At 41.4% G+C, this 144,179-nt stretch overlaps 2 protein-coding genes across 3 annotated transcripts; one reads left to right on the top strand and one right to left on the bottom strand.

The window, feature by feature from the left end:
• The first annotated feature begins 63,440 nt into the window (after positions 1 to 63,440).
• RFXAP (regulatory factor X associated protein) lies at positions 63,441 to 72,483 on the top strand. The gene is made up of 3 exons (XM_070471329.1): positions 63,441 to 64,242; positions 68,152 to 68,259; positions 70,994 to 72,483. Exons 1-3 carry the CDS (start codon positions 63,748 to 63,750, stop codon positions 71,102 to 71,104), a joined length of 714 nt encoding a protein of 237 aa, XP_070327430.1. The 5' UTR covers positions 63,441 to 63,747; the 3' UTR covers positions 71,105 to 72,483.
• A 7,065-nt stretch (positions 72,484 to 79,548) lies between these two features.
• Positions 79,549 to 141,697, bottom strand: SMAD9 (SMAD family member 9). Of its 2 annotated transcripts, none has more exons than XM_070471326.1 (5): positions 141,608 to 141,697; positions 105,251 to 105,886; positions 96,119 to 96,340; positions 85,448 to 85,704; positions 79,549 to 83,069 (listed from the first exon to the last, which is right to left on the bottom strand). In XM_070471326.1, the coding sequence occupies exons 2-5, from the start codon at positions 105,660 to 105,662 to the stop codon at positions 82,926 to 82,928; spliced, it is 1,035 nt and encodes a 344-aa protein (XP_070327427.1). In that variant the 5' UTR covers positions 105,663 to 105,886; positions 141,608 to 141,697; the 3' UTR covers positions 79,549 to 82,925. The 2 variants fall into 2 exon arrangements, with proteins under 2 accessions (XP_070327427.1, XP_020747430.1); XM_020891771.2 differs by lacking the exon at positions 141,608 to 141,697 and adding an exon at positions 99,438 to 99,671 and having other exon boundaries at positions 105,251 to 105,662.
• Between the last annotated feature and the right edge of the window lie 2,482 nt (positions 141,698 to 144,179).

Raw genomic sequence — 144,179 nt, 5'->3', positions numbered from 1 at the left:
TCTGATGCACTCTTGATTTCATGCTGCATGCTTAGTTGCATCTGACTGCAACCCCATGGACTATAGCCTGCCAGGCTCCTCTGCCCATGGAATTTTCCAGGCAAGAAATCCAGAGTGGGTTGTCATCTTCTACTCCAGGGGATCTTTCCAACCCAGGGATTGAACCCACATCTCCTGTGTCTCCTGCATTGGCAAGTGGATTCTTTACCATTGTGCCAACTGGGAAACCCGCACTCTCGATGTTAGAGTTAATATCTCATTTAACATTTGCCTGTTCTGTGCATTGCAATTAGTTACCCTCCCCCCATTTAGCAAGTGGAGAAACTATGTAATAAAGAAATTAAGAAACTCACCCAAATTACATAACCTTTAAGAGGTAAAACAATCAGGCTTTCAATTCCTGAGTTGATACTAGGGTTGATACTCTTAATCACATGTCAAAATCCGTAAGAAAAATGAAATCCAAAAGAAAAATGAAAATGAAAAGAAGAGAAACAGGAGATCTAGATTGTTAAGCTTTTTGGAGTCAGCAACTTGAAAATCTAAGAAACTCTGGTCTTCTGAAAAAATGCATTTTTATGCAACATTGATAAACTTTCATGAGGCCATTCAAACTCTTGAGGGTCCTGCCTGCATCAAGTTTATAACCCCTCATCTAGAGCCCCAAACTGGATGATGAGTCATTCCTGGTAATGAACTAGTCCCCCTTTATAGGAATAGGGTTCTGCCTTATAATGCTTCCTACTAATGTACATGGAAGGAAAAAGTTGGTCTTAAATGTTTGATAGATAAAAACTGTTTCTTCTATTGGCTTAACTTGGAACAAAATGCTCATTGGTGGCTTATAACCCCAACTGCCTTTTAACAGAGGGAGTAGCAGATACTGATCTGATCTTGAAATCTTAAAGGGGCTGGGTCTTAGGGACAGAGGGCTACAGGCCTTAGTCACATTGGCTGTAATGTCAAAGTTTTGCTACAAAACAAATAAAGGACCTTACTTGTAGTGCCTGTCTTGCTCATTTGAAGATAATGTTAATGGCAGGAATTTCTACCTGTGATAGATTTGGGAGCAAATCAGGCTGAAAAAATTAACATATAATGAACGTGCCTTTGTGTTAGCAGCACAGAGGCTATTTGCAGAGCCTGAAGCTGTTTGATAAGTGTAGCACAGCTCATTTTTTACCTGACCTGAAACATTTATAATTTTTTCCCAGATGATTGTGACCAAATGCTTGGGAATGGTGGTGAAGGAGGGGAGGTTGGTCTCTTTTTATCAACCTACAAAAATAGAGCTGAACATTTATTCTTTCATAAAAAGGAAAATAGGTTGTCTTGAACTGTATTGGCAAATCCTTATTGTTTCTTTAATAAGTGTGGTTCTACATTTCAGAAGATAGGAAAGTATTAAGGGTAAATACATACCTCTGTTCATCTGGCATTTATTTAATGTCTTGAAGTAACAGGGAGTCACTGATATAAATGGGTTGAGCTCTGAAAGTTTGTACTTGGGAAATTTGTTCATAAAAATGATAAATAATACACACACACACACACTCTTGTGTGCTCAGTCGTATTTGGACTCTTTGAAGCCCCATGGACTGTAGCCTGCCAGGCTCCTTTGTCCATGGAATTTTCCAGGCAAGAATACTGGAGTGGGTTGCCATTTCCTACTCCAGGGGATCTTCCCTGCCCAGGGATCGAAACAGCAACTCTCACATTGTCAGGCGGATTTTTTACCACTAGCACTACTTCCAGCAATATGTATATATAGGCTTTGTTTTTTCCTAACTACGTGAAAGATTAGCTAAAATATATGCCTTTGGAATCATCCTGCAAAACCTAACCACTATTCATGGCACTATTTCCATGGTACTATAATAATGAATGTTAGAAACCTATCTAAATCTGGCAAAAAGAGAGACTCTAGCTATATTCTGTGACTCTGTAAAACATATTAGAGACTCTTCTTTTGATGGGCTCTGGTAGAAGCACTTTTTCCTTCCCTCTGTCAGCTGGTTTTATAAGTGGGAAGGAATTCGCCCCCTGGTGGTGACCACATAGAAGCATGAAATATTCGTAAGTCAGGTGTTAATGTAGTACAGATTGCTTATGCATTCCTTCCCTGCCCCACCATGAGATTTTAAAAAACATCTTTATATCTCCCCAAACATCTATGGCATTAGCTTGCATCTAGGAGAAAATTTCCCAAGTTTGTTGGATAATTATTAAAGATACTGATTCTTTAGTGACAACTGGACAAGAGTGAATGACAGTCTTGCAAGTTCCTGTCAGAATCATAAGCAACAGGGTTTATCTTCCAATATGAGTGCACCAACATAGGATTTGCTTTAAAGTGGCTTCCAATAGTACCAATAAATTTCTAACAAAATAGTCTCTGAGTTGAAATTTCTGTGCCTATTTTCTGCAAACTAGGCAGAAACCACTAGGTGTGGTTTTTGCAAACCACACCCTACAGACACACACCACACACACACAAACACACATCACACATAAACACCCCACCACACTTAATGTTTCAGTTAAACCAGTCTTCTTGTCATTCCCCAGACACAATTTTCACTGCCCCTCCCGCTTTGCCTTTATTTATGGTTTTCTTTTGGCCCTACTGCCTAGAAGGTATTCCCTTTTTCTTTCTATATTGCCTTAAATCCAACACTCCCACCTTATAGCAATATGAGAAATAACTATTCTACCTTTCTTTCCTGAGATATACTGAGAATCTGAGGACTATAATCTCTCTTGTCTTAAAAAACAAAAACAGAAAATAAATTAAAAACATTTTTGTCTGGACTCCCCTGCCTAAATAATTAGCATCTCCTTTTGCTTTATCTCTAATTTTCCATTCCACAGTTCAAAACCTTATTATATAACATCTTGTTCAAATACTTCTAAATTATAAGTTCCTGGGCTGAAATCTCTTCCTAAACTTCTTATACTTCTCCATGTATTAATTCACTCCTGGTATTGTTTACCACATTTATGCATTCATTTACCTAATTCACTCATTCAATGAGCACCTATGAAACATGAAAGAGACATTTTGATGGTATTTTGGGGTTTTGTGCCTAGAATAGGACTATTTCACATTATCTATTAGATGGAAAGCTTGTCACTATAAAATCAAACAAAAATAACTGCTAAACAGTGTTTGCCAATATCCTGACATAATTATCCTGGTTCTGCCTCAGTTTAACATTAATCCCCTTATGTCTAGTTGAGATCTCAGTGTGTGTCAGCTAACAGGCCTAGTGGGGAAAAACATGGACCCTGAGGAACAAGACTGTAGATTTCATGCCTGAAAGCTTCAACTATTCACTGTGAAATATGGTTCAGTGTTAACCTGCTGAGAAAGAAGATGGCAGCAGGGAGCTAGGAACTTAAGGAAAATTGAATAATCCCTAGGAAGGAAGTAAGAGACTGTTTCCTAGAGGAGCATGAAAAGATTGCTTTGAGGGTCTCATTGAGATATGGGGACCAAAAAACGTGCAGTAACAACAACCTGTGGTTTCCTCCGCTAGCATTCAGTACCTAGGGGCAGGGACAGAAAAGACCAAGTTTACATTTAGCCAAGGTCAGGACTCGGAAGGCGGATGTCGCTGGAGGAGATACCTGGAAAGAGACTTGTAGTCAGAGGAGGGAAGGAAGCAATGAGGGGAAGAGGAGCTGGAGGGACTGGAGAACTCGGTGGGACAAGCAGGTGAAAGCTGGACCACTAAAAAGGTGTGGGTAGAGATTATTTTTATATTGAAGAGTGCAGTTCCAGAAATAAAGCTGTTCTTGGTGAGAATATGGGTGAGAATGGGTTGCTCATGGAGAATGGAAATTCAAATTTTGTAAATTAAGGAGATGAAGTTGAAGCTAGATGGATTTCTCACCAGATGTGAATGCTGTCTATAACTATGGCAGGAGCCCGGGAAGTCATGACTCCTATGAGTCAGATAACAAAATGTTCAGTAAATGAAGGCTTACGGGATGGAGAGAGTGGTAGAGCCATGAAACCCAAAGAAGAGCTATCATAAAAATGCAAAAGGGAATTTTGCCTTTTAGTGAAGTTTAGATTGGTTTATATTATCGTTTGTTTTATTCTATGAAACTGCTTATCTTTCCCACTTAATATGTTAGAAAACATACATGTGGCAGATAATCATGCCAACTAAAGAAAGTCATCCAACTCTACAAGGACTGAGTCATTAGCCACTGAAGTTGCTGACCTTTAATATACCCCGAAGGGAGCTCAGGGTGGAGATTAGGAGTGAGACACTGAGACACTCTGTGCACTGGGAAAACTGGCAGAACGGGCCTTCAGATAGTTTGATATTTTTCAGGAGAGTGTTTTATGAACACAAACTCCTGTATCTTCCCATACTTAGAAAAACTAAGAGGTCTGTTTCCTCATGACTCCATGACTAGCAACAAACTTCTACCAGGATGTGTGCTTGGTTTCCATATTCTCTTAACCAAACTCTCATATGTATTGACCTCCCCCGTTTACCTCCTGGAACAGTTCTTCAGAATTCTCTGAGGGGCTGTCTCCCAGCTATAGTCCTCAGAAAGACACTAAATAAACTCAACTCACAGCTTTTACGTTTTTTAATTTTTTGGCTGTGCTGGGTCTTCGTTGCTGGGCAAACTTTTCTCCTGTTGTGGCGAGTGGGGGCTACGCTCTAGTTGCAGTGCATGGGCTTCTCATTGCAGTGGTGGGGAGAAGTGCATGGTTCTCTTGCTATGGAGCATGGGCTCTAAGGCGTGTGGAATTCAGTAGTTGTGGCATGCAGACTTAGTTGCCACGTGACGTGTGGGATCCTCCCAGACCAGGAATGGAACCCATAGCTCCTACTGGCAGGTGGCCTCCCCACTATTTCCCCCAACAAAGAAGTCCCTGTGTGTTAAATTTTTTTTTAAGTTGACGAGTACTATTGTTGTCCAATCATTCAGTAATGTCTGACTCTTTGTGACCCCAGGGACTGTAGCCTGCCAAGCTCCTCTGTCCATGGGATTTCCCAGGCTAGAATACTAGAGTGGGTTGCCATTTCCTTCTCCAGGAGTGGCACCAGTGGTAAAGAATCTGCCTGCCAATGAAGGAGACACAGGAGACTCGGGTTTGATCCCCAGGTCAGGAAAATCCCCTGGAGAAGGAAACGGAAACCCACTCCAGTATTCTTGCCTGGAAATTCCATGGACAGAGGAGCTCAGAGGGCTATAGTCCATGGGGTCGCAAAGAGTTAGACACAACTGACTGACTGAACACATTGTCTGACAAGTATGTCAAAAGTATACAAATTCAGAAATAAATACTGAGAAAAAACTTAGTTTTATTGTTTTTTTTTAATGAGAGGCAATTTATCAGCCATCATGAATTTCCTGTCTCATTTAAAAATATCACAAACTGACATTCTGCTAATGTATTATGTCTGATCAAATTCATATTTTGCTTTATCTAAGCTTCAGGTAGCATTTAAGTGTTGTACTAGGCAACTTGTTTACAAGGATTAATCCCAAGTTTAAATATTTTAATGACAAGATGTGCAGATGTTCTCTTTCTGCATCACTTCTCACCCAATTTAGGATAAAAAGTATAAATCTTTTTGCAGCAAACAAATCTCCTCAAGAATCAGAGCCTGATTTAAAAACTGAGAAAAAGTCATAGTAATTCTTTTACACTTAAAACAGAAGGATAATATGGGAACTCAAAGTGATAATGTTAAATGCTAGACATAAATTTTTGTTTATTTATCAACTATATGAGGAATTGGGCTTCCCCTGTAGCTCAGTTGGTAAAGAATCTGCCTGCAATGCAGGAGACCTGGGTTCGATTCCTGGGTAGGGAAGATTGCCTGGAGAAGGAAATAGCAACCCACTCCAGTGTTCTTGCCTGGGGAATCCCATGGACACAGGAGCCTGGCAGGCTACAATCCATGGGGCTGCAACAGTCGGACACAACTTAGTGACTGAACCACCACATGAGGAATTATAATCTACTGGTTAGAATTTCATTGTAAGTGATCTCTATATTGTGAGAGAGTCCAGAGGGCTGTCACCTCCACCATCTATGCTCCTTTTAATTCTCAAGAATATCACTGAGTGAAAGTGAAAGTTGCTCAGTTGTGTCTGACTCTTTGTGACCCCACAGACTATACAGTCCATGGAATTCCCCAGGCCAGAATACCGGAGTGGGTAGCCTTTCCCTTCTCCAGGGGATCTTCCCAACCCAGGGATTGAACCCATGTCTTCTGCATTGCAGGCGGATTCTTTACCAGCTGAGCCACAAGGGAAGCCCACTGGACTTAACCCAAATAATAATCAGTTTACTACTGAGAATTGTTCCTCTCAGCTCAGAATATAAAATAAGAAATAATCTGGAAAGATCAAGGCATATAGTTAGACAATTCCAAGTGCATAAGGCACAAACAATTTTTTCTTCCAACTGTTCCCTTAAATTCTTGTGGATTTTTATTGCATGGAACTGAACTAAATGGCAGGAATTTGCAGGGATAACCTGTCCAAGTCTCTTAAAAAAAAAAAAAAAAAGAAAGGAAGGAAGGAAAAAAGAGGAAGGTAGTGAACTCCCTTAATATCAAGTCAGGTATTTTGGTTAGGGCTGAGCAAGTCTGGATGGGAATGGAACCAGCACAAGAATGGGTTACAAGTCTATAGGGTTGAAATGATGACCTGTTCCTGGCTGGTGCTCTCAGTTTCAACAGGACTATCTTGATAGTCCTATGAGCTTCTCGTTAGTCCCTCGAACTATGCAAGAATGCTTAGAAGAAGATTGACTTCCCAAGTGATACCTTGGACTCCTATGTCTCAGCCCAACTCTATACCCACTCCCCTAGGCAAACTTGCCACCTCATCCATCACATACCAATAGAATCATCACTGTAACATCATGACACACATTAGTTATGTGCTATGCATACTGAATTTAAAATCTATTTTAGGCCTCATCCCCATTATCATCAAACGGGGTGATGTTGGTGTGGATTCCCCTTGTATCTTCACCATCTTTGGGAAGGTTGGGGTTTACTTGAAGGTGAAGCCACAGAAGTCTTCATCTTTGCCTCTTGTGCTGATCCCCCATGTGTGTGCAATAGAGCGAACCATGAGAAACATAAGGACTCTCTCAAGGTCATTAGGAATGCCATCTGACCCACCAACCATTTGACCCTCCTAACTAAGATCATCCATAAAACTTTCACATCACAGAGGAACTCACGATCACAGTCCATGTCATCAAAGCTACTCAGAGACAATGGTGGCCCCAGTGGCAAACCATGGTGTGAGGGTCACAGTGCTGTCCAGAGCATACTCCTTGCAACCAATGGTACCACCAAGAGTCTGTTCTGGATCTGATCTTCCCTTTAGAGAAAAACCTGCTAAATTCAACAACATTAAGGATGTGGTGGAGCAGGACTCCTAAAGAGCATCTTGGGTGCCACTGAGGACTAGACTATCTCCTGTGACCTTAACAGAGTTGCCCATTTCTCCACCTTGATGCAGGGCTTGGCACTGCCCTCAATGATGCTTTTGTTAAGCTTATTTGTGGGTATGAATTTGGCTACAGCAACCATGTGATAGGCCTCAAGGTCCATGTGGTTCCAAGGAGAAAGAAATCCTTGGAAAACAAGCATAACAGCCTTGAGGTAAGGAGAAATTCTCAGTTGCTAAGAAGGCAAGGACTCTCTACCCTCACCACACTGAGAAACTAACATCCGCAACACATTGCCCATCCCAAGCCCCTGAAGAACCCTACCTTTTCATGTTCCATCAGCACAATCAATAGCAAACACTGAACCCAGAGGAAAGAAATCTACATGAGTTACCCGCTTAGAACCTATCCAAGCTCTTTAGTATGCTAATTCTCTTCCTAAATTGAGCTCTCAGATTACTTCTGTGTGCTCACCTCTATCATTCATCCAACCCAATAGCCTATACTTCAGTCATACTGGCCTATTTGCTGCATTTTATCAACTGTTTTAGTGAATACTATTTCCTGTCTTGAATGTTCTTTCTATGATCTCTCTCTATCTGATAAATGATAGATAATCTTGAGCTAATTGATGTAACAGTGTGTCAAAAAACGAAGTCAAAAAGAGCTGTGTGGAAATGTCTTGACAATGAAGAGTTAGCAGTTTATTACTGCTCACAGGTAAGCAAATCATTCATGATTGTTGGTTGTGAAATTGCTAGATATATGATGTTACTGAAGAGGCATAACCCAAATGTCAACTCTTCTTCATTTTCCCTATCCCCATTCCCCACCTCCTAATAAAACATCTCCCTGCTAGAATTATTTCTTCCTCTACTTTAATGATAAATCTAAGCCATCACTTGTGAGTTCCTTCATTCCTAAAGTTCTAAAAAAGAAATGAAGTTTCTTCACTTCTAAGGTTTGCATTTCTAAGGTTTATTGAGAAGGATTCCATTCCACCCAGTGGCTTCTCTGAGTCCTTATAAGATCATATTAATCTTTCCCTCTTTATTAGGATCTTCCAGTCTAGCTACTGGATTGACCAAAAGGTTCCTTTGGATTATATCTTATGGAAAAACCCAAAGGAACCTTTTGGCCAATCCAATACAAAGATGCACAGATGCCCCCCACTCTGAATCACTTGACCTCAGTGCCCTTTTAGCTGACATCATTATTTCTAAACTTTCTCACTCAACAATTCTGGCAGGCAATACACCGGCTGGTATGTCCTCTGTTTTGTTATTAAGGCATTTCTCCACAGCCCCTTTCAGCATCATCTATCACCCTTTCCACTGTTATCCCAGTTCCTTCAAGTTTATCTAACCAAAAATAAATTGAAATACCAACTGCAATTACTTTAATTTCTATTTGGCATAGATGATCATCCAGCTCTTGAAATGTTCTCCTCCCCATCTTCATCTTTCAGGACACCAGAACACCCTTGTATTCTCCTAGTTTTCCAAGCACACACTTCAGACTCTCACTTGGATTTTTCCCTCTTCCTCATCCTTCACCCTACATACATTCTTGACTCTCATCTCTTTAATAGATATTTTATTTTCACAGGTTTAACCATCATTCTTGTATTCAACAGTCTCATATGTAAGTCTTGATCTCTCTACCAAGTTCTGCTTCTGACTTCTATCTGCCTGTGGGATGCTTCCACTTATGAAGTGAAGTGAAGTGAAAGTCACTCAGTCATGTCCAACTCTTTGTGACCGCATGGACTATACAGTCTATGGAATTCTCCAGGCCAGAATACTGGAGTAGGTAGCCTTTTCCTTCTCCAGGGGATCTTCCCAACCCAGGGATCAAACCAAGGTCTCCCGCCTTGCTGGTGGATTCTTTACCAGCTGAGCCACAAGGGAAGCCCAAGAATACTGGAGTGGGTAGCCTATCCCTTCTCCAGCGGATCTTCGCAACCCAGGAATCAAACTGGGGTCTCCTGCATTGCAGGTGGATTCTTTATCAACTGATTTATCTACTTATGGATACCACCAACACCTGGGATGACATCTCTACAGCTACTTTTCATTATTTCTTTTCTAAAGACACCTTTGTGTCTATGTCTTACATTTCCCTTCCAGAAGAACCACAATAGAATCATGACCAAGAGACAAAGATCTCTGCCACTTTTAAAGGCTTCCATGAGACTCCCCTGGTGGTCCAGTAGTTAAGACTCTGTTTCCACTGCAGGGGGCATGGATTGTTCCCTGGTTAGGGAACTAAGATCCCATGTGCCACATGGCATGGCCCCCCAAAAAAAGAAATTAAAGACTTTCAAAAATGATAATTTTCTAAGTTTCTCTGGTAAAGAAACTATAAACCAGGCTACAGAGATCTGAAGAAAGATGATGATCCTTTTACATCTCAAGGTAGATAGAGTTCTATATTTTAAGGCTATAGATCAAAAAAGGCTCATTTTACAAAGAAAATCCCTTCTAAGGAAGCACATAAAGAGGTTTAGATAGACTCTTTAAAAGACAAGACAGGCTTAAGAGTACTTATCTCAGAGGGATCATTTATGTAAGATATAAGGCAAAAAGAGATCTCGGAAAAATAAGATGCTATATGAATGCAAAGACTGTTTCATTCTAATTATATTAATTTAATCCATTTACTCCATGGGGATCATGCCCTAAAGATTTCAAAAGATTTAGTCATCTTTCTCTGTTACAGATTTGCTTTAAATCTTCATCTCTTCAGCTATCTACCTTTTCGTCTAGAGGTTTTTGGTACAAAATGTTTTCATTAGAAGAAATATTTGACCAACCCTTTAAACTCTGAACAAAATAACATCTATTCTGGATTGCTAGTTGGTCTTTGAATAATAAATCTTCCTGCAGTTAAAAATGGATAATTAAGATCTGTTTCAGACACTTGATTTTAGAGAAAGGAAGCTCAGTAATTAAAATGAGAATGAAAAAAATGAAAACTGATCAGGAGTGAATAACAATTTTCCATTTCCGTTTAAAGGAATCTCTCAGGCGCTAAGTTTTATTCATGTTGCCCCAGAGGCTACGCAAACTATTTATCTGCTTTCCAAATAGCCTCAGATTTTGAGTAAAGGAAATGTAAGCTATGTTATTTTGGTTCTGTAAGATAAATAGGAATGAAAGGCAATTCTAAAGTTTATGGCGCAGTGGAGGTTGAGAGAGGGAAATGAGAGCAAAGACATGTTGACTAGGAGTTACCGGCCAATCCCCTCTGCCCTCTCCCTCCCCATAATGGCCTCTTTCTGGGAGAATCCCAGCCAGACAAGGTCACAAACCAGTTTTAAGGGTGCTGTGTCTTCAAAGACCATCTGCCTTTCAACAGCCTCCAGCTGGCAAAGAACTGCAGGTCATAAGGAGCTGCTGTAGGTCTCCATGACAGACTGTTCTACCTGAGGACCAATGACCTCACTAACCTCAAACAAGGATGCTTTTCATCCACTCTAGGGCACAGCAGTCAAGTATGTTCAACATCATCATGGCTTTCAGGTCAGCCCTAACAACAGGAAAGAAGAACCAAACCCCTGGGAAAGAACCCCAAAACATCTGAACCACCCTCTCCAAGAAAGTCAAAATCTCACAGAAACTATCAGGAGAGAACCACAAGAGGAAAATAAAGCTCATTTCTCTTTTTAAGACTAATAACACTGACATTTCCAATGATAAGCCACAGCATTCACACCAAACTAAAGTGATTAATTATCTCACTTGTCACCTTTATAAAAGTTTAAGTTCTCCTTGAGATGACTGGAGAACAGCTTAGCACAAATCAAACAAACTAAAACAAAACCAGTGATTGCTCATTATCAGTTGAAGGAGTTTAATTTTTAACATAACCTCTATTCCTCAAATTCTGTTTAATGAAGAAACTAAAGTATTAAAGACCTCAATCCACACAGGTAAGGCTTCAGACCTTACAAAAGATCTAAAGATAATCAAAAAAACCTATTATTACAGGTTCCATGTGGGACAGTAGGGGAGTCTCATGCTGCTGCTATGGGCCCTAGGTGGGCTGGCTCTAAATAGCATTCAGTTACATGTCTGTGCATGTGTTCAATCTGTGTGCTTACCTTGAATACTCTTTGTTAACTGCTATATTTATATCAGGGCTTTCCATGTGGCACCAGTGGTAAAGAACACACCAGCCAATGCAGAAGACATAGAGATGTGGTTTCAATCCCTGGTTTGGGAAGATCCCCTGGAGGAGGGCATGACAACCCACTCCAGTACTCTTGACTGGAGAATCTCATGGACAGAGGAGCTTGGCAGGCTACAGTCCATAGGGTCACAAAGATCAGACATGACTGAGTGACTTAGCTCACTCATACATATTTATATTTAATTTTTTTCAGATAGTGTTGAGTGGTGTACAGAGCTATAGCTGTCTTTCCAAATGACTTTTGTATAATAGAAAGATTGTGTCCAAAGCATTGGATAGTTTGTTCCACTCTTTTTCACCATACATGAACAAACTTAATTGGATTAATATACTTGAAGTTTCTCATACATATTTTTAACATCTGAGCATTATAAATTACTGACCAGAATACTGTGATAAAGTATAAGGCACAATTCTTGATGTCACAGAAGGCAGGAAGGTGAGCCCAAGTTTCTGTGGGTCAGCACCAGCTGGGACCCTGGCAAGGTGACACATGGTTCTGAATGGTAGCTGCACCACTCCAGGCAACTAGAGGCTGCAGGTCCTGAGAGTTACACTGATCTTCACAGAAGCATGAGCCTTGCTGGAAGTATGTACAGACCTGGGGCACCTCCTTGTTGTGAGCAAAGTGGCAGCTTGGACACCCAGGGAGAAGCACCTTGGGGAAGTTCCTGCATAGCCACTGGGAGTGGGGACAGCTCCCCCACCATGGCCGCTGACACCCAGCCCCATGAGGTCCATCACAGCTGCTGCCCCAGTTGGGAATCCCAATTTATTTTCTAATCTGACACTCCCTTTTTAACTGGTAAGTTTGGTCCAAATGGAAATGCAAATTTTTATTGCAGTAAACTTCAAAATATTTCTATTGCCCTATTTTGCTTCTATTTGTCCTGCTATTTTGATGCTTTTTCTCTAACTTTTTGCCTTTTGATTGATTCCATTTTTAAAATGTATCTAATTTCCTTCCGAAATTTTGAAAGCTATTCACTATATTTTTATTGTGAAAAGAAAGTGAAAGTGGCTCAGTTGTGTCTGATTCTTTGTGACCCTGTGGACTGTAGCCCACCAGGCTCCTCTGTCCATGGGATTCTCCAGGCAAGAATACTGGAGTGGGTTGCCATTTCTTTCTCCAGGGGATCTTCCCAACCCAGGGATCGAACCCAGGTCTCCCACCTTGCAGGCAGATGCTTTAACCTCTGAGCCACCAGGGAAGATAAAATTTTTTAAGCTCATCTTTATACGTAACTTTAAAGTTAATATTTTCACCTTCGTTTAACAAGCAAAATATCTTAGGAAGTTTTATGTAAACCCACTTGCTTGCCAGATATTCTTACCCCATTTACATTTTGATCTTAATTTTTTTTAACCTGCAAAATTAAATATTTTTGTCATGGACTTAACATTTTACATTTATCCATATGTTAATCTTTGCTCATCATTCCTTCCTGCATCTCAGACACACCTTTAGTTTACTTTTTTGTCTTTCTAAAGTAAATGCTTTTTGAAGTGTTAATGAGGACCTGTTGGTAATAAACCCTGCAAATTTGTTTGTTGAAAATGTCTTTATTTTGATCTCATTCTTGAATGCAATTTTAATTAGACATACATTACCAGATGGATAATTCTTTTTTCTTTTCTTTCATAGTTTTGAAAATATTGTTCTCCATACTAGGGCCTCGGTTGTTGATGTTGTTGATGTTGAAAAAAATCAGCTCTCTCACTAATCAGCAGAGCCACCTAAAGGGTGGTCTAGGGAGCTTGTTGGAAATGTAGCTCTCAGCCCCTACCCTTGACCAAGTTAATCAGAATGATCAAGACCCTCCAGAATATATTAAGTAAAATCTCTTAGAAAATGTTCAAGACAATTTATATTATTAATACTTAGATTTTTTATTGTAATATGTTTCTTTGACAAAAAAGATCCCCATGTTATCATATTTTTTGTTAATATGCAATAATTCATTTTTAATTCTCAGTGAAGAAATAGCCAAGCTGACAAAAAATCCAAGATCTTTGACTTTAAAATTAATAGTTGTATTCATAGACTCCACAGAACATCTCTTTCATGAAATTTCATCAAGTTTGGTGATTTAGTTATCTTCATAGGAAAGAACGTCAGCAGTTTGGGAATACTGGAGCAACAGCCTCGTCTGAACCCCTTTGTGCTTCCCCCACTGGCAGACAGGAGGACAGAAATTCTGAGCAGAAATAAAACCAGACACAGAACCTAATGGGAGAGGAGACATATTTTTGTTTAAAATGCTGATGGATGAATGGGAAACTTAAGACTTGGGTGTTTTAAAAGCTGGTGCTTTTAAGACTAATTATCTGTAATGACAATATGTCTGTGTGCTATGTAAATAGGAACCTGGAATGAGACACATCTGTCATGATGAAATGTGACACAGGAGAGAAGATAAACTCTGCCTCTAATTAATAAAATGTCCGATCGAGATGCTTACACTGGGACTGGGATGGCAATAGGATCAGATTGTTGCAGGAATTTTTTATGGATGAGTTATGCAGATTCAACCTGACTAATTCAAGAAAGCTCAGCGGAGGCCATAAAAACCCATCCATCAGCCATCGCTATTATCTGCAGAGGGGCTCAGCAACTTCAGGGAGCTGACGCCTAAACATTGATATTATTGCATTGGTTTATTTACATCAAGTAGCTCCTCCAAAAGAAAGTCCTTTTTTCTCACTCTCTTCATCTAGAAACCCTTACAAAGCAGGCTGAAACATTGTGACCTGAGCCTTCCCCTGCCTCACTCACCTCTTTCTCCTGTAACTTCTATCTCTCCCTTTTGGCTGGCTCCCTCCCAGGAGCCTAAATCTGCACACATGTATCTCCCATCTCAAAACAAACAAACAAACAAAAAAGGATTAGCCAAAAAAGGATTAGCCAAAGGAAGTCCACTTTGAATTCTGCCTATCCACTTGGAGATAAGTTTCTCACTCTGTCCCTCCACTCTCAGCTCACTGAAAGCATTGTACATTTCCACATCCTCCCTTCCACATTCCCCTTTCACTCTCAAACCCACTGCAGTCTGGCTTCTGTCTGGAATCAGCTGGGATACTCCTCTTGCCAAGATCACCAACAGCAACAGGGTGGCGATGTCTCAGCCCTTACCTGGCTGACTATCTCCAGGGCACCCAGCTCCATTGATGACTCACTTCCTCTCTTCTGGAGGTTCTTTAGTTCCTTGCCCTCAAGGACCCGACTTCTCTTGCTGTATCTCACTTTCACTCTCTGTCCCACCCACTGTTCCTCTTCATCAGTCCTCCCTTTAAACACTGGTGAGCCCCAGATTCCATTACAAGGCCCTTTTTCTTCACATCCACAGCCTCCCTGTTAAGGCTGAGAATTCCAAAATCTGTTAGGCACTATTCAAACTCCTCATCCATACTCACATAGATGTTCTATAGACACCTCAAACTCAATGTGACCAGAAAGGCTTTATTTATTTACTGACCATGCATGTGGGATCTTAAAGAGATTCCCTGGTGACTCAGATGATAAAGAATCCACCTGCAATGCAGGAAATGTGGGTTCAATCCCTGGGTGGGAAAGATCCCCAGGAGAAGGGAATGGCAACCTACTCCAGTATTCTTGTCTGGAGAACCCCATGAACAGAAGAGCCTGGGGGGCTACAGTCCATGGGGTCGCAAACAGTTGGACACAGCTGAGAGGCTAAGCACTTAGCACTAGTGGGATCTTTGTACCCTGATCCGGGATTGAACGTGGTTCCTCGGCAGTGAGAGGGCAGAGTCCTAACCACTGAATTGTCAGGGAATTCCCAGAAAGGCTTTATTAAAAAAATAAAAAACAAATGTCTTCCCAGTTACTCTAAACAGTAACCACAAGATCAGGTACTCTACCATCTAAAAGCAACCAGACTAACAAAATGATAGACAGTCTAATGAAGGCTCAGTGATGGGTCCAATATCTTGTGGGGTTTGGTTGCTGTTTTCTAGGAAGTAATGTATTGGCTAAGTCAACAGCTGGTATATAGTATTATGCTTCCACCACTAAGAATACATGGATCCAAGAATCAAGTAAGTAGAAGCGGCCCCCTTATCATCTACATAGGAGTTCATTTAAAGTTTATGTACTCTTATTTCCTGCCATCTAAGGTCCTGCCCAATCAGAAGTCCTAGTTCTCTCAGAAGGAACACCTCTGCCTGTGTTTATAATACGTTTCACTGAACGTAAAACTTATGACATTCTGACCACTTGGGGCTTTCATGCCAACAGTTCAACAGTCAAAGGAATGAGTTACCATCTGACTGAAGTAATTAAGGAGATGGAGTTGACCCTCCATAAAAGGGGATAATAGGGAACAATATCTGAAACAGGCGATTCACTAAGTCTCTCTCAGAACTGCCACGCCCATTGATAAAGGTTAATGGAAAATATAACATCTGTGATCCAAAAACTACAGGGCCAATAAATGGTCAGCCCACTAGAAGTTCTGGGTCACTTCAGTAAGAGAGCAATTTAGACAAGCCAACAGTTGGCGGAGGGTAGGGAAATACAGAATGTGTGATAACGGAGACAGACAATGTTGGTTAGAGCCTTAGGACCAGCCCCAGTACAAAAAGTGTAGCTTATTCCACCAACCCACTTGCCTTAAGTGTTTCTGGAAATCACAACTAGTCACACCTTGAAGCCAGCTCTGTGACTGAGTGGCCGACTTGGGGAAGCAGGGAGGACAGCAGTGGAAGCCCTGTAGTGGATTAAGGAGCCACATGCAATGGACGATCACAAGCCGCTCTGAGGAGCACATGAGGTCACCTATAGTGGGCAGAGCCTCAGCCTGCCTCATTCTCTCGGCCTCACCTGTCAACCGGCCCTGGGCTGTTTGTTCTGCCACAATGACCAGTTCCATGTGGGCCCATGCAGTCCTGCTATTGAGGCTGACCCCTGAAGTCTCTGGCCCCTCTTTCTATTCCTAGACCCAGATGAAGCACTACACTACGAAGCATGGAGTCTGGCTCTCTGGAAGGTGCCTTGTGACGCAAGCCAGAAGGGCAGGAAGTTAACACTCTGTGGGTGAACTCTGTTCAGTGAGACACAAGAGAAGGGAGGGTGCCAGCAGGTGAATTCCCTCCCCATACACCCTCTGATGTAAGACTTTGAACATGGCTTTTTGGGTCAGCCTATTTGAGGGTAGTTCAAGTGGCTAAGAAACTGGCCGTTTCTTCATGAAGCAACAGTCAGCACCATAATGTCAGACCTTGTGCGACCTCCCATCCACCTGTGACTCATTTCACTTTCTCTCTCACTCCCTGAGATTACCCTTCCCAGGATCGCATCAGCATTCAATCCTTGCCTCAGGTTCTGTATGGAAAAGAACCTGGACTAAGTCTCATTGTACAGCTTTACTCTACCTAAAGAAAACCTCAGGTCCGGCTCCTGCTGACACTTTCATTCTCATTACCTGATGTTTCCCTACTCTCATCCCTTGGTGAACCAGGCAGAATAACTGACAGGTTTCACAGCATCATCTGACTGCATCTGCTCTTTCCTCTGCCTCAACAGTGCTCCCCTAGCCACTTCCTCCGTGAACTTCCAATCATGCCATGAGTCAAGTCAGATAACAGTCCGGTACTTCACATAACATCATTAAAATGAATGAGAATATTTAGAAGCCTCTTTTGCTTAATATTGAAAGACAAACAACCACATCTGATTGGATAAACACTTCTCCTATCATGGTAAAAATACTTGAAAAACAAGGAAACAAATGTGGAGAGAACCCAAAACACATTCATTTATCAGCAAATATCACTGAAAGATTCTCAACAAACATTGTTGAAAATGTAAAGAAATAAAAAACTTAAATTGTACACTACAGGAGGTTTTCTATATAGAGAAAAAACAGTAAAGATATTCCTGACATGTCAATGTATAAGACTTCTAGTCTGGTTCAAAAAAAATACACAAATAACTCATTTTCTTATGAACAACTAAAGAAAAACATGTACTAAAGAAGATATATTCTCACAGTAATTTCTTTAATAAAAACAATGATTTATGGGAAAATATGCTTAATGGAATAGCTACTTTAATGGAATAAAAAATTCTGGAATAAAAAATATTCTGGGATAAAGTCACAGAGACATTTCCACATATGAAATCCTGCACTGCTTCATTCATAGTCAAGATGTTACAGCAAAGAAGCTGAAGCCAGAAGTGTGTCAAGTGCTAGAGATGTCAAAAATGTGGCTAGTTTCTATGAAGACAAGACCTCTAAAGTAGAGTAGCCTCACAGGACTTTGCAGTGATGTGGGGAATATCCACAGGCATCTTTCAAATGACACAGTTTTAGGGAGCTATTTGTGGCAAAAGACATAAAAGACCTGTTGACTATAAAGATGTTATATTATACATCTCTATTATACAAAACACCATGCTACAGATCTGCCGTCTTCCTCTGGGATGACAAATGGCTATCAGGATATAGGCTGTTTGGAAGATATTTTCAAAGACATGAACACGCTTAATCACTCCCTTCAAGGCAGAGCTGCCATTTTGATAATTTCTATTTCAGTGATGAGTGAGAAAATAACTGGTTCTTGAAAGACACATATTCTGCAGAGAATATTTTGAAAAATGGATGTTTGAAATGATTTCACATCATTCATTACATGATGAGACAACTGAAAACAATATGTGCTGCCTGTAACAATTCTCTTATGTGCTCACTTTTAAAAACTTGAAATAAATATTTCAAGCCTAATTTTAAAATTATCCACATGTGAAATATCAGTGAACCTACATCTGTTTATAAAAATACAAAACTCAGAAATTTTGATGACTCTGACCAAATAGATTTAAGGGACTAGGTCTGATAGACAGAGTGCCTGATGAATTATGGACAGAGGTTCCTGACATTGTACAGGAGACAGGAATCAAGACCATCCCCAAGAAAAAGAAAAGCAAACTAGCAAAATGGCTGTCTGAGGAGGACTTACAAATAGCTGTGAAAAGAAGGGAAGTGAAAAGCAAAGGATAAAAGGAAAGATAAACCCATTTGAATGCAGAGTTCCAAAGAATAGCAAGGAGAGATAAGAAAGCCTTCCTCATCGAACGATGCAAAGAAATAGAGGAAAACAATAGAATAGGAAAGACTAGAGATCTCTTTAAGAAAATTAGAGATACCAAGGGAACATTTCATGCAAAGATCGGCTCAATAAAGGACAGAAATGGTATGAACCTAACAGAAGTAGAAGATACTAAGAAGAGGTGGCAAGAATACACAGAACTATACAAAAAAGATCTTCACGACTCAGATAATCATGATGGTGTGATCACTCACACTCACCTAGAGCCAGACATCCTGGAATGTGAAGTCAAATGGGACTTAGGAAGCATCACTACAAACAAAGCTAGTGGGGTGCTTGCTTCAGTAGCACATATACGAACAAAGCTAGTGGAGGTGATGGAGTTCCAGCTGAGCTATTTCAAATCCTGAAAGATGATGCTGTGAGAGTGCTGCACTCAAAATGCCAGCAAGTTTGGAAAACTTAGCAGTGGCCACAGGACTGGAAAATGTCCATTTTCATTCCAATCCCAAAGAAAGGCAATGCCAAAGAATGCTCAAACTACCATACACTTGCACTCATCTCACACGCTAGTAAAGTGATGCTTAAAATTCTCCAAGCCAGGCTTCAGTAATACATGAACCGTGAACTTCCAGATGTTCAAGCTGGTTTTAGAAAAGGCAGAGCAACCAGAGATCAAATTGCCAACATCCACTGGATCATCGAAAAAGCAAGAGAGTTCCAGAAAAACATCTATTTCTGCTTTATTGATTATGCCAAAGCTTTTGACTGTGTGGATCACAATAAACTGTGGAAAATTCTTAAAGAGATGGGGATACCAGACCACCTGACCTGCCTCTTGAGAAATCTATATGCAGGTCAAGAAGCAACAGGTAGAACTGGACATGCACCAACAGACTGGTTCCAAATAGGAAAAGGATTACGTCAAGGCTGTATGTTGTCACCCTGCTTATTTAACTTTTATGCAGAGTACATCATGAGAAATGCTGGGCTGGAGGAAGCACAAGCTGGAATCAAGATTGCTGGGAGAAATATCCATAACCTCAGATATGCAGATGACACCATCCTTATGGCAGAAAGTAAAGAAGAACTAAAGAGCCTCTTGATGAAAGTGAAAGAAGAGAGTGAAAAAGTTGGCTTAAAGCTCAACATTCAGAAAACTAAGATCATGGCATCCAGTCCCATCACTTCATGGGAAATAGATGGGGAAACAGTGGAAACAGTGGCTGACTTTATTTTTCTGAGCTCCAAAATCACTGCAGATGGTGACTGCAGCCATGAAATTAAAAGACGCTTACTCCTTGGAAGGAAAGTTATGACCAACCTAGAGAGCATATTAAAAAGCAAAGACATTACTTTGTCAACAAAGGCCCGTCTAGTCAAGGCTATGTTTTTTCCAGTGGTCATGTATGGATGTGAGAGTTGGACTATAAAGAAAGCTGAGTGCCGAAGAATTGATGCTTTTGAACTGTGGTGTTGGAGAAGACTCTTGAGAGTCCCTTGGACTGCAAGAAGATCCAACCAGTCCATCCTAAAGATCAGTCCTGGGTGTTCATTGGAAGGACTAATGTGGAAGCTGAAACTCCAATACTTTGGTCACCTGATGTGAAGAGCTGACTCACTGGAAAAAACCCTAATGCTGGGAGAAGATTGAAGGCAGGAGAAGAAGGGGACAACAGAGGATAAGATGGTTGGATTGCATCACCGACTCAATGGACATGGATTTGGATGGACTCCGGGAATTGGTGATGGACAGGGAGGCCTGGTGTGCTGCATTTCATGAGGTCCCAAAGAGTCGGACATGACTGAGCGACCGAACTGAACTGAACAAAAACCTGACTAATATCAGGGAAGATGGACACCTGGTGGGGGAAAACCTGCATAACAACCTAGAAGGCACAACCAACAGTGAACGTCTCTAATTTGGATATATATATCTTTGTAAGGTAACTTTTTCACTAGGACCACCATTAGAAGCAGCTATGGAAAAAAAATGAATTTAGAACCAGAAGTTAAAACCATGTTTTTCAAAAACAATGTAGCATATTCAATCACAGGAATATGCAGTGAAAATCGTCTAACGTAATTGCTTATTTCATCTTTGTCTCATCCTTTCAAAATTTCAATTTTTTTCCTGTTTGGTACATAAATCATGTATATAATGAATAAATATACATGACCATTAGGCAACAATTTCTCAGATGTGACACCAAAAGCATAGGCAACAAAAGGACAAAAAGAAATAAACTGGATTTCACCAAATAACAAACCTTTGTGAATCAAAAGACAACATCAAGGGGGTGACCTAGTGGTTCAGTGGTTAGGACTCAGTGCTTTAACTGCCATGGGTCCGGGTTCAATTCCTGGTTAGGGAACTAAAATTTCCCAGGGTAGGCAGCACAGAAAAAAAAAAAAAAAAAAAAAAAAAACTATATCAAAAGAGTGAAAAGGCAACCTGTGGAATGAGAAAGAATATTTGCAAATCATATATAAGGAATGAGGAGCCAGAATATGTTTTTTTTTTTAACTCCTGCAACTCAACAACAACAAAAAACCAAAGAATGCAATTTAAAAATGGGTAAAGTATGTGGATAAATATTTCTCCAAAGAAAACACACAAGTAGCCAATAAGCACATGAAAAGATGCTAAGCATCCCTAGTCATTAGGGAAATGTAAATCACAACCACAGTGAGATACCACTTCATATCCATTAAGATGATTATTATTAGAAAAAACAAATAAACAGAAAATAACAGGTGTTTTTGAGAATATAGAGAATTTGGAACCCTCATACATTGCTGATGGGAATGTAAAATGGTACAACCACTGTGAAAAACAGAATGGAAGTTCCTCAGAAAGTTAAATATAGAATTATCATGCTGCTGCTGCTGCTGCTAAGTCGCTTCAGTCGTGTCCGACTCTGTGCGACCCCATAGACGGCAGCCCACCAGGCTCCGCCATCCCTGGGATTCTCCAGGCAAGAACACTGGAGTGGGTTATCATTTCCTTCTCCGGTGCGTGAAAGTGAAAAGTGAAAGTGAAGTCGCTCATATCATATGACCCAGCAATTCCATTCCTAGATATATACCCAAAGAAAATTGAAAACAGAGACTTGAGCAATACCTGTACACCAACCTTCATAGCAGCATTATTCACAACAGCGAAAAGGTAGAAATAACCCAAATGTCCATTGATGGATGAATAGATAAATATGACATATACAAGCAATGCAACATTATTCAGGCTTCAAATAGATATTCTGAGACATGCTACAATATGAATGAACCTTGAGGACATTATGCAAAGTGAAATAAGTCAGACACAGAAGGACAAATACTGTATGATTCCACTTATCTCAGGTACCTAGAGCAGTCAGATTTACACAGACAGAAAGAATGGTGGTTGTCCGGAGCTGAGGTAGGAGAGAAGGGGAAGTTATTGTTTAAGTTCACTTTGGGAAGAGTTGGCTGAACAACAGAAATGCTCTTAAAGTCACTGAACTATACACTTAAAATGATACCTTTTATGGTATACAAAAATAAAGAAAGAGTCCAGGACCAAAATGTATGTACATCTGAAAGACAGACAGACGTAAGGGTAAACAATGGAGACTACTTCATCCTCAGCACAACACCTGTTCAATTAGTTCTTCTGGAAGGAAGACAGGAGAGAGAAAAGAAGTCTGGCTTGGAAATAAGACATGGAGGCTTATTTCCTGTGTATGTCTCTGAAAGAAACAACTACTGGTAACCCTGGGTGATACCAGTCATATATTCTCCCAGTACATGGAGAATTTTCTCCAGTTATCCTGCCTTTCTCCTCCTTGCCAAACGCTGTCCCCACAGTGTTTGCAACCTCACAGCAGCTGTCAAATTTGCAGATGCTAAGTGGAACTTCTGATAACTGATAAGCACGCAGCAGTGAATGTGGTAGGAAAAATCTGTGTCATCTTTCCCAAGCATGCAAAAGGAGCTACATTCAGATAAAAGTCTCCCATGGAACTCATATGTAAAAGAATAGTCTATCCATGTGCCTAACACTGCGTCACAATGACCATCAGACTCAATGAAGTAAGTCTGCTGAACCAAGACCCAGAGCCTGGTTATCATGAAATACCATGAGCAAATTTTGCTTGCTCAGTTTTCATCCCCCAAAGCCTATGTTTGGGACTTTCAGTTCAGTTTAGCCACTCATTCATGTCTGACTCTGTGATCCCATGGACTGCAACACGCCAGGCTTCCTTGTCCATCACCAACTCCTGGAGCTTGCTCAAACTCATGTCCATTGAGTTGGTGATGCCATCCAACCATCTCATCCTGTCATCCCCTTCTCCCACCTTCAATCCTTCTCAGCATCAGGGTCTTTTCAAATCAGTCAGTTCTTCCCCTCAGGTGGCCAAAGTACTGGAGTTTCAGCTTCAACATCAGTCCTTCCAATGAATATTAAGGACTGACCTCCTTTAGGATGGACTGGTTGGATCTCCTTGTAGTCCAAGGGACTCTCAAGAGTCTTCTCCAACACCACAGTTCAAAAGCATCCATTCTTCAGCGCTCAGCTTTCTTTATAGCCTAACTCTCACATCCATACATGACTACTGGAAAAACCATAGCTTTGACTAGACAGACCTTTGTTTGCAAGGTGAACAAAGGTTAAAGTCTCTGCTTTTTAACATGTTGTCTAGGTTGGTCATAACTTTTCTTCCAAGAAGAAAGCGTCTTTTAATTTCATGGCTGCAGTCACCATCTGCAGTGAATTTGGAGCCCCCCAAAAACAAAGTCTGTCACTGTTTCCCCATCCATTTGCCATGAAGTGATGAGACCAGATGCCATGATCTTAGTTTTCTGAATGTTGAGTTTTAAGCCAATTTTTTCTCTCTCCTCTTTCACCTTGATCAAGAGGCTCTTTAGTTCTTCTTCGCTTTCTGCCATAAGTGTGGTATCATCTGCATATCTGAGGTTATTGGTATCTCTCCCGGCAATCTTGATTCCAGCTTGTGCTTCATCCAGTCCAACGTTTCTTATGGTGTACTCTGCATATAAGTTAAACAAGCAGGGTCACAATATACAGCCTTGATGTACTCCTTCCCCAATTTGGAACCAGTCTGTTGGTGCATGTCCAGTTCTAACTATTGCTTTTTGATCTGCATACAGATTTCTCAAGAGGCAGGTCAGGTGGTCTGGTATTCCCATCTCTTTAAGAACTTTCCACAGTTTGTTGTGATCCAAACAGCCATGGCACAGGAGCAAATGTGAGGAGATACCCCATATCCAAGGGCAGAGAAACCCCAGCAAGACAGTAGGAGGAGCAAAATCACATTTAGAAACAAACCCCATACCTGCCAGAGACACTCAGAGGGTTCAAACATACCTTGTGCACACTAGGACCCAGAGAACCCACAGAGATTGAGACAGAACTCTGTTTGGGTGTCTCCTAAGGACGTACAAGTCAGCAGTGGACTGCCGCAGGGGCAGGGGCTCTGGGTGCAGCAGACCTGGGTACAGCGTAAGCCCTGTTGGAGGAGGTTGCCATTAACCCCACCATACAGCTGCCCGAACTTACACAGGACTGGGAAACAGACTCTGGGAGGGCACAATCAGAACCTAGTGTGCACCAGGACCCAGGAGAAAGGAGCAATGACCCCACAGGAGATGGACCCAGACTTGCCCGTGAGTGTCTAGGAGTCTCTCCGCCGGAGGCATGGGTCGGTGGTGGACTGCTGCAGGGCTGGGGGCACTGAGTATAGCAGTGTGTGCATGGGACCTTTTGAAGGAAGTCACCATTATCTTCATTACCTCCATGATAGTTTGGCCTCAGGTCAAATAACAGGGAGGGAACACATCCCTAACCATCAATAGAAAATTGGATTAAAGATTTACCAGCATGGCCCCGCCCATCAGAAGAAGACCCAGTTTCCCCCTCAGTCAGTCTCTCCCATCAGGAAGCTTCCATAAGCCTCTTATCCTTCTCCATTAGAAGGCAGACAGACTGAAAACCACAATCATAGAAAGCTAACCAATCTGATCACATGGACCACAGTCTTGTCTAACTCGATGAAACTATGAGCCATGCTGTGTAGGGCCACCCAAGACAGAAGGGTCATGGTGGAGAGGTCTGACAAAATGTGGTCCACTGGAGAAGGGAATGGCAAACCACTTCAGTACTCTTGCCCTGAGAACCCCATGAACAGTTTGGGAACTTTTTAATTTAATGGATTTAATGGAAATTTAATGGAAATTTAAAGATTTAATGGAAATCTTTGGAATTAAATGTTACTAACAGTGTCATACACAATATGGGGTAATTCTAAAAGAGAATGATATTTACAACCCTATAATGTTTTCAGCTTAAAGTATCATTCTATGCCTAGGGTAAGAGTCAAAGACAACAGTCTACTTTTGTTAAAGATCATTCAGAAGACAGATAATATTTAGTATGTGTGATGATAAATAATCTACAAAGAATAAAGCATCAAAAGGCTGCTATTAGAATCAGTGGTATCCCAGTATTTAAACACTGAAAAACCAATAAAACATCATTTATCAAAACAGCAAGCTAATCTCCAGATATAGAAGTTAGTAGACTCTTCCTTTTTAAAAAAAGATATTATGACAGTACATTCTTATATAAATATTAATGCCTTTTATTTTACAAAAAAAAAAAACTGATGTCAGCAGCTCTGCTAGCTAGGATACAAAATTTAATTAAACAGGGAGAAAATAAAATGTCATGGGAATATGTAGTTGAAGAATCCTTGTTTACCATTATTTTAAAGTTCTCTCACTAGAAAGTAATTCCATAGGGCAGGGATTCTATCATTTTTGCTCATTTCCTTATCCTCAGAACCTTTCAACAATGCCTGGCACATGGTAGGTATTTCATCATTATTGTTAAGTGGATAAATAAAAGAACAAAGTCAGGCATCCATTAACTGCATTTCAAAGGAAAATTGCCAAAATAGGCTGCAAAGTCGTTTAGCTGCAGAACTGAAACTCCATCTCACTAGAAGGACACACTCCGACCATGTTAGCAGCAGACTCTAAACTTAGACTAGTCTCTGCATTACTAGTCTCTGCATTCCTCTCCCCTGAAATTGTGCTAAAGTCACTTAAACTTAATCAGGGCCAAGTGCAGCCTGGCCCTTTATACTGTGTCATCAAGCTCTTTGGTATCAACTGCCCAACAGCTGAGACAGGAAATTGGAAAGTGGAGGATGGGGCCCCCATATCTCCTCTCCCACTAGGAAGAATGGAAAAGGGAAAACTTCAACAGAAGAGGCAGCAGATCCTGAAATAGCAAGGAAGAAGAAGAGGGGGGATACAGGGAGACATTCTTATCTGATCTGGGGATTCACCACTGATTTCACAATTTGTTTCATCCGCTCTGAATTAACATTCTACAGGGTCCCTTTTAGTACTAACTTTCCATGCCAAAGAACTGAATACAATCCTAAGTATTTTTTCTGTATCAAATGCATACCATATTATTGAGCCTTAAGCACATGCACTGCTATACACCAGGCCAAAAATAATGCTTCATAAAATTAGGATTTGTCTTCCAACTACAGTTTTTTGGGGTAACATGCTAAGGCTTTCTAAAAAGACTAATCAACTTTTACTTTGTTGCAAAAGAATCAGACACAACTGACCACACACACACACACACACACACACACACACACACATACAGTTTTACTTTACTGAACAGAAAAAATAAGTTTCCAAAGTTGCTCAAAAACAGGGAAGAGGGGGAAAAAACAATTCTAAAACACAAATAATACTTAGATCCAGAAAAGAGGAAGAATGTGTTTTTAAACGAGTTATGAAAAGTGGTGATCCAGTTAGAAAGCTCTGGTAGGTGTACATAGTAGAAAAACCATCTCCTTTCTTCTGCCATCTCTTCAGTTTTTGTAGAGCTAATGTTGAGATTTATCAGCAACAGATGGCATGCTCAGTCACTTAGTCACGTCCAACTCTTTGCGACACCATAGACTGTAACCTGCCAGGCTCCTCTATCCATGGAATTTTCCAGGCAAGAATCCTGGAGTGGGTTGCTATTTCCTTCTGCAGGGGGTCTTTCAGACCCAGGGACTGAACCCGAGTCTCCTGCAGCTCCTGGATTGCAGGAGGATTCTTTATCACTGAGTCATCTGGGATGCAAGATTTGCTAATTCAGTCATGAAAATAAGCAGAGTTCAGGCATGAGGGAAGAATACAATGGTACTTCTCTTTTCTTTTATATTGCAAGTATTTAGTCTTCACAGTAATCTTTATGGGGGTAGGGAGGGCTGTTAGTGAAAATGAGAACTGTTCCGAAGGAAACAAGGGCCTTGCAGCCTATTCGATACAAGATGGGGTGCCCTCCTCCCAACATACACTCAACAAGTACATTTTGTTATTTTCCTCACCAGGGGTATTTGGTTCGGATTCTCTTTCTATACTGCAGAGGCTGTGGTGCTGGCTGATCCTTCTCAAAGTCTATCTAACAAAGAATGTTAATAGGTGCTACAAGCAAAACAAAATCTGTAATGAAGTGTGAAAGACCCTGGCTGAAAGAAAATTAGAATGGTTTCTTTGATACCAGTTTTTCAGACTCCCTTAATGTGCTAATGTGAATAGAGAATCTCCAAGAAGGGGATCTAAAAAGAAGTGTTTTCCAAAATTTGGGGCATCTTTTCACTTCAAAGCTCCATGGGAAGGGGACGTGGGGATGTACTTCCCTCTCCACCTGTGTCAGAAAAGGCAACTCAAGCCGTTCTTAGCTCTAACTCCTTAGTGGAAGGGCTTCCCTGATGGCTCAGTGGTCAAGAATACACCTGCCAAAGTGGAAGATGCAGGTTCAATCCCTGGGTGGGGAAGATCCCCTGGAGAAGGAAATGGCAACCCACTCCATTATTCTTGCCTAGAGAATCCCACGGACAGAGAAGCCTGGAGGGCTACATTCCATGGGGTTGCACAAGAGTTGGATGGGACTTAGCAACTAAATAAGAATCACCTTAGTGGAAATCAACTCTCATATTACTTCCCTATTCAAAATCTGTCAGCATTTTAAATATATTTTAGAGTATTTTAAGGACACAACACCAAATTCTGACTTGGGCTTGTAAAGATGGTTCCTGCCTAAATCTGCAGTTTCTTCCCTTACTTCCCTGGAATTAAGCCCCTAGAAAGTGCCTAGCTCTCTCTCTCTCTCTGCGCCTTCACAGTCTCTGCTTATTTTCATGACTGAATTAGCACCACTGGACAGCCTGGGAAAGGCCCCTCTGGGCGCCCTGGCCTGGGTGACGTCACTGTCTGCCCTGGGGTCTGGGTTCTTGGTGCCTGTGCTTTGGTGCTTCAGCTCTCCCCACTCTTCACTTCTGTCTTTCACAAGGCTTTCTGCATAGTAGGTACCCTATAAATATTTGTTGAAGAAACTGAAGGATGAATGAAGAGTTTTCACCTAACAGAAGTGATACAGAGTGGGAAGGGAGGAGCTTAATGTCAATATGATGTTAAAGAATACTGCTAATCAGCACCTGGTTTTCCATATGATATTTGAATCACCCAGGAACTGGCCAAAACCCCACCCATTTAAGGTACAGAGAAAATTTCACTTTTATTTTTAACTCTATTAGACATATAAACATCCCACAGTATGAAATCTACACACATATTCTTCCACCCACTGGTGAGTCACTCTTTTACAATTCTACTTCTCTATCACTACTAGATTCTCTTTCTTGACCCTTGAAGACTAATTAGTGAGAAGCTGATTTTTTTTTCCAGTATTATTTTTTTAGGGAAAGAAAAAAATATTGATTTTTAAATAAGTATCAGACCATGGTAGGGTGGTACATTTATGCCTTATGAAGACGGACATACAGATCCAAACGAGTATTCAGGGTTAAGGACTTAGAAGCTGTGATACTGCTCTACGTAAATGAGCCAATATCCCCATGATCAGTGACTCCTCACTCACTCCACGGCTCTCTCACTGCCCTCAGGCAGCCTCAGAGTGGCGGTCTCACCAGGCTGCTAATGCCACTGCAGAACTGCTAATGGCTTTCCCGGTTTTCTGCTCAAGTACGAAGGAGAGACCGGGCCCTAAAACTTCCAATTAGTTAGAGGGAAGGTAAAAAATAAAATGCACATTAATTTTCTGAAATCATAAACTAAGAGGTTTGCTTCTCACTTTCTCATCCTGTTTTGGTTTCCTTCTTCAGTTTAACATAGTCTCAGAGTCAAATTTAAGACATGTCTTTCTATTTATATGAACTGTGGTCATCAGAAACAGGGCTGCATTCATGCCTAAAGTAATCATCTATTTATTCAGACCACCTATGGGGTATGCTTCCCTTCTCAAAGGTAATACCACTACCACATGTTTTGAAGGCCTGAAAAATTGAGAGCTAGAGTCAAACATAAATTTTGCCTTTCTGCAGAAGTCTGTCAGTGTGGCTTTATGTAATATAATGCTTTATATTAAAATAACATTTGACTCATATATTTTTTCCCACTCTGAAGGCACTAAATACCTAAAGGGTCAAACTGTTTTGGAAAAATAAAACTACACTCACAAATACTTTACTTCATAGTTTTGTTTAACATACATAATTCATTTTTGTTTGCCTATTTAACCTTTCACAAATCTAAGAACTCCATAAGTGTTAGGCAAATTGAATAAATCAATATCCTTGACAGTGATAAGAATTAAATTTTTAAAAAAACAAAATTGGTTTTCTGCAAAAGATAGAATTAATTGGTAATAAACGTGTCAGAAATTTTGACTCACTGTGACTCAGAAAGATGGTCCCAGAGTAATGAGATGAATGTGTCCTGATCCTGCAATGATGCAGACAAACTGGACTGAAAGAACAGGCTGGGTTTGAGTCTGCTCTGAACATATGGACAGAACCTGAGCTCGTCTGTCTGACATCGTGTGAAAAGTGAAAGTGCTAATTGTTTAGTTGTGTCCGATTCTTTGGGAACCCACAGATTGTAGCCTGCCAGGCTCCTCTGTCCATAGAATTCTCCAGGCAAGAATGCCGAAGTTTGTGGGCATTTCCTTCTCTAGGGGGTCTTCCCAACCCAGGGATCAAACCCAGGTCTCCTGTATTACAGGCAGATTCTTTACCATCTGAGCCACCAGGGAAGCCCTGTCTGACATCATATCTCTAAATTGTTATAGTTACTGAACTGATGATTGGATTAGGTATGGCTTTTGCTTTGTATATATTGACTTAACACTAGGTCTCTCTATATTACAAATCCTGAGGCAAACCAAAATATTTCTAATTGAAAACACCACTCATGGCTCTTAAGATTTCCTCAAAGATGTTACGGTAGGTTGAAAAATGACTTCCTAAGAGATGTTCAAGTCCTCATCCCTAGAATTTATGAATGTTATCTTGTTTAGGAACAAAAGGTCTTTGCAGATGTGATTAAGGACTTGGAGAGGGGGAGGTTATCCTGGATTATCTAGTTGGGCATTAACTAATATCACATCCCAGTAAGACTTAAATGTATCCTTAAGAGAGAGAGATTAGAGACAGACACTTGGAGAGAAAAGTAATGTAAAGATGGAGCAGAGACTGGAGTGATGCAGCCATGAGCCAAGGAATGCTGGCTGCTGCTAGAAAAAGCGAGAGAGGGTTCTTCTCTAGAGTCTTCAGAGGGAGCATGGCCTTGCCAACACTATAATTTCAGACCTCTAGCCTCCAGAACTTTGAGAGAATAGTAAATTTCTATTGTTTTAAGTCACCAAGTTTGTGGTCATTTGTTACAGTAGCCACAGAAACCCAGGATGTAGTTTTCTCTCAAAGAAATTACAGACTTCTAAGAAAGGCAATAAAACAGGTTCTTAAAAGATAGTCCTTGGGGACTATCACAGAATTACCTAGAAGGATTTTTCAAAGATATGGCTTTGTGATTCATCATGTCATTGATGCAACCCTTGGGTGTGTGGAAGAGAAATAAGGCTGAGAGGAAATGGTATAGACCCAGCTTTCCAACCAGCATCCCCACAGTACTGTGCCTTCAATGGGCTGCAGGTCTGTTGTGAGAAACTGATCCTGCAAGCTTCAGTAAAACTGGAAGGCTCTTGAGTGGTCAGAGTTCCTCAGTCACATCCAGCCATGGGCAGTTTCAGTCTGAAGCTTTAAAGTGAAGTGAGATCTGATGAAGTTCCCTGTAGAACCTGCACTGTTCCACGGTGGCCACCAAAAATTTGAAGAGACTGCCACTTTAAAATCTTGACTAGGAACTGAATGCAAGCCACTCAAGCATTAAACCTGTTATAAAGAAGCTATATTCACAGAAGCAAACTCCAGTTTCTCAAAAAAAGTTTCTTAAAAATATTTTTGGAGGTTTTCATTCTATTTTTCTCTGGTTAAGCTTTTTTCCAGCAAATCTCCCATGTGCTTGTCAATGAAAAGCTGTTACCTGCCATAGTATGAAATATAAAGATGCAATAAGAGGCAGCAATTGGGTCCTTAAAGGTGTCATTGCCTATGAAAGTAAATTATTACTAGTAAGAAGTCATCCTTCCAGGGTCAAGGTCAGCTGTCAGGGGAAAAGCTTTCAAATTTATATTTGAAGGGAAAATACGTGACCAATTTCTAGTATGATTATTCAAATTCTTTAGTGTCACATTTGGACTGAAAAGATCAAGACCTTTGACCAACTACCAGCGATTTCCCATTAAGAAAAATCTGAGAAAAGAATGAACCATAAATTTAGGGGTCTTACTAAGCAGAAAGAACTGTTATTGCTTTGAATACTGTGGGTACATTTTGAGTCTGTCCTGTGGGATGTTTAGCACAACATATGAGATGGAAAGTTGTGACTGCACATGTCATATTTTTTATTTTTTGAGACAAAATAGAACTGCCAAGTCCTGAGATAAAGGAACGGAAAATATAAGCACACATAATGAAGACTGTAGAAATTTGACATAAAAAAGTATTATGTTGTCTGATACATTGTCCCATCAACTTGTTCATTATAATGCATTCTTATGTTCTATCCTATTCAGAATTTCTAGCTGTCTGTTTGTGCATTGATTTTACACCTCCCACCACAAAGCTTGGAAACACTGATGAGCATCTTCCCATACTTTAAAACCTTGCAGTATGAGGAGGAGGACATTTCTATTGCTGTAATCTCTATAGATATGCTCACATGGTTCATTTGTTCAGTTCCAAGTCTTTGGTATCTTGTCACTCCTTTTGAATATACTGAATACAGTTGTCACTCCTTTTGAATATATGTCTAGCCCGAGTTCCCTTTCCCAAAAGGGATCCTTAGTATAACTTGAATTAGACTGCAATGCTACCAGATAAGTTTTGAAGAAGAAGAATGTGTGAAGGAGTATGGACCATGAATCTAGAGGTGTGTCTGTATCATTCCAACAAACCATTATCAAGACCAAATCACCCACCATCAGTAACTAATTCTCCATTGTGGTAAATTAGTTTGTGGTCACTTACCTCCTCCCCTCATCCCAAAGTCTCTGCTTCTATGTTTAGCATCTCCAAGTTTCTAAATAAAAGCCCAGATTAAAAGCTAGACCCCTTGCTTCATATGATTCCTGAGCTTCACAGGAATAGACAAGATGAAGTGAAACAAATGGAAGGAGTCAGGACTGGTTCTGGTCTCTGAAGAGGTAGGTGCTGAAGTAATGGCGTAGATGATGAATGAGTGCTCAGCTGCTGAACAGAGCAGATGAAGCAGATAGAAGGCAGCTATGAACCAAAAACTGTGCAGTGGGTTAAGGGAAAGATGGCAAGTGCAGGGAACATGCAAGCTGGGGTTAGGGCAATAGAGGTATAGTGGAGATAGTGCAGAGAATCAATGAAAAGGAAGAGAACTAAAGAAAAGAATAGAGAAATACATGAAGAAGTAATACAGTATGGCTTTCTGATTTATTGTTTATGGGAGTGAAAAGGAAAGAAAACAGAACAGAGTAATGATTCCCAGGTTTTTAGTTCCATGGATGAGGTATCTGCCAATAACTGAGATAGAGAATAAAGAGCAGAAGTGAGTTTGCAGGAGAAGATGAAGAATTTAGTTTGGGATGTGATTGAGTGGCTGTAGGATATTCATGGAAGGATGTAGATCTGACAGTAGGGTGTATGAGTTTGGTATGTGAAGGAAAGGTCTTCCGCTGTGTTCACTGAAGCATTATTTACAATAGCCAGGACATGGAAGCAACCTAAATGTCCATCAACAGATGAATGGATAAAGAAGATGTGGTACATACATACAATGGAATACTACTCAGCCATAAAAAAGAATGAAGTAATGCCATTAGCAGCAACATGGATGAACCTAGAGATTGTCATACTGAGTGAAATAACCCAAGACAGAGAAAGACAAACATATGATATCACTTATATGTGGAATCTAAAAAACTGGTACAAATGAACTTATTTACAAAGCAGAAATGGAGTCACAGGTGTAGAAAACAACCTTATAGTACGAAGGGCGGGGGGAGAGGGATAAGCTGGAATATCGAGACTGACATATATACACACTACTAAACATAAAATAGATAACTAATAAGGACCTGCTGTATGGAACAGGGAACTCGACTCAATACACTGCAATGGCCTACACGAGAGAAGAGTCTAAAAAAGAGTAGACATACATATATGTTATAACTGATCCACTTTGCTGTATAGGAGAAACAAATGCAACACTGTAAATGAAATATACTCCAATAATAATTAATTTTTAAAAAGGTCTAGCTGAGCTGAAGGTATTTGGAGTCACCAGCATCCAAGTGTATCTTAGATCTATGAGAGCAGAAGACTGCAACCAGAGAGTATGGACATGAGACAAGAGGAAGGTCATGGGTGGAATTCTGGAGAATACCATGGGAAGGCCCACAACAGAAATGATAAAGGAGGCCAGAGACATTAGAAAACCAACTAAGTGGTATGAGGGAAAACAGAATTTCAAGAAGAAGAAATTCACGTTCCACAGAGAGGACCGATAAGCAGAAGACTTAAAAGAATCCTTTGAACTTAGCAATTAAGAAGTCCTTGGGAAACCAACTGAGGGCAGATTGATAGACTGTGTGGAAAGTTAGAATTTAAGATATTTGAAATAGAAAACTCCAATGATGATAAAATCCAGTGGAGAGAGGGTCATGCCTAAGGAGTAGGGTGTTAAAACACAAAGTCAAGATCAATAGAGTTAAGGTTACAGAACATAAAACTAAATGTGTGGTTGAAACATTCCAGGATGGGTACTTCCCTGGTGGTCGAGTGGCTAAGACTCTGAGCTCCCAATGCTGGGGTCCTGGGTTCCAGCCCTGGTCTGGGAGCTAGATTGCACATGCCACAAGTAAATACTCCATGTGCTGCAACTAAAAAACAAAACAAAACAAAAACCCATATGCTGTAACTAAGACCTAGCACAGCCAAATAAATAAATCTATAAATAAATATAAAAAAAGGAATATCCCAGGATGGCTGCTTATGTCAGTGGGAATCACTGAACGACGTATCAAAATCTCCAGGGGATATTGCAGATGCCTGGCCCACCTATTAACAGTTAGGAGGGAGGGGGACTCCCCTGCTGGTCCAGTGGTTAGTACTCTGAGATTCCACTGCAGGGGCAGAGGTCCATCCCTAGTCAGCAAACTAAGATCCCACATGCCCTGCAGCATGGCCAAAAAAAAAAAAAAAAAAAGGAATTGGGAGGGAGGCATAGAAGGTGGTATGGTAACACTTTCTAAGCCTTAAAAGAGGACAGCCACTGACTTGAGGGGATGGGTAAGATAATGGAAATCAGCAAGTGGGGAGCATGGTTGATGCTGAATAATCCCACTCCCCACCACCAGCAACAGACCTGAAATACTGGGTGTGGGAGAACAAGTCCCCCCATTTGGAAAGGGTTGAAAGAGATATGGCGTCTTGTAGGAAAGAAGGGTGAAGTGAATGCTCTATGAAGGTGAAAGCAAAAGGAGTTCCTTAAAATATGATTCCCTAGTACTGAGTCACAAGGACTGTGGGTCAAAAAAGTGTAAGAGTCAGAGGGAAGACACTGAACTGAAGAGTAGAGGGTACCCATGGAGAAGATGGCAGGTGATGGGGATGAGAGGTGGAGGGCGCAGAGATGGAACTGACTGATCTCAATACCCAGACTCAGGCACAGGCTCTTTAGGTGTCTGAATGGGCCTGGCATTCTGGGACCTGGATGCAGTGGGAGGGATGGGTCATACTCATAGTTTCCTGGCAGAATGTCTTTGCTTGCTCAGAGAAAATGGTTAGAAGTGAGATTTGGTAATTGAGAGAATTTTGTCCTTAGGACATGATAACTAAAAAGTGCTGCTTGCCATCTTGCTCTACAGGGATTGAGTCATAAGCCACTGTAGCCACTGACCTTCAATACATCCTGAAAGGAGTTCATGGTGAATATCAGAATGAGATACTCTGTGCTCTGGGGAAACTGGCAGAACAGAGCTTCAGACAGTTGGATATTATCAGGAGAATTTGTTTTTATGAACCTATATGCTTGCATCTCTCCATTTTTAGAAAAGCATTAAAATCATTAACAAAGGTCATTGTTCCTCAGCGACTAACAGCAACCTTCTATTGAGATCTGTACTTGGTTGCATGTACCTCCTTCACCAAAATCATATATATGTGTGTGTGTGTGTGTGTGTGTGTGCATACACATATACATATGTATATGTATACATATATACACTGACCTCCTCCCTTACCTGCTGAAACAGTTCCTCAGAGTTCTCTCAGAGGCTGTCTCTCAGGCTACAGTCCTTAATCTGACTAAGTAAACTGGACACACGGCTTTCACATCGTGCATTTTTTAAAGTCAACAGATGGTTAGGTGAAGAATGCTACAGACGCCAGGAGTCCATCTCAGCATTTGCACATCCTTTCTGTCCCCTCAGGGTCACTTTTTCCCTTTGAATCACTATCACGGCTCCTTTTTTATAAAACCAACTTGCCTTTGCCAACTTGGCTTCTTTGAAGATAGATCAAGAATCCCATCTTGATGCCCTGGAAGCCAAGGAATGGTAATTGATAGGGGTGGAGAGAAGGGGAGGTCAGTGGATGCCTAAGAGGGCGGCTTACATGGGGAGGTGTCATCATTAGAGGAGGTGCTTGCTTTTTCCCTTTGTTTCAATTTTTCAAAAATTTGCAACAGTGCAACAAGGGTCAATAAAGAGATCTTACTACTTTTGGGGTTCCATTTGCTCTTTCTTACCAGCTACCTTCTTCTAGAACCATCAAAAGCCTCCTCCGCTATCTCCCTTCCTTCATGCACCACTTTCATACTCACCGAGTGTACGTGCTTGAGCAAAGCCCTGAGTCTGATGCCAAGGGAGCATATCAAAATGTCCTTCGTGGAAAGGAACAATGAGAGCTGAGGGCAAAGGGGAAAGAGAGCCCTGGAGATGCAGTAAGAAGGCCTGGGTGTGAGCCCTAGCCATGTTATTCAGCAATTTTGTGATTTTGGACATACCCAACCTGATCACCTATCTAATGGAGATAATAATACCTGCTTCAGAAACATTTTATGAAAATTAAACGAGATATGTCACAGTGCCTTTGAAATGATAAGACCCCATGTGATGGAATGTGGTAAGAGGAGCGAGAAAGGTCCCAATAGAGTGGTTTGGATATTCATAGGAGAGAGTACATCCCCACCTCATGTTACCGCTGATACGTTCCTTATGCTTTTACTATTTATAACAGATATAAATCACAGTTCCACGTAAACAGTCCCAGAATTTCTTCTCAGGTAAAATAGGCCAACAGTCTGCTTGGTGGTATTTTGTAAGTTAAAATTGTAAGTCACAAATGCTGTTGTTGTAGAGGTGCCAAGTTGTGTCCAACTCTTTGTGACCCATGTACTGCAGCATGCCAGGACTCTCTGTCCCTCACCATCTTCTGGAGTTTGCCCAAGTTCATGTCCATTGAATCGGTGATGCCATCCAGCCATCTTATCCTCTGTTGCCCTCTTCTCTTACTGTCTTCAATCCTTCCCAGCACCAGGGTATTTTCCAATGAGTTGGCTATTTGCCTCAGATGGTCAAAGTATTGGAGCTTCAGTCACAAATATTTATTCTTTATTCTTAGTAAACAGCTTAAACATGCAAGATTAAAATAAGTAATTTTATGTATAGAATCATGGGATAGATAAACAGAAAATTTCCCATAGAGATAGGAGAATCTTGTCTATCTTTATCCTCCAAGAACTTCTGATGGTGACCATATAAATGTCATTGTGAGAGCTGAACTTTTTTTCATGTATTGCTATCTTAAAACCCTCTATACCATTCCTTCCAACCCCCAAATCTGAATACATGAATAATTTTTATTTTTGAATTGCAACAAGTTTTCACACTTGCCAGTAAAAGCCAACTCCATTACTGTTTTATAAGCTGAACTTTTGTTTCAATTTTTTTTTTTATAAAGGAATGCTGATTCCAGTCCAAGAAAGGCATTTTCTCCGAATTGCTTAAGCACTCCTTATTCATACTTGTGAATCACGGGTGCAAAAATTCAGACACAAATCTGTCAGAAAATGTGGATGTCTTTAAAAACACCTTTATGTGAGAAATCATTAACATAAGATGGTGAGGTATGAAGTAAAATGAATTGCATCGATAACAGCATAAGCAGACACTACTCTTAAAGTTACTTATGAAGGATCTGCATTTATTTAAATAAGAGAAATGACTGCTAACATGTATTGAATATTAGCTTTATAGTATGAACAGTGGTTGTCATTGTACCCTTATTAATTAATTTAATCCTCACAACAACCCTGTGGGTTTGAGGAACCACCATACTGTTTTCCACAGCAACTGCACCATTAAAAAAAACAAACAAACAAACTTACTTTTAATGTATTCAATTTGAATTGTTTACATAATGCAATGGTATTTTGATATTACAGCATTAACATAGTAGTGCTTGATTAAAGATCAGCACATCTTAGTCATAATACATTAGGTTAAAAAATTACCTCAGAAGGTAAATATGAAATTGCCTAACTTCTAGAAGCAGACAGTAGAATGGTGGTAGCCAGAGGCTGGAGAAGGGGGAAGGTACTGGAAGATATTAGTTGCAGGCCACAAAGTTCAAGTTATGAAAAATCAGTAAGTCCTAGACATCCACTGTATAGCCCAGTGCCTATAGTTAACCTTAGTGTACTGTATACTGAAAAATGGGCTGACAGGGTAGATTTTATGTTGCTTTCTTATCATGCATACATTAAAACAGCAATAATAAACAAAAGGAGACAGGAGGACGTTTCTGGAGGAGATTGATGTGTTTGTGGCGTAAGTTATAGTGCTGGTTTCACGGGTGTATACTTATCTCCACGCTCCTCGAGCTGTATATATCAAATATGTGCAGCTTTTTGTGTGTCAGTCATACCTCAGTAGTTTTTTTTAAGCAGTTTGTGGGATGATGTTTTGAGACTATGAATATCTTGTTTTCCAACAACTTTTCTCCTAACAGTTTTAGGCTCCAATGATGATTCTTGTCTGTATCAATTACAACAATAGTGATTGGATTAAGGTGACTTTTCAGTTCTGTAATTATCAATATGTCTCATTTTTTAATGTTCAGCAAAATATCTGGTTTCAAAAGTAAAAACTCCTTAAGGGCAAGTGGAGGCTTCTCAGTGTGCTGAAAGTATAAATCTTCTAAATCTGATGTCACTCACAGACATATCTGAATGCTCCACAAGGGAAGGAAGAACTGCCTTGTTGTATTCTAGAATAAACATATATGGATAGAAGTTGTTGAGAGACTGTGGCCTTAGTCTGATATTATAAAAGTGCAAAAGTCTGATGATCTGGCCATTAATATGGATGCTTCTGCCTCTGGAGAAGGTGATCAGAAAACATAATTTTAAAAAAGGGATATTCATGCTGCTGCAGTTATAAATCATACACTCACAATCAAGCAGTTCTCTTCTAGACATTTTAATTTTGCTTAAGCCTTTTCTTCTCTGCCACATGTGGATCATATTCTAGATGAATTAAAATCTGCTGCAAATGGGTGTGGCATACACAAAGCCCTGCAACTCTTAGGGGATGAACCCCTGGTACGATGTGGGAGCCCACGTCATCCTCCACTTATACCGTTTTTATTTTGATTTGTATCATCAAACAGAGCTGACTGTTCAATGTTCTTGGGCTTTCTGGTGTTGTACCTCTTGAAGAAAGATTATCACCACAGTGAATAGCCTGAATTTTCAAGCCAGCTCTTTCCCCAATAATAGGTCGCTGCTCTGGAACTTCAGCACCTGAGATGATAGGAACTGTGCTCAGCACATTTCAGCTCTCCCACCTGCACTTGCCTTGCTCAGTTCTGGAATTTCTATCACAGCCCCCACAGCAGCTGTGCACACCTGACTCAGGTTATAAGGAGGCCCTCAGACTCTTGAAAGTCTAACTTATTTCTCCTCTAACAGATGTTCTTCTGGAAGGAACAATCAAGCTGTGAAATAAAATGAATTGTCAGGAAACTAGAAGCATCTCTACCCTTCAAAAAAATAAAGCTTGCATAATGCAACTTTCGGATTTTTTCTAGTTATTTTCTATTTTGAATATTTAAATGCCTGAAATGATTGTGGTTATTTGCTTCCTGTAGTGCAAACTCAAGTTTTAAATATTTTATATTTATATATAAATAAAAATCAAGACATATTATATACATAATATTTTGTTACTTATATTTTGATATCTTCAACATTTGACCCATTAACTTTTTTAAAAAGGGTAATTTTTTAAAAAAAGATCTAGTTAAAATGATATAAGTATTAACATGGAGAGTTAACCTAAAGAGTGAAGATGGCCTTCCCCTTATAGACAGGTATTGCTGTCACATAGTGTGGGCTTAGGAAATTGAGAAACCTTAGGAAATTGTCAAAGAAATGGAAGAGCCCCCACCAGCTACATTCCCAATTCCCAGCCCCCTGTGTGCACACCATGGGCCTTCACTGAAAAAGACATGATTGACATCAGGCAAGAAGTTACGCCGCTATGCATTTGTCAGGATTCCATTGGTGTTAACCTAACATACTAGATTTTAAAAAAACAACCTTATTGGCTCACACAAGTGAAAAGTCAAGAGGCACATGTGGCAGGCTGAAGTCAGAAGTTCAAACAATATTATCTGGACTCTCTCTCCTTCCTCAGCCCTGCTTTCCTGTGTGTAGCTTCACCCTCAGACAGGCTTTTCTTCAGCACCAAGAATGGTCACCACCTACTCTCCACCTACCTACTCCTTAGAGGCAGAGATTTCAAAGTAAAAAAAAACACAAGCTGCTCTCACCTGGCATCTATACTGTTATTGAAAACAAGTTTTTATACATGATACACTATAATTTAAAAGGAAACAAAAACAGTCTGCTCATCAACTATTTGTATTTGTATTTGCTAACGGGAGAAGACTTTTGAGGAGGTGGTAGTTGATGGCAGAGGGGTGCAAGAAAGGCACACTTTGTTTCATTTTACTTTTTGTCATACCACGCAGACTGCCGGATCTGGTTCTCCAGCCAGAGGCTGAACATGCATGCTGGTGGAGTCTTAACCACTGGACTGCCAGGGAAGTCCCTAAGAAAGGTACACTTTGGATGGTGCATTATTCTCTCCACAACATTTGCTTCACCTTTGGGAGAGTTTGTGATTATCTTGTACTGAATATAGCACAGAAAAATATCTTTAGTTCAAAATTATGGGTAAACTTAGTAGTGCTTCAAAATGCAAAAATAATGCACATGTAAAGCAAGATCCTTCCACCTCAGTTCTCTTACAGAGAACAGTTTTGAATTCACCAAAAGTGTGAAGTTCACATTTGTTCCTTTGATATCCTCTGACTATGAACTGTTGTGTCAATTGATGAGTATGTTTTTGCCTGAAATGGATTTAAAATATAACTGTATTTAGTGTGCAGTTGGGTAAAAACACATAAGTCAGAAAAAAAGGATTAACTGTCCAAAAAGTGGTAAAATTTTTCAAGATTTATTAACTGAACAGACAAGTTATGTGGAGTAAGTATATATTTGAAACATTTATGACTGAGATTTTTCCAGACTTGATGGAAGATATAAATCCTTAGGTTCTAGAAGCACAAAGATCCTTAAGCAAGACAAATCAAGGAAATGCATACTCAGACATTTCACAGGGAAACTGCAGAACATTCAAGACAAGCAGAAAGTTTTCAAAGCATCTGGAGAGAGAAGACAAATTGTTTACAAAAGGGCAACAGTTAGGCTGACAACTGACTTCTCAACAGCAATGACAGAATCCAGAAACAGTGGAGTAATACCCTCAGAGTTCTGAGAGAAAATAACTGCCAATCTAAAACATACACCCAACTAAATCATACTTTAAGCATGAGAATGAAACAAGAATATTTGAAACTAACAACAACTGAGAATGTTTTCAACCTACTCTCACTAAAAAAATACTTTTATAAAGGGTAAAGTTCAAAAAGAGAATGTAAGATTCAAGAAGAAGTTATTTGAGGAATACCTGAATTTTTTAATTTACTTGTGCATTTCTTGTAAATAAATTAGTACAGTATTTGCCCTCCTTGTTATGCTATTAGTAACCTATACATACCCATCTTTTCTTTACCTTGTTTACTTAACATTAAAGCCTGGCAGTATTTTCTCAGCAAAAAAACTAGTTCACCAGCACTTTTCAAGTTTATGATTGTGTCATGTTTGCTACTGTCTCACTGGAGATAGCAAGTTGCACAGAGGTCAGAGCCCGTGTGAGAGAAGACTGCCCGAGGGTGTGGACAGAGGGAATCACGAACAATTCGAGGGTCATTGCTGCAACATTCTACTACCTTGTGCAACACGGACCCCATGATCTTGGCTCAGGTATCTGAGGTTCTACAGGATTTGGACCAAAGACCCTTGCACACAGCTGTATCTAGTGTTTTTTCTTTCTTCATTCTAGAAGGGTGGAGCCAGCCCACAATACTGAAAACATTTCAGTCTCTACACAGGAGACCCTCACACAGTAATGCCAGAGTGACTGAGTAGAGGGACCGTGTGTTAAGTCTTCTGAAGCCCTTAAAGAACTGCAAACTGCGTCAGACCTTTGGCGCACAGCTTCTCAAACCACTTGTAATTGAGAGTGGAGAGGGCAGAAAGATACATCACCTAATGTATGTTATGCTAAGTTGCTCTTTGTGGCCCCAAGACCTGCAGCCCATCAGGCTCCTCTGCCCACGAAATTTTCCAGGCAAGAATACTGGAGTGGATTGCCATTTCCTTGTCCATGGGATCTTCCTGACCCAGGGATGGAACCCGGGTCTCTTATGTCTCCTGCATTGGCAGGAAGATTCTTTATCACTAGCACCACCTGGGAAAGTCCATATCACCTAGTAACGATGCTAATTAAATAAAAGTGTTAACGTTTAGAAGATAAGACAGTACAGTGGATGGGTATGCTGGAGCTTTTATTCCCTACATTCTCTTCTCTGCCTTGTTCTATGTCAGCCCAGGCAACAAGGGACACTTTGCTCGAGATTCACAAGGCAGAAGTGAAGTAGGGGCCATCTTTTTATGCTCTAAAGGTTGGAGCAGAGCATAGGGCACTCAAACACATCATCTCACCTGACTGATGGGAGCCAGAGTGGGGCCCACAACATTCAGCACCTACAGGATCCTTCCTTAGTTTCTCCAACTTTTAAGCCAGGAGCACGTTTTTCCTCCTTGACAAGGGACACCATCACCTCTTACAGGATGGCCTCGTCATCACGGGTGGAGGCTTGGAGTCAGGAAGTGACCAATATGCATCCTAGCCCTTCCCTGGGGGCTTCAGTTGAGCCTTGCAGGTTTCAGTTCACATCCATCTTCCCTTTCCAGCCCCCTGCCCCCTGCATGCCATGCCCCAGCACCAGGTACAGAAACATCAACTTAGACTTTCTAGTCAGCGGCCACAATGACATAAGGGCAATGTATTTGTTATCTATGGCTGCACAACAAACTACCTCAAAACAATAGAAACACTTACTGTTTCACACAGTTTTGGTGGACCAGCAATCTGGCAGTGGTTTAGTGTGTGTTTCTGTCCCATGAGGTTGCAGTTAAAATGGCAGCAGTGGTCTGCAGTCTTTTCCTCTGAAGGCCAGGTAACAAATATTGTCAGTTTTGTGGGCCGCACAGTTTGTGTTGCAACTACTCAACTCTGCTGTGAAGGGGCAAAAGCAGCCACGGATAATACCTGTACAAATGGTTGTGGCTGCACCCCAAGATAGCTTTATTTACAAAAATAGGTAGCAGGCTGGTTGGCGTGGGGAGTCGGTTGGCCAATCCCTGATCCAAAGGTTTAACTGTGGCGGGCGTATCTGCTCCTAGAATGGTTCACTTGGCAATCTGTTGCTGGCTACTGGCGGGAGACAGCCCCTCATCTCTCCTGCTCAAATGTCCCCACAACACAACAGCCTGCATCCCCCAGTGAGAGACCCAAGAGAATAGGCAGAAGCAGCCATGTCCTTCTGGCCTTGAAAGTCACATGTTATCACTTCCACTACATTCTGTTGCTCATATGGACGAAGATTAGTACGTTATGGGAGTGGTCTACACAAGAGCACAAATACCAGGGATCATTGAGTGGGCTACCTTGAAGTCTGGCTACTATATAACCAATTCCCTAAGATAAATAATAACCACACTGGTTTTCCTTGTCTGGTCTTACCTCAACTGATATGAGAGATATAACAGTATAAACTTTAGATGCTAACAACAACAAAAGAACAGTCAATATGAAAACTGACTCATAACAGTCCAAGTAAATTTGAATTAATTCTAAATGCATGTACTAGACATGCTTTGTAAAAAAATTAATTAATTTTTTAATTAAATAAAATCTTGTAAATATCCAAGTAGAAAGCAGGAAAAGCGGCTTTCCCTGAAAGGAATCAAAATTGAGATGCTTGCCCCAGACTTCCCTGCAACACTGAGCTCCTAAAGATAATGGTAAATTTGTGAAGATTTGGAGGGAGGCTTCCCTAACGGCTCAATGGATAAAGAATCCACCTGTAGTACAGGAGACACAGGAGGCTTGGGTTCCATCCGTGGGTTGGGAGGATCCCCTGGAGATGGAAATACTGACAATCCACTCCAGTATTCTTGCCTTAAAAATCCCATGGAACGAGAAGCCAGGCAGGCTACAGTCCAAAAGGTTTCCAAGAGTCAGATACTATGAAGCACGATCACGATTGTAACTAAGAATTTCTGTTCCTAGCCCAAGAGGGAACTAAAGAATAGGAAAACCAAAAACAGTTCTGTACTGGGACTCAGACATGAATAACTGCTGTAAATATAATTGCAAAACTCATTACAAAAACAAAATTGTTGAAAATAAGGAAACACTAGGTTAGTGGATGAGTAAGATGAATCTACTCCTCTGATTAATGATATGAAGCCTGGGGAGTAGGAGAAGAAAAGGATGGAAATAAAGGCGGATGAAGTTCTGCCTCTTGCACGAGGAAGGAAAAAACACTGACATCAACACAGAGGCCTTGAAAGAAAAGCTGGAGGTGGCCAGAAGAACGGTGGCTGTTCTGGTGGCCACAGCAGAAGGGCACCTGCTCGGGCAGAGGTAAACAACAGTTTATGGGAAGAATGTCAGGATTTCACCGAAGCAGTGAAAGGGCAGGAGGACCAGATTCAGAAAGAGAAACAGGCAACGCTGGAGGCTGGTCACCAAGGTCATCCCTGCTGGTGACAGAGCACTGCCTCCAGATGCGGGCGTCCTAACCGGTGTCCGCCCTTGTGTCCTTTTGCCCTGGACTCGAGGTCTCCAAGGAGAGAGCCCACTGCTGGCTGGAGGAAGGCAGGATGTTCCCTGATGGCCCGAAGAGACAGCTCACCAGTCAGGAGCCCGAAGACTCAACAGGAAGAGGGAGGATGCCAGCGCTTCCTAAACCATAACTGTTTCCTCCCAAGGGAATGATGTGACCTGAGCTGGTGAGGGGAGCAGAAGCCAGATCACAAAGGGCCTCGTAAGACATACTGAGCAGTGTGTACATTTTCCAGACTAAAATGGATAATCAGTGAGAGGTTTGGAGCAGGAGAGTAACAAATTCCCAATTCCACTGTAGAAACATGGCTCTGGATGCTGAGAACATGCAAACTCGTGCACAGAACTCTAGCACAGTTTCCAGGAACCTAAAGTCCATTTTTGGAACAGCCTTGAGTTTTTGCCTAGAAAAGGCCCAGGTTACCAAAAGAACGTAACCTTTGTTCCAGCCAACAGCTGAGAAAGGTCTTTGACCTCTCTTTAATGACAGCATTTATTTAAAAAGCTTACAATTGTAAATCCTTCTTCTGTCCTACAGAAGATTATCTGTATTTCCTACAGCCCAAAAGTGATTTTTTGGAAGGATCTCTAAGCTGTTCCTCTAAAATGTAACCCTAAGGACATGGCCTGGCTCCCACCCTCTGTGGGAGGGAAGACTAACTTCAGTAGATGTGTTAGCAGGCTCCGATGGCCTAATCATCAGAACAGGAACCATTTACCTGCTTTTTGTAATTTTTCATGACCCTGACTCTGCTCCAGCCCCCACTCACTCCCTCTTCCTACTCCCTTGTTCTCCCTTTAAAACACCCAGTGACCTCAGCAGAGATCAGAGCTGAACTCAGGATATCCTGGGGTCTCTCCTTTATTGCAATAAAATCCATCTTTATCATCTCTATTTAGTGCTGGTTTTGATCTTTGACACGGAGATGTGGAGACAGAACTGGATGGAGGCAGTGATCCCTGCATAACAGGAGTGGCCCAATCAAGGTACCAGCTATGAGTTGTGGAGAAGCTCAGGAGGGCTCCAGAGAAGAAATCGATTTAGGATGAATGGATTTTGTAACAGACCTTGGGGGACTATCCAAGAGAGCCAAAAAAGAAAAAGAAAAAATTTATGCTAGAAAAACTGTGTTCCCCACCCCTCCAAATAACTCTCATGCTCTGTGCTGTCCCTTAACGAAAACTGTGTTATTAGCCTCCACTTAAATCTCATTCATCGCAATAACGTGGACTCCTGTCATTTGTGGCTTCCTTTCCCATGATCTGACCTTTACCATCTTTATACACACACACACACACACACACACACTCACTCACACTTGGTAAGGTTTCTAAAATACCTTAAAATGACAAAATAACCAAACAAGAACTCATGAGCCCAATATCCTCAATCAAAACTACTCTCCCCTCTTCCTCCCTTATTGGTAGTTCCATCCTTTCTCCCACAACCAGCTTTCAGATCTCATTAACTAGCAGTGATTCTCCTCCGCCACTTCTCCTGAGTTGCTCATAATCAAGTTATCTACACATGAAGAATTTTTTAAGTCAATCCCCTACTTTCCATTCATACTTGCTATAAGTTTAATCTTTTCCTCTTGCTTAAAAATTCCATTAGCCTTCTACCCAGTTTCTTCACACCTTCTGACTCTGTTACTTCCATACTAAATTCTGATTATTCTTACCTTCCTGCTGTAAAACTCTAATGATGCACCAGAGCTAATAAATTAAGCTCAAACCATTCTAGCATTAAAGATTTCCTCTCAGTATATTATACTATAAAAAAGCTATGAACATAGTATCTCCTAAACTGGGTGCACATATGAGTGGGGGGCGAGGGTCTACTTTGCTTCATATTTCTTCCCAGGTCCCAGATACCCCTGGCTTCTCACTCATGGAGTGAGAGGAAGAGTGAATAATCCAAGTGGCAGATTTGGGAGCTGGAGCTCAGCCTCTTTTCCCCTCAACCCTCTCCTGGGTCTGCCTGCCTGCTGAGAACACGTGCGCTCTGGGCCTCTCTTAGCCTTGGCATAAGCTTGTTTTAGAGGCCTTGCACTCGGGGAAGGGAAGAGAAAAGTAGAGTGCTGGGGCTATTCAGGATGGGCAAGCCCAGATCTAGCCCCGGGGTTTGGTATCAGGAATGCCATTGTTGCCACACACCTGAATCAATTTGAAGACCAAAACTAAAACATGTGGAAAGTGAAGCTTCTGAAGGCTGGAGGAATTGATTGGGACAATTTCAGTTTTGAGAGGACTATACCAAGCTCAGGACCTGCGGGGATTTAAAATCACTAAACAGTTTTTTCACAGGTACTATTTGGTGCTTGGTTTTTCATGAAGTTGGTTCTTAGTTGCTTCAGCCTGTGTGAGTGAGATTAAGCCTCAGCTGCATAAAGATCTTTTTTTTTTTCCATTTATTTTTATTAGTTGGAGGCTAATTACTTTACAACATTGCAGTGGTTTTTGTCATACATTGAAATGAATTAGCCATGGATTTACATGTATTCCCCATCCTGGTCCCCCTCCCACCAAGCCTCAGCTGCATAAAGATCTTGATCTGGTGACTTTGTATACACGCAAGGGGCTCTCTCTATACTGCCTGAACTGCAGGCACGGATCACTTCAGGTGATCTCGGTGGCCTATAACATTACCCATATAGGTCTTAACAAGCAAACCTGGGTTGAGGTAGAATTTACTCTGTGGGCAGCTACAGATGACCTTGAACAACACATGTCCAGGAAGGTCTGTGCCCAAAGATAGGGCTTATACAGGGATTAAACCATCAAGAAAGAGCCTTGAGTCTTCAGGGCAAGGTGAAGTTTTGCCTTGAAAGAGCCAGTTTCAGCAGCATATTTTACTGCTTCTATTGTGGTTTCCATCCAGGTCAGCAAAGATGTTAAGTTTCTCATGAGTCACTGAGCAATAGCATATAAGATTCTAACTTTAAATTGTTAACATTAAGGTCAGGTAGGTAGTATCAGATTTTATTGCCCAAATTCTATTCTTTAATCAGAGCCAGAGGGATTAATCTTAAATTCATGCGACATGTCAACAGTCTTGAGTGACCTTCAATTGTGCAAACTCAAGTTGGCTTGAATTTGTTAATTCCATGAATTCAAATCAAGGCTTTAGATTTCAGACTAAAATCATAGATTCAACCATAAACGGCTGGTAGATTTACAACAAGAATAAATGAGTATCTGCAGTGAAAAAAAAATCCATCTTCTTAGGTTACACTAGTGAAATAACTGAAATAAACTGTGGCTGACCCAAGGCAAATAAAAAGGCTGATCATTTAAAAATACTGTGTCTAGGGAATACAACTGCATTGGTCTGCATTTGTAGCTACAGAATCATAGTGATTCTAAGTAAATGTACAGATTTCCTCATTTAGCTCCTTTCAAAATGTCAAATATAAATTTTAAATGTCGGCAAATATTCAGTTAAATATTTGAAGCTGGGTTTTACAGCTTTTTGTACAAATGAACAGTCATCAGTGTGCTGACTCTGCCAATGCACTTTTTCTAATTAAGCCAATGAACACATCAAGATTAGGCGAACATTTTACAAAGGAACATGTTGATCAAATTGAAAATGATACATATACATAATATATATTTCTGATATTTAAAGAATACTAAAAACTGCAATACTGTCACTGGACTGTTTGACAGTGTTCTATGCAGAAGGAGATGAGTATCATTGTTTTCTACAGAACAACATTAATGATCATGAAATATGGCATGCCACATAGTACTCAAGAAAAATTAGTCTTAGCTATAAAAACCATAATGACAAAAAGGATGAAAAAATCAAATCATTTCCTTTATTCCATTGCAATGTTGCTTTAAAAAGGTTACAAAAGACATTGAAATCAACTGCATAACATAAGTAGATGAAAGCATCTTTATGATAAAGAAGCTTTACTATTTGCATATAGAAAGTTTCCAAGGCCAGAAAAAAATGTAGGAAAAAACTTATTTTTGAAATGACTGACAATGAATACAAATGAATTTTCAATATTTGAAATCCTCAAAATTACTTTAAAAAAATCCCTTTTCCAATATCATTGCTTATTTAACAGATGAAGCATCAGTAAAGTTAGTTCAGAGGGAATTTTACAAAGAAGAACCAAATGTTTTTAAAGTCATTTCATTATTCATCAACAATACTCACAATACCAAGAATCTTAGAGAAAGACACCATAGAACAATGAATGTTTAAAAGTAATATCTTCAATGATAGATTACCCATAATTTACCAAATGTCAATGAAGAGTTTGACTTCTTGTCCAAATAAAATGGTTCAAGATTTTGTTTTGTAAAGATTTGGCTCACATTATGGACTTTTGTGGAATTTTTGATATAATCAATAAAAAAATAAATATCAAATTTGAAATACTGCAAAACAGGTTTATCTTTTAAGCTAAAGAAGATCTTTCTCTTTATTCAATTTATAAATATTTTATATTTTGTATATTACTATGTCAGAGAAGGCAATGGCACCCCACTCCAGTACTCTTGCCTGGAAAATCCCATGGATGGAGGAGCCTGGTGGGCTGCAGTCCATGGGGTCGCTGGGAGTCAGACAGGACTGAGCGACTTCACTTTCACTTTTCACTTTCATGCATTGGAGAAGGAAATAGCAACCCCCTCCAGTATTCTTGCCTGGAGAATCCCAGGGACGGGGGAGCCTGGTGGGCTGCCATCTGTGGGGTCGCACAGAGTCGGACACGACCGAAGCGACTTAGCAGCAGCATGAATATTTTGGGCTTCCCATGTGGCTCTATGGTAAAGAATCCGTCTGCCAAGCAGGAGATGTGAGTTCAATCCCTGGGTCAGAAAGATCCCCAGTATTAGGAAATGGCACTCCAGTATTCTTTCCTAAGAAATCCCATGGACAGAAGAGCCTGGCGGGCTACAGTCCATGCAGTTGCAGAGTCAGACATGAATGAGTGACTAGACAGCAGTAGCAACATGCTTATTTTTAAATATACAGAAAAACTGAAAGACTAGGACAATAAGCATCTTTATTTTCACTACCTAGATTCAATAATTTATTTTGCCATAATTGCTTCTTATATGTATGCACATTTTGGTTAAAACATTTCAAAATAAAATATACATATCATGCTTCTTCATCCCTGTATTCTCAAGCATACATCTTCTAAATATAAGGATATTCCCATATGTAACCACAATGTCATTATCACATCCAAAAAATACTGAAATAATTAATATCACCTAATAGTCCACATTCAAATGTTTCCAGTTGTCCCCAGACGCCTTTTATTATTGATTTTTGTTATTGTTTTTAATGGTCATCTAATTGTTTCACACATTGCACTTGCTTTCTATATGACTCTTTTAATCCAAAAAAATGTTCAACCCTATCTTTAAAAAAAAATTTTTTTACATTGATTTTTTTCCACCAGACCAGTCATCTTTTAGAATTTCCATGTTCTAGGTGTTTCTGAGTATCTCCTCATTGTGTGCTTTAACTTATTCCTCACTTCCTCTCCTATAAACAGAAAATTACAAGCTTCATTTGATTCATGTTAAATCCTTCTGGTAAGAATACATCCTGTGTGATGTTGGCACTTCCTATTCACTCACATAGGAGGCCTGAGAGGTCCACTCTGTCCTCATTACTAACACAATAATGTTGGTGAGGAGCGGCAGTCAGGTCTCCCCAGTGTATATGCACATTTACAGTGTAAACTGTGTGTGCTGTGTGCTCAGTCATGTCTGACTCTGCAACCCCACGGTCTGTAGCCCACCAGGCTCCTCTGTCCATGGGATTTCCCAGGCAAGAATACTGGAGTGGGTTGTCATTTCCTCTTCCAGGGGATCTTCCCGACCCAGGGATCAAACCCGCATCTCCTGTGTCTCCTGTATTGGCAGGCAGGTTCTTTACCACTCAGCCTTTTCCAGTAGTCATGGGTGGATGTGAGAGCTGGACCATAAAGAAAGCTGAGTGCCAAAGAATTGATGCTTTTAAACTGTGGTGTTGGAGAAGACTCTTGAGAGTCCCCTGGATTGAAAGGACATCAAACCAGTCAATCCTTAAGGAAATCAGTCTTAAATATTCATTGGCAGGACTGATGCTGAAGCTGAAGCTCCAGTACTTTGGCCACCTGATGCGAAGGACTGACTAACTGGAAAAGACCCTGATGCTGGGAAAGATTGAAGGCAGGAGGAGAAGGGGATGACAGAGGATGAGATGGTTGGATGGCATCACCGACTGGATGCACAAGAGTTTGAGCAAGCTCTGGGAGTTGGTGATGGACAGGGACGCCTGGTGTGCTGCAGTCCGTAGGGTTGCAAAGAGTCAGACACAACTGATGACTGAACTGACTGACAGCACTAAGTCACTTCAGTCGTGTCTGACTCTTTGTGACCCTGTGGACTGTAGCCGACCAGGCTTCTCTGTTCGTGGGATTCTCCAGGCAAGAATACTGAGCCACTGGGGAAGTCCCAAATTATTAGGTCCCTCTTAAAAGAAAGGGGATCAATCTTATTACAGTGCAGGGAATTATCTTGACGTTTTCAACAAACTAAATATTTTAAAATAACCGTGTTCACTGAGGATTTTAATAGTTTCCAGCTTTGCACCATAGTCAATCTAACATGAAGAGAGATGAAAGGATACTGACTCAGAAATACATTGCTCTCATGAGGAAGCTATGATGATTAGATTTAAAGATCAGTTAACATTTTACAATACCAGATGGGGTGGTTTTAAGCAGATGTGGAACATGTTAGCCAGAATTTTCAAGAAAAATTAATAGAGCTTCCAAAGAACTTTGAGGACAAAGCAGGATTTAATCAGTATAATTAAAAACATTTGGGATCCAGCTAAGACTTTCACACCCACTTGTTTGAAAAGAAGCAAAGTTACGGCAGCATTTCCTACCATCTATATAGTTAAGAATGGTTTCAGTCTGTGCGCTTATTGTAAAAATTTACACGACGTTTGAAACAGTACAAATGTTAAAACATAGATATAGGAAATAGACATGTCACTGAATTTTAATGAAAGGTATTTTTTTCAAATATTTCATTTTTTATATAACAAAAAATTTCTAAGTACTTTGATATTTATGTTATGAAATTCACATTTTGAAGCTATGCATTTATTTTTTGGTTACTTGGGGTTTTTTCTATATATTTTGATACTCAAGAGTCCAAAGAGATCTAGCACAATCTCTCCACAGCATTTTGTATGGCTGTTTCTTTTTTCTGTCTATTCTTTATTCTTTGTTACTTATTAGAGGATGGTCTTTCACATGTTTTTAAGTTCCAGAGGCTAGATGCAGCACCCAATAAATTGTAGGATTTTTAGATAGAAGAAATGTTATCTGAGATAATCTTATCAGTATCCCATGTCATAATATAAAAAAAAATTTGCCTTTCATTTATAAATAATGTCCATCTTATTCTTCATTGCTTCCTTCCTTTGGCAGTCCATAATTTCTTTGAGTATTTTCCCTACTTCAATTAAATGTTTCCCCCTCTTTCTTATCATATGAAATGATCTGTTTTAACTTATCCTAAATTATTTCTATTCTGGTGTCCTCCAATGCCCCTGCTCTTTGTCCTGTACCCTTTGTAAGAAAAACTTCTAACCTTCTTGTTCATTTTTAACAGATGAAGACATCTGACTAGGTCATTTTATTTTCAAGCCTAACTGCCTGAAAACTAACCTGACACACACATTATTTGATTACAAATAACTTTTTATGTTTCCTTTATATTACCTTTAGGGCAATGTTGATTTTTTTCAAAAAACGTGTTAAAATACACATAAGAAATTTCCAGCTTAGCCATTTTAAAATGTGGCATGCCCTAACTAAATGTACAGTTTCAGTTCAGTTCAGTTCAGTCGCTCAGTCGTGTCCAACTCTTTACAACCCCATTGACTGCAGCACACCAGGCCTCCCTGTCCATCACTGACTTCCAGAGTTTACTCAAACTCATGTCCATCGAATCGGTGATGCCATCCAACCATCTCATCCTCTGTTGTCCCCTTCTCCTCCTGCCCTCAGTCTTTCCCAGCATCAGGGTCTTTTCCAATGAGTCAGTTCTTCACATCAGGTGGCCAAACCATTGGAATTCCAGCTTCAACATCACTCCTTCCAATGAATATTCCAGACTGATTTCCTTTAGGATGGATTGGTTGGATCTCCTTGCAGACCAAGGGACTCTCAAGTCTTCTCCAACACCACAGTTCAAAAGCATCAATTCTTTGGCGCTCAGCTTTCTCTATAGTCCAACTCTCACATTCATACGTGACTACTGGAAAAACCATAGCCTTGATTAGATGGAACTTTGTTGGCAAAATAATATCTCTCTGCTTTTTAATATGCTGTCTAGGTTGGTCATAACTTTTCTTCCAAGGAGCAAGCATCTTTTAATTTCATGACTGCAGTCACCACCTGCAGTGATTTTGGAGCCCCCAAAAATAAAGTCTGTCACCATTTCCACTGTTTCCCCATCTACTTGTCATGAAGTGATGGGACCAGATGCCATGATCTTAGTTTTCTGAATGTTGATTTTTAAGCCAACTTTTTGACTCTCCTCTTGCACTTTCATCAAGAGGCTCTTTAGTTCTTCTTCACTTTCTGCCCATAAGGGTATTGTCATCTGCATATCTGAGGTTATGGATATTTCTCCCAGCAATCTTGATTCCAGCTTGTGTTTCATCCAGCCCAGCATTTCTCATGATGTACTCTGCATAGAAGTTAAATAAGCAGGGTGACAATATACAGCCTTGACATACTCTTTTCCCGACTTGGAACCAGTCTGTTGTTCCATGTCCAGTTCTAACCGTTGCTTCCTGACCTGCATACAGATTTCTCAAGAGGCAGGTCAGGTGGTCTTGTATTCCCATCTCTAAGAATTTTCCACAGTTTGTGGTGATCCATACAGTCAAAGGCTTTGCCATAGTCAATAAAGCAGAAATAGAGCCTTCTTCGAACTCTTTTGCTTTTTTGATACTCCAACAGATGTTGGCAATTTGACCTCTGGTTCCTCTGCCTTTTCTAAAACCAGCTTGAACATCTGGAAGTTCACGGTTCACGTACTGTTGAAGGTTGGCTTGGAGAATTTTGAGCATTAATTTACTGGCGTGTGAGATGAGTGCAATTGTGCGATAGTTTGAGCATTCTTTGGCATTACCTTTCTTTAGCATTGGAATGAAAACTGACCTTTCCCAGTCCTGTGGCCATTGCTGAGTGTTCCAGATTTGCTGGCATATTGAGTGCAGCACTTTCACAACATCATCTTTTAGGATTTGAAATAGCTCAACTGGAATTCCATCACCTCCACTAGCTTTGTTCGTAGTGATGCTTCCTAAGGCCCACTTGACTTCACATTCCAGGATGTTTGGATCTAGGTGAGTGTGAGTGATCACACCATCATGATTATCTGGGTCGTGAAGATCTTTTTTGTACAGTTCTTCTTCTGTGTAGTCTTGCCACCTCTTCTTAATATCTTCTGCCTCTGTTAGGTCCATACCATTTCTGTTCTTTATTGAGCCCATCTTTACATGAAATGTTCCCTTGGTATCTCTAGTTTCCTTGAAGAGATCTCTAGTCTTTTACATTGCATTGTTTTCCTCTATTTCTTTGCACTGATCATTGAGGAAGGCTTTCTTATCTCTCCTTGCTATTCTTTGGAACTCTGCATTCAAATGGGTATATTTTTCCTTTTCTCCTTTGCTTTTCACTTCTCTTCTTTTCACAGCTATTTGTAAGCCCTCCTCAGACAGCCATTTTGCTTTTTTACATTTCTTTTTCTTAGGGATGGTCTTGCTCCCTGTCTCCTGTACAATGTCACAAACCTCCGTCCATAGTTCATCAGGCACTCTACCAGAGCTAATCCCTTGCATTTATTTGTCACTTCCACTGTATAATCGTAAGGGATTTGGTTTAGGTCATACCTGAATGGTCTAGTGGTTTTCCCTACTTTCTTCAATTTAAGTCTGAATTTGGCAATAAGGAGTTCATCCAAGCCACAGCCAGCTCCCAGTCTTATTTTTACTGACTGTATAGAGCTTCCCCATCTTTGGCTGCAAAGAATATAATCAATCTGATTTTGGTATTGACCATCTGTTTTAGTAGTGTTAAATACATTCACATTGCTGTCCAACCAATTTCCCGAACATTTCTATTTTTAAAAATTAAAATTCCATACTCATTAAACAACAATTTACCATTCCTTCCTGTCCCCAGCTTCTCAGGACAATGCTGATTCTTAAATTATGTGCATAAGTATATTATATTAAATGTGAACTTCATTTTTGGATAGATAAAGGATTTTATAAATATTTGCTAAAATAAGAGGGACCTTAGGATCTTAGGATGTGATGATTATTTTTATGTGCTAACTTAACTGGGCTAAGAGATGCCCAGATAACTGGAAAAACATTGTTTCTATTTGTGTCTGTGAGAACGTTTCTAGAAGAAATCAGCATTTAAATCAACTGACTGAGTAAAGAAGACTGCTCTCACTGATGTGGGTGGGCATCACACCATCTATTGAGGGACTGAATAGTATAGAAAGGCTGAGAGAGAGCGAATTTGCCCTCTGCTCAAACTGGGACATACATCTTCTTCTGCTCTAGAAGGTCAGCGCTCTTGGTTCTCAGGCCTCTGGGTTTGGACTGAATACATCACCTGATCTCTCGACTTTGAAGATGATCATGGGACTTCTCAGCCTCCATAACTAGGTGAGCCAATTTCTATAATAAAGCTCTCTCTTTCTATATATATATATATATATATATATATACATACATACATATATATATACATACACACACACACACACACACACACATATATAAGTTGACTTAAAAAACAATGCACACACTAGGAGAATTGTGACTTCAAGTTTTATTCAGGGGCTTAGTGAAGACTCTAACCTGGGAGATAGTTCTGAGGAACTGCTCTCCAGAGGTAGGGGAGGAGCCAGCATATATCTGAATTGTTTAGCTGGGAAATACATACAGTCAAACACACAACTTGGTAAAAATTATTGCTGATCATGAAGAACACATATCTCAAGTTAATGATTTCAGTGCTTTTCTGTGTATGGGGAGGGACAAGAATCTGAGGTCACTGAAATTCTTCCTGAGATATATATATATAATTATCCCAAGCATAGAATGTATCATCCTGTTTATCATCCTGAATTCCTCTCAGGGTGCAGTGCTGAGCAGCAACAGTGGGTTGTGACTTACTCTTATAGAAATGGATAATGAGTGATATTCTTTATTCTTTTTATTCTCACTATATATATATATATATCCTATTAGTTCTGTTTCTCTGGAGAATCCTGACTTAATAACAGCATCAAGGACCACTACTCTAAGCTATTTGAAAGAAGAGTGTTTTATTTATTTTGATATTTCTAGGGCCTATAGCACTATGTAATAATAGAAGCTTAATAAATGTTTATTGTGGAGAAGGAAATGGCAACCCACTCCAGTATTCATGCCTAGAGAATCCCATGGACAGAGGAGCCTGGTGGGCTGCTGTCCATGGGGTCGTACAGAATTGGACACGATGGAAGCGACTTAGCAGCAGCAAATGTTTATTGACAAAATGAATGACTGATAGGCTACATGAAAAAAAAATAAAATGGATTGGAGAGGAAAAACTCAGAAAAAAACACATATTTTATGATACTATTTAATGAAATGTCAAAAATATGCAAATGAGTGGACACAGAAACTAGTGGCTGCCAAGGGCTGAGGAAGGGAAAACAGAATGGGGGATGATTGTTAATAAGTGTAAGGCTTCTTTTGAGTTGAATATCCTCTACAATTAGATAATGGTGATGGGTGCACAACTCCATAGATACATTTAAAAACTCTGAATTGTATACTTTAGGTGAACTTTATGACATGGAACTATCTCAATACAGTTTAAAAAACAAAACAAAAGAATGATGGATCGATTGAATAAATCTTAAAACTCATAGTCCCCATCCTTGACAAATCATAGGCCTTTATCATATGTTCAGCCAACTATGATTTTACAGTTTCCTTTGAAATGCTAGGTATTTTCAGAATACCAGATATACAAATGCATTTTATATCCAAAACAAAATATGTTACTATTTTATTTTATTTAACCATCAGAACAAATTTTATTCAAGACACCAACTCAGCTTTGTTACTGTTTGGTTGCTAAATCGTGTCCTACTCTTTGTGACCCCATGGACTGTTGCCCACCAGGCTCCAAATCAGCAGTATAGTATAAATTCAAGAGAAGGGAAATACTGACTTATTTCTTCCTATATTAGCAACTCACATGAAGCTCAATTAAACAAACAAATGATATCTTAGAGGTAAGGGATAACTTGTCCAGGTTGGATCCTTTGCAGGCAGAGCTTCATAGAATATATGCCAGCCAACTATATAAGGAATAAACCCTGGTCAGTATCACGGATTGGAACCTGGCACCTGATCTCACCTGGGAAATAGCTAGTGCTTCCCTAGCTGAGCTGGCAGATTAGGGCTGCAGTCAAGGTTCTGCTTTTGGATCTTAGTTCCTTACCATGCCAGGGGAGGGGCCGATGCTACCCTATGCTTGCAATTTAAAGCTCCATAGCCCAAGGGCTCAGTTGGATTCCTCTCTCAGTATTTAACGTCTGACTCTCAGAAGGCAGTGGGCAACAGGGGGACGACAGAAATACTGTTGCAACCCATGCCCACCTCATCACTGCTCTAGAAGGCTTGCTGCCTTTCCAGCTTGGTCCTTTGCCATATTGACATACCATTAGTGTACTCTTTATTTGTCCTATATATATTTCTAAGGGTGGAAGGGGAAAAGATTTTAAACATTGTTCAATTTTTTAAATCACAGTATTGTGTTAGTTTCAGGTATACAGCAAAATGATCCAGTTATATTTATATATATATTTTTCAGATTATTTTCCTTTTAAGATTATTACAAGATATTATAGTTCCATGTGCTACACAGTAAATCCTTGTTGCTTATCTATTTTATGTATAGTAGTTTGTATATTCAGTTAGCTTTTAATATTTAGTTACTTTGTTAAAGACAAGAAAAATCCAAGATAGTCTCTTACCATATTGAGAAAATACAGATGTATTGAGTGTTACGAATGCATTTAGTATGAATGTATATAGTGTTAAACATCACCTTGGAGTTACTGCCCAGCTAGAAGTTACTTGACATTTACTTTCCCTTTTTTTGTTTCCTCTTGGAAATAATTAAATACTTCTGTTAATACTTGGTTAATAAGCTTGGCACTTTGACTTAATTTTTCTGCTGAATTTCACTAGCACTTAAAGTTGTATTCTCAACTCAAAAGTACTTTTATTGCTCTCCCAGAGGATACAGCCTTGAATTTAGTATAATTTTTGTCTTCTAATCTTAAAATGTGACACAGCGGTTCATTAAAAGCAATGGTGAATATTCATAATACAGATGGTGTGAAATCTAGCTTTTTACCTTATTTGAAAAAGCACTTCTATCAACAATTCTCCTTCACTGGTATTAACACTGACTTAATAACAGCCATATTAGCACTGGATGTTTTATTTGTAGATTTAAATGATGTATATAATAATTTTCATGGCTGAATTTCTGTGAATCTCTTCACCAAGAAAGCTGGCTGACCATTATACAGAGCGAAGTAAGCCAGAAAGATAAAGACCATTACAGTATACTAACACATATATATGGAATTTAGAAAGATGGTAACGATAACCCTATATGCAAAACAGAAAAAGAGACTCAGATGTATAGAACAGACTTGTGGACTCTGGGAGAAGGCGAGGGTGGGATGTTTCAAGAGAACAGCATCGAAACATGTATATTATCTAGGGTGAAACAGATCACCAGCCCAGGTTGGGTGCATGAGACAAGTGCTCGGGTCTGGTGCACTGGGAAGACCCAGAGGGATCGGGTGGAGAGGGAGGTGGGAGGGGGGACCGGGATGGGGAATACATGTAAATCCATGGCTAATTCATTTCAAAGTATGACAAAAACCACTGCAATGATGTAAAGTAATTAGCCTCCAACTAATAAAAATAAATGGGAAAAAAAAAAGGAAAAGAAAACTGGCTGAAATTTGTGTGGTAGCAAAATAAATGCAGAATGATTAGAAAAAAAAAAAACAATTCTCCTTGTATTTTTTAACTTTATTTGCATGACTCCTGAATTGATTCAACTGTTTTGTTTTGTTTTTTTGTTTTTTAAAGAAGTCCTGTTCCCTGGGGCTACATTACAACAGGTCTAGATGGCCCTCCTGAGACAGAAGCTGAAGTTAGCCACACAGAAGGGAATACCTATAGAATAAGTAGATTTTCACTGACTGTAAATGTCAATCAGGCTCAGACTAGCAAACCTAAAATAACCTCATGTAGAGAAGCAGGTCAAACCTTTTTGGCTAGGAATAGAACTAGTGTCCCACAATTTAAGAAAAACTATATTCAGAAGTTGTAGACTACAGCTTTAGAAATGTATTTAAGCACTGATTTAAGCACACTGCAAAGTGTCCATGAAGCACTGGTGATTCTGTTCTAGAAGAAATGGACTACTGTTCTCTGTGTATTGCATTCTGAGCACTTTAAAGGACAAAGTCAGCCAGTAAGATGGGCTGAGGGCACAGGTAAGGAGTTGCTGGACATCAAAGAGCCTCTCGCAGTCTGTCAAGGCTCCTGGGATGACCCAGACTCACCACATGACGAGTCATTCCCATGCGAAATAGGTGGCTCATGGGCTCACCTGTCACAGCAGTGAGACTGAGGGGTGCCAAAACACACTTCAAGAGGACAAACACCAAAGACTGCAGGGCATGCTTCTGGTCATTGCCATGGTCCTCAAATCACTTATATAAAGTGGGAGACTTCATTTAAATATTTGCTAACTATGATGACATGTTGCACTCTCTCCAGCCTTCATTGGAGCTGTTTGTTCCCAGCTCTCTGGCATATTTCTGTAATTGTTCTTCAATCACTTTAGTCTATACAATATCATCCTCTCACACTCAGGTCTCCTGGGAGCCTTCTGAATACTTCAAACTTTCCTTTGGTTCATGTCTACCTCTATATGCAATCAATTATTTTTAGGCAGAAGGTCCCTGTTCCCAGTTTAACTTGTTCAAGCTATGTCTCCAATCCAGCTTCATAGGCTCAACTTCCCTCTGGGAATCCTCATGTTCACTACCTTCTTCTGTGTCTCAGCAGATCTTCCTAACAGGCAGCATATTCCCTCTCAGAATGTGAGTCCCCTTTAACAGGCAGCTAAAAAGCCCATATAAACCAAACACTGTGAAAGAAAACCTTCACTTCTTCATCTCAGTTTCCCATTTAAAGGAACTCTCCTGATTACAGATAAGCATTGTTTTCAAAAACACAGATGAAAAAAGGTACATGGTTATGGAGAAACAGTAAAGCAATCAATAGAGGAAATGAAAAAGCCCCTCAGAATTTATACAATGCCTTGTCTTTAGTAGTAAATTTTTCAAAGATGATAAATGAATAGAAATATTGTTAAAATTTTACTTTGACTATAATCTGAGTTTCTACCATTTTATAAGTACTATATATGCAAAATCCTATTGGTTGGTGACAAATATACTGTGTTAATGAATCTCTTATCTGTTTGCATACATAAATCTACTAGATTACATTTTAACTTTAGCAGATAAACCAGTGGTTCTCACTCTTGACTACTTACTAGAATTACTTAGAGAGCTTTCTAAAAGTATACATGCCCAGTCCCACACCAGACCAATAGAATCAGGATCCCAAGGAATGGGCCTAAACACTGACCATTACAGTATATTATAATCTAAACTCAGGACAGAGCTTACAGATCATTTAGACCAACTTGATCATTTTATAGCTGAGAAACGAAAGCCCAGAGACCCAGAGCCCAGAGCGCCCACGTCACCACCTGGTCAGTCGCCCTAACACTTGGGGACAGAGCCAGGCCTAGAGCCCAAAAGTCTTGTGTCCATCCAGGTTCCTTCTTTCACCTTGACTCATTCACTTGTTAATATATTCATTCAGGAAATAGTTTGAGAGCCCATTATAAGCTAAATCTTAGATAAAAAACTTGTTGCTATTATGGAACATTGCTGGAAAGAATCCAAATGTCCTCCAATGGTAAACAGACAAACAAAGCAATGAAATAATATTCTGCAATAAAAGGAAACAAACTACTGATACAATTAACAAAGTAGATGAATTTTAAAAACATTTATGCTAAGTGAAAGAAGCCAGGTACAAAAGACCATGTATTATATGATTACATTTATATAAAATGCCCACAAAAGGCAAATCTGTAGCAATGTGAAGTAGATTAATGACTTCCTGGGGCTGGGAGAAGGAGCAGGGTTGACTGAGCATGGACAGGAGGATCTTATATACATAGGTGATGAAAATGTTCTAAAACTAGGGTGTGGTGATGGTTTAACAACTCTATAAGTTCACTAAAAACCATTAAGTTGTTCACTTACAAAGTTCTTTAATGGTGTGTAAATTATGTCTCAATAAAACTTAAAAAAAAACCAAGCTGCTATCATTTATTGAATACTATATAAAAGGAATTTGTACCAGGATTTAAATAGTACTTCCCTCAGTGATGTGCTAGTATTTTTTTAAACCGGTTAACTGATATAAAGAATGCTTAGCACACAATTTACAATCAATAATACAATACATGACTTTTAATTGTAAACTCCAAACACTTATACTTTGGTGTGACTTGCTATTTCTTGCAAAATACACTATCAGTTTTTAAAATTATTTCACCAACAACAGTGTCACAAATTCAAACAATAAATAAATGCTTGATATCTGGCTAATACAGGAAAGAAGCTGTGCATGTTATTGACCAAGAGTGTAGTTCTGACAAGAATGTTGGCTGATATTTTTATTTACTTTCAGGACAAAAGTGAAACAATGAAGATGTATGCCAGAACTTCACTTGTTCTTCACTGAAGTAAGCAGCTTCTTTGCTGAAATCAATCATGACAGTTGTCAAAGAATGAAAGAATATTTCCTCAATTATGGGTGGGTGGTAATGACTATATGACAGCCACAGACATGAAACATTTTAACTTTAATCTTCATTAACATTTTTGCTATCACTTTCTTAAGTCTAGAGACAACCAACAATAAATTCAAGCCCTTTTTTGTAGCATTTGATGATTTCCATGGTGTTAATACTTCCATAATGGCTGGTTTCAAGCTACCAACACATCTCTGAATGCAGAGTTGAGAAGAGATAGGCAGTATCACACCAATAAACAGTACTTCCACATACAGATACAACCAACATAATTCATCTTATCAGCGTAGCTACCAGTAAAACAATTACTAAGAGATGAGTTTTGAGTTTTGTGATCTTTGTTTTTAACATAAATTACTTGTAAATTTATGTAATTTAATATATTAAATGTATTTATATAATTTAATGTAACAATATATAAAGTATAAAGTATAACAGCGAGCTTCCATCCACTGGCTGTAACACACAACCAACTGCCCATTTTACCAGCAAGAAAACTGAAGCTCACAGAGATAACTAACTAGCCCTGGTCACACAGGATAGTGCCACCCAGGTTGGTGTATTCCAAACCTTCTTCCTCTCCTTAAAACGTAGCTGGTTTTAGCAACTACTACACGAATCAACCAGCAGCCATCAACACTGGGGCAAGACACTCCACCATCAGGCTTCCATCAACTGGCTCTAGTCACATGAAAAGACTAACTTGCTGAAGCCTCAGATGATGGTTAATAATTTTTTTAGAAATAAAGTGTTTAAAAAAATTTTTTTAATGTAGTTAAGACCCACCCACATAGCAACATCCAAACACTTTCCTGTGGACAGATTTATCATTTGTTGGGTAACCATCGCTTTCCTTTCTAATGGCTGGAATGGGAACTCTGACAAGAGAAGGAGGAAGAAAAAAAAAAAGGAGAGAGCACATCATCTACCTGACAGTTTTGCTCAGGACACGACCGGATGCGATTTGATTGAGTCCAGATTCAGTGACCAGCAATTGCATAACAACTGGTAGGAATGACAGATCATTGTCTTTTTTAACGTTTGCCATTCGATAACCCTATTCACACATTCACGTCACTTTAGTTCGTGAAAACTGTACTGAAGACTTACCTTAGAGGTCAAAGCAAAGGCCACGTGCTGTGCGTCCTCAACCACCAACGACTCTTTGCGACCTCCCTGGACCGTAGCCCATCGGGCTCCGCTGTCCACTGGATCTTCCAGGCAATAATTCTGGAGTGGGTTGCCATTTCCTCCTCCAGAGGATCTTCCCAACCCAAGTCTCCTTTGTCTCCTGCATTGGCGGGCGGATTCTTTACCACTGAGCCGCCTGGGAAACCCAAAGGCCACGTACGATAAACCAATTTCCAAGAAAGAAAAAGGCTTCAAGAGTAAACCCTTTAGTTCTCCAAAGAAATACATCCCGTCCTGGGTCTGGTTCACTCCTCCTCGGTGGTACCATGTTCACATCGGCCGCCTCTACCTTCACTGACTGCTATCTAGTGGGGCCTGGTCGCGACACGGCCACAGCTCATTGGCCATCAGCTCCCATTCCTGTCAGGGTGGGGTGAATAATTATAACGCGGGTCCTGATGCCGCACAAGAAGGCTCATGAACAATGTGAATTTACACTGTGGAGTTCCAGTACAAAAGTGCTTTGAAACATTTTAGGCAGAGTTGGTTCCAGTCAAAAAGCGGCGCCGGGCCCAGCTCCTCAAAACCTCAAGTGCACGCTGCACCAGACGCGAGACCCCGCCCCGCGCGACGCGGCAATCTCCCGCCACTGCCAACCGCACATGCGCAGTCAGCCCCTCGAGCGACAGCTCAGCCCCACCCCTCAGAGACGCCGGGTTCTCTAAAGGCCACGGAGCGTAGAGACGCTCACGCGCCGGCGGCACACGCGCAGGCGCAGTGGGGCGCCGTCGCGGAGCCCTCTCGGGTATTTCTCGCGGTCCGGGGAAGCTTGTTTGCTAGGTGCAGTTGTGTCCGGCAGGTGCTGAAAGGCCGGGGTCGTGGATCCCCAACACCTAAGTCTCAGCAGCACGGAGGTGCAGGGTGTCACCGAAGGCGCGGGGCCGGGTGCCGCCAGCGGCGCGCTCCGCCCCGGAGCCCCCGCCCCTGCTCCGGGCCAGGTCCTGGCTCCTGCCCCGGTCCCGGGCTCCGCGGCCTCGCAGTTCGCGCTGCTGGTGATGCACCCCTGTGGAGGGCAGGACGAAGCCGCGGCCGAGGGCGTCCTGCGGCAGGCTCCGGCCCTGGGGGGCAGCGGCGGACCCGGCAAGCCCGTTCGGTACCTGTGCGAAGTGGCCGGGGATGGCGAGGAGGAGGCGGGGGAGGACGAGGCCGACCTGCTGGACACCTCAGACCCCCCGGGAGGAGGCGAGAGCACAGCCAGTTTGGAGGATCTGGAGGACGAGGAGACCCACTCGGGGGGCGAGGGCGGCGGCGGGGGAGCCCGGAGACGGGGTAGCGGTGGCGGCGGCGGCGGCGGCGGCCTGAGCAAGACCTGCACGTACGAGGGCTGCAGCGAGACCACGAGTCAGGTGGCCAAGCAGCGCAAGCCGTGGATGTGCAAGAAGCACCGCAACAAGATGTACAAGGACAAATACAAGAAAAAGAAAAGCGACCAGGCCCTGAACTGCGGTGGGGCCGGCGCGTCTGGCAGCTCAGGAAACGTCAAACTGGAGGTATGGCCTGGGGTCTGGGGGAGTGGGAGGTGGAGAGAGACCCAACTCCTGCCGCAAACCGCAGCTCCAGAGCCTGCCCACCGGCTCCCAAAGGGGCCAGGTTTCCGTGGCTGGACTTGTGGCTGAAAGTTAGCGAGTGCTTGCCCTCAGAAAGTTTATGCAAACGTAGGCAAAGGCTGAACGGTTTTGGTGCACCCTTGTAGAGATGAGTAAATCTCAATGAAAATGGCGTGACATGGTAGCAAAGCTGTAATTTCAAAGATCTGGGATACGGGCTGGAAGGGCAGGTAGTAAATTGAGCTGATCCATCATTGGAGGAGCAGGCAAAGAGACTTAGGCACCCAGCTGAAATCGGTTCTTTAAAGAAGGTGAGCTCTTCCTTTTTTCACTACCCTATTCTCAGTATTCTTTTCTTAAGTATACCTAATCTTAGTACCCTGTTCTCAGCACCTTTCCACCAGCTAAAGTGGAAAAAAGAGTACTTTTGTTAGTATTCTTTGTGTTATATTCTTAATCTCATCTCAGTACTCTGTTCTTCTTAATAGTGCTTAGTTCTGTTCTCGGTGTCTCTCAGTTAACTTTATTCTTAGTACTCCAGTTCTGAGTAAATAAGCATCTCCCTTATTCAAGAATGAAAGTAAGGGTAGTCGTTTGACCCTCTGTTCCAAAGGTACTCATTCACTTCAGAATTCTTTACAGAGTGAGAAGATGATATACTTCTTTTCAGGAAGGAAATGTTTTAACTGTAACCACTTTCTTTTTCTTTTGTCACACATTTACACCTACAGTTTGAGGAAAATACATAAAAGGCAAGTAGATAACTGAATTAGAATCTCTCCCTCCACCCCCTACAAAAAGAAACATACTTTTTCCTATTCTGAAATAACTTGCATGATTTCTTAGGAAAGAGAATTGCTATGCGAAACAAATAATAGCCATTTACTTAAAGGACACTATCAGTTTGAGGAATCAGGAGCTCTAAGTCTTTGTTGAACTGAGTGTAAAGAAAAGAACTAACGGGAACAGTCAGGATACAGTAAGGGCCAACTATAAGTGCTGCTTTAGTAGTGGAGAGGATAGATCACTGTAGGCTGAGATATTCTAGAAAGGCTTTGCAGAGAAAATACAACTCAATATAAGCTAGAAAGAACAGCTAATAGTTTGTGTTTAATCAGCTAAGTTTCTTATATGCCAGGCACAGTGCTCAGCTATAAATGGAGTCTCACCCCCTTCAACAGTGAGAGAGATACTTTACTTTCCATAAGTGGAATCTGAGGCAAAGAGAGGTCAAGTAACTTGGCCCAGATCATGCAGCCAGCAAGTACTCAAACCCAAGCAGTCTGGTTCTAGAACCTTCAGTCTTATCCCCACGCTATCCCGTTTCCCTCGACTTTTGGTGGTAAAAAGAAAGAGAAGCACGTCTTAGTAAAGGAAGGGGAAGTGGGAATACAGGAGCTAGCAAGGGGACCTTTCTAGCTAAAGTGGAGTATCTGTGTGGAAAATTCACAAAAGATAAATTTGGAAAGAGTTTGAAGCCAGTTTTTATATGATACTGAATGCCAGGCAGTGGGATTTGAATTTGGAGGCTTCAAAAGCAAGTTCCTAGTTAGGCAGTAACAAGGGCTCCTATTGTAATGGTGTGGGTTAAAATCAAGGGCCTCTCAATTTAGAGACTTTTTAGGAAATAGCTATAGAAGGACTGGTAGGTGGTGACGGTGTGTGCTGCCATAGTATGAGTAGCAAGATTAGAAATTAAGGTATTTAAAAATCAGTATTCCTAAAAAAAAAAAAAAAATTAGTATTCCTGACACAAATCAAGGTTAAATGAGGAACAGATGTATATAATGTTTAGTCCATGTATCTAAAAATGGTGCTGTGTGAGTGACACAGAACGGAGCCAGGGATGAAAGCAGTGACCTGTGGGATTGATCATTGTCATAAAATTTCTAAGAAGGCTGTCATTTGGAAGAAGCAGCAGAGTTATTTTGCATAGTTCTGAAGTAACCAGGACTCAGGTGAGTCACAAGGGTTATGTGTTTCATCTCAATCTAAGAAAATGCCACCTAAATGTTAGTAACCCAGAACCAAATCAGTTCAGTTCAGTCACTCAGTTGTGTCTGACCCATTGCGACCCCATGAACTGCAGCACACCAGGCCTCCCTGTTCATCACCGACTTCTAGAGTTTATTCAAACTCATGTCCGTTGAGTCGGTGATGCCATCCAACCATCTCATCCTCTGTCGTTCCCTTCTCCTCCCACCTTCAGTCTTTCCCAGCATCAGGGTCTTTTCTAATGAGTCAGTTCTTCACATCAGTTGGCCAAAGTATTGGAGTTTCAGCTTCAGCATCAGTCCTTCCAATGAATATTCAGGGTGTGTAGCTTCAAAAGTTGGTAACTCCTTAGAACAAAAAGTGTTGAAGGTTTCTATAATTCCAACACTTGGAGAAGTTTGGGCTGGATAACTGAAGGTTATTTTCACTACAAGCTTCTGTGATTTTGTGTTACTAACATTCTGAATGTATTAATGCATAGTGATGTGTGTGAGGTGGTAAGAATAAGGGACCTCCACTGTCAATTTCAGCATCTAGTGCACATAAGAATGAATCAGTCCCATAAGAAGTTAATCTTGTGGGGAGAGAGAAAGAAGTTATTTTTGTTTTCTCTGAGTATTAGAGTCTTCTTTTTACAGGTTTTTTTTTTTTTTTTTTTTTGGGTGAGGCTTTAAATGGTTAGGGATTGAATATTTTTTTAACATTAGATTGATAAACTCATAGTGAAAGAGATAAGGCAAATATTCTAATAGGTAACTTAGAGGCCAGTAGAAAGAAAGTCAAAGGACTTCCTTGGTGGTGCAGTGGTTAAGACTCTGCACTCCCAGTGCAGGGAGCATAGATTTGATCCCTGGCTGGGGAACTAAGATCCCACATGGCATGGCCAAAAATAAATAAAATAAAATTGGAAATGTTAAAAAAGAAAAAGCTCAAGAGAAAAAAACAGCTCAACATCTAAATAATCTTTAGATGAAGAGTAGAATAAGAGTAAATTTATACAAATCATGGCTTATGTGACTTTATATTTGTCAGAATTTTTGGATGTGGTCAGCGTTTTATAGAGTCAGAATGTTTCAGTAAACTTAACATTTTTGTTGGCCAGGAAGATTGTAAGTATTTAAGATCCTACCAGGTAACTGGGGGAACATAGTTGGTAGTAAGTGCTGCTGATTTTGAGTAAGGATGCCTCAGGATCTGGTGTGATTTCAGGACTTTACCTGTTTTGTCTATACCAGTGGCAGGAGCTTACTTACTCCAGTGCTTGCCAGTCTTTTCAAAGCCAGTTTGTCATTTTTCTCCTGGTGACTTCCACATTTTGAAATCTTTGTGTATCAATTGTTTTTCTTTAAGTAATATTTTACTGCCCACCCCATTTTTTGGTTGGTGTTAATTTGTTTATTGTTTTGTTGGGCAAAAAAAGCAGTGAAGAATGTTTCGTTATCACTATATAAATGGCCTTTGAGTTCACATAATCCATCCAAAGGCAGTAAGACTGTTTGACCTGGATAGCTTTATCTGAGGACAGTGTTCCCTTTCCACTTGGCATTGTTTTGTAATATTGAAAATCGCTCACAGCTATTAAAATAGGTCCCCTTCCTCCATCCCTGCCCCTCTGTTGATTCTTGAGAACTTCTGGAGACTGAAGGTCCCAGGTTGGAAATCCCGGAGGGTGAGGGAGGGAGGCGTGTTATATAAAATAACTGTCAACACTTTGCCTAGGGACTTAAAGAGGGACTTTCCCAAAGGCTCCCAGGATCTGGGCAAGAAGGAAGAGAAGCAAAGCATCATTGAAATGCCTGTAATCATGGACTATTATACCAACACTTAATCCTATTTGCATTTTATCTTTTATCCCAGGAAAGTGCAGACAACATACTCTCCATTGTAAAACAAAAAACGGGATCTTTTGGAGATCGACCTGCAAGACCTACTCTTTTAGAACAAGTGTTAAATCAAAAAAGACTGGTAAATATCTGTTTGTACAGTAGTTCCAAACCTAACACATTTGTTTGTTATAATTGGAACTGTTCAACTTTTGAGATTTTTAAACTGGTTATCAGTTTAAAATTGTGGTTTTAAACTGGTTGTCAGTTTATAACTGTGATACTGTGTTAAATTGGTCCAGAATAGAACTGTGCCTCTGCCAGTATACATTGGAATCTCATAAAGACAAAATTACAGAGAAAATATAATTTAGCTACATAAAAATGAGTACTGTAGTAAAAAATGGCAGCATAAAAATAAAAATGCAAACTTGAAAATAACAGGAAAAAGAGTTGAAACACATATATAAAAGACAATGGTTGATATGGTTGATATTTTTGTCATACAGATTGATGAAGAAAAATTTTGCCCTCAATACATTGCAAAAAAAAATATAAACAGAAAAAAGCAGAAGTGCTTCCCTTACATGATCCGGAAATGTGTTTCATATCAGTAAAAATCACATAATAAACAGTTCAATAAGTGAAAATTGTTTAAATGATAACACACAGTGATGTTGAGGACTCCATGAAAGGGACTCTCATTCTGATGGCATCTTAAATTAGCACAACACTAATGTAATAATTATTATAATATTAATTAAAGAAAGCAGTTGGGCAGTCTGTATTAAGAGTCCTTAAAATGGTCATTCCTTCACTCAGAGATCATTTTACTGTGAAGACATGCACAGGAAATGAATCTTAAATATAGATAAAGTTAAGTGTAAGGACACTGCCAGAAAAGTATTTATCACAGATAGTAAAATAGTAATTTAAAAAACTTAATTGTTCAGCAGCCTCATAACAGCTGAGTAGACTGTTATACATTTACTAAATAAAGGTTGGGCAGTATTTACAAATTTTAAACAAAAGCATTTAATAAATAGGAAATACACTATGCTATAATGTTAAATTTTAAAATCAGTGTTTAATGATAGTATTTCCATCTTATTTGGTTTATCTTGTTCAGTATATTAGGCTCAAGGTTTTTCTTCCTTATAAATTTATATAAATATTTTAATAAAAACATATTAGTCTTACATTTGTCATGTGAGTATAACTATTTAAAAATGGTCAGTGTTTAAAACTTATTAGTTGTTTTAGAGCAGTTGTATTTCTTTTCTGAAGTTTTGGTAGTATGCTAATACTACTTTTATTATGTATGTATACCTATATTTACACACACATACCTATGCACACAGACATACATCATTTTTAATTTCTTCCAAAAGACTTAGTAAGCTAGTGCGAGGAACTTGAGTTCCAGTACTTGTCAAAAATGTATATGTTTCTTTCTTTTTTTACTTCATTTATTTTTATTAGTTGGGGGCTAATTACTTTACAATATTGTAGTGGTTTTTGCCATACATTGACATGAATCAGCCATGGATTTACATGTATTCCCCATCCTGAACCCCCCTCCCACCTCCCTCCCCATCCCATACCTCTGGGTCATCCCAGTGCACCAGCCCTGAGCACTTGTCTCATGCATCCAACCTGGGCTGGTGATCTGTTTCACCCTTGATAGTATACTTGTTTCAATGCTATTCTCTCAGAACATCCCACCCTCGCCTTCTCCCACAGAGTCTAAAAGTCTGTTCTCTACATCTGTGTCCCTCTTTCTGTTTTGCATATAGGGTTATCGTTACCATCTTTTTAAATTCCATATATATGCGTTAATATACTGTATTGGTGTTTTTCTTTCTGGCTTACTTCACTCTGTATAATGGGCTCCAGTTTCATCCATCTCATTAGAACTGATTCAAATGTATTCTTTTTAATGGCTGAGTAATATTCCATGGTGTATATGTCCCACAGCTTCCTCATCCATTCATCTGCTGATGGACATCTAGGTTGCTTCCATGTCCTGGCTATTATAAACAGTGCTGTGATGAACACTGGGGTACACGTGTCTCTTTCAGATCTGGTTTCCTTGGTGTGTATGCCCAGGAGTGGGATTGCTGGGTCATATGGCAGTTCTGTTTCCAGTTTTTTAAGGAATCTCCACACTGTTCTCCATAGTGGCTGTACTAGTTTGCATTCCCACCAACAGTGTAAGAGGGTTCCCTTTTCTTCACACCCTCTCCAGCATTTATTGCTTGTAGACTTTTGGATAGCAGCCATTCTGACTGGCGTGTAATGGTACCTCATTATGGTTTTGATTTGCATTTCTTTGATAATGAGTGATGTTGAGCATCTTTTCATGTGTTTGTTAGCCATCTATATGTCTTCTTTGGAGAAATGTGTGTTTAGTTCTTTGGCTCATTTTTTGATTGGGTCATTTATTTTTCTGGAATTGAGCTAAAAATGTATATGTTTCTAACCTGGAATTTAACTGCCATGTTTACATGGGGTCTTTTCCTTTTTTTTTTCCTTGCTGTAATCTTGGGCCAGCGCTCTTCTTGGCCCTTATGTTACATAAAGAATATACATGCTGGCATATCATAAAAGCATTTCCTTTGTGTGCAAAGTCACCAATAAAGTCAGGCCTCCCCAGTGAGTTTTAGATTTTAGTATTTGATGCATGAATACCAGATTTTATTATTATTAGTTTGAAGTTTAATTGCAGCTCATCAGATGAAGAAATGAATTCAGGAATTTTTTTTTGTAAGTATATTGTATTGGGTATAAGGATATAGCAGAGTAATTTTATAGCATGAATACAATCTCATAAGAATACTGCTATTAATAAACATTTTCTCTTTCTCCTTTTTAAGTCATTACTAAGAAGTCCAGAAGTGGTACAGTTTTTACAGAAACAGCAGCAGCTATTAAATCAGCAAGTTTTGGAGCAAAGACAACAGCAGTTTCCAGGAACATCAGTGTGAGGGAATTTATTAAGAAGATCTACATGTTTTTTTATCTTATTGTAGTGGACGGACGTATTTTTATACTAAAGATAAATGGGTAAGACATGCCAGCAGATGGTGAACAGGCATTTTCCTGTGAATGTATGTGTGCATTTGGGGACAAATAAGCATTGCACATTGTGCATCTAGTCCTTTCAGATCACCATGGATTTGAAGAAATCAGCCTATCTTTCCAAAATAGTATTTAAATGCAAGGTTTTTTTGTTTGTTTGTTTGTTTTAAGTGTTTTTCTTCAGTCATTGTTACTGAAGGTAATGCAGCAGTTGCTTTCTGTGGAAGCCATGAAGTTAATAGATATTAATCTTGGATCATCTAACTCAGTGGTTCTCATCAAGGGGCAGTCCATGACACTCTAAGGCCAACCATCCATCCAGTTGGAAATGGATGGGTATGTCTTGTAACAGTGACCTTGAAAACTTGCTGGTTTTTAGTGAGTGGACCAGGAATGCTAAGTGTCTTGAATGGTCCCCCCACAGTTTAGAATTATCTTATACTCTGTGCCAATAACCCTTCTCTTAAAAAACACTGAGAGCTATTTGTGTTGATAAAATGTAGTTGAGGCACCTAAAATTGGGTTCTTCTAATAACCTTTTCTTTCCAGTTAAGACTGGAGCTGTCAAAGAGGTAAGCTTATTTTTTATGTGTAAAGAAAAGGATCATTCATTATTAAATATCTGAGAGAGTAGGATGTGCACCTCTTCTCAGAGATGCACTGGTAAAATCCAGGTAAAACCCTGGAATGAGTGCGCCTCCTGGAGTCGGCCTCTCTGCTTCTCTCAGTGTTCTCTTAAAGCAGGCAACTCTTGTTTACTGAATTTGTGAACAGTACAAACGTATGTCCTCTTACCATTGTCAGAACAAAACTACTTTTTTATATTTATTTCTTTTTCAAAAAGAGATCCCTAAAATAACACTCCAGCATTTTTGTCAGTGATTTTCAAAATTGAGCTATTTTAAGATCGTATTATTCCTAGATAATGTTCAGAGAGTGGTGGGCAATCCGAATAGATACTTTTTTCTTGTATTTTCTCCTAATAAAACTTTTAAAAGGCAAAGCTTACCAATAAGAGTACCAAATCACATGTCAAGAAAGTATTTCCAGTGTTAGAATAATAAGTGCATGTGCTTCAAGTTAAGCTGTGCAGAAAGTTGTTACAGTCTCTAGAGTTTTAAGCTCTGAAATATATATCAAGTTAAATTTAGTCATGGTTGTTCTAAGATGTCCTTAAGCAGAGAAGGAATCTTTTTGTTAACTTTTTATATCTGTTTTTATATTTGCATAACTGTGCAGAAACGCTTTTACCAGAATTACTCATTAAAGTCATTATTGACCTTTGCATTGTCTGATTCACTAATTCTCTTCTTCAGTTGCTCTACACCAGATGCAGAGGAATTCATTTATATTTGTTATCCACTGTTAGCTTGTTTTCTTACTTGTGGAGCTGGGACCTTTCATGAATCCCTAGAGTATAAGTTAATGTCTGTAGTTAAAAAAAAAAGCAGCTTATCCTTTTTCAAGTGAAATAAGAGGATGAGGAAATGAGAAAGTAATAGGTAAATAAGAGCTGAATTAAAAGAAAGGAACTTAATATATATTATAAAAAACAATAAGGTTTTTACTTATTTGGGGTGGGTTTATTGCAGTTTGTCCCCAACTTTGTTTTACCCCTCCATGTATGTGTAACTTTTGTAGTGTGGCTTCACCGTTCCTCCCACTGAGAGGTTGAGTTTGTTTATCCTTTAAATCTGGAGAACTTGCCTTGTGTGTGTATCCTTGGATGGCCTCAAGGAGCAGAGACACCATCCTAGCCTGGGACCCCCTGTTTTGGATTCCTCTGTGAAAGAGAGGCAGACTTTCTTGTATCTTCCGTGGTTATTCAGGTGTTCTGTGACATCCAGCCAACCAGTATCCTCAATAATATTAGTATTATCCCCAGTAGTACTGTATATAAGAGGGTTGATGAGCAGCATTAAAGATTTGGTCTGGAAACCAGGAACCTATAATGGCAGTCTGCAATATGACATAGTTCTACAGGGCTTCACCAGACATAGAGGAAGAAAGATAAATTGCAAGCTTGAGCTCAGATTCATTTAGTGGAAGTGGAGGAAGTTACATTGCTTTTGTGAGAGTACTCTCAGTAATAGAAGCTAGAGTTCTTGCTGAACAGAGAAGAAATGAGGCCAAGAGGAAGTGGAGTTTACTGTGACATTGCAGAGCAAGTGTAGGAAGAATCTGAGAACACGAGGTATTTCATCTAGGAAACTAGCAAATGAGTTAGCTACTGTCCCAGTCGTTATTACACTCTGTAACAGTGGGTATATCAATAACTCAAGCTTCTTAATGCCTTGGTTTTAAGGCCATTCCCAGTCTTCCACTTGAAGAGTGGGATTTGGAGGGATTGAATAAACAAGACTGTAGGATTTAGTGGCAAGTAAATAACTCAGGGACGGCTCTCAACTCAGGGAGAAACTCAAAGGGATTTGCTTCAGCTGGTCAACCAGCAGCTCTAGCGCACTGCCAAAACTTGCTGAAAAGCAATCAGAAAAGGAGAGGGAAAGAAAGAAAATGATGAAACAGATGTTTTGCATCAGAAGGAGTTGATCCAAACAAGCTGGTCTTCAAAAGAGGTGTCCATCAAAACTTATATTAGCCAAAAATTGTGAGGGGACTACAGTTAGTCTTGAATAGGCAACTACAAAAGATCATAAATAATGTTACCAAAATTATATGTAAATATATAATTATATGCTCATGCAAGCTCATATGCAAAATTGGAAGTAGCAAAGGAAAATTGGGGCACTGGTGTCATGGGATAGAGGAATGGGGTGTTCAGTGGTTGGGAGATATTTTATCAAAATAATCCTTTGAACGCTTAAATTTTTACCACGCACAGATGACCCTTTCCAAAATGTTTTTGTTATTACAAACTGAAGTCCTGTTACAAATTGAAAACAGTAGATAGGCTATGCTTTTTTCTTGGCTTTCTAGTTCAGTTTATAGAAAGAAATATGTTTTTACTGCTGAATCTTTATTTCTGAATACATAGCACTTATTTATTATGAAAGTCCCCTCTGAGAGTTACCATCCTTGTGAGATCTTGGTTCCCTGATCAGGGATTGAACTCTGTCCCCCTGCATTGGGAGCATGGAGTCTTAGCCAGGGAAGTCCCTGGGAGAATTCCTTTTCCTTGCATTTCTACCAGCAGTAGGAATTGCTGTTCTTTTTTTGATAGCTGTATTACTGCTGACCGTTGCATTTACTAGCATTTCCATGAATCCTGGTAAACTTGAGAACGTTTTCCTATGCTTGTTAACTACTTAGATTTGGCTCTTCTCTCCATTAGCTAGTCCTGTCTTTTGTCTATTTGTCTATTTTTTCCGTTAACCTCCTTTTTTCCTAGAATGTGCAAAAAGTCTGGTGACTGTTACAAGAATGAACCCTATTTCATTTTTATTTCTTTTTTCATGTCTAACATTGGTTTATTTACCTTTTTATGGTATCTCTTGCCCATGCAAGGTTTCAAGTTTTGAATATTTGGACACATCTGACAGTTCTTTTATGGCTTTTGGTTTAAAAGGTGTCAATTTGGGATCTTTGACATGATTGTTGATTTAAAACTTCCTGTTTCTTTTTCTAGAATTAGAAAATATAATTAGTATGGCTATTGGCAAGTAGTCCTGATTTCCTTTGTGTAACTAATCGACATGGAAATTGTAGTATTCTTATCATCATTACCCCTCAATTTCTAACTTTCTTTATCTATGAAAATGAGTATTACAGTCATGGTTACAGATGCTGTTGAATGGTGCATACATAAGACCTGCGTTCAGATAGTCTAGCTTATGATTTGGAGATGGGCTGAACTCTCATTTGTTGAGCAGACTCGTTTCACTGTAGGGAAAAATTATTATTAAAATACTAATTTAAATGCTGCTTTTACTGAGTTTAAACTTAATATTTTCAAAACTTTTTAGTGAAAATACTTGACATGTTTAATAATTAGGTGAGTTGATCTCATCTTCTTATCAGGAGTGGGCTACTTTCCCTGTTCTCCTTGTTATATATTGCTCCACCCTCCAAATAATCATTTGTATTATTCTAATGCAGCAAAGGCAAGCTTTTATTATTATTCTAAACTGCAGCAAATTAAATGATGCTTTCTATTCATAGCTTTACCCTAGTGATACATATAGAAACACATGCAGCCTTTCTTAAAATGTATTCATTGAGCACAGATACTGATTTTCATGAACCATTTGTAGTTTGGGCTTAAAAGGACCCAAGAGTATAATGCAGCAGGAAAGCAAAATCAGAGAGCTAAGGAAAACAAGCATGAAAGAAGTTACGACTAGTGAGATTTTCTGTTTTCCTCTCTTATAATTGCAGTCTGGGTTGTTTACTGCCTTTGGTTGGAGACCACTCTCCACTGTTAAGATTTTATAGCGGTTGCCTTTGAAAATCTAATAAGGAGCAGGGTATATTAACATCAGATATTTGCACAAAATTATATTACTGTTTATTGTGGTAATATAATCACATCATATTAAATAAAATACACGTGGTTAGGTGTACTTCACCGTCATGTTGGTTAGGATCATCTCTGTGGGTGGCAGGTGAGGGTAATTGTGACAGCATTATTTCCTTTCAGAAAATGAGGCTTAGAGAAAGCCATATTTGTGTAAGATCACCCAAAGTTGTCTGCCAGTATGGAAGCTCCATGTCATGCTCAGAGACCCTGTTTCCAGGCTCCTGTGATGCTTGCAGAGCTGGCGTTTCCTTTCTAAAAGACCCTTCAGGGCTCGGACACCCTGCTTTTTGTGCCAGTAAGTGGACCCTCCTGGGGTCAGGGGTCTGCCTGTGTGAGAAAAGCCAAACCTCCCTCCTCTATCCAGGTACCTTTCTCTCTTCTTATGCCCAAATGCCACGTGACCATGTTTCCTGTGTCTCTTCTTTATCCTATTCACCCCTTTAGCACCAGCAACCACCAGAATTGCCCTTTGCTCCCTAGTCACAGACATTCACTACCTTTAAATGGTGTATAAAGTCCATCTAAGACCTCACTTTGCTGAACACTTCCTGCTTTGTTAGCAATTAGAAAATGACCACAGCCCCTGCCCAGGCCAGGCACTGCCTATTCTGAAGGGCGATGAGAATTTAAAACTGAGACTTACCAAGTAACTCACAGGTACCCAGTTTGGAGAGGAGGGCTGGGTGTTTTGGGGCCAGCAGAGCGCTGGGCTCTAGCCTCTTCTCCAGCCGCAAGATGAAGCCTGGGATCACCGTGGCGCTCCCTGCCATGGTGGTGGGAACACCAGGGTCCTCAGAGGCTAGTGCTGCCTAGCTGCCTGCACTGTGCCCTCTCTGGGCAATGTCAGGGCTCACCTCTGGTGTTAGTAACAGGAGGCAGGAATTGAATGCTTGACCTCTAGCAACCAAACTGGCAAGCCTTCCCACAGAGTCTGAAAAAGAGGAGTATTTTGAACACAGATTTCTTAAAACAGCTGTTGCACTGGCAGAGCAGATGGAGCCAGGGTAGTGTTCAGAACCAAACTAGCAACAGTATCACAAATTACAGGTGCTTCCAAACAGGCTTGCCTGCACTTTGTGAGGAGAAGCCGCTTCCCCCACCGGAGGGTGCAGGATGAACCAGAGACAGCTGCCTCAGCATTCCACACACTGATGGCGACTGTCAGTTATCTAGCACACCACCCCGAAGCATACTGGCTTACAGTAATCACCTCCCCCCCGCAGTAGTGTTAAGCGTTAGCTGAGCTTACCAGAGGGCTTCTGGTGGTCAGGCTTAGAGGTGTCTCCTTGAGGAGGCATTCAGATGAGAGCACAGCTGTGGTTGCTAACATTCAAGATGCCTTATCCTCAGGTCTTAGTGATCTGGGAGTCTGCTCCAGGCCAGATTCAACCCACGGTTCATTCACAGATCCAACCACCACAGGCTAAGAATAGTTTTTACATTTTTAAACAGTTGGAAAACCAAAAGAAAAACCATCTCATGACATGTGAAAATTACATGAAATTCAGATTCCGACATCTGTAAGATTTCACTGACACAGAGCACCCCTGGCCCCTCACATAGTTTATGGCGGTTTTGCACTGTGGTGGGAGAGTTGAGGAGTTACAACAGACATGAAGGTCACATGGCCTGCAAAGCTGAAAATTTTTACTGTCTGGCCCTGGATAGAAAGTCTTTTGACCCCTACTGCTAAGCGTCTCTCTACAGACAACTTCATTAACCATCAGTGGGTTATTTTGAGAATGTTCAGTATTTTTTCTTTCTAAATGATGAGGCCGGAGAGAATCCAGCCTGTCACTTGCAGGCATTATCTCCAAATAACATACTGCATGCAGGTGTGAGTAATTTGGGGCTTAAAACAACCATAATATAATTTTCATTATATTTACTTCATCTTATCATCTTTCAGATTACTGGAGTAAATCTGAGGCCACAGTTAACATTTTTATCAGATGTATGCAAATAATAGAACCATTTATGATGATCATGCAGAGATAAACATTCAGAACTGTTAGCTTCTTTATACTCCTTGTTGACTTGTTCTATGAGAATTCTTATGCTTCTTTACGCAAATTCACATTCTGAAAATAAATGCCTAGAACAGAAATGATTTTAACAGTTTTAACTGTCAAAGCTGCCTTTCCTTGCTACTACTGTGCAGCTGAGTATTTGCAAACTAAATCATAAGCATGCTTCTCTCATCCCCACCAGCTGCAGCATGGTTACCGGACATGCAGTTGGAAGCTTGCAATTATTATTTTGAGAAGAAATTAAATAATTGCTGATTTTAAAAAAGGAGAATCGGAGACAAATACCATTTCTGCCTTCATAATGGGAACTCTAAATGCCTTTCTAAACAAACAACAGCTGGAAAATGCTGAACACAGATAGATACAATCCTTGCCTTTAAAAAGTTCCCATCCTTGTAATGATGGACAAGAAGACAGTATGGTATAGGGATTGATAGTTGATCGTTGATGAGCACAAATTACGATGGGGGCACAGAGATTGGGCCCCTAAGCTGGTCTAGAAATGTCTGGGAGCCTTGCTAATGGGAACCAACGGGAAGGAAGGCAAGGTGGATCAGCCCAGAAACCTTCCGGGGTACCCACCCAGGCCTGGTGGAGACCTCATTGCTAGGCCCTCCAGCAGCCTGTCCCAGCTGATAGCATACTGACCTTTATCAGTTTACTTGTTCATCTTCCTCCACAGACTTGGCAGTTTCTTTAAGGCAGAAACTGCCATCTGTCATTGTTCTCTACAGTGCCTGCCTGGTAGTAGCTGATGCTCAAGAATCATCTAATAAGTGAATATGTGGAAGTTTCCAGGCTAATGAAAATATTCTGTCTCTTAGATAGGCTAATGTTTAAAGAAAATATTTTATGTCTATACAGTGGTATATTTAAAAGTATGTACTAGTTTGTGGTTGAAGTACCAATACCAAATTTTGGATGCAAGAACAGGGTCAGGAACCATAGGAGATGCAAAGATAAGTAAGACACAATCACTGCTCTCCATAAACTTACAGCTTAAGTAAGATGAGATGGTTGGATGGCATCACTGACTCGATGGACATGAGTGTGAGCAAGCTCCGGGAGTTGGTGATAGACAGGGATGCCTGGTGTGCTGCAGTTAATGGGGTCACAAAGAGTTGGACACAACTGAGCGACTGAACTGACTGAACCCTCCTCTATATGGAACCAGAATAGCTTGTCTTTCATCTGTTTATATTTTGGAATTCCACAAAATATTTCTTTTGAATAAAGGGCTCCATTTAAAAAAATTAATGTTAATAAAAGACCAAGTTTTCTCAAAATATTTACATATTTTACCCCCCCTCCCCATTTAGGCTGGAAGGAAATTTAATGGAGAGAATAGAAAATTTACATTTTTAGATATTTTCATATTCCTCCTGGATTCCATCTTTGTTTTTCCCGAGTTGCCTTTTAACACTTTTCTAACAGGTACTATATAGCAACCCCCCAATGTAGATATTTACAGTAATAAAATTGTTCCCATATACTGTAACATCACTTAATATTTGCTAATATACAGGAAAAAGCTTCTATGCATATCCTTTCTAAAATTACTGCAAAATATCTTCAAGGTTCTGTATTTTTTTCTACTTTATATACAGTAGTGTGTATATATGTTAATCCCAACCTCCTAATTTATCCCTCCCCCTCCAAGGTTCTATATTTAATGCCAGTTATTCGAAGATGTTCAATTCAAAACTGTTACCTAATTTCTCTATAGGATGTTGGATTTCAAAAAAATCACATTTTCAAAACAGGATTGTATAAGATCATCTTAAGGACCCATATGCAACAAATCCTTCTATGAGGTTTGCAGGGAATAATGAGCCAAAAGACATTTAGGTACAGTATTCTTTATTATAAACAATCAGATAACAGTGTAAGTGTGCATTTGAAGGATAACTGAGGCATAGCTATAATAAAAAATGACTTAAATAGAAATAGTTTCTTTTTTGTTAGTTTGTTTTACATTAATCTGAACTTAACATACACCAAGATCATGTAATTTGTCATATAGTTCGGCCATTAAATCCTTAACAGGAGAAGACAAAATTTGGAATGCATGTTATATTTTGCTTCATTTGTTGACTATGTATATCAAATATTCAGGACATAATCAAAGTTAAGCCAGTGCTTGAAGTCTAACAAGCAATACCTAAAAAATATTTTTGTTGCTGTGACAGGGTATTGACTTCCTAAGAAAACAATGAAAAGGAGATTCTAAATGCTAGGTAGTTGTCCAACTTTTTCTGATTTAAACTGAGTGTAAAAAAAAAAAAATAACATAAAGTAAATGTATTGAGAATTGACATCTTAATAGTTCCAAAGCACTGGTAGGTATTAAAATATCACCTAACTAAAAATTTTTACATCTCAAATTTTTAACAGGAGAAAAAACAAAACCCAGACTTGAACAGCACTATAAATGCTCTGAGTCTTGTGAGCAGGCCAGATACTGTTCTCTGTTGCACGACCCTTGTCTATAGCAACCTTAAACATGTTTGGCAATTGCTGATGCAATTTATGGCTTAGCATGTCCACTTTGCTCACAGTCCTATAAAAGAATGTGAAGACATTGTTTGGACTGTCTGCCTCAAGGATTGAATGCTAAATAAGCACATTTAGAAGTCAGAAATCAAATTCTGCCTTACAACTTTTAACAGTTCTTAGCAGAAAAAAATTTAAAACACTGATCTAAAATGTGACTATGTTACAATGACTTAAGGGCTAACTTCCCATCACTTCTAAATTCTCTGAATTTCACAGTATCTTAATAAAGGCTTTTGGTGAGACAGACCTGGCCTGGTAGTGATGCATACGTACCACTTTAATCATTTATTTTTTGAAGATAGAATTCCAATTCACTGGAATATTCTGTCCTGGTTTCCCAAAGCTGCGTGGAAAGCCAGTGTATTTTTTCATGTCATTTATAAGCAACTAGTACCGATTGAATCTGTAAAGGTGTAAGGTTACCAGAGGAGGAGTCTGACCACTGATGGATAAAGCGATGTTTGATCCCTGGAGCCCAAGCCACGTGTACCTCATGCTGTTTTGTGCAGTAGTACTCATTTGAGGAAGACTTCGCCATACTAATGCCTTTTCCAAGGAAAGGAGACATAGGGAATTACTGGAAAATAGGGAAGCAAAAGGAGAAAAATCCAACTTTGAGACAAAGAAGAAAAGCCTCATTTATCCAAGGATGTCTTCATTCATGACTTGATTGCTCAGAAGAGATGGGAAATCAGTTTCAAAATAGAGATAATTAGGAAATCAATTATATTTTCTTCAAGCATAAAAAAGAGCACATGTTTTGTTTTAATAGTTCCTGAAACATGATGATTCTACAGATTTCCGTGTAGACTCTCAGCTCCAGAGGGCTGGGACAATTTCTTGTGTACATTGACTCCACAGTACCTAACACTGTGCCGGGTACATACATAGTTGGTGAACCAATAAACTACAGAGTTCTCTAAACACTAAATGGACCACCTAGCTTTAATGTAAAATGTGATATTTTCTATTGTATATATGAAAGCTTCTCCTAGGTAACACTAGTCATTACAACAGGTGACGGCAGTAGCTCACGCATACATTGTTTTCATATGATCATTCCTACCTTGATTACAATTTAATGAGAAACAGCTACTATACACTAATGCTAGAAAGAGTTGAGACAGAATTTATAAATGAAGAAACCTCCTGGATCACTGAAGTACCGTCTGTTAACAAGCATAATTACCTTTTTAAATTACACATTTTAAAGAGGGTGTGAAATAATTTTCCAAGCAATGCAGTGTTCAGTGGGTGGGAATTATATATATATATATATATATATGAAAGTACCTAGAAATTTGGTAAACGGCCCTCTCTTTATCATCCAAGGGTAAATAACAGGTTTTGGTATTGTGTATACATTTTTAAAAAATGTCCTGTTATTCAGGACCACTGTTCCTCAGAAATGATAGGGATTATGGAATTACTATCTTATTTGGGAAGTTATTTCCAGGTATGAGGCTTTAGTTTTATAAGAGGCTACCACCTATGACCAGCAGGTCACTTAATCGGTAGAGACACTAAGTTAAATAACTCAAATTTGATCGCAGCAATGTGTCTGGATTTTTCAAAGGCTTCAGTGAACATTGTCTGCGTCATCTGTGAAGAGTTAGTATTTACCAATGTGTGAGGAACATGTGGCAAAACGTGCCCTCGCCTAGAGACTGTTAACGTGGGAATGTGAGAAGGAATAAGTAAACACAGGGTGTTTTTATCCGCTGCTCTTATTTTACTGCTGCTTCCACACACACACAGGACTTAACCACAAGGACAGCGAGCATGCCGTGCAGACTCGGATCTGCAGAGCTGCCTGCCGTGAATCACCAGAACAGGAACCTGATTTCCTACGTGGAAGGCAGGCATCTCTGTGGGTGATGCATGGACTAAGAAAGTGCTGGTCTTATTTTGCAGTTGGGAGATATAGCTCTTTTTATGCTGTTTTCATATTTATAATATCTTCCCATATTAGAGTCATTTATTTTTTTTGTACAGTGGTTAAGATAATGAGGCAACCTGGCTCTCAGCTTCACAGTTTCTTTCTCTTCCGATCACAGTTTTAATTTGTTTAAAAGGTACCATTCATATCAGCACAACAGTCTACCTACAGGTATTTCAACTTCAGAAATAAAGCTTATATGACTTGTCTTACATAACTGATTTTACAAGCTTTATTTTCTTTTTTTGTCAGCACTCGAAGTGAAGTTATTTAAATGTTATGGGTTTGATAGCTTTGTTTTGTCCAAAGTGTTATTTGCCCTAGTGCTGCCAGTACCTGATTTTTACTACGTAAACAGTTTTAGTATTTTTCTGGACTGGCCACACAACATGCCTTATGTGACACGGCAGACGAAAGCTGCCTTTGTCCTGCCAGCACCCTTCAAACACTGTCCACAGACTTGCCTCTCATTTCTTCTCTCCCACAAAAGAAGCTGCTGCTTATTAGAGCGTAGGTGCGAAAAACCTGCTTTTCTCATTGCGTTGTAGTGGCACCAGGTTAACTAGAAAGCACAAAACAAGATGGTGATACAAAATACGATGAGTATATATTAAATGTATTTACACGTGTACTTAGAAACTTCAGTTAGTCACAAATCTGAAATGATATAAGCCACTGCCTGCAACAGCATCTACCCTATAGAAATGTGCATTGAGACAGGACTGTTAAGACACTGAAGAAATTGGGTTGTGTGGGGAGCCCATCTGAGTCAGAACTTTGTCCAGCCACTGCAGCGGTCCATGAAGGTGGATCTCAATCCAGCAGGGCGTGCTTGTGACATCCTGGCGATGGTACTCGGCTCCCCAGCCCTGAAAAGCAAAAACGGAGCCACATGATTGTGCCAGACTTCCAGGCAGCCTCCAGGGGCATGAGACAGGCCAGCTGGACACAGCCCACCCACCAGGGCAGCTTTTGGGACCTGGGAACATGAACTCTGCATTCCTGCAAGTACAAGACAACCTTCTCATCAGCCAGGCACCCTAAGATGAGTCCCCATCCGAGGTTTCCTCCTGGGCTCGCAACTAAATCCACGGACCTAGAGAGGGCCTGGGTTCCAGCCACGTCAAAGACACTGGGAATTCATGCTGTCTTCCCAGGGAAGGGAGCTTGAACGCATGTTCACCCCCTTAATGCTGACGTCCGTGTTTTGCACAAAACAACAATGGCTGGATCTAAAAGTTGTTAGGTGAGAACTGAGGGTGCTCTGTGTTACTCAGGATTGATGAAGAAAGCTTGTTTCTCCTCTCCCATGCTGGCTCACTTCTGGCAATTTGCCATTGGTGAGACCATCCACAGGAGGGACCGCAAAAAATAAAGAAGTTTCATTAACATCCATGACCTCACATGGTTGCAATTTTTTATCATGGGGAGAACTTACCATTTCTTTTACATTGATCACCTATAGTTATATTTTCTAGGAATCTTTTTTTTTTTAAGTCCCTGCAATATTAGTAACAGTTTATTTTGTGAATTATGTAGTTTTATGAATTTAAAGGTTGCATATGTGACAAGTACATCTAGTTGATGTTAGGAAAATCAGATTCCTATACAAGTTTGTAATACAGTGAAATAATTGTATCTGAGACATTGGCCATTTCATCCCAATTTTTAAAACAGGCCTAGAAAAAAGTATGTCAAATGGTTGTTTATTAACAGCAATTCATCGCCCTCCGCTGGCTCTAAAGCATCAGAATGTTTGAAAAGACTTTCAGGTATTTGTTAATTGCCTGTTAATTTTACAGTGTAAAAATGCTTTTAAAGCTTAACAGTAAACTTGAATAAAGGCTTCCCTGGTGGCTTAGATGGTAAAGAATCTGCCTGCAATGCAGGAGATCTGGGTTCGATCCCTAGGTCAGGAAGATCCCCTGGAGAAGGGAATGGTTACCCACTCCAGTATTCTTGCCTGGAGAATTCCATGGACAGAGGCACCTAGGGAGCTACACGCCAAGGGGTCACAAAGAGTCACACATGACTGAAACGACTTAGCACGCATGCAAATTTGAATAAAACTGCTTTGTCACCATGAAAGAAATGGATTCAAGAAGTCATTTTCTAAACTGGAAACTATTCTTGATTCTCATTTTTAAAATAATTACTGAAATTATAAATAAGAGTGTAGAAAAATGGGACACATTTTTCATGGTAATTTTACAGAATTAATAAATTTTACTTTGAAAAAATCTGTAACAAGCCATACTGATACCCCTTGAATAGATAGGTCACCATGGGAAAACTGTCACATATACTCAGTTTGACAAACAAGCTCAGATTTGGAAATATTAGAATTATTTGCAAGTGCTTTGTGAGGAATGAAATAGCAGACGATAAACTGAGGGCTTAGCTTCAACATACAAATCCAGTTTTTCCTTCCCACTAAGTAACTTTCTCCATTCTCCAACCTTCATGTCAACTTTAATAAGATCTAATTGAGAAATTAAACAAATATTCATAAACAGAACATCTACTACTGTCTCAGAATTAATCGTAAGCCCCATGTTTTTATCCCAACCTGTTTATACCTTTGTAAACAGCACTTAGTTCATACTCTCTTGTGTTAGACTCAGTTCTGTTTTGTAGTTTATTTATAAATATGATTGCCTCTGTTTGCCTGTCTGCTTTGTAAGAGTAAGGAGAGTGTCTTAATCGATTTCAGGTAAATTCACCATTTACTGAGTGACCACAGTACTCAGCAATTTGAGGGAAGGAAAAAAAAAATCTCTAGCATTAAGTCCTATGCAACCATCATAGTCACTTTATCTTCTTTATTTAAAGAAAAATCAGGTAACTGCCTTAACTTGGTTTTCCTCCAAAAGTAATATACTTAAGAATGTTCTTAAAATTGCTAAACAAGAGATGTCATACTCATGGAGGAGCTCTTCTGAAAAACAATTGAGAGTTTCCTCCCAAAATGCTGTCTGCTTGCCCTGGCTGTCCAACTGCCACATCAACCGAAGACTGTTTTAAAATATACATTTTTAAACTTACTTATTTTCTTATTTGGCTGTACTGGGTCTTAGTTGTGGCATGCAGGATATTTAGTTGACCCATGTGGGATCTAGTTCCCTGACCAGGGATCGAACGTGGGGCCCCTGCATTGAGAGCAGCAGGGAGTTTTAGCCACTGGACCGCTTCGGAAGTCCTGTGCTTCTGGTCTCTATCTTAGAATCAGGAAGCGAGCACTCCTTACCTTGACAAAGCTCATCCTGATGGTGCACATCTTGGTCAGCTCATAGACGACTTCAAATCCGTGGTGCACAGACTGGGCGAGCAGCTGAGCGAACAGCTGGTTGTTGAAGATCTTGAGGCTGCAGCCGCTGGGGATCTTGCAGACAGTGGCTGGGTGGAAGCCATGCTGATAGTTGCAGTTCCGGCTCTGCACGAAGATGCTGCTGTCACTCACGCACTCGGCATAGACCTCTCCCCCGACGTAGTACAGGTGCACGCCTGCGAGGCAGAAACAGTCTTCCGACACCAGCACTGAGTTCCACTTAGACTTACCACCCTTCCCATCTCATCCACCTCTGTCACCTAAAGAGATGTGACTATTAACTGTGAGGTTAATTTTAACATCACCAATCATTGATTAGTACCACGAGTGCCCCAGAGGTTGACCTGCTTTAATTATCATCTGTATTTTTTCCATGAGTGCATTTAAAAGTATACTGCAACTCAGGTTTGCATAGCCAAGAACAAAGAAGGAGGCTGTCATGTATTAATACTACTCCTGCCATGAAATTAAAAGATGCTTACTCCTTGGAAGGAAAGTTATCACCAACCTAGACAGCATATTAAGAAGCAGAGACATTACTTTGCCAACAAAGGTCCATCTAGTCAAGGCTATGGTTTTTCCAGTGGTCATATATGGATGTGAGAGTTGGACTATAAAGAAAGCTGAGCACTGAAGAACTGATGCTTTTGAACTGTGATGTTGGAGAAGACTCTTGAGAGTCCCTTGGACTGCAAGAAGATCCAACCAGTCCATCCTAAAGGATATCAGTCCTGGGTGTTCATTGGAAGGACTAATGTTGAAGTTGAAACTCCATTGGTTTGGCCACCTAATGCAAAGAACTGACTCATTAAAAAAGACCCTGATGCTGGAAAGACTGAAGGCAGGAGAAAGGGGATAACAGAGGATGAGATGGCTGGATGGCATCACTGACTCAATGGACGTGAGTTTGGGTAAACTCTGGGAGTTGGTGATGGACAGGGAGGCCTGGCGTGCTGCGGTTCATGGGGTCGCAAAGAGTCGGACAGGACTGAGTGACTGAATTGAACTGAACTGTCACTTTCATTCTCATGCTTGTTCATTCTAAAAGGAAGATCTCATACTATTAGAGGCAAAATAACAACATAATGCAGAAAACATCAAATAGACCTTCAGGGACATACAGAAATAAAGAACTGGACACAGTGAGCACCACGGTAATGTTACTTACATGCGTATACTAAGTCCACTGCAGAGGACATGATAAATGGCGTTTACATTTTATTTTACCAACAATTATAAATCCATTTCTCTTAGTACCTCAAAGAGACCTATTCCATTTTAAAGCGTATCACCTACATTTACAGGTCATAGAAATAATGCCTATTTTTACCCACAGTGAAATTCATGCCACATTTTCAGATAAAATATAAAGACTCAATCAAAATGTAGTTTATGCTATTTTATCTCATGTTCTTAGAACTAAAAGGTGAAGAGGGTCTTGAGAATGTTGCTGCTCAAAGTACATTTTAGTTGATGCTTTTCCTCCAAATGTCTAGGTTTAAGACTCAACATAAATTTGTAACAAGGGACTGGAGTTAGATGAGATGAAGATGTTCTAGTCTAGGGAATATTAATACCAGAAGAATTGTTCCCTAACCTTTTAGCAGAAACAAAATCTCTATCTCCAGGTGTCAACATGGTTGTAAATGTAATCTCCATGCAGTGGCAAGGGGATTATAGAAATGATCTTGAATCTACTTATAGGGACAGATTTCGGTACTTTAAAAAAAGAAACAAAACAGTTTTAAATAATACAACTGAAAGACTTCCAGGGCTTCTCAGACCTGCATTTAGGAAACATGACCGACATGGCCACTCAGTTTCTTTTTAAGTAGCAATGGAGGCAATTTTTGCACTATTATGTAACTACTTCCTGCCAGCTTTATGGTTTCCTTTTCCCATCTCCTTTCCCTTAATACAATTTTAGAAAAGAATGGCTTTCAGGGTCATGTATTCAAACCACAGACTCCAACACAGTCTGAAGAAACTGATTCAGGGTCACAATGATAAAGCTCTTGATACTCAGGTCAAGGTTCCCCTCTCACTGCCTCAGTCAGACCAGGCCCCCTCCTCTGCTCAGCCTTCCTCTCCCTTTTCTGCCTCACCTCCATGATTCTCTCCCCTGAACACCCTGGAGTCTGATCCCCATGGCCCTGGCCCTGAGGAGTGGGCAGAAGGATGGTCCTAACTGGCTGGGACACAGTTACCTGGCTGGACCCACATGTGGGGGGTGTGTGGTATTAGATGCTCAGTCATGTCTGACTCTTTGCGACCCCATGGACTGTATGTAGCCCATCAGGCTTCTCTGTCCATGGGATTCTCCAGGCAAGAATATTGGAGTGGGTTGCCATGCCCTCCTCCAAGGGAATCTTTTGGACCCAGGGACTAAACAAGGCTCTCCTGCATTGCAGGCAGATTCTTTACCCATCTGAGCCACCTGGGAAGCCCAGACTTACTTGGCTGGACCCACATACTGGGAGGTGAGACAGGGGCAAATCCAAGCAGACTTCCTCTAAAAACTCCCAGGGGAAGGCCTGCTTCTGGGACGGCTGGAGAGCAGGTCATCAAACTGCCAGAGCATGAGGCTGCTAAGTGTTCAGTATGTCTTTGAGTTGAATGCCCTTCAAATACATAATCCTCCTGGAGCTTACTAAGGAGAAGAGATAAGATTTTTTTTGCTATCTGGCTCTGGTCTTTATTTAGGGGATGATTTTCAATCCTGTTAAAAGTCTTATCCGCAACCACAGACATCCTGGCGGAGCACAGAAAGCAGAGAAGAGCCTGGATAGGGAGGTAGCAGTTCACTGTCCTGAGTGAGAAGAAGGGGCAGAGCGGATGGGATGTGCCTGGGGAAGCCCTGAGCCAGCCAGGGTCACCAGAACAAGGAAGGATATTCAACCCCATGATGAAGAAGGCTAGAGACAGCGGCATCTAAAGAGTCAAGTAAGCAAGGGATTTTATTGGCATCCATCTGACAGGCCAGAAGCCTGGCTTTAAACCACGTCTGTGAGATGCTAAATTGCCATGGAGAACAGTAAGCGGTAAGGATAAACACCCAAAGAAGGTGCCTCCTGAGACAAGAGAGAAGTCAGGCAACGTGGTCCTCTGGAAGTTCCACCCACACCTGGGACTACATCTATTCCTGGGCTGCGTCTGCCTCTGTCAGAGTTTTCCACCTGTTGTGCCTGCACCCACCCCTTAGGAGACTAGAGAGTCTGGAGTCCTGGTGGTGGTGAATACTAAGGGCTCTTTGGGCTGGGTTGGGATCTGCTGAGTCAGACTGCAGCTTGTTCCCTCCTGGTATCTTCTGAAGCCTTGACTGACAGAGATGATGGAGGGGAGGCTCAGGGAACAGCAGGTTAATTAGGCTGGTGAGCGTGTTCCAATGGTCCTGGAGTCTAGTAACAGAGGGGGATGTCACAAGTGGAAGAAATATGCATGGATTCCTTCCAGAGTGGGATGGGGAGTGGTGGGGAAGGGATATCCCACCCCTGTGGAAATCTCATCGCCCCACCGCCAGCTCAGAGACATACTTAAATATACCGGAGAAAGAATATGAGTGCTGAAATTTTCTTTAAACTACTCTTCCCTGGTGGCTGGGATGGTAAAGTGTCTGCCTGCAATGCGGGAGACCCAGATTCAATCCCTGGGTCAGAAAGATCCCCTGGAGAAGGAAAACGCAACCCACTGCAGTACTCTTGCCTGGAAAATTCCATGGACGGAGGAGCCTGGTAGGCTACAGTCCATGTGGTCACAGAGAGTCGGACACAACTGAGTGACTTCACTTTCACTTTTTCACTTTCACTCTCATAAAAATAATGTGGAAAGGACTTCCCTGGTGGTCCAGTGGTAAAGAATCTGCCTGCTAGTGCAGGGAACCAGGGTTTGATCCCTAGTCTGAGAAGATCGCACATGCCCCTGGGCAACCAAGTCCCTGTGCCACAACTCCTGAGCCCACATGCTGCAACTCCTGAAGCTCTAGACCCGGCGCCTGCAATAAGGGAAGCCACTCAATGAGAGGCCCGCGCATGGCCACTGGAGAGTGGCCTCTGCTTGCTGCAATTAGAGAAAGCCCACGCACAGCAACAAAGACGCAGCGCAGACTGACAGAAAAACCGCAAAACACTGTAAAGCAGTTATTCTTCAATAAAAAATAAAATAATAATAATAAATTATAAAAATAATATAAAATAAAGATTTCCAAATTTACAGCAGGGCTTTGGGCCAGAGGATGGAGGTGGGCCCGCCCAAGACTGTGACTGCAGCTGTGCACTGCACAAACCCAGGGCGTGCCTCAGACTCCCGAGATTTGTACGATTATTATATATACATATAAGACTCTTCCAGCAGGGGGCAGCAGCGGCTCCTCTCAATTCTCACAGAGCCGCCTCCGGGCTGGTACAAAGTCAGTCCCCTAAAGCTACTACTTGAAGACTTTAAGTATCTCTAAACAAACAGGATGAACAAGCAGATTTGGGCCCAAATGAACTGCACTACCAGGGGCTTCCCTAGTAGCTCAGCTGGTAAAGAATCCACTTGCAATGCGGGAGACCCCAGTTTGATACCTGGGTGGGGAAGATTCCGTGGAGAAGGGATAGGCTACCCACTCCAGTATTAGGCTTCCATGGTGACTCAGATGGTAAAGAATCCACCTGCAATTCCGAAGACCTGGGTTCAGTCCCTGGGTTGGGAAGATCCCCAGGAGGAGGAAATGGCAACCCACTCCAGTGTTCTTGCCTGGAGAATCCCATGGACAGAGGAGGCTGGCGTGCTACATACAGTCCATGGGGTCACAGAGAGTCAGACACGTCTGAGTGACGAAGCAGAGCGCTGAACGCCCCACTGCGCGCACACACTGTGATTCGGGCAAGGTGGGTGCCCCTTAGTACTACCTTCTCTCTCTCTCCTCTCTCACTACTACGCTTGACTGCAGCAACCCCAGCTCGCCTGGACGTACCGGGTCCCACCCCATCCTCACAGGAGCAGGAAACCCCACTAGAAGGAATGTTGAAAATACTGAGATGCAAAGAATAAAGATCAGCCACAAATCCACAACCTAGAAATAATCAGGATTCACATTTGTCATATGCTTTCAGTCTTTCATGTGTACATTTTAAATAAAATTGGGATCATACTCTATAGGCTCTTTTATAACCTTTTTTCACATATTAAAATACTGTCAACAACAACAACAAAAATACTGTCAACACTTTCTCATGATATTAAGTATTCTTCAGTATCCTGTGTAATTACTGCAACAGTATGATGTTCTGTGTTAAATTTTTTTTAGGATTTGCTTTTTCAGGGATGAGAAACTTTACACATATTCAAAGGCAAAATGGAAAGGACGTTTTGAGACCAGGAAACTAAATCCACTGGGAAAGAAGGAATCCAAAAATCACCTTGAGGGACTTGCCCGGTGACCCAGTGGCTAAGACTCCACACTCCCAGTGCAGGGGTCCAGGTTCAATCCCTGGTCAGGGAACTAAATCCCACATGCTCTAACTAAGACCCAGCATAGCCCTCAAAATAATTAAAAAAAAAAAAAAAATCACCTCGAGGTACAGACCCTGCTTCTAAGGAACTGACAAACTAAACCCTTGTCTCAGGATAATTCCTTTCACGAAAAAAGGAAGCATTACTAGATTTCCACAGAACAACTTGAGATGTACAAGAAAATAAAGTTTCATAAAAAAGTGAAAAACTGATTCCCAAAGCAACTCGATGATTTGAAATCTATGATAATTATGTCTGGGAAGGTCTGGGTTTGCCTCATTCAGTGTGTGTGTATGTGTGCTAGGTCACTTCAGCCGTGTCTGACTCTTTTCAACCCCATGGACTGTAGACAACCAGGCTCCTCTGTCCATGGGATTCTCCAGGCAAGAATACTGAAGTGGGTTGCCATGTCCTTCTCCACGGATCTTCCTGACCCAGGGATAGAACCCACGTCTCTTATGTTTCCTGCATTGGCAGGTGGGTTGTTTACCACTAGTGCCACCTGGCAAGTCCCGGTAAGTTCAATACGTGGGGCTAATGCCTCAGGAATTATCGGTTACCCCTTCCTTCTCCCACGGGAGGAAGGACAGCCAGCAGCCAGAACACACGCAGCTCGTCTGCAGTGCAAAGAAGAAACGTGTCTGTCCTGCCGCAAGTGTTCTTCCACACCAAGAACTTGGAGCAGGCTCCCTATGTGGGTCAATGGTGCTGACTGCAGTGACAGCACAGTCACAGGTGCTCAGAAAGAACACTGCTATTGACTAGGATGATATTACGTTGTGCATTTCTAAGAAATATAACCTGCTCTCAATGACCGTTAAGAGCACACGTTTGCTCACGCAGTCCTTTCAAGACTGCGGCTTGCCTCATCATTTGGAAATCAGGGCCATCGTAAAAGCCACTCTAAAAAAGCAGGCACACTGTACACTCCAGTGACCCAAACTGGCTATTCCATCCTTCCCCAAACCTCGGGAAATAACCTTGGCTTTATTTTGCGCAGTCACAGACAGGTGTGATACGTCAGCACTTCTTCATCTTTTTTTCCTATAAAGATGCTAATAATCCTCCCGTGAAGCTCAGTGTAACTCAGTGTGGGACAGCTTTTCTAGAGTATTCTTGGGGGGGAAACACAAAATCTTTTCTGATTCACATTTTTAAAGTAAATGATTGTAAAATTTCATCACTGCAATACAAAATGAGAGCCTTATTTCAACATCTCAGAGTTGATTATGACATATTGTGGCTGTGGCATACGAGAATCATTTTCATTCCATATCAAAAGATTCAATTCCTCAAGCACTGAACTAAGAGGGGTGCTGAGATGAAAAAGCAGGAGGGTCCCTCCCCTCCAGCAGAAGGAAGCAACTGGGCCTGATAGACAGAGCCATGGGTGCAAAATCCGTATCACTTGTGGGACCATGGATAAGCTTCTGAACTCTTCTGAGCCTCTGGTGCCTCACCTGTAAAATGGGACTAAGAAATCCTAACTTGTAGAGTGACTATAAAGCAATAATATGTGTAAATGCCTGCCAGGGTGCCTCTCAGATCTGGGAATCTGTGGGAGTAGCTGAATCATTCAGAAGAGTTCAGGCAGTGTGCCTCGTTTTTAAGGAAGAGTATGGACAGACCTCAGGTTAGAAGGCAGTGTTCCAGGTTCTTTGAGGTCCTGCCTCTGATACTGAAGGTGCAACCTCTGAGATTCTAGTGCTAACTTGCTAAAGGCTATTTAAAGCTCTTGGCCAGAGAGGTCAAAGCAGTAGACGTGTTAACTGTTGCAAGGTTACAGAGAAAGGCTTCGTGCCAAGCCCTCTGCCTCACGGTGCATCGCATCAGATGGAGAGCAGGCTGAAAGAGCACAGGCGAGTCAGCACGTGACCCATCACCACCACAGACAAAAGCTCAAAGTACATGCGCTGCTGACGGGGTGGAGGCACGGATCTGCTTTAGTGGACCGCCATCTTCCCTAGGTGGCAACAAACACAAACCGAAGTGACCTCAAAGCAACTGATAACTACTGAGGGGAGAAAAGGCCCATTATTAACTATAACAAAAAGAATCTTTATAGGTATCTTACCCCCCAACCCCACAGTCTCATCTTGATATAACAGCCAGGGGATCCTTTTAAAGTGAACACTCAGATCTATAAACTCCAACTTAATTCCACCTTCTTGTGTCACACAGGCAAAGCTAAAGCACTCTGCATGGCTCCCAGGCCATGAGACCTGCTCCTGTCCCCTCCTCCTCTATGACTTCCTCGCCCCCTTGCTCACTCTGTTCCACTTGCCTTGGCGTTGCTGCTGTTCCTCACACTGTGCCAGGCAGGTCCCAGGGCCCTTGCACATGCTGTTCCCTTTGCTTGGAAAGGTATCCACACTGCTGATTCCCTCTTTAGCTCTCGACTCAGACATCACTTCCTTAGGAAGCCTGCCTGCCTAGCTCCCCCATTCTCTTCCCCTCCTGTTTTTCTCTAGATACTTATCATTTGACTAGTGTGTGTGTGTGTGTGTGTGCGTGCTAAGTCACTTCAGGTCGTATCCAGCTGTTTGTGATCCTGTGGACTGTAACCAGCCAGACTCCTCTGTCCATGGATTCTCCAGGCAAGAATACTGGAGTGGGTTGCCACGTCCTCCTCCAGGGTATCTTCCTGACCCACGGATGGAACCCATGTTTCTTACATCTCCAGCACGGGGTGGCGAGCTCTTTACCACTAGTGCCTCCTGGGAAGCCCCCATATGTGTATGTGTGTATAAAATTTCTTGTTTGTCTTTCTTTAGTAGTAGGTAATCCACGAAGCCAGGAGTTTTTTGTTTTAGTTGTTTCCTATTGCTATATCCCGAGTGGCAGAATCGTTTGGCCCAGAGCGGATGCTCAATAAATATTTGTGAGATGAATGCATATCTCTGAAGTTTGAGCATCTCCCGTAACTAACTCCGCAGTTACGGAATTAGTCAGTTAGTTAATTAACAAGCTAACTTGCTCCCTAACCTTGGGGTGTGTTTAGCTGCAAACTTACTCAGGCTGGTGCTCCAGGAAGCCATGCAGCTCAGAACCAGCGAAGCCACAGGAGCCCGAGAGAGGTCCCCCTGACCTCAAAGAAGACCAACCACTCTTGCTTTGGAAATATCCCATGCCATGCTTTACGGCATGCCTTGTAGCTCCCCCGCCTTTTTATTTTCCACATTAAGGCAATTCCAAAGCAGCTTTCTGAGAAAACTGTGCCTTTGCCTTGGGCACCCTGTTGAGGGTGGGATGTCCTTCCATCCAGGTGAGCATTTCCTAGTCTCTCTGTATCTTGCTGTGATGTTTTTTTAACCCTGTAGATTATCTCTCAGTTAGTAACATGACACCGGCCCTCCACATCTGTCGGTCCACATCAGCAGCACCTTGAATAAGCTGCTTTCAGAAAGCTTCCCAGAAGGTATTCAACACTCTCTGCATATTTTAATTCTATTTTTAGATCAAGTGGCTTAAGTAGAAGTCTCTCGCGCAGACCAATCTGCAAAGCCCTGCAGCAAATGGCTCTACGGCAGCACATTTTAACATTCTATCTTTAGATCACCTGAAGATCCTTATAAAAATCATTCCAAAGTAAAACCATCCTGAGAAATTTAAGAAGTCAAAAGTAATCAATTCCTTTGAGGAATGACTATATTTCCCTCTTGGGATAGAAGTTACAGATTAAGTTTCCGTTTTCTGAACTCTCTGGGGGCCTAGGGGAAAATTTTAACCACAGTCATAATCACAGTGCTAATTCTGAGGGATGACATATTTGTACTCGTCTCCTTGACTCACCCCCAGCTTTTGATTTTCCCTTTTTCATTTATCATTTCTCTACAAAGGCTTCTCATAAGCCACCACAGAGCCACTATGGGAAGATACAGGATAAAATAAAGTAACTATCACCATGAAGGGTTAACATCGCTGAACAAATTCAGCCTGCGTCTAATCGATGGTCTGTATGTTGACAACAGGAGACATTTGGGAGATAGTTAGGAAAAACACAGATTGCATCACACATGAAATAATGGTTCTTCCCTGGAAACATAAAAGAAAAGGCTTGTGGCTAATTCCCAAAGTGGTGTAAGTTCCGGACGGGGAGAGAAAAGATCAAATGACCCCAAAGCTTCTTTACACCTGTGATTTCAGGGGACAACCATGCATCATTCAGACTGCCAACTCTTTGGATAGAAAAGAAAATATGAGGGCTTCCCTGGTGCCTTCCTTCCTGACAATGCAGGAGGCACAGGTTCCATCCTCAGTCTGGGAAGATCCCACATGCCGAGGAGCAACTAAGTCCGTGGGCCACAACTCCTGAGCCTGTGCTCGAGAGCCCGGGAGCCGCAACTACTGAAGCCCTGGCGCCCTAGAGCCCGTGCTCCACAACCAGAGAATTGCCGGCAACGAGAAGCCCGTGGACCGAAACTAGAGAGTAGCCCCTGATCGCCACAACCAGAGAAAAGCGCGCGCAGCAACGAAGACGCAGCACAGTCAAAAAGAAAGAAAGAAAGATAACTTAAAGATCCTCAACCAGGCCTCAGGCGAGGCTGAGGCAATCACTCCAATGAGGTGGGTTCCAAAGGCCTCATTTCCAGGCCCGAGTGAGGCCTGTGCTTCTTCCGCTCTTGTAGAAGTGCCTGGACACGAGGAAACCCCAACCCCCTATCAAAGGCTTCCAGACAGACAAGTCACTGATTTTCTAAAGAGCTCCCTTCTCTGTCTCTAAAAGTAACTTTACCTGATACCGATTCCTCTTCTTCAGAAGTCATCCTATTTAGCATTTTAGGCTACTCAAAAACAACTCATGCTACATCTCTTCAATCATTTCATCCTGTCTTTGTATTTCTCATCTTGTTCATCTTCCTAACACCCACCCTACGCCACCTCCCAGAAGATGCTGTGCCTACCTCAGAGGGGGAGGCACCAAAAGACCCCAAAAGTTCTCACACTCTTCCCAACAGTATCCCCAGCACAGTCTCCCAGCTCCCAGCCCTGGGACCATCCCACTAGGCCACGCAGCCAACCCATGGCTCGTTTCTGTTGCCGTGTGTGTTAGCTCAGAAGAAGATATGAAGGGGATTACACATTTGCCTTTACCCTTTCCTATGTGTCTTCTGGTATTTTCTATCGTTGAGTTTCTGTTTACGTTAGAAAGAAGTCCGAGACAGAATCTGTTCCTGTTATTTGAAGGGTCTGTGAATCCATCGATCAGCACACTTCGGGAGGAAGCCTGGAACGTCTCCCCGACGCGGTTGTTCAGTTCGTAGTAGGCGACGGAGCACCAGTGCTGCGGCTCCTCGTAGCAAACTGGCCGAAAATCTGAAACAGAAGTGCATCAGACAGGACATCACTACCACCACGCCCGGGACCTCCCAGCTCACGACTCCACCAGGAAACCGAGGTGACCACTGTTCCCCAAAGGCTGGATGTGAGAACCAGCGCAATGCTGTGCGTTGTTTTCGAACTTGCCTCTTTCACGGAAGCTGCTTGCAGGCTGCTCATCTGGTCCACGTACCTGGGAACAGGGGCCGATGTCCTGATGACTCTCCCAAGGCTGGAATCTTTGTAAATAAGTTTATTAGTTTTGAGGGGCCAGGCAACATTGGTATGAGTGGATCTGTGCAAACTTCATCCCCCTATCCAAAGGAAACACAGGCTAAAAGGAAGTTAGAAGGTCATGTCATCCTCACAGCTGAGACAGCATTTTACTGCCAAACTGAATTCCTATAGTAAAGAGTATCCTTTTCCAGAGAACTAAAGATAAAAATAATTGTTTGGATATGATAAAAAATCAAAGCAAAAATACTGCATATGATTTAAAATTGTTAAGAAAGAAAAAAAAATTCCACATAGACTCACATTCTTCTTTGTGTATATATGGGATTATTATTTCATGGCATAAATATACTTTAAAGGGAGAGGTCTAATTCATTAGGAAATTGATGAATGTTATGTTTTCACCCCAAATTTTTCAAAGTAAGTTGCCAGTAAATTCAGAAACCCAATTTCAGAGTTCTTTCTTTCTTTGCAAACCACGTTCTTTTTCTACCTTTCTATTGATTATAGTATCTTTCTTTTCTTTGCGTATCCTAGTAATTCTTGTATCTAGAGTGTGTTCCTTTTTTTTTTTTTTTTTTTGGAGTGTGTTCTTATAAGCACTAAAATATAAACTTACAAAACAGATAAATCAGGGGGTTATTATTTGGTTTCCAAATGGACCTTAACTTTTGAAAGAATGCCCCCTGAGATATGCTGAATAGTAAAGTCCTTTAGACACTCCCTTCTGGGTGTGGTTCCTGGGACCACAGCCCCTGCAGCAATCCAGGAACTTCTTAGGAATGCAGATTCTTAGAAGCCACTTCAGTTGCAGGGAATAAAATTTGCATTTATATGAGATCACCACATGGTCTGTTGAACCTTAAAGTTAAGCAACATTTATCTAGCTTATTACAAGGACACAAATTGGAAGGAAATCCACCACAAACCTTTGCTGGTGGTGTTCAGTCGCTCAGCTGTGTAGGCGGATTCCTTACAGGCTGAGCCAGCAGGGAAGCCTCTGAATACTGGAGCGGGCAGCCTACCCCTTCTCTGGGGGATCTTCCCGACCCAGGAATCGAACTGGGGTCTCCTGCATTGCAGGTGGATTCTTTGTGCTGGACACACAAAAGAGAAGGCGGCTGACCTCTGAGTGGTGGAAACAGACTGGCAGGAAATGACAAACACAGTGTGATAGACGTGACAATAGATGCACAGGGAAAATAGCTGATGTATTGTTGAAGGGCAAAAGGAATGACTGACGGTATAACTCAGAAGTGAAGAGGTGGGACAACTCCCTTATCCTCCCACATTTTATAAGTTTTCTACGGACAGGAACAATTTCAATTAACATTTTAATTCTCCTTTCCAAACCCTAAGGCAATGCTTGCACTCAAAAAAAGCTTGACAAATAACTGTCAAATAATGGGTTGGCCAAAAAGTTAGTTCATGTTTTCCTTAAGAAGTTACAGAAAAACCCCAAGAAGCTTTTTGGCTAACCCAATAAATGACTATGGGAAGACAGGAGAGGCAGATCGCAGCAGATGCACCAAATGCATTTGTGCACACCCTTAAGAGGGCTTCCGAGGTGGCTCAGTGGTGAAGAATCCGCCTGACAGTACACGAGACATGGGTTCAATCCCTGGGTTGAGACGGTCCCTTGGAGAAGGAAATGGCAACCCACTCCAGGACTCTTGCCTGGGAAATCCCATGGACAGAAGCCTGGTGGGCTACAGTCCACGGGGTCACAAAGAGTCGGACACAGCTGAGCAACCAGAAAACAACACCCTTAGGAACTTGTGAGCTGGGGATATTCTTTATCTCACTCTCACAAGGTATGTAAATCTCTCCTTCGTTACCTGATTTAGACCCATCTTTTGAAGGAAAGGACTCCCTTGGATTGCTGATAGAGACAGCCAGAGAAGAGGCCTACCACTGATTCCCCTACACTGCCTGCCCTCAGGCCATGTCTTCCCGGTTATGTTAGAGAAGTATTTTATAATCTTACTTCTAATTCCTTAAATTAAAAAGGAAAAATCCCTGGAAATTCCCAAGAATGATGTTCAAATCCATCTAGTTTCTCAGAGCTCCTGCACCCCAGGCAAGGCTTGCAGATAATAAGAGCTCAATAAATATCTGTTAAATAAATGAGTATAGGAAGACTTGAATGAGGTGGATGGCAGCAGCTAGCACCAGATGCATTTATGCATGTCTGCAGGAGCTTGTCAGCTCCTGATATTCCTTATTTTACTAGAAGAAACTGATTACTCATACCAAGTGAAGCAAGCCAGAGAAAGACAAATATCATATGATATTGCTTATATGTGGCATCTAAAAAAAGGCTACAAAGGAACTCATCTATAGAACAGAAATAGAGTCACACATGTAAAAAATAAACTTATGAAAAAAAACTTATGGTTACTGGGGGTAGAGAGGGGAGGGATAACTGGAAGACTGGGATTGATACCTACATACATACATACATACATACACACTACTATATATAAAATATCTAATTAATAAGGACCTACTGTATAGCACAGGGAACTCAACACACTATAATGACCTATATGGGGAAAGAATCTAAAAGAGTGGAATATGTATATATGTAACAGATTCACTTTGCTATACACTTGAAATTAACCAACACTGTAAATCAACCAACACTGTAAATCAGTTACACCCCAATAAAAATTTTTTTAAAAGAAAAAAAAGAAACTGGTAGCTGCTCCAAAATGGAGTGAGTCCTGATCAAGAGGGTGGGGTCCAAGGGCCCCCTAGAGCCTGCGGTTTGAACTGCAAGTGACAAATGATGCTCACGATGGCCCCGCCCACACAAGCGCGTTGGACCGCATCCCAGGAGACCGCGGGCGGCACTGACCTGAGTGCTGGAAGGGGCTCTCCGGCTCGGAGGGGCTGCCCGGGGAGTGGGGGTAGCCGGCCGCGCACGGGGACGGCGGGAAGGCCGGGCACGGAGGCTGCTGGAAGGAGTCGGGGTAGGTAGCGTTGTGCGGCATGAGAGGCTCGCTGTGCAGGGAGGCGCTGCGGAACTTGGCCAGGAGGCTGAGCTGAGGGTTGTACTCGCTATGTCGGGGTACCAGCACGGGCGGCAGCACTGGAGGAGGAAGAACCGACGCATCAGATCCTGGGCTCGGCGCCCCGAGTACAGTGGACGCGGGCTGCCGCCGCTGTCCACTCGGGCCGCAAGCTGTCCATCGTTCTGTGGGCTCCTCCTGGCACTGTCCACGATGGTCCCATCTCTCCTCCAAAAGCGAGCTTGGCAATCAAGCTAAAGCAAGGGTTTCACTCCTCGCAGCCAATTTAGGAAAAGTTTAGAGGAGAATCCTCCTGCTGTGAGTAGTCTAAGAACTGCCTATTCATTCCCACAGCAGAGAGGACTAGCGTGGCCCTGTTACCTCACCTTCTGGGGATCTAATCGTTCACCTCTTCCTCTGATTCTGCCATTAAAGTGTTTTTTCTTTCTTTCTTTCTTTTTTAATCAAAATCAGTTTCCATTGCTCATGATGAAACCCCAAGTCATGCCCTGGATATTTTTATTCAGATATTAATACCTCTGGACCTGTGTTGAATTATTTAGATGACTAAATTTTTAGGCTCCATGGTGCTGGTTAAGTAAAAATATTCTACTTGTCTTTACCAGAAAGATTTAAAGGTAACTAAAAATTATAAAGGAAATGATAAACAGTGAATAATAATAATTAAAGTGAATAAGTAGAAAATGAAGCAGTAATAGAGAACTTATCTGTTCATTTTAGTATGTTTCCCTCTGGGTTCCCTACTTTAAAAAGAACATGAGTGATTTTGCTCCTGATTCAACACAAAAACAAGGACAGATGCAATTCTCAAGAGCAAGCATTGGTCAGACATCGCTAGTGCCCACTGGCTTCTGAAGTGTCCCCAGGCTTGGCAAAAAGAAGTTATCCCATGGAGTGTTGTTGAGGGGTGAGCTGGGACCAACCTAAGTTGCAGAAGGAGAAACAGGGAAAACAGACAGAGGAAGTGATGAAAGAAACAACAGGGGAAAATGTCTCGGAGCCTGAAGAAGGATCTATGTCATCAGATTGAAAACAACCACAGAGTATACAGCCCAATGAGTGAAAAAAATATCTATCATAGTCACACCATCTTGAATTTCAAACATCTAAGGACAAACCGAAAGGTTCCCAGAGGGGCACCTCAAAGTTGCCACAAGGACGTGAGAAACTGATTTACGACTTCCCGTCATCCATGCTGGACAGCAAAAGGCAACAGACTGGACTTCTCTGGTGGCCCAGTGGTTAACAATCTGCCTGCCAACGCAGGGGACATGGGTTCGATCCTTGAGCCAGCAACTAGATCCCACATGGTGTGGAATAACTAAGCCCATGTGCCAAAGCTACTGAAGTCCCAGCTCTAGAACCCATGCTCTGCAACAAGAGAAGCCTCTGCAGTAAGAAGCCTTGCACTGCAACGAAGATCCGGTTCAACCAAAAAATAAAATAAATAATTTTTTAAAAGGTAATGGACTAATAATCTTCTAAAGGGAAAAAATTCATACCCCCAAATTCCACACTGGAAATTAATAGCAAAAAATAACATAATATTAACTTAAATAATAATACAATATAAACCAAAATATAGATTGAGAAAAGGAAGAAAGGATAAAGGTGATATAAATTAACTAAATCTTCACCTTTTACGTTAGAGTCAATGAAATTAGCTAAAAGTGATAAATTTGGAAATAGATGTATAAGCATATATATTATCTAGAATTATCTATTTTTTTAGTAATAATGGAGAGAGCTAGCAGAAGAACCAAGCAAGAATGATTAAAAGAAATTGTTCCTGGAGATAGCTGAGGTAGCTGAAACAAGTTGTTTCAAATCACTCTATGGATTTCTCATCATAAGCAAGTATCTATAAACACTTTCATAAAAAGTAAATATTTTGGAGTAAACAGACAATAAGAACAGTATGGTAACAATAATATCCATCACAAATTCCACCATTTACCCACTATCATACAGTTATCTCTTCTTTTCTTTTTTTTTTTTTCAGTAATCTCTTCTTAACAAGCAACAATTTTCAGTTCTACAGGTAGAATATAAACTCCAAGAGGCAGATGAACAGTTTTAAGCTAAACCACTACAAATGAGGGTGGCAGAGAAAGTGATTTCGTCCTCCTTTAAAAGCCAGTATTTGCATATATTGCCTTATGATATTATAGAACAATCCTCAATATCATGATGCAAAAATGACAAAGATGATAAGCCATCCAATCTCCTTTTATGTATTCCATGAATATAGAGGAATAAAAAGATTTCTTGCCTCATGAATACGCTGAAAGTGAGGGGCTGACACTCTAAATGACACATGGCTTATTTTTCAATGATGCTTCTTGAGCACAGTGTTAACAATGATCAAATAAACCCTCACTTTTCTGTTTTGGAGGAAGAATTTGAATACTCTCTGTGACTTCAGTTCTTATATACCTACAGGGTATCCTTAACATTGATAAACAGAATTCCTCATATCTGAATTCAGAGACCTTCATTCCTCCATGGCCAAAAGAGAAGATGAATTTGTCTTTATTGAGACAAACATCTTGATAATGTATTTCTATCATCTGAGTAGAACTAAAGGCAGTGGAGATTTGTAAGGAAAACTGATAGTATCATCAGAATTATAATTCAGCCTGACAAGATCCGTTAACCTTGGGATTGCATTGATCATATTTGTAAATACTTTCACTCAAACCACAGCTGTCTTAGCCGCTGTGGGCTACTAGAACATATAGACCACAGACTGGGAAGCTGATAAACAACAGAAATTTCTTTCTCATAGTCCCAGAGGCTGGACAGTCCATGATGGGGATGCAGCCTGGTCAGGTTCTGGGCAGAGGCCCCTCTGGGCTGTAGGCTGCCTTCTCACTGTGTCCTCATGCAGGAAGGGACAGGGGGTCTCTCTGGGGGACCCCTTTATAAGGACACTAATCCCACTCATTGGGGTCTGGCTTCATGATCTAGCCATCTAAAGGCACTGCCTCTTAATACTATATCATCTTGGGCATGAAGTTCTCAATGTATGAATTTGGGGCACACAGACATTCAATCTAAAGCAATACCTATTCTTAATCAACTCAGTTCTATTTCTGTGTGACAACTGCTGCTTGCAAATAAGACCTAGTGAGCTTACAGACATTGGTCTCGACGTGTGTTCAGTCGCATCTGATTCCTTGTGACCCCATGGACTGTAGCCTGCCAGGCTCCTCCATTTATGGGATGTCCCAGACAAGAATACCGGAGTGGGTCACCATTTCCTCCTCCAGAGGATCTTCTCAACCCAGGGATCAAACCTGAGTCTCTGGCATCTCCTCCACCAGCAGGTGGATTCTTTCCCACTGAACCACCTGGGAAGCTCCTCAACACGATGCTACCTTTTAAATGCCACACTATCTAAGCATGACCTGGGGGCAGATAATGGAAGGAGTTAACTGTCTATAAGGGACTGCAGAGCAAAGCTGAAAAAAGCTTTTGTATCTTTTTCAAAAGTCATGTGGTTTGGATAAAGTGTGGGAATTTAACACAGAGGAGAAATTATACTGAAATCACCTCCGCTGCATGAAGAAAAATCATTATGAGCCCCCAAAACATTTTCGCACCGCTTCTACCAGGCACAAGCCACATAGAGTAAGGTCTGAGGACTGGTGAGATTTTACCAGCTGTTGGGTGCCAGTTCACACAGATACAAGTATTCAAACTGGAAGTTTGTGTTTAGAAACTTAATAGCCACTTGACAGAGTAATTTTATATCTGTTGAAATGAATAGTAAGAAAAAAAACTGAGGCTGTATTTTTTAAAATCAAGCTTGCATTTTTAAGTCTTTTAAAAATTTCATCTGCCCAGTAATTTATTTGTATTGTAAAAATATTGATATTTGATGGATTGGAAGCTTTTTAAAAACTGGTGCTTCACTGCAGATAGTTTGAAAAGCACTAAAATAGATTATTTTAGTAGGTTATGAGAAGGAAAAAAATAATCTAGAATGCAGCCTTCAAGGATCCAAGCATGGGTGGTCAAAAGATGAGAGATTTCAAAGGCAAAACTTCAGTTTTATGATAATTAGGGACCCAACAAACTTGCTGAACATTAGCATCTTTCATTGTTCTCAAAATATTGACTTTAAGCTTGGCCAGAAAGCTAGATATAAAATTTGCCTTTTTATTGAAAAAGTCAAATTTAGGAATAAAAAAAGACAGCTTAAACATCACCTTAAAATTAATACCATATTTAGCTATCTTTCATCTTGGAAACTCAAACCTAAACTACCAAGATATGAAACCTGCCATATGTAAAAACATTCATACTATTATTCCTGAAAGAACCTCACATAATATGAAAAATGAAAACATCAAATAATCCTTTAAAATCAGGGTTTCGAGTGTTCAAAAGAAATGCCTGATACATCTTACAAACACATCTAATAACTACATTATTGAGGAAGAGGAAATGATTCCCTGATGAACATTTTTCATGGGATGTATTCTGAATGCTTACTATAACTCAAATCTTAGAAACAAAAAAGAATCAAGTCATTTCTGTCATAAACTCCTTCATGACGTGTTTTTAAAGTAGATGAAGAAAGCCCAGAGAGAAGCAAGAAAGAGAAGAAAGCAAAGAGGTACATGACCTAGGGAAAAGCACAATGGATTCACCAGGCAAGTGGGCCTTTCTCATCACCGTCTCATCCTGCATCCTGAGAGACGTGACTGTGAGAAGCGCCCACGATCAGGCAGGTGACATCCTTGACATCAGTTTAACAGCATGATGGCAAGATTCAGGAGCCTGAAAGGTCACCTCACTAAGATTGTTCCAGGCTGGGCAGGACTTAACAGGGATGGCTACAAGGTTAACTGAATCTGGGAGGGAGCCAGGTGGCAGGCTGGACTCCCCCACCACCTGCGTTCCTAGACCGAACCGCCTCCTAATGGACATGGGCTGCTTCCCAGAGCGCACGGGCAGGCCCCTCCGGGAATGGGGAGAGGAAGCTCCCGCAGAAACTGCATCCCTGTAGCTGCAGGAACACTCCACTCAAAGAGAAAAGCAGTCAAGCTGTTACACCAATGTGAAGGAACAAAGATGAACACGGACTTACACACACACGTGTGTGTAGCGTTTTGGGATTAATACTTTCCTATGTTTAAAGTCATATTTAAGAAGAGCTGCCAATCTCCCCTCACTGCCATTGTTTTCAGTCTTGGAAGGATTTCCAGCACCTCTTCCATCATCTGCTTAGTTTAGAAGACACCTCTGCTTACTTCAGCGTGGGGAGAGTGCGGCTGGTTTAGTTCAGTACAGCTGAGTTCAAGGGGAGGAGCTGGGGAGAAAGATTCTTTTTTTTAACTGTTTATCATGTCAAGACCATATTCAGACCTTTCAAGAACTGGACGATGACTCGAAAATACATCAAAATAAAACGGCATTTTCCAAAATCACACAAAACTTACATCTATGCTGAAATGAAAGATCTTCTGTCTAGGTTATTCTGCCTACAAAATTTTGGATCGGCTTCTCCAAACTGAACCTCCACCTGTCTCGCAGCGGTGGGAGGGGCTTCCTTCCCCTGCCCGTGGCCCCTGGTTCCCCACTGACCGGGACGCGCCCTCTTAGCAGTTAAACCACGGAGGAAACCCACCTGGCGTCTCCACGCGGCGGTAGTGGTAGGGGTTGATGCACACCTCTTTCTGCTTGGAGCCGAACGGGAACTCGCAGCACTCCAGCGGCTTCAGCTCGTGGTGAGACTGCAGGTCCGGCCAGCGCCACACGCGGCAGTAGATGACGTGGGGCAGCCCCTTGCGGTGGGACACCTGCAGCCGCCCGTCCAGGGAGCGGGGGATGGTCACGCACTTGCTGGGCTGCCCGGGGCAGCTGAGCGCCCTCTCCAGCTCGTCCATGGCGCCTTTCTTCTTCTTTAACTTCTTCACTAAAGAGTCCACCGCCTTCTCCGCCCACTTTTCCTCTTCATCTCCTTGCTTCCAGCCGAGCAGTCTCTTCACTGCCGGGCTGGTGAAGGAGAAGAGGGAGCTGATGGGGGTGCTGGAGTGCATAAGCGGGGGGGACTGCCGGCGCCCGGTGCACACAGGAGCTGGACCCACAGCCCTTCACTGCCTGCAGGGCCCGAGCGAAGCGAGCGAGGACGCCCCTTGGGAGGTCATAGGTCCCACGTCCCCAGGGACGTCATAGGTCTTCCTTTCTTCTGGAAGTGACTGTGACCAGTGCAGGCTGGGAAGCGGTTGACTTTCTCCAAAGCCCTGGGGTGGGCAGGACAACTCTGGGGGGAGGAAAAAAAAAGAAGACTTCAGTGAACTTCATTGGGATAATTTTCAGAAAAGGGCAAAGGTTGGGTGTAAGGGAGAAAACATTTTTCAGATGTTCTATACTTGAAAACACTTAGGATTTCTCTGGTGGTCCGGTGATTAAGAATAGACATGTCAATGCAGGAGACGTGGGTTCAATCCCTGCTCTGGGAAGATCGTACATGCCATGGGGCAAATAAGCCTGTGCGCCACAGCTACTGAGCCCACACGATAGAGCCTGAGAGCCACAGCGACAGAGCCCGTGAACTGCAACTACTGAAGCCCGAGTGCCCACGAACGCATGCTCCACGGCAAGAGAAGCCTTCGCAGCGAGGAAGCCTGCACGCCACGAGCAGAGCAGCTCGGGCTTGATGCAGTTAAGAAGGCCCGTGTGCAGCAACAAAGACCCAGGAGAGCTAGAAATTAATTAATTAAAAATAATACAGGCAGACACCAAAAAAAAAAAAAAAAAGAAAGAAAACTCTTATTAGTCATCTTGACCCTTCCTTCTCTTTTATGCCCTATTCCAAGTCTTGGTAATTCTGCGTTCAAAACGTCTTTCAAGTTTGGGAGCTTTCTCTCCATTTCTGCCAACGTCTAAGCCCCACCCCGCCTCACCTCTTCCCTTAATCACTGCAACACCTCTGAAGGAGCTCCTCTCTTCCAATTCTAATCCATGGATACAGGAGCCTGGCGTATAGTCCACCGGGTCGCAAAGAGTTGGACAGAACGGAGGGATTAACACAGTAATCTTATCACTCGTTTATGCTTCCAAACTACTTTATAGGATAGTGGTTCTCAAAATGTGACCCAAGGACCCCTGGGAGTTCCAGAGTCCCCCTCAGGGGACTGTGAGACCCTCTCTTTTCCAACTAACACATCTGGGTGCACTAAACTTTCCCCCCTGTATTTCAACCCAAACAACAGATCACAACAGATTGTTTGCAGGAGCAGTTATGAGAATCCAAGTGTCATAGTCAACCAAGCATTAAGGAGACTTGCAAAAATACAAAACAGTAACATTCTTCACTATTGGGGGGTAAAAATTGATTTTTTAAAAAATAAAAAAATGTTTATGTTACTAATAATATATAATGAGTTTATCATTGTCTTTAATAAGTCAGTAAACGTTCTAAGCTTTTCAGTCTTAATTCCTAAAATGGTGCAAAAAAAAAAAAAAAATGCGCCACATCAACAAAGGTTCTTTGGAGTTCTCAATAATTCTTAAAAGTAGAAAGGGGTCATAAGACCCGAACATTCTAGAAGTTACACACAGTCACACATACAACATGCACACTGTCACTTTTGTTATTCTCCCTGAAAATCAGCTGAACTTTTCTTTGCCTTCTCATCCCAAGGAGACATTCCTCCCCAGTTATTCAACAGTCCCATTTAAATTTCCTGAGGTAGCTCTGCATTTCCTCTCCTGTGAAAAATTAGCTGGCTTAAACAAAACCCTCTGCTTCTTCCAGGTTTTAGAAACCAGCTCCCTTGTTTCCCTTGTAAAGTGGTTGCTGGTAGGATTTTGGAGAAAGCTGACTCATTTTAGCATCTTGGAATCAATCTAGTTCATCATCTCCAACAACTGTGTGTTTAATATGCATGAGACGTAATTTTCCCCTTTGCCTCCCTGGAGTTGCACCTTTCTGGGTTCAATTACATACACATCTTTGGACAGAGGTGCTGTCACACTTGCTCTTATGATGATCATCAGGAAGCTCTGTGAAGAGGGGTTATTGGTGGCTCAGACGGTAAAGAACCCGCCTGCCAATGCAGGAGACACGGGTTCAATCCCTGGGTCGGGAAGATCCCTTGGAGAAGGAAATGGCAACCTGCTCCAGTGTTCTTGAAATCTCATGGATGGAAGAGCCTGGCGGACTATTGTCCATGGGGTCTCAAAAAAGTAGGACATGACTTAGCAACTAAACAACAATAACAAAGCTCTGTGAAGAGGATGGCAGTCTGGTTACACAAAAATGGGTGACATTCAATAAACATGAAGCAACACGTACATACATCACTTTATTCCTTGTGTAGACTTTAGTTAGCCCTGTATACAGACAGAGGGTAAACTAGGGTGAAAGGAGAGTTAAAGACTCCATAGCTGTTCTTTTTCTCCTGGCAGTTTGACTTACACTCAGTTTTATTTGGAAAGGTTGATTTTGTGGCTTAACAATCATGAATTTATAAAGTATAGTTAAGTCACTGTGTTCGAGCTCTGTTTACTTAATTGAGACAGGCTGCCTTAAAGCAATGGTTGAAGAGGATGAAGGGCTCTGAGGAGGAGAAGCAACATGACACAGAATAACCTGAACCTCAAAAGAGCTCTGAATTCTGCTTAGTTTTACATAGAATTTTTTATTAGTAAATTGTGGCATAAATCTTGAAGCTTAGGCCATCAGTAGAAAACAGCTACTTGTAAAGATGTTCAGTAGAGTTAAACTAAAAGACCCTTTAAAAAAACTTTTGCCCCAGGAAACAAATCACAGTTCTGCAAACCTGGGTTTGCTGCTGTTGTTTTAACTGCTCCGATCTATTAATGGCCTGGGAAATCAATTTATTGGGACAAATTGCCTTTGTAAAAACAAAACAGACCCTATTGCAGTGCAGCTAACAAAGAAAGAATAGGTATTATTTCATATAAATGCTTCATTTGGAGGTATGTGTTCTGTGTGCGTGTGTGTACACGCGCGCAAGTATTGAGAGTCACTTTGCAAAATTTGTTATTGTGGGTTACAGTTGAAAAATGTTTGAAAAGCATTACTCCTAAATGATACATTTCCTCAAGCCATGTCTGTCTGAGCTTTACCCTGATGAGTGACTTTCAGTGTCCACCGTCCCTTCTCGTCCCCTGGGGAAATTCCAACTAGTCAAGAATCTAGGATTTGGGAACCCTAGCTCTGCAGTCTGACTTCACTGCCACATTTCAAATCTTTATGAGTCTCACCATGGCTCCAAAACTATGGTTTTATTGCCACAAGACACAGCTCCTGTTCCATCACACAGAACCCTTGCCTTAGGGGGGAGGCCCCAAAGAGTCAACTTTAGAATCTCTGAGTAACAAATGCCAAATTCATAATAGTGACCTCTGGATAGGGAAGGAAAAGAATACAAAATACCAGAAGGTTATAGTTAAGGAATTAAATTTAATATCTTGCAAAAACCTGTAACGGAAAAGAATCTGGAAAAGAATATATAAAAATAGTTGTTGTTTAGTCACTAAGCTGGGTCTGACTCTGTGACCCCATGGATTGTAGCCTGCCAGGCTCTTCTGGCCACGGGATTTCCCAGGCAAGAATACTGGAGTGGGCTGCCATTTCCTTCTCCAGGAGATCTTCCAGATATAGGGATCGAACCTTCGTCTCCTGAGTTGGCAGGTGGATTCTTTACTGCTGACATTGGGGAAGCCCATATGTATATATATACACACACACACATACACATACACATATATGTGTATAACCGAATCACTCTGCTATATACCTGAAGCTAACACAACATTGTGAATCAAACTTTAATAAAAATTTTTAATAAAAACACAGTTCAGGCCACCCCCACCCTGCCCAAGTCTGTCCAATAGTGTCAATCTGACTCAAAACGGCCTTCAACTGCCAGATAATTTAGGTTTGCAGAGACTATATGCTCTAACCTAGAGCAAGCTCTAACCTCCTGAAAATACCACTGGTCAGACTCATAATAATTTTAGTAATTAACACACAGCATTCCGGGGAGCCATCCAACTGTCACACAAATAGGAAGGAGGGTGGGGCATTACTCAAGCTTGTCCTTACTCCATTCCTATAAAGTACAAAGAAGAATGAGACAGAATAAACTATGAAGATGAAGGTACATGCAGGATCGAAACACAAAAACACAACCAGATGACTTCTACAAAATATAACAAGAGCTACAGAAGAGAGGCAATAAGGGGCATAGGAGGAAGAACCCTTGGCCCAACTCAGGGGGTTCTGGAAGGTTCCAAAGATGATCTCTGAGCTGCACAAGGAAGGCTTTAAGTCACAGTTAAAAGATAACCTAGCAAGGCAGGTGAGGACAACTTTCTAAAAAGCTTTTTGTGGTTAAACTCTCACTTCTGTAAGAAAACTGTGTAACCCTGCCATAGACTGACTGTGTGATCTTGAACTAGTCTTGCGTTCTCTCCGGGGCCCCTCATTTCCTCATTGGTGGATCAAGAAGGACTCAGCCTCATGGGGAGGGTCTGTCTGGGCGCTGGGTCCACGATCCCATAGCTGTGGTGTCACAAGGGATTACACAACCACCACATGTAATCTCCCACATGGATTGTGTTTTTCTTCCCCACTTTAAAGTGAAACCAAACAATTTATTTGCGCTAAAGGAATGGAAACACCACACTTCCACAAAACATTTCCAATAGCATGAAGAATATACTTTCGTCCACTGCACTTGCTTTTACTGAGTGAAACAAGCTTTCCTCGATGCTAATGGGCCACTTGCCCCTACACCTCTATTCTGCCAAGCAATGAAGTATTTTGTGGCCATTATGCCAAGATATTACCACAATGTTCATTTCAAATAGTATTTTGCACCTTTAAATATTTGTTCAAATTCTGTTTTAGGGGAGCGTTAAGTATGAGTGGAAAGGGGAGACAGTCACTTGTCTCTCAGCTGCTGGTGCTAGGCTGCTTACCACCGGGGGGTCTTAGAGTAAAGCTTTTCCCCCATGAAGACACAGCACATGGACCGGGGCAAACCAACTTCTCTCCATGGTTGCCAAGCCGATCCTTCTCGTGACCAATGTCATCTACCAATTACAGCACAGTGCCCACTTTTCTCTCCAGCTTTCCGTTTCTTTCCAGCATTATTTTTATCAGCCCCAGGGAATAAGAGTGAAAACATACGCGTGGTGTGATTGGGTCTGCCACCATTTTTGGCGCCTGCATCCAGGCGTTCACGAGGCCAGACATCCACAAACTCCATCTGTTGACCATTAGAGCTTTCCTTCTGTGGGTGGAAGGAAGAAAGCAGCAGGGCCACGCCTTCTCCGGTTCACTCGTGGGCCACTTCACGCACGCACAGCACAAAAACAGCACTGTACTCTCTCTTTCTGGCAACTGAGTTTTACAATAAACCCGAACTGAGTGAGCAAAACAACTTCTCATTTTCAAGTCTTTTAAATAAACAGAGCCACTTGAAAGGAAACAGCACTATGGACAGCCAATAAACACAGGAAAAGATGCTCAACATCACTAATTATTAGAGAAATGCAAATCAAAACTACAATGAGGCATCACCTCACACCAGTCAGAATGGACGTCATCAAAAAATCTATAAACAATAAAGGCTGGAGAGGATGTGGAGGAGAAGGAACTAACTCTCCTACACTGTTGGTGGGAATGTAAACAGATACAGCCATTACGGAGAACAGAATGTAGATTTCTTCAAAAAAAAGTAGGAATATATCTACCATACGACCCAGAAATCCCACTACTGGGAACATATCCTGAGAAAGTCATAATTCTAAAAGACACATGTACCCTCAATGCTCACTGCAGCACTATTTACAATAGTCAGGACATGGAAGCAACCTAGGTGTTTATCTACAGATAAATGGATAAAAAAGATGTGGTGTGTGATGACTAACAGAATATTGCTCAGCCATAAAAAAGAATCAATTTGAGTCAGCTCTAGTGAGGTGGATGAACCTAGAGCCTATTATACAGAGTGAAGTAAGTCAGAAAGAGAAAAACAAATTTCATATATTAATGCATACATATGGAATCTAGAAAAATGGTATTGATGAACCTATTTGCAGGGAAGGAATGGAGACGCAGATGCAGAGAACGGACCTGTGGACACAAAGGGGGAAGGAGAGAATGGGATGGATGGAGAAAGTAGCACCAATATGGATACACCACCCATGTGGGAAACAGACAGCTGGTGCGAAGCTGCTGTTTAACACCGGGAGCCCAGTCTGGTGCTCCGAGATGACGGAGAGGGGCGGGGTCAGGGAAGGAGAGGAAGGAACAGGAGGGAGGGAACAGGTTTCCCTGGGAGCTAAGACTGTAAAGAAACAGGCTGCAATGCAGGAGACCCAGGTTCGATTCCTGGGTCAGGAAGACCCCCCTGGAGTAGGGAATGGCAACTCACTCCAGTGTTCTTGCCTGGAGAATCCCATGGACAGAGGAGCCTGGCGGGCTACAGTCCATGGGGTCACAAAGAGTCGGACATGAATAAGCAACTAACATTTTCACATGGCTGACTGCGTGGTTGTACAGTAGAAATCAACACAACATTGTAAAGCAATTTTCCTCCAATTAAAAAATAAATTTATAAAAGGGGGGGGAAAGAAAGCAGAACTCACCCTGTGCACTCACCATGAATTAACCATACATTATTCCACACTTAGATCTAATATGGCTGGATAAAAGTGTGGGAGAAATGAGACTTCTAAGTTGTTGGTTTAAACTGAACTTCTGTTACCAGTTACTCAATCTTATTTCCACTTACTTGGCCTCACTGGAAGATCCAACTGGTGAATTCAATCCTGAAGAAAATAAAATTCAAAAATTACTGCTTAAGGTGGATACCTTGGTTGTCTGCTCTGGAGCATATGGAACCACTGAACAGTCCCTCAAGGGCACTGCTCCTTGGCCAACCCAGACAAGAAAAGTCTACATCACCACCAGGCTGTGCACTCCCGTCAGTCCAGGGTGTCCACGCTGGAAGGGCCACTCCAGAAACATCCAAGACAGACACTGTTATTTCATTATTTGTTCTGTTTTTTAATTTCTCAATCTTTTTATAAATTGTAGGGGTTTTGAAGAAGCCTCTTTTTATTTTCTAAAAATGGAGGTATAATTGCTTTACAACTGTTGTGTTCATTCTGCTGTACAATGAAGTGAGTCAGCTATATGTATGCATATATCCCCTCCCTCATGGACCTCCCTCCCACCCCCACCATCCTACCCATCCAGTCATCACAGACCTTGTCAATTCTGGCCCTCTAATCCACAGCCAGCATGAAGTACACCTTGGTATCCCCTCCATAAAACAGTTTACTATAGAAAGTTAGAATCTGAACACACTTCCAAAAGAACATTTAACCCCCTTGAAGGAACAGACTGTTTCCTTGACTACTTCTTTATCACTTTTCGTATATCAGTAATTAACATGGCTTTGAAAGGGTAAAAAGAGAACCCAAAGAACATCTATCTAGAAAATAGTTGGCTGTTATTATTACTATAGGCACATATATATCTTGTTGTATTATTGAAGAGAAACCAGACTTAAAACACACACATACACAAATATACAGATGTGTTCAGATCAGTCCTCACTTAAACTAGCCTGTCATCCCTACATGTGCCAAATGAATGGCAGTCACAAGTTTGTCTTGTAAGGTATAAGTAACTTCCTCATACACATACCAGTTTAATGTCATTGGATAAACATGCCAGCTGGTGGATAAACATGGGAAATGGGTGTCATGATTTCATACTCTGGGAAAGAGGTTTTCCTAGCCATATTCAGAGACTTCCTACAAATCTATGAGAGGGCAGTTCCCATTCACCAGTCCCTTAGTGAGCCGCCTGAGCCACGGGTAGAATACTTCCTGCCTAGAGTGTCAAGGGAAGTTGACAAACATGCATCGTTATAACAGGGCTCCCGTGGTGGGATTTCAGGGCGCCTCTGAAGGGCTCCCCTGGGGGCTCAGCAGTAAAGAATCTGCCTGCCAATGCAGGAGATAAGGGTTCGATCCCTGGGTCAGAAAGATCCCCTGGAGAAGGAAATGGCAACCCACTCCAGTATTCTTGCCGGGGAAGTCCCATAAATGGAGAAGCCTGGTGGGCTACAGTCCTTGGGGTCTCAAAAGAATCAGACATGACTGAGCGACTAAACAATAAGAACAATGGGTCTCAACTATCGGCTTTTACTGGGAGATACATGGATTTTTCTAGGCAGACAATCCATAGGTAATTTTCTTCAAATTCTTAAAAGAACTTGTGACCATCAAAAGATTTTTCTTAAAAAAAAAAAAAAGACCCACTGAATTAGAAGAAAGAGGAGGAGAAAGTATGAGAGAGAGGGGGGAAAAGCTGAAGAGACTAAAGAGAATAGCTGACTTTTCGAACTAAATTAGGTGATGGTGGCAGGGGCAGGGGGACAGTCTTTAAAAAGACTAGAGGAAGGGGATTTTAAGAAGACAGCAGAGTATGAAGCACCAGGAAACTGTCTCCCCATCTAGACAACTATTACACTAGCAGAATCTGTCCTGTAATTATTTCGGAACTCTGGTCAATTGAAGGCTTGCAACTTCAGGTGAAGTTAGTCAAATGCTATGGTTTTTCCAGTAGTCCTGTACGGATGCAAGAGGTGGACTATAAAGAAGACTGAGCCCTGAAGAACTGATGCTTTCAAACTGTGGTGCTGGAGAAGACTCGAGTCCTGTGGACAGAAAGGAGACCAAACCAGTTAATACTAAAGAAAATCAACACTGAATATTTACTGGAAGGACTCATGCTGAAACTGAAGCTCCAATATTTTGGCCACAAGATGCAAAGAATCAGCTCATTGGAAAAGACCCTGAAGCAGGGAAAGATTGAGGGCAAGAGGTGAAGGGGATGATAGAGGATGAGATGGTTGAATGGCATCATCAACTCAAAGGACATGAGTTTGAGCAAACTCCAGGAGATAGTGAAGGACAGGGAAGCCTGGCATGCTCCAGTCCATGGGGTCCCAAGAGTCAGACAGACTGGGTGATTAAACAACCCACAGGACCAAATAGGGTTGCAACAACGTAGACTTTGTGTTACTCAGAGGCCAGTCTTAATTTAGACCCAACTCTAACCGGCTTTACTGTATGTATTAGAATGCTTTGACTAAAATTTCATATAGGCACAAAAGTATATTGCATATTACTGACAGTGCAATTCTTTACTTCCTCTCTTCTACATTTGTAACTTTTGGTGTATTTATAAAACAGTCCACATTCTTAAGTAAAGTAGAATCCAGGTCAACTATTTCAACGTGGATGATTTATTACTTACAAATTGAAGATCCTTAGAAATCTATTTTTACTTAACTGTTTATAAACTGGCGAATAACTATTGCCCTTTTAAAAAAGTCAAACTTTCTGTACCTTAGCAACCTCAAAAAGAATAAACAAGATCTTACACAACACAAGACATCTTAAAGGAGCCCTTACTCCAAGCAATTCTGATCTATGAAAATTTGGGTTTGACGCAAATATAAATTTAGGAGATTACTTTTCTTACAAAATGAATCATACTAAATGTAAAATTATGATGCAATGGACAAAAATCTGATTCACATACAGCTTTTTCAAGAAAAATATCCTTTCAGATAATAAATATTTACCAAGTTGTCTATGTTGCAGTTCCTCGAATGAACTGTTAAACTTTACTTTTGTAAGTATATCGGATAGTAACAATCTAGACACCTTAGTAAAATTAAGAGATCTCACATTACATTGCTACTTTTAAAATACAAGTCTAACTTTAAAAATGTATTCTGGCCATCTCATCATCGAAACACTTTGGTTAGGCACTAAAGAACACCATTGTTAGCAAACTGCAGAACAAATCAAATTAGCTTTGGGGATGCTTTATCTTCTAAAAACTTTGCCCATCAAAACACCAAACATCTTTAGAACTTTAAGAATTTTACAACTGTGCCAGCTTTTTGGGTAAGAAATATAGTATTATTTTACTGATGCAGTTAATAAACCACTTTTTAAAAATGTTCCCAGTGTGTCCTTCAGAAAACTCTGTTATTCTAACTATCAGATGATATCCATGTAGAATAGCTTAGTTCAAATTCAGAAAACAGATATTTTCCTTTTTAAATAGATGTTTTGAAATTGTTTTTGTAGGTAAGGAAGTATATTCCTACCTTCTCATTGTTATAAAGTCATCCCAGGACACCCCAGATGTCATTCATTTTTTAACCCTGATGAGTGTTTAGGAATAGAAATCCAACACATGCATCCTCTTCCCCCCCCCTCCCTTTTTATTGTTTCTCAATAAACGCAGTTTGGCCCAAATATAGGGAATATGGTGTGGTGAAACAGCAGGAACAATGCATGACAGCCACACCACGCACAGCACAGAAACATGTTTTTTCAAAATTTTCCCTGCTTTTCATTCAGAAGGCTTCATATGTCAACACACAAGTAATGTGCAAGGAGGTTAATCGAAAAAAGATTTTTAAGTTCATTTCCAAAACTCCAGCCTGTAATTATGGTAAACACACAGTCCCCTTCCTCTTTTCCTCTCCCCACTCTGTACCTCTGAGAAGTGCAAATCGACAGAAGAATGAATGGCCCTTTGCCATGTACGATCAAAAGCAACTTATTATGCTCCCTTGTGCCCAGGTGCATTACTAGAAGTGGGGATTACTTCCAAAAAGCCCTCTAAAATATATGCTGTGAAGCCATCCTGAAATAATTCTCAACATTTTCTTCCTCCCTTCCTTCCTTCCTTCCTATGAGGTACAGGTGACTTACGACACTATGTTAGTTTCAGGTGTGCAATATAATGATCCAATATTTTTACAGATTACACACCACACAAAGTTGTTATAATACCACTGACTACATTCCCTGTGCTGTACATTATATCCATGTGATTTATTTATTTTATGAATGGTAGGTAGTTTGTACATTTTCATTCATTCTTTGAATCAGTCAACACACTTTATTGAGTCTCTGCTGTGTGATGGGTGTTGTGCTGTGCTAAAACCATATAATGGCTTCCCAGATTTAAAGTCTTCATTACCTAAGGAATTAAAAGAATCTAAGTCAGGAAACCATCCCATTAAACTATTTCAAAATATTTAGAGTCTTAAAAATACAAGGAGGGGAAGGGGATATTTTTGGCTTTGCCAAATGGTTTATGGGAAGGTTTTGCTTTATTTTTATTTTAAACATAAGTGGCAAAAGAGTGATTTTATCATAGAGAGTCTAAAACTCTGGATTAGCCCAGAAGCAATCTATTTGCTTCAGTGAACCAGCAGGGCCAGGGAGACCCACCAAGTGTAACTGGCACCCCCAGGGCAGCTTCCCTATCCCAAGACCTGTGGATGGACTGTGAGGCATGAACTTGAACTGCTCCAACCTGTTATATTTTTCTCCAGGTGGAATCTCTGAAAAGGTGGATATGATGTAACTGAGGAAACGACACCACTTGCAGTCCTAACATTTCTGCGTTGTCAATTTCTCTACTCCTTCCACTCCATCCGGCATCTGTAAACTGCTACTGCCCCACCTTGCAAGCAAGGGCTTCTTTAAATCTACAGCTTGGATTCTCGCCATTGAGGAAGAATTCCAGAAACTAAAAACAAAACAAAAAATGGAATCGGCACTGGAGTCAAAGTGAGCTCACCCACTGTAACGAGCTCTGTTCATTTTCAAGCTAGAAAAACTCACACCCAGAAGAATAAGAAGGTACAAGGCAGTGTTGGGAAAGATTCTGTCAACGATGATGACAGTATCACTGAAATATATACAACATGGCATTATGGGGTGATTAGGCTTAGCTGTACCACTGACTTGAAAGATTAAACTGGAGGGAAGTTTACCTCCTATTGGAGTCACCTAGGCCAGACAGCGACATAACGAAGGTGCCTTACAAGATGACAGGTGATGGCCCATTAACCAAGAAGACAGCTGTGAATAATGAAGTCAGTCATTGTGCAGAGCAAAAATTCTCCATTTGTAGATTCAGTCACTGAATCCAAACTAACAAGTAGATTTTTATGTGCCAAGGAGTCATGAAACACAGCAGGAGCCAAGAGGAAGTGCCCCAACGAAAAGAGGCACTCCCCTGGCAAATGTAAAAACTGCAGGAAAGACATTCTTACAAATGCTGACAAGACCCACAAACTAGCTAAACTAGCTTCTTACTAGAAGCCTTAGATGTCAGGTTGGTTCTACAAAAGGACACATTTTGACATAATTAACCAAAACTTTTCATCAAACAGCCTGCTGATACTTAACTGAGCCTCTGAACTTTAAATTGATATCAAAACTACCTATAAAAATTTGTCTTTTTCAAATGAAGCGTGTCATACTATATCAAGGACAACATATCTGTTTTCTCAGTCAGCTAAACTGTTACTTAGCAGATAATATCTCAGGGATGCTTAACCTTAAAATAATCAAGCGCTGAGGCCACAACTGAGAGAGATCACTATTTGCATACTTGAGCAGCAAAGCAAACAAGAGTAACAAGCAAGATGTACTTTCAAGCAAAGAATATGTGAAGCTTTTGCCAAGCAAGATCTCAAAAAGAATACAGAGCAACTCAGTGTAGTCCAGTCTTCTAGAAATTCTGGCACTTTATTTGGCTAGAAATTTTTAGTCATAAGATTAGAACATAAGTCAAAATCATTAACATGTTCTCACTTGTTCATTAAGTTAATAGACTTCTTGTTGAAAACCTAACTTTGTTTGAAATAACAAGTGTTGATAAGAATGTGATTAACACGTTAACTGGCTGTACCCTAATACAAAATAAAAAGTTAAAAAAGAAATGTGATTAACAAATTGATAGGAATAGGTTGATCAGCACTTTGGGAACAATTTGCCGGGAGTTGGTGATGGACAGGGAGGCCTGGCATGCTTTGATTCATGGGGTTGCAAAGAGTCGGACATGACTGATCGACCATACTGTGAAACTGAAAGTTGCATATCTTTAGACCTAGCAACTCCACAATCTGGTATGTTCAGACTAGTGTTCAAACCTCAGATAGAAATGGTTAATAAAGTCAGTTCACTGGATCTCTATCAGGATTCTAAAAAGTATACTGGATTTTTATCAGAACCACTGCTCAGAGTAGGGAAAAATATTACATCTAGAAGTGTGAAGTGATAGGTACACAGATACACAGGGAGAAAGAAGAGAGAGACAGTTATCTGTGTGTGTTTCCTACTGAGTTACAGTGAAAACCATTTGGAAGGCACCACAGTAAGTAATGGGCTTTCCAGGTGGTGCTAGTGGTAAAGAATCTGCCTGCCGATGCAGGAGACATGAGATGCAGGTTCGATCCCTGGGTCAGGAAGATCCCCTGGAGGAGGGCATGGCAACCAGCCCACTCCAGTATTCTTGCCTGGAGAATCCCATGGACAGGGAAGGCTGGTGGGCTACAGTCCATAGGGTCACACAGAGTTGGAAACGACTGAAGCGATTTAGCACGCATGCGGCATGCACGTCCCAAGTGACACTATTGCATATACTACAATATTTATAGTAGCACTATTCAAAATAGCACAAATCTGGAAACAACCCATCCATCAGCCAGGGAACGAACAGATAAACAATGAAATAATCTCACAGTGAAATATCATATAGTCATAAAAAATATACTAACTATATTGACAAAGATTAATCTTCCATGTTAAATGGAAAAACAAATTAGACCCTAAAAGACTACACAGAAGGTTAAATCATTTTTATAAAGTTGAGAAACAAATGAACCAAATTAAATATCATGGAGATACACACATGTTGTCGAACTGTATTTTAAACATCAAAACACTGAAAACACAATATTCATGATACTAATACTTGAGACAGAGGACCAGCACAAGAATTTCCCATCTGCTCTGCCTTGCCCTGCCCTGCGTCTCCTCCTTTCTTCTCTCTTCCTTCCTTTTGATTTATTTGAGATAGAGAGGGCATTTTGATTTTAAAAACATTGTATGTTAATGAAAAAGAAAAACAAACAACAACCTAAAAAAACACAGAAAAATTTCCTAAAAAGAAAACCTCAAAACCCCCTGCTCATTCACAGAGAAATGCTTATCACTTGTAAACATTTTTAAGAATTTAAAAATCTTTGTTCTAAATAAACATATTTAAAAATAGGATTAGTTCACAGATATGTCTTATATTTTGCCTATTTCAATGAATGAAATACCATAAGCATTTTCATGTTGGTAAATATTTTGCTTTTAAAGTTTTGTGGTAGTCAGAGTAATACTAAGCTTTCAATTTTAATTCTAAGTTGCATGTTTATTTCACTTACAATACCTTTTTGTTCCATAGTTTGAAATAAAAGAGGAAAAAAACAGATATTGAGCACTCCCTGTACAGATTTTTACAGCTGGCTGTCAACAGTTTCAGAGTAATTGCTAAAACGAAAGCAAAATAAACCCACAGGCATTTTATTTCTAGTCATACATAAAGTCAAGGCACTTTACAGCTCTAATTATATAAGTTCCTCATTAAGCTATTATTCTTACAAAAGTTAAAACATGGACAAGGTTAAATTTCATTTGGTCATCAACTGAAATGTCCAAATCCTCATGCCCCTCCTGGTATAACTACTATTACCCCTTTGGGCTTACTTTTTAATATTTTCCTCTGCATATGCATATATAGACAGATCCTCATAAAAAAAATACAGATTTTGTTTTAATTTTTAAAAACATTTAATCATTCTGCAACTTGAGGGTATTTTCTATGTTGTTCTTGTTTAGTCACTAAGGCATGTTTGACTCTGCGACCCCATGGACTGCAGCCTGCTTGTCTCCTCTGTCCATGGGATATCCCAGACAAGAATACTGGAGTGGGCTGCCATCACCCTCTCCAGGGGATATTCCCAACCCAGGGATCGAAGCCACGTCTCCTGCATTGGCAGGTGGATTCTTCACCTTTGAACCACCGGGGAAGCCCATTTTCTATGTGAGCATTATGTAAATCTACTTCATTCTTTTAAAGTGCTGTATACAGTATTCCATATTACAACAAAGCCTTTTCCTGCTTAGGTTCAACCTCCCATTCAAAAGAATCTACCACAGTGTGGGAAATCTAAAATATATTCATGTTTATCTGCTTGAAAACTGGCATCAACTTAAAGAATGCAGTATATCTTGAGAGGACGTGAAGTGTTGTCTCACTGTGGTTTGACTGGCATTTCCCTAACAACTAATGATGCTGAGCATCTTTCCACATGCTTGATAGCCATCTATATATCTTCTCTGGGGAAAAGACTGCTCAAGGCCTTTGCCCATTTTAAAACTGCACTGTGAGTTTTTTTTGTTGCACTGTAAGGATTCTTTATATAACCTGGATATACAGATACCGAGATACATGATTTGCAAATATTTCTCCCTTTCTGTATGCTGTCTTCTTACTTTCATGATAATGCTCTTTGATGCCCAAAAGTTTTTTATTTTGATGACATCCCCTTCATTTACTTTTTCTTTTGTTCCTTGTGCTTCTGGTGTCCTAGCTAAGAACTTGTTGCCAAATTCGAGGTCATAATTATTTATCCCTACGTTTTTTCCTTAGAGTTTTGTGGTGTTAGGTCTTTGATCATTTTCGGTTAATTCTGTGTAGTATGGGACAGGAATCTAACTTCATTCTTTTGCATGCATATACCCAGTTATCTTGGCACCATTTGTTGAAGAGATTATTCTTTCCCCACGGAGTGGTCTATTAACACCACTGTCAAAAACTCAGCCAGCCATAGGTCCACAGATGATTGGTTTTATTTCAGGTCTTTCAATTTCTATTCCATTGTTCTAACTATCCTTATGCTACTACCACACTATTTTGATTTCTGTAGCTTTGTAATAAGTTTGAAACTGGGAAGTGTGAGTCTTCCAATTTTGTTGTCCTCTTCCAAGATTGTTTTATACATTATTTATTTTTATTGTTCATTGTCTCTTTTCTCCCACCACGACATAGGTGATATTAGGATGTGGATTTTTGCCCATTTTGTTCACAACTGTACCCCTACTAGAATAGGGCTTAGCATATAGCAGGTGCTAGATGCTGCTGCTAAGTCTCTTCAGTTGTATCTGACTCCTTGCTACCCTATGCACTGTAGCCCACCAGGGCTCCTTTGTCCATGGGATTCTCCAGGCAAGGATACTGGAGTGGGTTGCCATGCCCTTCTCCAGGGGATCTTCCCCACCCAGGAATCGAACCCAGGTTTTCCTCACTGCAGGCAGATCCTTTGCCACCGAGCCCCCAGGGAAGCCCATAGCTTAATGTGTGCCAAATGGATGACTGGGGTCCTGAGAAGACAGCGTCGTCCACAGCTCAGAGAAAATGGTGGGGGTGCAAGGAGAAAAGGAGAAGAGAGGAAGAAAATATGGTTGAACAAGTCCTGTGAGTTGAAACGGCAGGAAGGTGGGTGGTTGAAGCTTGGGATCCAGTGACAAGGTACCCTTTCAAAACCACATTGCCAGGGGGTCACAAGGAGCTGCAGCCTTCATAGTGTGTGTTCAGTCTTTAGTCATTCAAATGTACTAAAGCTAAAAATCACTTTGTTACTATCACATTAACATTTTATATTTTTCAAAAACAAAACATCAGATAAGATGAAGGAGAATAACCATGAATTGCTTTCTCTGAACTGAGAGGAAAAAGAGCTTTTGCATCTTATCTCAGCTGTCTCCATAGCTTTTAGTGTACATAAATAATTATTTTTGATAAGTTAATGTAATTTCACAATCATATCAGAAAACATACACCACAATGCAAAAGGACCATATTGACCTTTACAAAAAATTCTGAACAAAATCTTTAGTAAACACATTTATCACTTTTAGTTAAATTAAATAAGTGGGCAGTGACATCAGCAAGTCTGAACACTATTGTTACTAATGGGACAGAAGCCAGTGACGAAAAAGCAGAGCTGGAATATGTGGTGCAGTTTAAGATAAATGCTTTGGCAATTTTCTTTGATACTCATTGCTTCTTTTCGTTGTGTAAAATTTTTTAAATGTAAATAATTAAGGAAGTATCAAGAGCCACCACTACTACTGAATATATATGATGTCAATTGCCACTGAATAATTGCATCTTTCCTACCTAATAGCAAATACTGCGGCTATGAGATGAAGCAACATACTGCCATTCTAAAAAATGAAGCCATATGGCCCCATCTGTTTCCAGGTTCCAAGACAGCACACCTACCAGTTAATAAAGAACCTATTAACCAGAGGACGCAATCATGCCTCTTATTTAACTTTTTCAAAATCAACAAGGTGTTGTTGATATAATTTGGCAGTGTGTCTGATTTATGAAGGGAGTGAGATACACACCTCTTTATCTGATGATGATTTAAAACAATATGTGAATAATATAAACTGTCAGTAAAATGGCACAGCTCTGGGATTTGCCAGGTGCTAATTGCTCTATTCAAAGCCTCAGGGAAAGTGTACAATTGCCCTGGGCAGTCATCCCAGGTTTAATTATGTTCCAGGAGCTTTATTCCCTGGATAGAGGTAACAGTCTGGAGAGAGCTTTGTGTCCACTTGGTCTTCAATTTTAACGACTAAAAGACCACAGGCAATTCACTACCTCATTTGCAAAACCCACTCCAGGAGGCAAGACTGCTGTTCATCCCTCAAATTCAGCCCATGTGACTTCCCTGAAAGAATTCTCTTCTCAGTTGCTTGAATGCATTAGTATTTTCACTTGGGATTGTAACGTATTTGTTCATGTGGAGACCTGGGTTTGATTCCTGGGTTGGGAAGATCCTCTGGAGAAGGGAATGGCAACCTACTCCAGTACTCTTGCCTGGAAAATCCCTTGGACAGAGGAGCCTGGTAGGTCCATGGGGTCGCAAAGAGTTGGACACAACTGAGCAACTAAATTAAACTTTCTCTCTATTAAACAAGTCTTTTAAAGACAGCGACTATCTTCTTCTCTGTAGTTCCAATTCCTTGCATAAAATCTGCCTTGAATACACATTACACTATTATCTGCGTTAAACGACTGTATCACCTAGTGCTGGTGCCTGGGAAATAGTAGCTGCTTAATAAATATTAATTACTGGAAATTGTGTTTACTAAAAATTCTACTTGTTTTCCTCTTTTTATCACAGCCTGCTGTTAGAACTCAACTCAGGCTTTTACTACCCTCGACTAGCAGCTCTCAAGGCGGTGGCGGGGGAATTTTGCCACCACAGGACATGTGGGCATATCTGGAGGCATTTTTGGTTGCCGTGACCAGGCAGGGGGGAGCAGGTGCCACAGGCATCTAGTAGGTGGAGGCCAAAGGTGATCGAAACGTCCTACAAGCAGAGGACAGCGCCCCGTAAACCAAGAATTGTCCAACCCCGAAAGGCAGTAGAGGCAGGCTGAGGAATGCTGAGCTGGACTCCTCATTTCCTGACATTGACTCCTGACCATTCTGCTCTGCTCCTACCCCTTTCTCTCCTCTATTCTTCCAAAAATATCCTTTTTTTCTAATTGAAGAATAATGGACATATAACATTATATTAGTTTTGGGAGTGCAAGATAATGACTTTGTATTTGTCCATATTGCAAAATAATCAACACAATAAGTCTAGTTACCATGTGGTCACATACTTTTTTTCATGTGATGAAAACTTCAACTCTCTTAGCAACTTGCAAAGAGGTAGTAGAATACAGTATGATCATGTGTCACCACGCCATACATCACATCCCACGACATTTATTTTATAACTTAAACGTTTTGACTTCCTTCACCTATTTTGCCCCTCGTCCCACTTCTGGCAACCACCAATCTGTTATCTGTATCTATGAGCTTGCCTTTTTGTTTTGTTTTGTTTTTTTCCCTTTGATTCCCCATATAAGTGAGACTAAAACTATTGTCCTTATCCTGTTCAAAAGGTCTTACATATTTAAAAAATCTTTATTTTTAAATTAAGAGTTGTTGCTGGATTTTCAATAACTTGGTTTTAAATAATCAACATATAATTACATCAAAGGCAGAATTAGAACCAAGTTTTTGAAATTCTTATTTTTAATGCACCTGCTTGACAGCTCTCTTGCCTCAGATGAAAGCTTTTGAGAACACGGAGGGGGAAAAAGCAGACTCTAGGGGGTGGCAGCTAGTTCTTCAGTGATCCAAATTTCTAGAGCTACAAAGACCAAATGGCCCTTCAAATTTCATTTGCAGGACAAATGCTGTGTCACTGAATGTCAATCACACATCACACTGTTATCCCACACACTTGCTAGATATTCTCTAATCAGAGTTTGTTTAAAATTAAGATCTAAGACCGGTGGGTTTTAGAAACAAATAATTTTTTTTTCCATTTTTTTTTTATTAGTTGGAGGCTAATTACTTTACAACATTGCAGTGGTTTTTGTCATACATTGAAATGAATTAGCCATGGATTTACATGTATTCCCCATCCCGGTCCCCCTTCCCACCTCCAGAAACAAATAATTTTTAAAAATATCTGATTTCTGTTACTTCTATGACTGTATGTTATGAAACTCCACAGAATTTTAAATATGAAAAGCACATACACAAAAAGGGAGAAGTTACATATGTGTAGTTTTTTACACTCTGTCCATTAAAAATCACGTTCTATGAAAATCATATATCTGATTAGGATTTCATATCCAGAATATATAAAGAACGAAACAATAAAAAAATAATTCAATTCAGAGTGGGCAAAGCACTCAAAAAGACCTTTCTCCAAAGAAAATATAGAAGTGGACAACAAGGTGCTACTTAATAAGCACCATGATAAGATGCTCAACATCATTCGTCATGAAGGAAATTCAAATCTAAACCACAATGAGATAGCACTTCATACCCTTTAGGATAGACATTACCAACAAAACAGAAACTAACAGGCATTGGCAAGAATGTGGAAAAAATAGAAACTTTGTGCACTGTTGATGGGATTGGAAAATGGTTCAGCTGCTACGGAAAACAGTCTCGAAGCTCCTCAAAAATTAAACGTAGAATTACCATATGTCTCAGTAATTGCAATCCAGGTACACACACAAAGGAACTGAAAACAGGTACTCAGACACTTACTGGTACTCAAACGATTGCTCACAGCAGCATTATTAACAGTATCCAAAAGGTGGAAACAGCCTAAGTGTCCATCAACAGATGAATGGATAAACAAACTGTGGTATATATATATGTGTGTGTGTGTGTGTGTGTGTGTGATGGAATATTATTTGACCTTTAAAAGGAAGGGAATTCTGATACACACTACAACATGAATGAAACTTACAGACATTATGCTAATGAAATGAGCCAGGCACAAAAAGTAAATTTTGTGATTCCACTTAAACGAGGTAAATAAAATAGGCAAGCCTGCAGATGCAGAAAGCAGAACAGGAGTTAGAAGGACTGAGAGGAAGGGGAAAGGGCAGTTTCTGTTTAATGGGAAGAGCACTGAACAAACTCCAGTTTGGAAGGATGGTGACGTCCTGGAGATGGAGAGTGGAGGTGATGGCACAATGTGGAACTTAACGCCACTGAACTGCTGCTGCTGCTAAGTCACTTCAGTCGCGTCCGACTCCCAGCGACCCCATGGACCGCAGCCCACAGGCTCCCCCGTCCATGGGGTTCTCCAGGCAAGAGTACTGGAGTGGGGTGCCACTGCCTTCTCCGAAAGCCACTGAACTGCATACTTAGAAATGGTTAGAATGGTAAATTTTATGTATATGTTATCACAAGAAAAATCTTATTCAAAATGTTACGAAAATTTGCTTCATCACTACCTTCAAGGGATTTTACAGATAAAGTCGTGGGCTGCCAAAATTAGATGGTTTCTTAAAACTCTAATTTTGAGATGGAAAAGAATGTGCCACTGGTATGTAGAAGCCTTGAAAGAAACTAGAGTCCCTGGTAACATAAAATGCTGGAAAATATTCATACACAGCCCAGGCCCAACTATGGAGATTCCTCACCTTTCAAGAGCCACACTCACTGCAGGACAGCTGTAGTTTTGTGCAGTCCTGGCATTCAGCCTGCCTTTCAGATCCTTTCTTCCACTTAATGCTGAATCATATAAACATATCAATTTTCTCTGACAGTGGCAGTTGGGCCCAGGGAGAGGGAAGTACTGTTTTAAAAATAACATTTCCTTCTATGCTAAGAAAAAGAGGAAAATATGGAACTATCTCTAGAGAGATTGTTTTTGAAAACAAGATCCACCTTCTCAAAACCAACCAAGGGCAAGTTAACATACCACTAATTGATATTGTGTGAGTGTGTGCTAAGTCACTTCCGTCATGTCCGACTCTGCGACCCTATGGAATGCAGCCCACCAGACTCCTCTGTCCATGAGATTCCCCAAGCAAGAAAGCTGGAGTGGGTTGCCATGCCCTCTTCCAAGGGATCTTCCTGACCCAGGGATCCAACCCATGTCTCTTACGTCTCCTGCATCTGCAGGTGGGTTCTTTATAGCTAGCGACACCTGGGAAGTCCCTAAATGGTATTACTGAGCTTTATTTTCTTGGAATCAGTTATTCTCATAGTGAAAACTATAAAATTTCTTCACTCATAATAAATTACACAAGCATTCACAGATTCAACAACTGTGAGCATTTTGAAAGAAAGCAGAAATATGAATTCCGTTTCATGCACTATCACGTCTGATATTTAAAGTTGTATTAAAACTTACTAACACTCCAGAATCTCTATGACTTCAAATCTATTGGGAGGTTCACACGACTTGAAATTCATTCTTCCATAAATTGACTTTATTATCCTTCCTGGAATAGATAGAATCTACTGCATGGGAATATTATTGGGTTAAACAAATTTATCATATACTACATACCTAAGTGGGCTTCCCTGGTGGCTGGTGGTAAAGAATCTGCCTGTCAGCGCAGGTAATGTGGGTTTGACCCCTGGGTTGGGGAGGTCCCCGGGAAAAGGAAACGGCTACCCATTCCAGTATTCTTGCCTGGAGAACACTGTGGACAGAGGACCCTGGTGGACTGAGGTCCTTGGGGTCGCAAAATAGTCTGACATGATTTAGCGACTAAACAACAACAAACAACACAGCTAAGAACAAGAATATCTGAAGTTAACTTAAATAAATATATTTTTAATCATCACTGGGTATACTGTGGCTCAGAGGAAGTGACATAATGATTGCTTGAGTCTCATCTGATAAAAGCCCACAAATATATCAAAACCTCATAATGCATAAAGCATATAAACAATATCACTTTAAAACAGAACTCCAATAGCAGCTTGGTTTCTTTTGATATTAATACTGAATTTCACACAAACAAAGGTCCGAACAAAAAGGTGATATATCTTGCTTAAACCAAGATGTGGTTATACCAGGCAGCCTTGTACTTATGATATGAAGTACTAAGGTAAGCTGATGTCATTTGAACCTAAGCTCAATAAGCCTTTGAGAAGTCTTGATCTATGTTCACTTAAATCCCTGAGACACAGTTCTCTCGGCATTCAAAGTTTGATTTTTCAGCTAGAATGTTAATGTTGGTTAGACAGCATTTCCTAAATTTCAGACTCAGAATTATTTTGGAAGTAGAATTGTTGGAGATTTAGAGTTATACATTTTTTAAAGAGACAGGATACATTTTTATTGACGCTCATTGTCATTTCCTTTGAAGATGGAATTATTATTCCATGGCCTATTCTATTGATGCCAAATAAAATAAAAGGGAAGTGGAATAGGCATTAGAACAGCAAAGAAGCATGAAAATGAGTAAAAGAAAACCTCATTCACAATGGAGTCAGGAAGTGAGCAGCTTACTTTATACATACCAGCAAGAAGCTTAATTTATATATCCAAGCAGGAAGAAGGAAGATTTTCTCTTTGCCCAGTAACAAACCAACCAATGAGAAACTGCTGTAACTCAGCCAATGAGAAGTTGCCACAATCCCAAACTCTTGATCTCCTCCAAGGTACTTTCATTCAAAACAGCCCCTCCCAACTTCCTCATTTCCTCTATAAAAGAATGCTCCTGGCTTTTGGTCTCCAGACTTGCCTACAGTTTTCTATTGTTTATTTGTCCTTAATTGCAACTCTTCTGCTATTCCTGAACAAACTTGATTTTGCTGACTAAGTTACTTACTACCTTTTTGTTTTAAAGGTTAACAGAAGGAATCGAAAGAACATACCTAATTGGCTAGGTCACTTTTAAGGTAGAGTTAGAATGCTATCTGTTTTTCTAGGTAGTATTCTGAACATTAAGAGCAAGATCAAACACTTTGTTGTTTTTTGTTTTTTGGTTCTACCACTTTATTGCTACCAACCCATCTCCCTCCACCCTCATGCACACATGCTTAGTCATGTAATCCCATGGACTGCAGCCCGCCAGGCTCCTCTGTCCATGGACTTTACTAGGCAAGAATACTGGAGTGGGTTGCCATTTCCTTCTCCAAAATCAAACACTTTGAAGAGCAAGCAATTCTCAACATTTATAGGAGAATGTCAACACTACTTTGGGAAGATGATGGCATAAGTTTCTAGCATTCCAACCTATGTCCTTTACACTGTCCACATATGGTTGGAAATAAAGTACACCATCCCACAAGTGTGGTATTATATTATTCAAGTTTGGAAGGCCCACAATTTAACCAGTGGTTCCACGAACAAGAGACTACATGATGTAAGCAAGTGAAAACATAGGAATTAGCGGGAGAACACTTGAATCTGAATGCTAGCTCCACCGCTAACTAACTGGGACCTTAACTGGGACCTTTAAATAATTAACCGCTTTGATCTCATTTTTCTCCTCTGTAAAACTGAAACAATAAGCCTTACCTTTCATACTAAGAGGATGTGTGAACAAAAGCAATTTGAAAACTGCAAACTATATAAGGACACTCTTTGTTATTATATTAACAGTTATACTTCTGCTTATTTGTTCTACATACCTCATTGTAGAAATAAAAGGTGTCCAAAAGATGGGGGGGAAAGGAAAGAAAATCTAAGAAATGGATCTGAGACAAAGAAATGGAAAAAAGTCGAAGGGAAGATAAATGTTCACATAAAAATACTATCTCTACTATCTCATATCAGGATTTCATTAGGAATTAAATTTATGGCATTTGGACTTCCTTGGTCATCCAGTGGTTAAGACTTTGTGCTCCCAATGAAGAGGGCCCAGGTTGGATCCCTGATCAGGGAATTAGATCCCACATGCTGCAACTAAAGATCCCACACGCAGCCCAAGTTGTAGCAGTCTTAGCTACAACTAAGACCCCACACAGCCAAAAAAAAAAAAATATGACATCATTTCCTTCCTAACCAGCTTCAACTGCTATCATTCACCTAGTGGAGTTGGTGGATAGAGATTTTTGAGCCAATAATATATACTTTTCATATAATTCCAGGATCAGACGGAGAGGGAAGGTGAGAAGACAGACAGACCCTGACAGAGATGGAGTGAAATCTGCACAAAATCTGACTATACAGTGATTGCTTTCGTACAAAACATAACTGAGAAGCAGCAAGCAAAAAAGAGGCCTGCCTGCCAAAACAAATGTGTCATCAAGCCTGCACAAAAAAAAGATCATGCAGGACCTATTCGCCACTATTCTCAACCCGGTTTAAATGAGCATGTTTCTAGGACTCCCAAGCTTACAGCGAATCAGAACTGCAAATGGATAAGAGGAGGTGCTACCAGCAGGTAGGACAGCAAAGTGAAATCAAAGCTGGCAGCGTGACCCCGAGGAAGGGGACCAAAGCAAACAAGCAAAAACTAAAACAACAACAAAAATCAAACCAAAAAAATCTATTAAGAAACAGACACCAGATCTCTAAAAGCCCAAGAGTTTGAGGTCAATGCATCTGGGAATGACCAGCCCCTCCTCTGAGCTGCAGAGCTGCTTATGTGCAGTTTCCAAGGGCGTTCCTCAGGATTCTGGATGCCACCTCTGCCAGAGCAGGGCAGGCCTGCTTCACTCACCTTTACTTCCTGACGCTTCCATGATGAAAGGGTCTGCTGACTCAAAAACGACTTTTAAAAAAATTAATACATGACTACCACTAACTCTCTGGTGGCTCAGACGGTAAAGAATCTGCCTGTAATGCAAGAGACCTAGGTTTGATCTCTGGGTTAGGAAGATCCCCTGGAGAAGGGAATGGCAACCGGCTCCGGTATTCTTGCATGGAGAATCCCATGGACAGAGGAGCCTGGCAGGCTATAGTCCGCAGGGTCGCAGAGTCGGACACGACTGAACCATTTTCACACACACACACACACACACACACACACACACACACACACACACACTGCTGACTCCAGAATCCCCCAGAGCAGTATATCCAAATGCAGAAATGGGATCTATTCCAGGTGCTGGAGAGAGGAAGTGACAAGCAGAACACAGGATTCCCTAAAGGGCAGTGAGACTGTTCAGTAGGGTAGGACACTGGTGGAGGCAGGTCATTGCACTTTTGTCTAAACACATGGAATACACAACACTAAGCATGAACCCGGATGTAAACTGTAGTCTTGGGGTGATGATGTACCCGCTCCAGTGCAGGACATCAGCAGTGTGGAGACTGTGCAAGCAGATATATAAGGAAAATCTCTGCAATTTTCACTCAGTTTTGCTGTGAACCTAAAACTGCTCCTGGACTTCCTTCATAGCTCAGTTGGTAAAGAATCTGCCTGCAATGCAGGTGACCTCAATTCAATTCCTGGTTTGGGAAGATCCCCTGGAGAAGGAAATGGCAACTCACTCCAGTATTCTTGCCTGGAAAATCCCATGGACAGAGGAGCTTTGCGGGCTACAGTCCATGGCACCGTAAGAGTCGGACACGAGTTAGCAACTAAATCTAAAACTGTTCTAAAAATAAAGCTAATGTTAAAAAAGAGAGAGAGAGAGAATCAGACCCTCTTAGGTCTCTTAAAGTGCTGTTTTTCTCCCTACTGGGAGCACCACTCTCTAACCACTAGTCCAGACTTAGAACCAGGAGCCACCCTTGACCCTGAACAGTCCTCCAGAAATTCTATCCCTTCCTCTTCCTGGATCCACAGGTCACCAGATCCAGCGCTGGGCCCTGCCATGCCCTACTGAGTATGTCCAGTCCCAGACGTCCTCAGTGAGTCCGAATTGCTCCAGGCGACTGTCATGGGCTGTGCCTACCCCCCCAGCAGCCCAGCCCCATGAGAGCCCCCTCCCCGTGGGGCCCTCAGGGAATGTCCTTCCCAGACCCGAGTGATACCCTGCTGTGAGTCTGCAGCCAAATGGCCAGGAACTGTTTACAGCAATGGGGATTGGAACTGCTTTGTTTGTGCTTTAAAATTTCTTACTCAGTTTCTCAGTCGTACCTCTTTGCAACCCCATGGACTGCAGCACAGCTGAAGGACAGGCTTCCCTGTCCTTCACTATCTCCTCCTGAAGTCTGCTGAAACTCAGGTCCATTGAGTCGGTGATGCCATCCAATCATCTCATCCTCTGTTGACCTCTTCTCCTCCTGCCCTCAATCTTTCCCAGTATCAGTCTTTTTCAATGAGTTGGCTCTTAAAAAGAGTTTTACCCAAATTTCTCCTCTCAGTACGTATGTACTTATTTTATATAAAAACGTAACAGTAAATATTACTGTGGGGTGGGGTGTGATTTGATACTTTTGGCATTCTGTTTCAAAGCAGGCTCTTCACAATCTGGCCTCCGCAAGGACGTTCCCAGCCTCATCAATCCTGGAGCCCTTTGCCCGTGACTCCCTCCCCTCTCCCCAGGAGGCCTGTATGCAGCCGCCTTCTGCTCCTCACTAAATATCCAGCTGGAAGACTTCCTGGAAACCATCCCTGAGACCCAGCCACTAGCATGGATCAGCCTCCACAGTGCCCCTGGGCTTCCCCCCGCACCTGTCACTGACCTTCACACTGACACCTTATTTGTTACTTGTTTTCCCCAGAGATGCCAAGCTCCTTCTCAAGGGCACAGGCTGTGGTCTGGACAGCCTAACGCCAGGTCTGTACTACAACAAACGTTGCATGAGTGAAGGTAAATTCCAGTTTCATCACTAATAGTAACTATTTTATTATTAGGCCCTATGCTATTAGTCTAACTGCTGAAAGTGAAAGTGAAATCACTCAGTTGTGTCCGACTCTTTGCGACCCCATGGACGGCAGCCCACCAGGCTCCTCCGTCCGTGGATTCTCCAGGCAAGGGTACTAGAGTGGGGTGCCATTTCCTTCTCCAACTACTGACCTGATGCCTATTGCTTTGTTGATGTGATACAATAATTTCTTCCAAAAGGCAGAGTTATAGAATGCATTCCCTCCTTCCTGTTCTGTTTAATCGTCTGTCTGCTTAAGGTGATGTTACAGAGAACATCAACCTGTACTTGAATACTCACAACGTGTTCAGTGGCTGTGAAGATCATTTCAAGTGTTTTTAATAATGATGCGTGGGAAATTTAAAACCTTTTATTGATGTGTGCGTATTGTGGGAGGTTGAGTTTCCTGGCCACAGGCTGCCTGAAGGATGAGACTAAAAACCAATAGAGGAGAATCACTAATGAGGTGTGTTATGCATTGAAGTTTGGGGAAAGGCAGATTTTTAATGGCCCAAGGCATTCAGGGGGTATCAACCAACTCATCAGCTTCATCGGGTCCTAATGTGGGCTAACCCACACCCATCATGCCTCTACAACTGGTCTTCACCTTCCTTCAAATCCCTTTGAGTTTGTGATTCTCCTGTTCAAACACTTAAGTACTTCTCCTTTGACCAAAGGTTAAAATGGAATCGTTCTCTTGTGCCTAGAGATTAAAACCCAAATGCTTTCTTCTTTTACTCTGTCTTAGGGGAAAAGTAAAGGACAAGGTCAAAGGAAGAACTAAATTTATCAAACAGTGATGAGGAACCAGACATGGTGCCATGTGCTGAGTATCTCAAGATAAAAACGTGGTACCTTTCCTCTATAATATTACAGTCTTCAGAGGGAGAGACAGAAATCTAAACACATTGTCTTCGGACAGGTGACAGGTGCATTATTATAACTGTTATTAAAAGGGCTGAGGAAGGTTTCCTGTAGGAGGGGCCATGCAAACTCCCTCTTGAGACAGCAGAGGATTCCGGGGGAAATCAGAGCGGTAAAGTGTCCCTTCCTGAAAGACACAGGGGTGCAATTCCAGGCCCAGGGATGCCCTCAGCATCCTTAGATTTTCACAGGGACTTGCCGACAGCATCACTACTCCCACGATGCTTCTATTTCATCTCTGCTTACAGTCCTTTGTTGCCGTTCAGTCACTCAGTCGTGTCCAACTCTTTGTGACCCCATGGACTGCAGCACGCCAGGTTTCCCTGTTCTTCACCATCTCCCAGAGCTTGCTGAAACTCATGTCCATGGAGTCGGTGATGCCATCCAACCATCTTGTTCTCTGTCATCTCCTTCTCCTCCTGCCTTCAATCTTTCCCAGCATCAGGGTCTTTTCCAACAAGTCAGCTCTTTGCATCAGGTGGCCAAAGAACTGGAGTTTCAGCTTCAGCATCAGTCCTTCCAATGAATATTCAGGACTGATCTCCTTTAGGATGAACTGGTTGGACCTCCTTGTAGTCCAAGGGACTCTTCAAGAGTATTCTCCAACACCACAGTTCAAAAGCATCAATTCTTCGGCACTTAGCCTTCTTTATTTATATGGGGCTTTGGACTGTAAGGACCATAATATGGTCCTAATTATCTTGTCAAGAATGACTCAAAATTCACACACAGTTAAAATGGAAGTTTAGCCAGAAAAAAAAAGAGAGAAATCACAATACAAAAATCAGATGACAATTTTTGGTATAAAAATCTCAGGTAAACATTTTGATATTTGCTTTCCTGACCTCTCTCTCTCTTAATTAGGCTGAGAAATCCTGGAGACCAGAGTTTTACTTTGTTATGCTACTCTATGTGGTTACCTTTCTATATGGTCCCAGGGGCCTGGTTTGGGGCCTCATAGGCAGTATAGGTACAAGAGGCATAGAGTAAATAACATTGAATGAATGACCAAATGTGTCAGTCCCACTTTCCAGAGCAACTTTTACAGCCACAAAATCACATTTTAAGAAGACCCCAAAACATAATACAGTATTTAAAAAAAAAAAAATTTAATGGCTGTTTGCAGTCAATTTAGTTCAATTATCACACAAAGAAGGTAACACTCCTTTGAAATAACACCCAGGCACCAATCTGTCACTGTTTGCAAGCATCCAACATCTAACAACTGCCTTGGGAAACACATAATAAATAATAAATCCTGAAGGAAAGCATATATGTACACAAGGGTTTGTCTTTGACAAACATCACATCGAACTTTTGCTCCTAAAAATGAAATCCAACTACCCCTAAGAAATAGAAATGGATTTTTCCCTGGTAGCTCAGCTGGTAAAGAATCTGCTTGCAATGCAGAAGACCCCAGTTTGATTCCTGGGTCGGGAAGATCCCCTGGAGAAGGGAAAAGGTACCCACTCCAGTATTCTAGCCTGGAGAATTCCATGGACTGTGTATTCCATGGGGTCGCAAAGAGCTGGACACGACTAAGTGACTTTCACTTCACTTCACTAGGAGACAGGGCAAGAATGATATAAAGGCATCAACAAGGGAAAGAAAAGCACTTGGGACCGCACATCCTTTTAACTCAACACATTTTCTCATTTTTCACATTCACTGGCTTCTAATAATCACTCATATCATTAATAATAATCACTCATGTCTTTAACCCCTGGCGGTCCCACTTTACAAACAAGTCATATTCATTTCCGTGTGGTCACTGGAAAACTGGAATTTCTTTTCCCAGAGAAACGATGTCCTGATAGATGATAAATTTGCTGGCCAGCCTACCAAGAAGCTCTCCACTCCTGGTACAATTCAGTTCAGTTGCTCAGTCGTGTCTGACTCTTTGCAACCCCATGGACTGCAGCACACCAGACTTCCCTGTCCATCACCAACTCCGCAGCTTGCTCAAACTCATGTCCATCAAGTCGGTGATGCCATCCAACCAGCTCATCCTCTGTTGTCCCCTTTTCTTCCTGCTTTCAGTCTTGCCCAGCATCAGGGTCTTTTCCAATGAGTCAGTTCTTCACATCAGGTGGCCAAAGTATTGGAGTTTCAGCTTCAGCATCAGTCCTTCCAATGAATATTCACCTGTACTCCTGGTACAGGTGGCCTCTAATTCTGCTAAAACTCACCCAAATAGGTGATGTCCACCGTGGGCATCTGCCGACCTGCTTTCTGCCGCATCCTCTCCCCAAGCTCAGGTACCTCCAACCCTCGCAACTGTCCTAATGCACCAACTTTTAAATGACCTACTCTTTCTCCTTCCTCTTCCTACAGAACTCCAATTCCGTCAAGTGTGATTCTTAGTAAATAAAAAGGCAAGATGAATGAATGGATTTATAATGAAGTGTGATTAATAGGAGATGTTAAATATTCTACCAAGAGATGGAGAATTCTGACGGAATTTGTCATCTTTTTCTGAGGTGTTTTCTGAAATGTGGTACTACCAAGTCAATTAAATTAGATACAAGTACTCAGAAAGCAGGGCTTCCCTGGTGGTTCAGCAGTGAAGAACCTGCCAGCCAGCCAGCCAATACAGGAGACATGGGTTTGATCCCTGGGTCAGGACGATCCCCTGAAGAAGGAAATGGCAACCCACTCCAGTATTCTTGCCTGGGAAAACTTACGGACAGAGGAGCATAGCAGGCTCCTCCATGGGGTCACAAAGAGTTGGACATGACTTAGCAACTAAACAACTCAGAAAGCAACTTGTACCACTTTAGATGAACTCTCCTATTCATCACCCTCTCCTTAAGAAAAAAAATCTGCAAATCTGCTCTAAACCTTCCAGAGCCCATAAGTGCTTGGGAAAAAATACTTCCAGGTTTTTGATAAACTGTCTCAAATACCTATTTCACAATAGACTGCACTTTCTAAAAACAAACTCACACACACACACACATTAACTAGAGCAAATCTACAATCGATCAGCTTCCAAGCAGTTTAACAGATTAAAAAATGAAAAATATTAGGCTACACGTAAGAAAATATCTCAAGGGTTAAGAAGGGTTTGTGAAGGCAGGAGCTCCCACCGCCTGCCTGGCTTGGGAGGTGCTCTCAGAATCGATCAGGTGAAGCGGTTGATCCTTCAGAGTACTGACACCTCCACCACTTCCAAACCCTCTCATTTGCTTCAAGACGAATCCCCAAGGCCATCAACACATCTGGGTGGCCCCTACAGCACATGTGAACTCTTATCTGTCTAGTGGGAAGGAAACTAGATGGCCATCCCCAATAACCCCAGTGTTTGTAAACAGAGACAGCTTTGCACAACTGCAGCCCTAAACCCACTGCGTGATTGAGGAATACACGTTTCCTATGTACGGTTCCTCAAAGGTAAATGTGACAAAGGGGGAAAAAGGAAGTCATCGGATATGAAATATTAAATTTCCCTAAGGGATTTCATATATAAGAATAATCCCCACCAGTGATATCAGATAATCAGAAGGGAGATAGAGAATGATTTTGATATTTAGTATTTAGCCCCCACCAAAAAAGAAAATAAAAGCTGTCTTTTTGGAAGAATCAGAACTTTGGAGAACTCCTTTACACTGATTTCATGGATTAAAGTTTTGTCTTTGAATTAAATAAGGTTTAGGGAATGAAGTGTGAGAACCAACAGCTCTTCGGTGGTTAGGACTTCTGACATGATACAGCTCTGCACATACACATTTATCATCTATATCTTAATATCCATGCATTTTCACTTTAAATTTTGCATTTAAACTTTATTTCAGAGTCTCTTGAGTTTAGAAAACTGTTTTTGAGTTCATTAGACTTCCCAGTTAAAACCGTATAATCAACTATATTATATAGGCATGATATTTACATGCAAATTGTATTTTTTACATTATATTAACTCTGTTCATTCTGAACCACTTAACAGGATGTGATGCATGCTAAGACGGGGTTTAGTATCTTTTGGTAATGTAATGAGTAAGGCACAGAAGGGGCACTCAGGTCTTCTGACGAGACTGACGAGACCCCTTCTACACCCAACCTGACCAAAACAGAAGCTCATCTCAGCAGCAGTTGGCTTCTTTTGTGAGCAGAGTCTGAAACACATACACTAAAAACAGTATCAGTTTTTCTGTGGCTACTGCTGCGGGGGAAGGGGGTCGGCATATTGTGTTAGCAATTTTCTGGGGAATCGAATTAGGGTTTCATTGTGGTAGCCGTATCACATTAAAAATCTGGGTTTTTCTTTGCTAAATGGTTTCCATTGTGTATGCAGTGAATCTGATATGGAAAATTGCTAATGCAATAAGAGTATCATAGAAGCTTTCCTGACTCTAACACTCAACCACAATATTCAGGAGAGAGAGGTTCCACTGGGCAGGGGTGGGGGCTGGGGTCACTTTCCACGGTCCTCAGTCCTCAGCTCCAGCTCAACACTGGCCTCCTGAAAGACGGACCGGTAACACCTATCATTTAGGGGAAACTCCTTTCCAGATTTTATTTCAGACCATGGGTTCAGTGAAAGACGTGCCACTGAATTAATACTTATTGACCAAGCACTAGACAGGACACTGCAGTCAGCATGAAACAAATGGAAAAGACAGACAGAACAAGTCCCTGCCTTCACAGAGTTTTGACAGGACTGTCTGAGGAGAAGAAAGAAATTAGCAATGAGGAATTCACTAAGAGACAAGATGCAAGGGTGCAAAGTGCCAAGGGGCATCAGGTGCTCAAAGGAGGACACACCTGCGACCAGGGGCTTCTGAGGACACGCCTAGACAGGACCAGAAAAGATGAGGAAGGTGCTGGCAGGCCTGTGGATCCGGTGAGCGGTGGGGAAGCAGAGGAAGGCATTCTAGGCCTTGGCGTGAGGACATGTGCAGAGGAGAGGAAAGCCAGGGTAATAAGCAGGCGAAGCCACAGATCTTTATTTCAACTGCAGCATAAAATATGGAAGGAGTGAGAAGAGAAGCCCGGAAATTGGTCTGGGGTCAGCTCAAGGCTGACACAGAGAGTAGTGGGCGCTCTTCAGATGCTTTGGGGTAGCAAGTGTCAGGCCGCGGGCCACTGGCAAAACACTCAGCTTCTATGGGTCTGATGGTTTCTAACGCTAACAAACATCTTGAAATCTTAACTCTAGTTAGCCCACGTTTCTTGAGAGACATAATTTATAGGAATATTTATTTTTAAAGGCTAGTTTATATCCAAAAGATATCTATTTTTTTGTTGCTGTTATGCCCCTACTCTTGTCATGAACAGTTCACTAGGTTAACGTTCTAACGTGCTCATACTGTTAAAATCACTCACGAATTTACTGTTTGCTTTCTTCCCCCTTTAAGAATAACTTTTCAACTCACTGGCAACAGTAACCAAGGAAATATAAATCCAACAGCCTAGAATCACAACTATTTGAAGAGACTCATGCTTTCGATGTACTGCTACATTTATAGTTTCATTCCGGACTATTCCCCGCTTCTGAATTTCTCACTAAATGTTATACGTGGTGAGCAGAAAATCTGCACTATGCCTTGTTAGAGCTTTAAAATTCAAGGTAGTATGTTTTCCAAATTTTAGAAAAACCACTTCTTCATTTTCATAACTTTTAGCTTCCCTTATATCAGAGTATATTTTGTGTATTATTTCCAACACACTTAAGCCAAACATGATGAAATTGCTGTTTTATTTATTGCAGAGGGGATGTCATATATAAACTAGTTAGTTGCCTAAGCGCTACGGTGACCACTTATTAAATACCAACTCTTCAAATACGGCAAAGGAAATTGCACTCTCATTAAAAAGAATGAAACTGTTTGTAAAACTGAAATTGACTATTTTAATCTTTATGAAATAATTTCTGGATTTTTTTCCTCCTCCAACTGACCACATGATTAGAAAGGATAAACAAATTTACCAGTTGTTTATTACTTCTAGAATCCTTGGCAATGTTTCATTAACAACAAAAACCTTTCGGTCTCATCCCATGGTCTTGGGCAATCAGAGAATAGTAGTTGACATTTGTGAATATTTTCTGATTATTCATTAAGTGGAAATATATTTAAAAAAAGAAGAAAATTTTAAAAGAAGCAAAGCCAAATAGTTCATGCTGACTTTAACAGATAACAAAGATGTGAGAACTGTGAAGTATTTAGAGGTTTAGCCTAAAATTTGTTTGTATCTTTGATTTTTAGCAAACACTGTGCTGATAAAAAGGAGTCTGCTCAGATCAAGAGTATGTTGGCATTCTCTTAAACGTAGCTTGAAACCAAAGAGCCCAGGCAAAAAACAGCTCTGACAAAGATGGCCAGTCAAGCATAAAAATGGGAGTTGGTTGTGTCAGAATAGATTAACAGGCTGAAGGCTGTCCGCTAAGACAGTTGTCTTGCCATCAATGAAGGCGATCATTGCCACTAAAAGTTACTTTTCTGATACGTTATTTGCAAGTTCTATCATAATATATTTTAAACACTCCTTATTTATAAATGATTACATCACTTTCTTATCTGCAGCGTCCGTCTTGGATAACCACAAACGTGAAAGCGGTCCAAAATCTTGCTCATGGTTTCCTACAAACATAGGGACACTTACTAATTGAACTGTCTATCTGGAGTTAGGAGAATGTGTTTGGGTTTTATTTCCTTTTTAAATATAGATCACTATTTCTACAATGTAAACATCCAATGGCATTCCCTCACAGCGACAGGAATCCCAAGGCAGAAGACACGCTGTAGGATTAACTTCTCACTCACCCAGAAGGATGCCTCAAATGCCTGGCTCAGTTATGGCCAAGGAGCTAGAATTATTAAGTGCCTTATGACTTTATAGCTATCTATCATTCCTGTTCGGCAACCCTTCCAAAAGATCATCCGAGAAATCTGGCAAGCCACAGAAAATGGTACTTGTAAACTGGATCCGTTCAAAGCCATCCACAGTGACCTGTGGGTGTGTATCCGACTGTGAATTACTGGGTAAAGAACTGACGTGCAATTTCATTCCCAAACTCGATTTTACCTCATTTGTAGGTGATTTCTCACGAGTACCCAGTTCCCGCCCAGAAACAAGTCAACGGAGTATTTCTAAACCATCATTTCAAATTTCCACTGTCAAGGGTGGGAGGAGGAAGGAATAGTAACGGGAAGACTTGTCAGCGATTAGCCATCCATAAAAATGCACCCCCTCCTTCCCATCACAATGCTGGCGTCACTGAGTCTCCTGTATCTGTTCCCCACCTCGCCCCCCTCCCCTCTGCGGAGCCTTGGCACCGAACGGCGGGCGCAGGAAAAAGACAAACACCCCGGCTCCCAGCACAATCCAAGCTTAGCCTAGAGACACTTGAACAACATTCCTAACTTTTTTTCCCCCCTGCTCATTTCGCGTGCCTCAAAGGTAAGCAGAATAAAAACCGTCTGAGACAGGAGGCCGGGGAGGCCAGCTGAGTCACATTCGCTGCCCTGCATGCACCCCGCTTTCTCCAGTGTCCTCCCCAAGCCCTCCGGCCACGGCAAACGGTCACTCAGCCGCGAGTCTGGGTCTCCACGGAGCCTGTCCTCGGTGCGGTACTCAGCCCCGGGCCGGGGGCGGGAAGGGCTGGGGGGCACGCAGGGCTAGCGCGCACCCCGGCCCCCGGCCCCCGCCCCGGGCCACAGCCCGCACGCCGGCGGGCCGAGCCTCCGCTGACAGGTCCCCGGTGCCGGCGGCCCGCGCGGCCGGCTCCCCGGAGCCGTCCCCTCCCGCCCCACCCCAGACAGGCCCCACCAAGGAGATACAGGGACGGGGAGCACAAAGGGCCCCGGCCACACGCCAGACCCTTCCCCGTGGAAGAAAAACTTCGCTGCACACGCGTCCAGACACGCACACGCCCGGCGCGCGCCGGGGAGGGCATCTCTTACCTGTCCCCGCGCTGCTACTCATCGACCCCCCCCACCCACCCACCCACCCACGGAGGTCTGGCCGCCCCCCGCCCCGAGGTGGGTCCCCGGCCGCCCGCTCGGAGCGGCTGCACTCACTGCCTGGCTGCGCGCGCCCAGCGCCTGCAGGGCCCGGCGGCGGCGGCGGCGGCGGGGACCGAGACAGCGGCTGCAGCGGCGGCGGCGGCGGCGGCCCCAGCCGGCGTCAGTCAGACTGGAGCCGCGAAGCCTCATCGCCCGTATTAGTGCGCCGACCTGGAAAGCCGCCAGGAGCCCTGCTCGCGGGTCCGCCCCCGCCCGCCGCCGCGCGCCCGGAGCCGCTCGGGGAGCCCGCGAGGAGGGGGAGCGCGGCCCGCCCCGCGGCCACGTGCGCGGAAGCCCGCGGCGGGGGCGCCGCGGGGACGCCCCGGCGAGGGGTGCCCCGGCGAGGGGTCTCCCGGCCCCCCGGGAGGCGTCCCGGTCCTCCGGTGAGACCCGACTCCCCTCGCCCGCGGCTCGACCCCCTCGGCAGGGCGGCGGGGGCACCTCGCCGGATTCCCGGAGACGTCTTGCCTCCCCACCTGGAGCCCGAGGCGGGAGGACCGTTTCCAGAACTCGAGGTGTGGGACCGACAATTTGGAAACCGCCGCCCCCAACACGTGGCTCTTCCCGACGTGTTTCTGGGCCCCGAGGGTGGCTGTTTCTTGCTGTTTGTCTCTTACTTGCTTTGCAAGAGTAAAGGGGGTCATTACCCCCAGCCGACAGCGCCAGAGTAACTGGTTTGCTCCTGCACAAGCGGATGAAAATCGACTCACACAGAGTGGTGAGTGGTGGTTAAAACTAGCCATGTAATTTTGTGGGTTGTCGTTTCCTTACCCGTATTTATTTGCTTAACAGCCTAGCCTATAATATATACTGTTATCTAATCTAATAAAGATACAACCTTATGGGCACAGAGCAGCGTTAATGGACAACCTTCCTTGCTCACAGCCGCCTATCCCCCCTATCCATAGCCTGCCTTTGGAGACGGCTGTGGGCCCCTCGAACCCGCTCAGAACATGTGTAAGAAATGCACCAGCTCACTGATGGCCTTTGACCCCCATCAGCCAGCGGTTCTTCATAGAAAAGGCATTTACTGCAGGGATGAAAGAATACTAGAAAGGATAATAAAGCCACAAGGGACAGTATTCAGTTTGCTTCTGTATGTAGGAAAATTGGTCCTCCAGAAGGTCCTGATAACCCGTGAAACGCAAGGCCGTGAATTGAACTGCCTTTTTTTTTTTTCTTTACTTTTTTTTTTACTTAATTAATTTTTCTTTACAACATTGTATTGGTTTTGCCATACATTGACTTGAATCCGCCATGGGTTTACATGTGTTCCCCATCCTGAACCCCCGTCCCACCTCCCTCCCCATCCCATCCCTCTGGGTCATCCCAGTGCACCAGCCCCGAACACCCTGTCTCATGCATGGAACCTGGACTGGCAATTTGTTTCACATATGATAATTTACATGTTTCAATGCCATTCTCCCATATCATCCCACCCTCGCCTTCTCCCACAGAGTCCAAAAGACTGTTCAATACATCTGTGTCTCTTTTCCTGTCTCGCATACAGGGTTATTGTTACCATCTGTCTAAATTCCATATATATGCATTAGTATACTGTATTGGTGTTTTTCTTTCTGGCTTACTTCACTCTGTATAATAGGCTCCAGTTTCATCCACCTCATTAGAACTGATTCAAATGTATTCTTTTTAATGGCTGAGTAATATTCCATTGTGCATATGTACCACAGCTTTCTTATCCATTCATCTGCTGATGGGCATCTGGCTTGCTTCCATGTCCTGGCAATTATAAACAGTGCTGCGATGAACATTGGGGTGCACGTGTCTTTCAATTTTGGTTTCCTCGGTGTGTATGCCCAGCAGCGGGATTGCTGGGTCATATGGCAGGTCTATTTCCAGTTTTTTAAGGAATCTCCACACTGTTTTCCATAGTGGCTGTACTAGTTTGCATTCCCACCAGCAGTGTAAGAGGGTTCCCTTTTCTCCACACCCACTTCCAGCATTTATTGCTTGTAGACTTTTGGATAGCAGCCATTCTGACTGGTGTGTAATGGTACCTCATTGTGGCTTTGGTTTGCATTTCTGATAATGAGTGATAATAATCTTTTATGTGAACTGCCTTTTCTTGTCCTCAAAGCACTGCACTTTCTTCCTGTGGCAGATGCCATGCTTGCATTATCACACTTGCCCGCTGAGCAACGACCCTGTGTAAAACAGCATTTGTGTTAGCATTTGAATCATCTTTATACACCTGTGCTCCAGACTAGGTGTTAAGTTTGAGATCGCTCTGGGTGTGAAAGTTCAGGAAACCTTTGGACTGCTACCAATTGCATTTCCTGGGCATTTTATTGTAGGTAAACTAATTAGATGCTCAGAATTGATATCCTGTAGTTTGTTTTTTTAATGTTGTTAAGAAATGACCCAGCCACTGTTTCCTTTCCTTAGGTGCATTAGACAATGCAGAGGACTCAGGGCAGAGCAATAAACAGAAACCTCTGCAGTGCTGGCTCAGGCTTCCAGCACAGTCTTTGTAGGTTCTCCGAGTTCTCTGTGCTCTTGGCAGGACTTGCTTCTGCAGATTCTTTGAGGGTGTGTAGTTTGTGTTTTCTGTACATTCTCATTTACA

This window comes from Odocoileus virginianus, chromosome 8 (genome assembly GCF_023699985.2).
Source record: "Odocoileus virginianus isolate 20LAN1187 ecotype Illinois chromosome 8, Ovbor_1.2, whole genome shotgun sequence".
Lineage (NCBI taxonomy): Eukaryota > Metazoa > Chordata > Mammalia > Artiodactyla > Cervidae > Odocoileus > Odocoileus virginianus.
This window is presented reverse-complemented; position numbering and strand designations above follow the sequence as displayed.

Coding starts and splice junctions, on each gene's coding strand:
- RFXAP (XM_070471329.1), top strand. CDS start 63,748: ATGCACCCCTGTGGAGGGCAGGACGAAGCCGCGGCCGAGGGCGTCCTG. Junction 64,243..68,151: donor CAGGAAACGTCAAACTGGAG/GTATGGCCTGGG, acceptor CTTTTATCCCAG/GAAAGTGCAGACAACATACT. Junction 68,260..70,993: donor TGTTAAATCAAAAAAGACTG/GTAAATATCTGT, acceptor CTCCTTTTTAAG/TCATTACTAAGAAGTCCAGA.
- SMAD9 (XM_020891771.2), bottom strand. CDS start 105,662: ATGCACTCCAGCACCCCCATCAGCTCCCTCTTCTCCTTCACCAGCCCG. Junction 96,341..99,437: donor GAGCCCCTTCCAGCACTCAG/GTCAGTGCCGCC, acceptor CTTCTGTTTCAG/ATTTTCGGCCAGTTTGCTAC. Junction 83,070..85,447: donor TCAGGATGAGCTTTGTCAAG/GTAAGGAGTGCT, acceptor TTTGCTTTTCAG/GGCTGGGGAGCCGAGTACCA.